Source organism: Hydra viridissima, unplaced genomic scaffold (assembly GCF_058129835.1).
Source record: "Hydra viridissima isolate aposymbiotic clone 2 unplaced genomic scaffold, HvirCarnegie_v1 scaffold_12, whole genome shotgun sequence".
NCBI classification, from domain to species: domain Eukaryota; kingdom Metazoa; phylum Cnidaria; class Hydrozoa; order Anthoathecata; family Hydridae; genus Hydra; species Hydra viridissima.
This window is the reverse complement of record NW_028324311.1, coordinates 15,044,818-15,188,996: the sequence shown is the minus strand read 5'-3', so window position 1 is coordinate 15,188,996 and position 144,179 is coordinate 15,044,818. Positions and strand designations below refer to the sequence as shown.

Below are 144,179 nucleotides of genomic sequence, written 5' to 3'. Positions count from 1 at the left end.
AGCTTGGTACTCATTTTCATCAGAAGTAAAAGTTAAATTTTTATTTCTGTATTATAAATTTACAATAAATTGAATAACTTTTTAATCATTGAAATAACTTTTAAATATTGAATTAGAAAAAGAAAAACTTTAATAGTGAGTTCATTTAAATTTTCTGAAAATCAAACATTGAAAACGTATCAGAGATAGAGCAATAGCATACCTGTATCTTCCTAGGTCATCTGTTGAAGTTTCAATGACCCGACTTTCAAACTTATTTGATTTGGTAGTGATTGTCACTAAAACACCAGCTAAATCAGGAAATACATGACCTTCAATAAACATCCCCTCTTTACCTTCAAATGTTGCTTCAGCACCAGGACAATTCTCTAAATTGGAAAAAATAAAAATCTTTTATTAAAACTTGATTATATAGTTTAAGTGTAAATTTAGTCATATTAATATATTTAAATTAAATCTAAGAGATCCATACCTAATGTGAATCTTTATTCAACTTAGTTTCATATTTGGCAAAAGAACTTTCTCTCCTGCCATTAAAAAGATACCTACCTTTTGTGGTAATTGTTAAATCCTCGGGGTAAAATAAAACTTCCTTCGAAAGAGGAGTAATTAAAAAATCTTCATTAAGCCTGTAAAAAAAAAATAATAAAAAATAAAGAAACAAAAAACTGAATGAAATATGATAAACAATGTAGGTAACAAAGATATTAGATAAATAATACAGAAAAATCACTAACATACCTGCCCCAGTGTTCTGTTTCGTAAAGAAAGTTATCCAAAGATCTATTAAGAACTGGACTCAAAATAAATTCTTTGTTACTTTTTAGAGATCTGTAAAGTAAAAGAAAAAGAAATGAAAACAAAAGTTTATAACTATAAATAAAAGAGTCATATAGCATTGTGAAAATACAGTTTACTAAAAAAGAGCAGCATAAAAAAAATTGCTTGTTTGGAACCTGCAAACAAATCTTCATACTTAGCTATTATTTTAATGTCAGCTATTTCTTTAGTTGTTGTGACTTTAAGAATGATTTTGTAAGATACAACAGAAAGTGTCAATGACTTTGGTTCCAAACTATAAAAACAGTCATTGGAAAGCAATAACATTACATTGCTACTTACATAGTATTGCACCAATATGTTTCTATTTTAACAACATTGTAAAAATTTACCCCATTAAATTTTTTACTTAAAGTTTATTTAAATTAAAAAAACATACAAGTGTACAAAATCTGAAATGTCCAATCAAATTCAAATGTAATCAAATAATCATGCTGTTGCATCTTGCAATTCACAAAACATATTCAACATAAAAAAAACAAAAAAAAATTTTCTCTTAGAGAAAGTAGTAAAAGATAGTAGAAGGTTGCACTACATGACAATAAAAGCAAAATGAAAGCAACATGAGAGGAATTCATTGAGATTTGTTACTTAGTTCAAATACTTCAAACTGGTTTTGAATGAACTACTAAAGTGGGATGTATTTGGGCAATTCAATGTGTGTGTGGGAAGGAGGGCTTTTATTGGTATAGTGTTTCTAACAACTATCACAGCAGAGTCTAAGAGAAGAAAAAGCTACATTAGAGTTACTTAATGTTTCCAATAATCTTTTTGGGGGCATTTGAACTCAGGATGATATTGGATGCCATGCCTTAAAACTAAAACAATTATTATAACATGATTCGAAAAAAAACAATGGGGTTGAAATTCGAAACCTGATGTAAAATTCTACCAAAATTGCAAATCCATTAAAAATATTTAGAAAATCTAATTTTTTGTTTTAAACTATGATGTTACTTCCTAACTTTTTTTTTTTTTCATCTATTTATATTATACTTTTTATGATACTTTGGAAAAAAAATTTAATCTTATGCATAAATTTAAACTGTAACTGTGTTAAACATAAGATTTAGAATATTTTCATGATCGTTTGCTATGTGAACTTTTGTGATCACTTGAAATGCGAACTGAGATGTCAAAACAAAAGAAGTTGATAGAAGTAGCAACTCAAAGAACATTTTGAAAGATACAGGTTGAATATTGAAGAAGAAAATTGGATTCAAGCAGAAAAAGTTTGGATTCCAACAATGAGAACATTTTATAAAAATAAAATAACAAAATAGAAGCAACCCTCATCCCTCATGTGACTGATGTTTAACTTTGAAACATGCAAATAAAACCACTTACGTATTGTATGTGTATCTCGCTTGTTCAAATTGATAACAAGATTGTGGAGTTAGTGAGTATATACCTTGAATAAGGGTAATTATGTTAAATATAGAATAAATCAAATATATAGTTATATTAAATGTACAATTATATTAAATTAGAAAAAAACTTTTAATTAAAAAAAGAAAATAAGTGTGAAGTAAAGTTAAGAACCTGGATGCTTAAAACAAAACTGATTCAAGCCTTTTTTCAATTCAAATGATCCCACTTCTTCTCTATTTTCCAAAGCAAAGTTCTGTTTAAAAAATATACATACATACATTACATACATACATACATACATACATACATACATACATACATACATACATACATACATACATACATACATACATACATACATTACATACATACATACATACATACATACATACATACATACATACATACATACATACATACATACATACATACATACATACATACATACATACATACATGCATGCATGCATGCATGCATGCATGCATGCATACATACATACATACATACATACATACATACATACATACATACATACATACATACATACATACATACATACATACATACATACATACATACATACATACATACATTACATACATACATACATACATACATACATACATACATACATTACATACATACATACATACATACATACATACATACATACATACATACATACATACATACATACATACATACATACATACATACATACATACATACATACATTACATACATACATACATACATACATACATACATACATACATACATACATACATACATACATACATACATACATACATACAAACATACATACATATATATACATACATACATACATACATACATGCATACATTACATACATACATACATACATACATACATACATACATACATACATACATACATACATACATACATACATACATACATACATACATACATACATACATACATACATACATATACATATACATATACATATATAGCAGTGAGTGCAGAAAGATTTCTTTGCATAACCAATTAATCCTTCCAACTAAAATATGAATAAATTACTAAAAAATTTTAACAAGATATTTACCAATGTGATATTATGAGAGATCAAACATTTTAAATAAAATCCAGAGTGTTGAAGCTTAATGTTGTCGACATCAGCATTTGTAACTTCAACTTTTAAACTTCGAGGGTCCCAACACCATTTCTTGCGCAACGGTACAACTTTAAAAAATAAATATTGAGTAAGTTCTTCAAAATATTTAGTTTTTCAGTGAAGAAACAAGATCTAAAGATTATTAAAAAAATTTGGATAGAAGAGTTACCTTTATATTTGCCAGGTAGAACATTTGTAAATGAAAAACCAGTTTCCTTTCCTTTACCATCAATCTAAAAATTTATGCCAGATAAAAAAAAAATTCTAAAAAACTGTTAAATCTAGTTAAAGTAGGCAGAATTTAGAAAGAATTATAATTTAAAACTAATTACATTAGCAAAAACTCTGTCTGTGTTCTGGCCTTCTTCAGGTACCATGTAGACACTGACCTCACTGCATTCAACACCTTATTATATGCAGAACATTTATAAATTTAATGAAAAACAAATTTTAACAGAAAAGAATAAATTTTTCTTGGATTAGAAAGATTTTTTCAACGTAAATTTAAATTATCTCACCTGAGCATTTAATAACACCTTTAATCTGAGCTCTGAACTGCTTGAATCTGATGTCTGTTATTGGCTTGCTCAAAAGCTCTACAGCTACTTTTGACGGGTTTAGCAAAAACCCTAACTTAACTTCGGAACTTGAAATAGGGACCTAAAATGAATGTACAGATTATTAGAATGATACTTATCTTGAAAGATCAAGTTGTCATAACGCTCAGTAATGTTGTAAACAACATCAGTGAACAAAGATAGACAAACAGCCATGTTTGAAGAATTTAGCCACAAAAATTTGCTATTACAAGGATTTTTATAAAATTCAAAAAATGACATTAATACTAAAATGACTGAATTAGAAGTTTATTAAATATTATATACATAACACATAACAGCGTATAAACCATATTTTAACATTAGAAAAAATCATAGGTGTTTAGTTTTAAACCTGTATTATTTAAAATTGCAAAACTAAAAATTTTTATAGTATAATATATAATGCATATTAACTAAGGTTTTTCTGTCTAAAAATAAAATAAAATTATAAAGAATTAAAACAGGAAGCCAGAGAATCTATGAACCTCAATCAGAAACTTTCCAGGAGCAGATTTAAAGCAAAATGAGCCATCTTCTTTGGGAGACACAGAAGTGAAATTTCTTTCGTCTTCTGAAGTCAAAAGAACTTTATGATGATGAATCTGTAGGAAAAAAAAAAGTTACTTAGAAAAACTTCACTGTTCATTAAAAGATCATTCATTTCCCTTAAACGATGATGTTTTTACTGAAGTAAGACATCAATGAAGTTGTAGAAAAAAATGATAAACTGATTTACAACTTAACTTAATATCTCAAATTTATCCACAACAACTATTATATGTTGTTAATATTTACGAGAAAAGTTTTCTATTGTTTTTTTTTTTTTTTTGCAATTAAACCTACATTTGTAACATCTGAGTGAATCATTTTGTGGTTGTGGATTGATAAGTTGATAACAAAGATTAAATGGAAAGAAAACCCTACAGTTTTGTTTAATTGAAATTTTATTATACACTATTTTTTTCATGTAAAAAAATCTTTTTTTTAAAAAAAGGAAAGATTACTATTTTTAGATAACTTACAAATGTCATAAATAATGACAAGAAAAGAGTTACATACTGGTAACACTCCTTGTGGTAGTTGAAAAATCTCAATTGTTCCGCAAATGCTAAAGCTAAAATTAAACATTTTATTATGACTTAATATAAACACATTTTATAACTTTACACATTAAATAACTGTTTTTATAAACATATTGATAAAAAAAACAACATATATTGATAAAAAAAACATATATCATGCAGGATAATAAACTTATTCAAGGCAGCTCTTACATTTTTTGTAACTACAAATACCTTTAAAAATGATGGGACAAATTTCTAAATACCAATTTTTTTTCAAAGTTTTTTACAACTGAAAGTTGGTAAAATTGTTTTTTTGTAACAGTACAAGTACTCAAGCATCACTAGAAAATTCATCACTAGAAATGCATATAAACATAATTTGACAGACAATTTGTAAAAAAACAAACACATTTTTCCTATCTCTATCTAACTTGTTCCAATTTAAAACCTATGCTCTTTTTATGGGACAGTATGTCCCATCTTAAAAAATAAACTCATGTTCACAAATATGAAATAACTCCACTATGTTGCCTCACAGATTTTAAATAACTACTTTAAACATTTTATTCAAAATTTGTATAAACTGAGTCAAATAAACAAGAACAAACCCCTCTATCTGACTGCTTGATAAACAGACACTTTGTAAGTAATTTGAAAAAAATGTACTTTAGTAAAGATAATACTTTTGAAAGTTTGAGTTACTCACATTCGTAAGTTCATAATTCTTTTGTTTTAACATTTGATTTTTCTTTGAACTTGTTTTCAGTTCATTTCAGTTGAAGCACTTTTTTTTTTTTGTGCGCAATACTTTCCCTAAATTTAGTGATTTTCTTTAAAATTAATTTGTTTATTGCATTTTTTCTTTGTTATCAGCTGCAATTTTTCTCTTAAAATATAAGCTGTTCTACTCAAAAGTGTGGCTTTTTGTGTAGAACCTGACTGTTTTCAAGACTCAGTGATAGGAAACAAGCAGACACCCAAAATTGTAAACATCAAAGAAGATTCCTATGATTTATTTAAAATTGACAAGGAAGAAGACAATCTATTGGAATGAATTGGAATTTATAGAAGCAATTTGCTAACAATTAACAAATTATCTTAAAATGAGACACTTTTCCATCATAGGAAACTTAGATGTCGTAGGCAATGCACATAGGAAGATATTCTTCTATTATCAAATATCATTGTGAATACAAGTATTCTTTTCTGTAAAAAGTTTAATTTTTGCAATAAATCATCTCTAAATAAAAGTTAAATAAATGCCCTTTATATCTCAGGTATACATGTATAAAAAAATTCTTTTACAATTACCAAATTTACATTAAATTTAAAACTGAAATTGTGAAAACAACTCTAAATAAAATATGTGGTACTTAAACAAAACGCTTCTTCTTTTAGCAGATCTTCTTGTTATCTGACCTAACAACAATCTCTAAAGCCTTATCGACTGATTTAGGAGCCATCCTTTCTTACAGAGCATTCTCCTAAATTTACAGAACATTTTCCTTTTTTTGCTGACTAAAAATGCAACATACAAAAAACTTAACTATTGTCAGATTGTTTAATGAACTGCGTTAATAAAAATGATTTTTAGTATTCAGCAACTTGTTAATTTACTTTCCATAAGTACTGTTTAAAGTAATCATAGTACTGTTAAAGTAATATAGTACTGTTTCATAAGTACTGTTTAAAGTAATCATAGTACTGTTAAAGTAATCATAGTACTGTTTCATAAGTACTGTTTAAAGTAATCAAGAAAGTGATGGTTCAGTGAGCATTCAATTAATAAGTGATTGGAGGTTCAAGGTGAGTTTTCAACAAACCTATTGACAATCAAACTATCAGTAGACTTCATAACAAATGATTGGTGCACTTCCTTCTAGCAAATGATTGGTGCATTTCTTTCTAGCTGTAGCTAAAGCAGCTATATATCTAACTACAGTCATTTTTTGTTTCTTTATTTAAGAGCACAATCTATAAATTTAGTATGGATCTGGTAAGAAAAAGAACGCATGACAAAATTTGCTAATTAAAGCAGATTAAATAATGAGCGTTGTTTTTGATAAAAGAAATCATCAAATGATTGTTGAGGGTCAACTTTTATTGTTCCTTCAAAATCATGAAAACAAAGTTGACCATTCAAGTTAAAGAAATGAAATTTAATGGGCTCCATTGAAACAATGGAAATTTTTGTTCAGAATTTATCAAGTTTATTTTTATCTCCAAAAAAATTTCTTTTATAAAAATTATTTTAAAAACAATTTAATATTCCTGAGTTAGCTTAGTTTTTTAAACACCACCTAAATTGTTAAAACAAGTCCTACCAGTTAGAACAAGACCAACCAGTTAAAACAAGTTCAAATAGTCCTACCAGTTAGAACAAGTACAACCAGTTAAAGAAGCCAAACCAGTTAAAACAACTGCAACCAGCTTTTATGAGAAACGTCCTCTGCATTGGAAAACAGCAATCAAAAGCAGTGAAAGTGAGTTTCTTAATAGTTTGATTAGAGCAATTTTTGATAGATAGGATAAAAATTAGATTGAATGGAGACCTTTGTAAACAAATACTTTCCAAAGGAACCCTAGACCATGGCTTCCTGTTATGAGGAAGATACAGTTAACTAATAAACTATTAGGTCTAAATTATCAAATGCAATGTTTTTTATGAACTGTGAACAACACGTAGGAATCAAGACTCTTCTCATTGTCTTGTATTAGGAATAAACACCCAACAAGTCTATTTCTATGATTTAACAAAAAATATTTTGACTAAAAGCACAAGTTAAAATTTCACGCAAAAAGTGTTTCATGTCAAGAAGAGTCTGAACTCCATACCTTTTCGTCAAGATATAATCAAAGATTAAATTGATTTGCACACTTTTTTGATAAACTATCAAAAAGAATGTGGCATTTTTGATATCAATATTTTTGGATTTTTACAGAACAACTTTAAAATTAACAAAGGCAGATTTTTTATTAGGAGGTTCATTTCAAAGAAGTTTTATTGGAGAGGTAAAACCTTTTCCTACCTCAAAGAGATGAAAACATTTATTTAAAAAAATTGATGCAAATGCATGTAACACACCATTGTTAAAATGTATACAAAATTATTTAACAGTTATTTATACTTTGCAGCCCAATAAAAGAAAAAAAATCAAACCTTTGAACTCTAATGTTAGGTAATACAGGTGTGTTGGGAGAAATATAAATTGTAATTGCTTCAAAAAAGTAATTTTCTTTTTCGACCTGAAAAAAAAAAAAATTTCCTAGATAACGAAAAAAAAATATATTTGAAAAAATATATATATATTAAAAGAATATCGATAATTTATCAGAAGACTAAATTTAATATATATGATATTGAACAATATAGAAAGATATGGAAAAAATATATACATCCATTTAAAACTTAGAAAACCACTCATATAAATAACTCTTGTATATAACACTTTTTGAAAATATTTTAGCAAAGCAATTAATGAAATTTTAGTTATTCTTAGGATTGCTGCCTCTAAAATTTTATAGTTTAATGTAAATAAAATTAGTGTTTTATCAAAATTAAAACCTTAAATTTATTTACATCTTTGCTTTTTACTCTTGACATTCATTCACTTTATAAATTTACAGATGATGACCACTCATATTTTTTTGAAATTATAACGAGCAGTCAAATTGAGGTCATCTACTTAGCTGGATTTAAAAATGGCATTAGAATGTTACTTACCTTGAACAGGTAGGATCCTGTTGTTACATTTTCAAGCAGATACCACCCATTGCTATCAGATAAACCTTGATGCAAAGTGTTTTTAGAATCTTTGGCTGACACAAAAACTCCACTGATGCCATTACCCTTAAAAAAAAATGAACAAAAAATGCTGAATAAATTTACATTATTGTAGAAAATAAATTCATTTTATTGCCGTAAATAAATTCATTTTATTGTAATGAATTTATATTATTGCAGAAAATAAATTTTAAAATGGCATCCAAAAACAGATGTAAACCAATTAGTAGCCTAACTGAAGCAAATTTTTTGTCTTGTCACTTGTTTAGTTTTTAACAATGCAAACTGAAACTCATAACTTTATTCTGTTCTCTTTTTTTGTGCTTAAATCAAAAGGCTGAAATACTTTTCCTTTTTTTTTATGTGGGTCTCAATTATCCAAAATTAAGTCTCTAAATAAAAGCTTTTCTAAGAAAATGCTATTCTTTTGTTCTTCTAATACTTAAGTGAAGGATTCAAGTCATAGGTTCAATGGTAAGGGAGTAATGTCCTCTAGGTTCTATTGGGGATATGGAGTTAGTTTTAGAGAGAGAGAGAGGGGTATATCGACATAAGAATACACATGATAGAAGTACATATAATATTTGAATAGAGGTTGTTAATGTGTATTCCCCTTTAGAATTTTTATACAAAATATACTAGTAATAGCAATAACTAGAAATCTTTTGAAGAGGTTTTCTTTGTGTAAATTCAATGTTAAAACAAAACAAAAAAAAAACAACAACCAAGTGTAGAGTACTCAAACTTTAAAAAAAAATCATGCAGCTAACATACCTTAGTATCAACAATTTGACCTTTAACTGAAAACCCATAAACTTGAAATGGCTTCTAAACAATATAAAAATTACTTTTGTTAAAAATTTATTATATCGTAGTATATAAAACAAAGATAATATTGCTTTATGGATTAATCCTGTATCTTAATGCTTAATAGATTAATGCTGCAACTGGTACCATAATAAAGGAATTTTAAGGTAAGAAAAAAAATCTTTATTGAGCATAAGAAACATAAGCAATAGAATGAACTTTGCAAATAAGATCAATAGTAAAATAACAGACGCTTGTTATTTGTACCCCCAAAAATTTTTAAAATTCCCATAAAGAAAGTTTTTCCATAAAAAATTTTACTACAAAAAAAAGAGTGAAAAACTGTTCCAAAAAAAAAAATTTTTTAATTCAAAAATTTTTCTAATTTACATGAAAAATGCAGATTAACATGTAGATTTACATACCCTTTTAGGTCAAGGGTATTTTTAGCTCAAGGGTACTTTTTTCATGGATCATAAAAAGTAGCAAAAGAAAGTAAATTTTTACAAATTTGAGAAAATATACTATCAAACTTATATGTACAATTATTTTTACTTATTAAGTACTACTATATTTATACTTATTATGTAAAAATATTTAAACACAATCTTAAATAACAATGTTAGATTTTAAATGCAATAAATTTCAGCAATTTTAAACAAACATATCAATCATAATAAGAATTGCACTGTTACTGGGTTACTTCGTAGCCTTAAGTTCTTTTTTGTTAGTCTTACGTATATTTATAAGTTAAAGCAGCATGTTTTACCAGCATCTTTAGGAGATGTAATTGCACCTTGTAAAGATGAAGGTAAAACACGCTTCAAAGCAGTTTTAAAAAAATGCTATAAACAACTTTAAAAGATTCAAAACTTACTTCAAAAACAAGACTCTTATAGCCAACCGTAAATGAAAGAGTGGATGGAACAACTTCAAACACCATGTTTTGAGTTTCATAGAAAGGCACCTTAAAATAAAATCTATATCAGGGAAATAATGCTAAACAAACATCCAAAAAGAGGATTTGATGAACAAGATTTTAAATTTTAAAAAATTTTCAACTCCTGGAAATAGCTTCAGAATTATAAAAATCATAAATAACAATTTAGTAAACAACTGAGTAAAATTAAGTTGGTTTTTTAAAGAAACATACCATGATCTGATTGGTTTAAGTCTAGTGAGAGTTATTCTTTTTCAATAAAATTTCCAGAATATGTTTTATAATAGGAAGGTATAAAAACCATCACAAAAAAAACAAAAACAAGAGAGCTCTGTCAGACTGAATATATGAATTAAAAGTATCTTACCAAAACATAATCGCCACTTGGTAGAACAGGAAAAGTGAATATACCCTCTTTAGTAGATCGCACCATACATAGAGGGTTTCCTTGTACATTAGGTTTTCGAAGAGCTTTTATGATATTTTCCTGAAGATCTTCACAACTTAGAACATGCTAGAAATTACATGAGTGAGCAAATTGATAAATAGATTTTTCAAAAATATTTCTTAAATATTTCCTTGGCAAATTTTTTTTTTTGAAGCTAACTTACATCTCTTTGGATTGTATTTGAATATAAAATAAATGCAACATCTTGGATAGGCTCACTTCCACTCAATACCATGCCCTAGAAAAAGTTTTCATTACTTAAATTTGAAAGGAAAATTTTGAAATGACTTTAATTAAAATTGATATTTTTATAACCTAAATTCTCAAAAAAGAAAAAAGAAAATTTTAATCAAATACTTTATCATAAAAAGTTTATCTTTAAAATTATGTAGCTTTCATTTAGATTTTATTTTTATAACTCATTTTATCAAATCATCGTTTAAGAAGCTTAGTAAAATCCAGAGTACTGAGTACAAACACTACATTCCTATCTTTCTCTAAACCAAGTAGAAGTATAGTGTGTCTATTATAGAATAGGAGTAAAACAGGTCACTTCACAATAGGCAAATAAATTCCCTATGAGTAGAAAGAAACAGACTGCCAATCCACATAGAAACACATTAAATTTTCTGGTCAAATGTAGATGAAAACTTACAATCCATGTATGTAAATCTGAATTTGAAGTTCTAAGAAAAGTTTTTTTTACTTTGATAAACCCTAAAAAACATACAACAACAACAACATGCATTTTAACCATTTAATATTTACCTTAACATCATAACCTGCCACTATAATGTCTGTTTCCACGACAAAGTTGTTGTTCTGCACTAAAACTTCTATAGCATTCTGCAAAAAGTTAAATCTTTACAAGACTAACATAGTAATTACAAGTAATTATAAAAAAGTAATTATTCTTTATTTGATTAAGCAGTTTAAACAAAGTAAAAATTTGACAATTAATTTTTTATTTTATATAAGATAGAGAATTTAAAAAAAAAAAAATCTAGCAAACTCACATATTCTTAACGTGTTAAACTTAAAGAGGGTAGATTAAACCAAGAATATCATACATACATTTGTTAAAGTCCATGAATCATGCAAGGCCTTGACAACATAAGCTCCAGGCATCACTTTTGAAAATGAATAACTAAAAGATGAAGAGACAAAAATTATTTTAAAATATTTTCATTAGAAATGTTTATTCTAAGAGCATTAAATAGAAAAAAATTGTGCTATTAAACAAACTATGCACCTGCCATCTTCTCTTGTCAAAACTTTACTAACTAAATTTCCTTCTATAATCAAAAAACAAAAAGTACAACAACAGTAATAAGCATCATCGACATTAGATAAACCGGCCTCCTAATTAAAAATACAGAAATAAGAAAGAAAAAATTTTAACTTTTTTTTTTAATATTTGAAGACAACAGGGGGATAGCTGCAGTTGTCCACTTTTTTTACTTTTAAGAAAAATGGAATTTCAGATTTTTCGGTTGTCTTTAATGTTTAACATTTTTAAACAGCTCAATAAAAAAGCTAATTTTGAGCCTAATAACAGGAACTTTTGGCTTTTACATTGTCAGAAGTAATAGCTAAACACCAGTGCATGATGAAAAGGATGCAAATGTGAAAATCTATAAAATGAGACACCTGTAGTTTTTACTGTCTTCATTTAATTTAGTACAGGATGCTGCTGCTTGAAACATAATTCATTTTAAAATTTTGAACTAAATAAAAATGCTGGGGAAAATGTACAACTTAATAGATCACTTTCTGACGCGCTTTTTTAGCTTTATTGGGTCTATTAGTTTTAAGTTGAACATCTCAACTTCTAAAATGTTCAAAATAAGAAAAACCTTACTAAATTTTTTTTTTTTTTAAATACCTTTATCATTAATTGTCACAACAACTCCTGAAGGACCATGCTCTCTTCCAAAACTTTTTACCTGAAAAATTCATTTAAGAATAACAATAAGTTGATAAACAATTAATTTACCATAATCCTCCTTTATTATGCATATACTGAGCTGTTCAACTTAAAAATTCATAGAACTCAGTGAACACATACTAATATATTTTCTTTAGGCAAAGTCTAATAATTGTTTATTGTCATTTAAATTATTTTTGTTTAAAAGAATGATAAATAACAAAAGTAATAAAAAATAAATAAATAAATAAACAAAAGTAATAAAAAAAACCAGGTAATGAACCTCAAAAATAAGTAATTGGTATTTAAAATTTTGTACACACCTTTCCATTGACTGAGAAACCTGTAAATACAAAGTTTAGATCTTCTCCTTTTGAACAGGGATCTGTCTTGCCATCAATTTTCAAACTGATTTCACTTGGATCTGAAAAGACAATATTTCAAGTCATTGTAAAAAAAAAAATACTTAAAACTAATAAAAACTTTAAATATTTAAATATTGTACAGAACAAATAGATAAAAAATATATATATATATAAAACATGTATTATAGCTATAAATAGAAATTCTTTTCTGTTTAAAAAATCCTACCAAAACTCCATCCTTGTGGTGGACTGATTTGTAAACTATATTCACCCTAAATTAAGCAATAATAATGTGCATCACTGGTAATGTATGTTTAAAATTGAATTCAAAATAATATACTCAACAAATGCCTCCATCTTGAAATGTCTAATTTGTCAATTTCAACATATTCAGATATTTAAATATATGATACATTTAAATATGAAAACTTAAATATGCTTAGTAAAAATATATTACTCTTATTGACATATAACAAAACATACATTATCATAAATAGCAACCAAGAAATATCCATTGTTTGGTGCACAGTCAGTTTTAAACTTAAATGCTCCAAGTTTTGTATACAACTTCACCTAAGAAAAAAATGAAAGAAACATTTACATCATGGATATTATATATAAAGATATAAATAAAATATACCAAAATTACTGAAAAAAAAATAAATGCGCAAAATGCAGTGTAAAAAAATGGCTTATGGGTTTAGAGACAAGATGTTAATAAAACCCTGACATTTACAAGCCTCAACCTTCTTAGCTTAGATAAATTAGACCCAGATTGTAACCCTAATAACTTTTATATAAAATGTAGTAAAGAAATTTAAATCCAACCCTTGTTTGTTAAGCTATTACAAAAATTTAATTTAAAGATTAACATTTCAGAGACATTCTACAGTCTACTAAAATGTTAACACTAAATATTTGACATTTATCTTATGTCACTCACCTCTATCTTTTCAAAATTTATTGGCACACTTGACTGCACAAACCCTCCACAGCCAACTATATCTTGTGATGATGACAAATGAAAACTAGCAAGGAAAATTGTTAATAGGCTGAGAAACATTTTTTCACTAAAAAAAAATTGGGAGAACACCATAATTGATTCAGTAGATTATATTCATTATTATAACTATTTTATAACCAAGAATTAAAAGTAAGCGGCTAAATTTACAAATTTTCGATAATATTGTTAAATATATTTACTCATTTATACTTAACCTATACTCATTTATACTTAACCTATACTATTAAAGTATAGGTAAACATCTCTGAACTTAAAATTTTATAGGTTCTATGATAACTAGAATCGGTACTCAAAAAAAGCCTAACAAAAGTATCTTGATTATTGAGATGCACAGCATTTATTGGATATTTTGGTTAAACTTTCCATTACCAACAAAAGTTTATTATAAATGGAGCGAGTTTGTATTGTTGATGCTGTACAATTATTATCATAGATCCGATTCATTTGTAGTCAAACTCTAGAAAGAATAAAATGATACAAGTATTTTTTTAATTAGTAAAATGAGTTTATTAATTAGTAAATTAGTAATTAGTAGTTTAGTTAATTAGTTTTGAGAGCCAGGAAAGAGATCAATGTGACAGTCGCGCGCGAATTCTAAACATGATTTTTTATATATACAAGTAAAAAATTTTAAAGCATAAATGAAACGCAGCGAACTAGCGGATTTCGTAAAATGGAGATACCGTGGTGTGACCTAACGAAGTCCTATGCTTTAAGAAAGCCCTAATTTAAAAAATGATAAATTTCGTATTATATAAAATAAACTATTGGAGAAAAAAAATTTAGTTATTTTAATTAACTAGTCATCTAGTTAAAATAACTAAGTTATTTTCCCCAAATGTTTATTTTATATATACGAAATTTGTCATTTCTTAAATTAGAACTTTCTTAAAGCATAGGGCTTCGTTAGGTCACACCACGGTAACTTCGCACAAAATTCAAACTTTATTTTCTGGTATTCTTTTGGTAAATTTACACAGGAAAATGTATTTTTTTCAGAAAATGCTTGTTAAATAGGTACTAGATGAACCAGAAACAATATTTCAAACAATCAACTTAAAAGCAAGAAATAACAATAACATCATCTGAAAAAAGTTCTCATGTCGCAGATAAAATCAACACAATTTGGGTCTGTTTCATAGGAAAGTAGATCCTTAATGAGGGAATGAAAGTCCTTCCGCCCGCCCGTGCGCTCTCCCCCCCCCCCGTCTCTTAAGGGTTAATTAATTTGGAGTTACTTTTTTATTTTTGAGGCATGTCTCTGTCATCAAAGGAAGCTATCGGAATATCTCATTGATCTCAAGATACAACTATATTTTGTTATATTTTAAGATCAGTGGAATATCTGCCAGAAAAAAAAGAGAGAAAAAACTTTTTGAAACAAACGTTTTACCGGCAACGGTTTTGTACCTTGCAAATACAATGACATCGATGAGGGTAGCAGTTTCTTTTTGGAAAATAACGTCACCATTGGCACTTTCTGATAGTACGCTTTTGAACTTATAACAAAGTTCAGTATTTTTAATTTCGCGTAGTTGAATAAAAAAAACAACCAAATCAAGAATTTTATATTACTGTGTTCATCTATACCTTTCGAAATAAATTCTATATCTCTACGAAACGTTTTACAAATAGAAAAAATTCTTTTTTGAGCTTGAATTCTTTTTTAAACTTGAAAAAATTCTTTTTTAATGTTGTCTTGTTTTACAATAACTAACCATAAAATTTATAACTTTTGAAGTGGTTACAGTGAAAGGTATGAAAGCTTTCAGTGATATTAAAGACAAAAGTTTACGATGATGCTAAAAAGAAACCGTGTTAATTGAAAAAGGTGAAAAAAAATTGATTTAGAAGCAAAGCTGCACAAGGGAACATCATATAAAAAATGAACCATTTTGTAAATTTAAGTTCTTTTTTTTTTAGGCTTTAATCTTTTAATGATGAAAGCACAAACGGGGAAAGTTAATGGCAACAAAATAACACCTTATAAATAAAATTTCGGACAAATTTTAATTGCATTTATTATGTAATTTATTTCATGCATGCAAAAAACCTTTATACTTATTTGAAAGAGGATTTTATAATCTATTTAAATTTAATTTAATTAAGTTAAAAATATTATTTAAATATTGAAAATAAAATGGTCAAAGTAAAGGACCTCGAAAAAATTATGGAAATTTTTTTCAAAAAAAATCAAGCAAAAGGTAAAGCGTTTGTTGCTAAGCAGCTTATGGAATAGGGTTTACCCAGATCAACTGCTTTCGATAAAATCGTAAAATTGGAGAATGGATCTCTAATAAGAAAAGTTGGATGTGGTCTAATCGCTAAGGTAGCTACTAAAGAAAATATTCCAAAGATTGCTGCATTTTTTGAAAATAAGTCAGGGTGCTCCCAAAAGAAAGTAGCTTAAGTTTTTAACTGTAGTCAAACACGAATTTCCCAAGTATTAAAAACAATGACTAACATTCGAACTTTCAAAAAAACAAATCGTCCAGATCATAGTCACCAGCAGAAGAAAGCTATGCATCCTAAATGTCGTAAATTATACGAAAATTATAAAAACTTGGATTTTGTTATGGATGATGAAAGCTATTTTACCTTAAAAAATAGCTAATTAGCTGGTAATGGTAGGTTTTATGCCGCTGATCCTTCTCAATGTTCTGACCAAGTAAGATACAATTTTCGTAAAAAGTACGAGGACAAGCTCTTAGCTTCTCGTTGCATCAGCCCCCATGGAATAAGCCCTCTTTATATTCATCACAGTAAGCAGGCAATCAACCAGTACACTTACAAAGAGGTACTAGAAAAAACTTTACTTCCTCTAGTATCAGAATATTATAAAAAAGACAATAATTTTATCTTTTGGCCTGATATAGCTCTATCACATTACGCAAAGTTGGTCATCGACTTTTTAAAATTGAAAAAAAATCAAAGTTGTACCCAAAGATATAAACCTAGCTAACGTTCCAGAAGCCAGACCAATTGAAAACTTTTGTGGTGATTTAAAACGGCTAGTGTACGAGAATAATTGGAGAGCTGAGAATTTGGAAGAGCTTGAAGCAAGAATTAGATATTGTTATTCAAAGATGAATAAAGAAATTTTCCTTACTCAAATAAAACAACTTTCAAAAAATTTTTATAATATTGCTAAATATGGTGTTTGAAACAATTATTTTAATATATTTATAAACTACGTATACTAACATATTAACAGTTGAAATATCAAATAATAAAACTTATCAGTTCTTAAAATATTAGTTTTTAAATTTTGTCCAAAGTTTTATTTATGAGGTGTTAAGTCAACTTCGTGTTAAAAAAACAAAACAAACACAAAAGACTGTGTTTTAAACACAACTGTTTTACAATTAATTTTATACAACGAACTATATTTTGGATTAAAGGAATTAATATTCTTTGATTTGTAAAGAGATTTTTTTTGTAATCCCTTGCTACCTAATCTCCCATGCTTCCCTACGCTGAGTACGAAGTGCCTGTTAAATTTATGTTTAATGCAAGACAGAGACCCGAAGTACACGAGCAAAACTGCGAAAAATTGGTTTTAGCAAAATAAAATTTTGGTAATGCACTGGACTCCCCAGTACCCAACCTAAAAGTTAAGAAAAACCTATGGACCGAGATAAAAAAAAAAAAAGCAACACTTTTTATAAAGAAACCCAGTACTAGTGTTTAAAAAAAAAAAAAAAAGATGCTGTATTTAGTGTATTTCGGAAAAATTATCATTTATGAGTTTGAGATAAAAATTTGAGAATTTAGAAAACGAAAATATTTTACTAAATTTGAAATATTAAGTCATTTTTTTACTTAATTCTTAGTCTATTTATCTTAAGATATCGAAAACATTTTTTTTTGCTGCTAAAACAAGATTACACACATTAATTTTGAATAGTTTTAGAGACAACCGTCGTTTTGAAAATTAATGTGAATACATTTATTTACTGAGGTATCGCGATCTAAATAACGTGTTTTTTCTTTACTAGATCATATTTATTTACTTTGTGGACCGTACAAAAGAAAACTTGTCTCGAAATAGATTTTTACTTTACGCTTGATTACGTTACAGTTGAAAAAAGTTTAGCACGGTTTTGGACCGTCGGACAACACGATCCTTGCTTGCTCATGACTCAAGAGGATGACACAAAGAAAAACAATATTCAAAAAAATTTCAGTAGAAAATAAAAAACCAAACAAACAAGTCAGAGTTTTCTTTTATCATTATTTTGTCACTTATTATCATTACTTTTTCCAAAATGAATAGGCAAGTTAGGGTCAGATAGGAAGTTTAAAGAATGGAAGGAAAGAAATACAAGTTAGAATGCCTAAATCTTACATAAAAAAAACCTTGGAAGCTTCTAAAATTATAAAACAAGAATTTTTATGCAAAAAAAGTGCCGTTGCAACATTTGATATCTGTATTTCGAATATCTTCACTCTAAACATATTGCACTATTCATAGTGCAATATGTTTTGAGCGAAGTTATTCGAAAATTTACTAGGAAAAGTGGAGAGGGATGGTTTTAAATTTTATTTAATATGGTAATCGAGAGGACCATCATACTGAATGACATTACGATGTGATGTCATTCAGAAGGGAAGGGGAGGGGGAAGGGTAAGTGATATTCTTCCTATCTCCCGAAAATTCAGAAAACTTAAACTTCAACACGCGAAATAAATATTTGTAATGTTTCAGCTACATCCCAACGCAACAATTGAATTTGTTGACCACAAATTTAAGTTGATTTTTAAGATCCGATTCTTAAAGAAGGTGATATTAAAACAACACCGTCTCCCCGAACGAATAGCATTGGCATATTCCTCTTTGATTGCTAAAAGAAATACAAAAAAAACTTTTCGACGAACAGGAATTTCTCACTGAATAACAGCTGATGTAAACACCGTAACAATACAAAGAATATCTTTTTAATAAAAAAAAAAAGAGTCAGAAGTAAAGAATGGTTTTTTTTTTTTTTAAAGCAAGTAATATAAATAATCACGTATATTTTACTAAAACTTATCATTAACGCCACACTCCCGAATTTTCAAAAATGAAAGTTATTAATTCATAAACTTTAATCATTAAGCACAGTTGCCGATGAACAGCTTTTTGACCAGTCACTTATGTTTGTGTGATGTCACCTATGTTTTTGCGTATGATAAAATAAAACACTCACTTTAAATATTTCTTCCATCGTTTCCTCATCTACATCAACAGTGGTAACGATTTCCTCAACGTCTCCGAGCACCATATTTAAATGCTGGTCATAGGCATGCAATTTGCCACGTAACTCTCGATCATTCCGCATCTTTACATAAACTTTTTCATCCAAACTAAATTTCATTAAATCTAAAGGTTCTTCAACGGTATGAGTTGTATCGTCGTCTATTCCACTAGCCATTATAAACTTTGATCTGTAAAATATTTTTTTATAATATACATAATTTGCTAATATAAATTCTATAACATTGTTTCAGTTTACATCGATTCACTATAATAAATCTATTGTAAAACTCGTAGCACTTAAAGCAAGACGCAAAACAAAAAAAAATTTTTTTTTCGAGTACAATTTTTACATGTTACAAGAAAGCGAAAGAAAAAAAAAAAAATTAATTTTGCTAATCGAACTGTTCATACTTTCATTACGAAAAAAAGAATGAAAGAAAAACATTACAAAAATCAGAACATCATGCATCAAGATCTTTCTTAAAAAAAGGATTTTTATTTACACAATAATATTATTAGTAAAGCTAAAAGTTTCCCCAAGACTGGTTGTGCTGATTTTGCCATTTAGGATGATGCCCTCTTCCTCTAGGAGGTCTATTATGCGATCTATTATGAAATCTTTGAGGCCTGTTATTCATAAAACCTGGATTTCCATTAGAATTCCAATTTTCGGAAGAGTGAAAATCTGAACTTACTCCTTCATCAAATTCCTCAGTGAAACCTGACTCAGGGTTCGGGTTATTAAAATGTCTTTTTCGATATTTGTTTGGTTTTTGGTAAAAATTTTCATGTTGATCAGAGTTGTATGCGTTCCACTCAAAATGTTCATTTCTTTGAAAATCTTCATCATTTGAAAACGGAACCGTTGGATGATTTCCATCATCTTGGTAATTAAGATTTGATTCTGGATGAAACTCTTCTCTGTAAGGTGGCGAGATATTCTGGAAGTCATGTCGAAAATGACGTTTGCTTCTATGTACGGGATAATCGTCAGTAGTTTCCTCAAAATGTTGTCTGAATCTTAGGTTGCCCTCATGATTACCTGGAATTCTATCTGAAAACCTTGGCATGTAATGAGGTAACATTGGTCGTGGTCCAGGTGGCAGAGGCATTGGACCCCGAGGATTACCAGATAATGACCTTGATAGGTTACCATCAATACTAAAACGATTTTCCTGTATAGTTTTGAATTCATTTATTGGAGACCGATTTATAGGCAGTCGTGAAAAATCTGGTTGAGGATTGTTAAATGGATGTTGCTTGTTATTTGGTTGATGAACAAATGATTCTGAGCGTTCTTGTTGAAATGAACCTTGATGTTCCATTGGGAAGAACGACGGCTCATGAAATGACTGCACTCGACCATCTGGAACATAGTTATCTTTAATGGGCATGGAAAACTGTTGGTCATTGGAACTGATATTAGAACGCTGCGTGGTAAAGTTTTCGTGTGTTGAAAACCTGTTGCTTCGACTTGGTTCACCTCTTTGTATGTTCTGTTGATGTCTTAGGTAGTTAGACCTCTCAGGTCTAATGGACCTAACGGACCAATCACTGCCAACATTCGTTAACTTAGTGTTATTATCAACTTTCTCTCCATCAAAATTAAAAACTTTTTGATTGCGATCAAAGTCTAAATTATAACTATCCCTAAAACTTTTAGTATTTTTGCTCAAACCTATGGATTCATTATCAGAATATATTTCTGGACTAGTATATTCATTTGACCGAAACGATGTTCTTGGATCAGCAGGTTGTCGGTATTCAGAAACAGTTGGTCTTTGAGGTGGCAAAGGTGGAAGTGGAACTCCTGGAGGAAGCTTGTTTATAATATTAGGTGGGAGTGGAACTTGAGGAATAGATCCAGGTATTGGGAGAGGAATAATTGTCTGAGTGCTTCTAGTAGGTTCATTTTGAAACTTGAAAGATAATGTAGATGGAAGATTTATAACAGGTAACTCTGGCATTTTATTTTCTTCCCGATGCTTCATGAAATCAAATGGAATCTAAAAATGTATAACCATGTTGCATGTTGTTGTACATATAATAAAAAGGTATAGCCATTTAAATATAAAATTCGCTTTTGAAAATTATTTTGTAAAAAATGAAAAATACATAGTTCAATAAAAACAGCACAAAAGTAAAGCAACCTTAGGAAATTGAGGTGCTTTGATATCTTCAATAAGATTTATAGCATAATCTTCTTCTGATTGATTTAAAGTAGTATGGCTATTATGAGAGGAGGATGGTTCAACTGTTGATGCTATCCCAAGTAAAGGAATTTCAAAAGAAGCTAGGAATAAAATACTATGAAATGAAAACAAAACATACAATATTTAAAAGTTACAACTAAAATTATGACTTTTATTTATTGATATTATATCAAGTTATGATTTATACATATTATATAAAATAATTATGTATTAATTCTACATAAATAACATATATAACAAGTTATATGTTATATTACAAAAAGCAACAAGAAACTTTTTTCTGCTACATGTGATATTTAAACTGATTTTTATGGTTTTATGGTTTTTTATGGTTTTGTTAATTCTGATTTCAAATCTGAACACAGCTTTTGTCAGAATGCTTTAGTTTTTTGAAATATTTTTTCTGATTTTTCAAAAACCAGTTTTTTATATAGGCATTTCCATTTAATAACTACAAAGGTAACCATATCATTATTTTGTTTTAGATTCAATATATAATATGATGGCTTCAAATAGGCACAAGTGCACACATAATCCTAACTCATTCTGTTATATCATGGAAGCAAGTGTATACTTGTTTGACAAAGATGAAAAATTATAAATTTTGTAAAATTAGTATATCACTCTTATTTCACTCTTTAATTGTTTATCTTATTCTTTCTTTCTTATTCTAAATATCTTATTCTTATTCCTTTTGATTTCTTTGGGCCTTTTATAATGGGCAAAGTGCCTACATGGCTAAGTAAGTATATATTAGAATTACTGTGACTAACCTTTACAATCTGAAACCTGAAAACCAATCTGAAAGTTTGTGGAACCCACTCTTTGTCATGGTGACCAAGACAAAATGTGGGCTCCAAACTGTGAAATATACTTGTGAAGAGAGTCTTCACAAGTATGTTGCACAGTTTGTGGAGCCCACATTTTGAGTCATTCCCATAGTGAAAAAAAAAATATCAGATTTGCAAAACGTCTCATCTTATAGATTAGTTAAAATGTTTCAAAATTTTAGTCAGATAGAACAGAATTACTTAGCGCATGAATTGGGACTTTCTAAGCAAGCAGCATAATTATAAGCTTCTTGATTAAATGAAAAGAAATTTCTTGAAAACTCTGCAAAAGTTTCCTAATTCAAGTGAGCAAACATTTGTTAAATATTTTACAGAAGTCAATTCACTCGTTTTCTGCCATGATATTCCAGGTCTCTCATCAAAGTTTAACATTTCCGTATTTAATCCAGCAGAAAGGAGTCAATAATTCAATGTAAAGCCTTAAATGCATCTTATTGCAATATTTTTGGTTCTGTCCCAACTGATCATTTTGTTCCATTGGTAAAAACCTACTATACAACTTCATTTTACAAATCTTGGAGATTTGAGTGAAGAACAAGAAAAGCAATTCTTTAATTATCTTAAGATAAAGAATGATCATTACTAAAGATGTTTGAACAAACAAATGATGGCAGATAACTCCTGAGCATCAATAGAGGTGACTCAGGTAAAGTTAGAATGTAAGAGTTAAAATTGAAAGTTCCTACCCAATTAATTATTTATGAGGAAAGGATATTGTCTTTAATCCATACAAATTTTCAAATCTGCTTTTCAGGACCTTGGCAAACATTTGAAAAGCACAGAAATTTTTCAAAAAAGCAAAAATGTTTTTAAAAAAATCTGTAACTTGCCATAAAAGTTTGAAGTCAATTTGAATTCAACATAATAAAATCATGAAAGAATATGTGCTGAAATTAGTGCAATAAATTTCTTGCTGGCCTATTATGTTACTTACTATTTGTAACATATTATATATGGTATGCATTATAGGATTTACACTTCAAAAACAAACTGAAAAACATTTAGAGCTTGTTATTTAACAAATTTTGAAAAAAAAAAAAAAAAAAAATTGATATAGAAAAAAAAAAAAAAATTTATCAGATTACACCTAGTTTTCACTGAAAAGCACCATAACTGAACTTACTCTCTTCTTTTTGACTTTCAGTTTGATGGATTGCATGTTCTGGCATTAATTTTTGACTAACAGATTCTACCTGACTATCATTTTGCTTAAACGTATCAGATGAGTTTTTACATCCGCTCTTAAACTGATTGCTATCTTCTGCATGTTTTGCTCCTCCTTTTTCCTTTGCATCATGAACCATACATAATACATTTTCACGGATATTTTTTGCTAAGCTATCTGGGTCAGGAATTAAAACCAACTCATCTTTTTTATCATCCAATGTAACAGCACCAACTTCCTCCTGTAAACAACTACTTTCATTTTTAACTTTTATTTTTTGTTCAACTTCATCTTGGGCTGGAGCTTCAGCTAAGGATGGCTTTGGTGTCTAAAAAAATCATAAAACAAAGAAAATTATAAACTATATATCTCCAGTGAATAAAATTTTAAATTGAAATTTTAAAATGAACCTTTGCTCTCTCATTCCCTTCAATTGACTTTAACAATGCCAGAGGTGAATCTGTCCCAATTGCAGCTTGAATAGTTCGATTTTGGAAAATAATATCCACAAGCTTTTTCTGTGTTTCAAGCTGTGCCTCTAACTCCTTTTCCTTAAATTTTAATGAGGTTTTTTTACTTAATTTGTAACAAAACACTGTAAGCATATTTAGTTATTAAATAGGAACCAACTTGACTCAAGTAAAATAATATAATAAAAAAACATTTATTTGAATTTATTTTTATTTTAAGGGTTAGTTTGTTTTAGTTTTAGTACCACAGGAAGAATCAAAAGAAACTTAAATTTTGACAGACATTCTTAATTTAAAGGAAATGTGAAACAAAAAATATAAACCATGGCCTACTTTTTATATTGCCTGATATTGCTTAAATGGGGCCCATCACTTAAAGCCTTCATTAAATTAAGTTTTTTAGTAATGCACAAATAAAATTCTGAGACCTCTGAAAAATATTCATAAATCAAAAGAAAAACATGCATATTTTTCAAATTTTTAAAAAGAAAATCCATCAGGACAAGAGCATTCATTAAACTATTCAATATATTTAATTCCAAACTGAGTAAGGCAATCTAAGTATTGATCTGAGATCATTTTATTGGTATTTAACATGATAGATTAAATAATAAAAAGGGTAAGAAGATTAAGGAGTCTGAGCAGCAGGATAGAAATTCAGTATAGAGTTGCATTCATTTGTCAAGTGTGCTCTTTTTTAACCAAAGATTAAATACTTCAACTCAGTCAACTCTCTGTTCAGACAACTTCTGCAACTAAAATTTTTAAAACTCACTTGAACATATCAAGCTATCTGCAAAAACTAAAAGATAGTTTTACTAAAATATCACTAACTGTAAACAATCACTAAATGTAAAAGACCACTAAATGTAAAAGGAGTATAGCAAACTAATAACACAATTCTTTCTAACCTTTTTCTTATCTTTCTTCTTCTTTTTTCTTTTGACAACAATTTCTGGAGATGAGTCAACAGGAAGAAGTTCTTTACTTACTTGAGGTGGCTTAACACGGATAATAATGCCTAACAACATATGTGGTCGAGGTTTCGGTAAGCCTAAAAGAAGTGAATACAATAAAAAATTATATATTACCAATATAACACAGTGAATAGAAATGAATAATATTTATTTCAAACTTAATTTATAATTACAAAATCATATAGATTTAGTTTTCTTAAAACTCAGTTTTTAAGTAGTTTGTAAGTAAATCCAATATGAACTAAAGATGCAAAAAAAACCTGGCAAAGGCTGAAGCTCTTGAGGTATTGTTTCCTGAGATGCAAGTGGTAATATATACATATCTTTCACACCAGCACTACAGTTTCCAACAACTCCTATTCTGTGACGTTGGTAAAAGTATGAATAGAGCTTTATGTAACCTGCTTTTTCCTCTTTTGAAGACATTTCAAAACGAATGACATCAATATACTAAACAGCAAAAGTAATAATTTTAGAAGCTGTACTGCCACCTTGCACCCTATTGTTCTACTTGTCTGTTTGAACTTTTCATGGGAATTTTTTTTAATTCTAAAATATTTTTTATTTTAATTGCTTTATAAATAAAGAAATGTATGGGTTAAAAAACCTTATTTTTACGACCAGTCTTTAATTGTGTTAAATATTCCCAAACTTGATCAGGCGGGATTCTCCCACATACATGCACAGTGTCAGGAAGAATTTGCATGAGATTTTCACAACTTCCTGACACTTGATAAGCTGTGGTAATAAATTTGGCAACTTTTTGCATCATAACAAATCCTCTCCAGACTGATGGCTGTTTTGATTGGGATACAAGCTGTGGTACTGCAACAGGAGATGCTGGAGTGATGGGTGTAGCTACCGGAGTATCAACTGATACAGGAGATGATCTGCATATTTTAAAAAATAACTGTAAGAATATAACAAATTAAAAAATAGTTCAGAAGAAATTTTTACATTTTCTATTTAAGTCAAATTTAAAAAATGCATATTAACCCAATTATTCCCATGTCAATATCATCTTCAGGAGAAGGCATAGATGATTCAGGTTCTGCTTGTACACTGAAATTAATAAGCAGCTTGTTTAAGATGGCATAGATTCAATTAAAAACTCACAATATTTGAGATATATCTTAGTGATCAAACTTACACAGTTGTGGAAACGCCTAATATTTGTGATTCGCCTGGTGGCACCATTTTTCCAGTGCAGATCTTACAGTTTGCATCAAACAGATGGTGATTATGCTCAGATGTTGTATCATTTAAAAATTTCATGACATCTGGACCACTAGTGCTAACTCGAGAGTTTTCAACTACCTCAGCTTTTATCTATTAAAAAGAAAAACAAGTTCTTAGTCTACTTTTTTGGACCTTAAAATTTAGAAGAAAAAATAAGAGAATATTTTATGAACTGTCAGTGAAACAAACTGAAGTTGTTAACCATAACATGCTTTTAACTTTTAACTTTCAGCAAAAATAAAGAAAATTCATCAGTAATACTTTATGTCTAAAAAGACATCACATTTATTGTGTTTGAAAGAAAATGATTTTAATCCAATTTTAAACATGCAGAAAGTAATTTGAAAATTGGTGCTTAATAAAATTACCTCTAAATTTCCTAAATCCTCTTTTTCTCCAACTATTTCTATTTCTCCCTAACAATAAAATATTTTGCAGTTTGAAAAAATATAAATATTTATAAACCATACTTAGGGAACTAATGACAACCTATAAATAAGTTACCTTGTGCGTTTGTTTTACACGTGGAGTCTTCAGCATTTCTGCTTCCTCTAATTCCCTTTTTTTCACTAACTCAAGATGCTAAAAAGAATAAATCATTCAATAGTATTTAATAATCTAAATATTACAGGAATCTACCATTTAATACCAAACTATAACAATATGTAATAAAGTTTGTCATTTATTTCTTACATATTGTAAGTATGCTGTGTAACAACAATACACATGGATGTTTGGTTGTTATTAACTTGTTACAATATTTTGCCACCACTGCTTCATTACAGAAACATTTTATCACTCAAAACTATTCACAACTAGAAGATTTTTTTTAAAAAAAGGGATATTTTACCACTGGAATGATTCACCTATTAGAGAATTTACAGTCATTATGTTTAATCCCATTGTTATTTAACTAAAGATTCCAATGAGTTTTTCTTAATCTTTGAGATACATTTACACCTCTATATATTTATAAAAACATTCACAAGATATAAAGAGTGAAATTAGAAAAGTGAATAGGACCACAATGCACTTTTTTTATGTTTAAATTCATAGTTTTTCAGTTTTTCATTTTTTTCATCAAAATTTTTAAGACTTACTAAAGTGAAACATTTTTTCAAACAAGAAATACAAATATACATGTTTTGATTCTTGTTCCCTCCATTGAGCCAACGCTGGTGTGGCAAGCTGTTCAGGAGTCATGCGGACAAGCTCATATGGTGTAATCTCACCTGACACAACACGCTTATATAATATCTAAAGATAGATAATTATGAAAACAAAGTGAAAATTTTTATTACATTCAGCACCTTCCTTCTCAATATTCACTTTAGAAAAACAAATAAAATTTGAGTAAACTGAGCACTTCTTGATAACTAAAAACAACACGACTATGACAACTTGCAGTAATCATTTTTGATTAATGCAAGATACTAGAACAGTTTTGATTGCATGAAAATATTTTGGTGGAGGTTTAAAGATGTTAAAATTTGTCAGCTCTTACAAACATATTAACTTAAAAACTGTAACAAAAGGAATGATAATTTTATAAAATTTATTATAATACATAAACTTTAACTTAACATGATGCAAAGTGAATTTAAACTAACCTTGTTTTGATTATCTTTGAGATTAAATATTAGGCTGCGATACTTGGACTTATACTTTTGCCCTGTTTCTACAAACATCTTCAAAAGCTCAGATTCAATCTTTTTACAAAGTTTACCAATTGACTCAACTTGAATAACAAGAAGTTCATCTTGCTTACAACGACTAATTAAAGCCTTTCGTAAAGCACGACGCACACTGCTACGAACCAACTCATCTTGATCTTTTTTAACATTCTTCAGACTGTCAGGTTGCTTGCCTAAAGTCAAAGCTCTTTTTTTATTTTCCTTTTTTTTTTTTTTTTTTTTTTGATTGAACCAGATTTACTATTTTTTAGAAAGGATCTTTTTTTTTTCTTCTGACAAAATATTGAAAATCTTTCTTTCAATATCATCAAACTATGTGCTCAACTTCTTTTCTGTCTGCACATTAACACTGAATGAGTAATGAAAATTCGGAGAAGTTTTACTACTAAAGCCACATGAAAACCAAGATTAATCGCAATTCATAAGACTAAAAGTCTAATAAGACTTACCAGGCTTTAACACCTCATATGTTGGATGTTCTTCAAGCCAAGCAAACAAGTACTTCTTAGTAGGTGCCATTACTCCAGCAATTACTTTACCAGTAGCTTTTTCAAACACAGCAATTCTTTCCTGCGTACTTTCAGTTACACGGTCAGTTGACGAAGTTGCAGGACTAATGACTGTAATACCATGTGGCGAGGTTCTCATCTAAAAATTAATACTTTCTAAAAATAATCAGTGTAAGTTAAGAAATAAATACAAATGAAAAGCATTTAAGGCTTTGTTAAATCTTAAAAATAATATTATTCCTAAAAAATTCAATAAACAGTTTTTACTAAATTAAAATATTTCTTTACTCCCATAACATCTACCTTTGAAGTATTAATAGCTTAAAAATATTAAAAAAATTTTTTTTTTATTAGCTTTAAAAAAAACCACCAAATTTAATACTTTCTAAAAACCAACAAAAAGTTTTTACTGTTTTGTCTGGAGATTTCATAGAAGCAGCAGACTTCTTTTTCTCCTCTTCAAGGAACTTCATCGACTCATTAGCATACCTAAATAAAAATTTTATGAGAATAAGATGATATATTATATATATATATATATATATATGCTGGATGATATATATTTTAAAAAAAAATTAAAATAACTTAGGAGCTAGCAAGGATTGTCATTGTTAGCAATTCTGAGAAAATGCTGAAAAGTTACAGATATTGTCCATTTAACATCAATCTTATAACAAAACAACTAAGAAAAACTTTAAAAAGGAATTTACTTGTAAATGCATTCTCTGCTACAATATATGGATCCTTTCAAAACACTACGTGAACAATCTTCTCGAACACAACATGTTTGATTATTTGATTTTGTGGGGGTTGGAGTGATCCTAACCTTAAAACAATCAAATAACAAACAGAAATTAAATATAAAAGATAGAACTATGAATTAAAGAAATGATAAAAGTAATTTAGGGCGTAGTATGAAAAAGAAAATACTTTATTTTTGTGGATTTGTTCTTCAGCTGGCTTTCGTTTGTTACCCTCAACATCATCGCTACCAAATGATAAATTTCTTTTAGATTCTTTGTGATGGTCATCACTTTGAGTGGGGACTTGCTCAAACTTAATAAAACCTTTAGTTTTACTACTGGATTCTCGTCGCCGGGCTCGTATCTTTTCAAGTGTATCTTTAACTCTATCTGTTTTTATCTTTTCTAGAACTGTTTTTTTAGAAAAATCATTTTTCAACTTTATTTCCTCATTGAATTGAGGTTCACTATCAGCTAAATGTTTTAAATCTTCACTAACTTTATTGTCTGAAAGGTTTTCAGGATTATCGATTGGTGACTTGTTAAAATTACCTTTAACTGTATCTAATGATAAACTGGGTGCATGAGTAGCTGTTAATGTCAAGCAACTTTCTGTTTCCTTCAGCAAAGGACTATTTAAAGGGGATTTTGATGGTAAATCATTTTGCTGAGGATCTGGATTGAAAACAAAGGAAACATTTGGAAACAAAACATACTTAACATTAAAACCAAAAGTAAACTTAACAAGTTTATTTTTTTTTTCTAGCTATTATTAGATATATTATACAGATTAAGCATTATCTATCAATTAATCTTCTGAATACAAGCTTAGCATTCAATTTATTAAAATCAGAAAGCTATCCAAATAAAATTACTTTTGCATTTGTCACAGCACCATTCTTCACCAGTTTTTTCCATTTCTCTTCCTTTATGTATTGAAATTCCTACACATTCTCCATGGAACCAGTCTTCACATAAGTCACAACAAATCATAAACCTATTAAAAAACATTATGAGCAAAAAAAAAAACATCTGTGTATTTTTATTAAACATGAATAAAACAATCTCTTTATTACTACTTTTGAAGTTTTTGCTTATTTTGTTTATTATATTTAGATTATTATATATATATATTTTTAATGTTCTTTGTTAATTGTTTAATAAATATATTAAATAAATCATTACCTATTCCCATGTGGACGACGACAAAAGCACCATAGTTTATCTGGATCGTTCTCTGGATCAAAATCCAAATCTCCATCATTATCCTGTTCTCCATCATCTGGATCACTGCTTCTGTCACTTTCCTCTTCTGATCCTAATTGGCTGTCTTTCTCATCAGGATGGTTTTTACGCTCATGAGCTGTAAAAAATATTTATGAGTAACAGTTCAAATTAAAAAAAAAAAAAGTAAACAAATAAAAATTTAAATCAGCATTTTTTAAAACGAAGTTCCATGTGTTGACTAAAAATAAATTGATTAATGATCCACTCAAAGAAATAAATTTATAATAAAATTTATAATAAAATTTATAATCAAAATACCATCAAGACTAATTTCATGGCTTTCTTCTTTGACCTCTTCTTCTTCAATTTCTTCCTTTTTGTCCTTTTGCACATCACTATCATCCTTTTCTTTATACTGCTAAACCGTAAATTTAAATAATACCAATTTTACATATGTATACACGTAAGTGAATTAAATTTACACATGCATAAACACAAGTGAATTAAATTTACTTATGTTAATACATAAGTGAACAGGATTGTAAATTACAGAAATATTAAAAAGAAAATATTAGAAAGATCATGTTACATTGTTACACACTCCATTTGTTTAATTTGTTTATATTTTAGTTGCACTGGAATTCATCCTTTTCATTGGACCTAATAGTTTCATGCATTAGTCTATTCAAAAATAAAGTATCCAAGTGAATCAGAAGGTAATCTTCAGTTAACATTAAGTCCAAATGGAAAAAGCTTCCGAGCAAAAGTAGTTTTATGTTAAAGAAAATGCAACAAAACAAAAACTCAATCAGGTTTTGTATTGAAAATCTTTTGTCTGGGCTAATGACAGTAGTTCTTTCTCTATGATTCATTCAATAAAACTGCTACAAAATGCAAAATATTTGTAATCATTTTTAGAAGTCACAATGAAACCACTGATGTTCGTTGCTCTGATTATTCTCTGCAATTTTTGACTTGAAAAATGTTCAATGAGATTGTGTCCAATTTAATTCTTGTTTTGCTGGCCATGTGTTGAGTTTACCTTTCAGGTGAATGCATAAAAATACATTATTATACAAATGGACATCAACATGTTTCAATTTTTACCTAAACTTGTAGGTGAGCAAAATATTGTTATTAAACAATAGATAAAGATTATTCAGATTTCTAACATTACTACCAATTGCATGCTTAGATGAGCATGCATTTGATAGGATATCTAGTTAGAAATTAAAAGATATGGTTCACTGAGTTGATTAAATCCTCTATGTATAAAAATTGTATAATAAAATGATACTGTTGAATTTAAGGTAGTTTTTTTTTCTTGAGAATTCTTAAAATAAGAAATTTTAACCATAACTTAAAAGTATAGTTACAATTTTTTAAAAAACTTTAACAAAGTTTGACTTAAAATGTGGTGTATATTAAAATACACAAAAATTTCATATTTTGTGCCTACAGAATAATGATGTTATCAATACAAAACATAGTTTGTTTACCATATTTTATAACGGAATAATGATGTTATCAAGACAAAACATGACTTGTCTATTAATTTATAAAAATAAGTTTGGTGATTACAGAGAAGATAGAAGAGAAAAATTAACTTATATTTTCAAGTGACATAATTCACACAGTTCATCTGGAGATTGGTTTTTTTTCTTAAACATACTGTGACAAACTGTCATATGAAAAAAACTCACAATTTTTGTTTTTTTCTCTTCGAGTTGCTTTCTTACTCCTTTAAAATTTTTCTAAATAAAAAAAAGAAAAATTCATCAGCATCTTTAACCAATCAAAGCATTTCAATGACTGAATGTAATTAATTAGATTTATCTAAAGATTAAGAAGAACCTTTGTTGGGGTTTCTTTTTTCCTTGATCGGATTCTTTTTACTTGAAAGGTTTTACTAACTTTCTTTGTACCACTTGTTGAAGTAGATTCACTCTTAGATTCTTCAACTTTACTTTTTATAGATGTGTTTTTCATTTTTTCTTTTCTTTCTGCATTTTTATAATTTTCTTTCATTATAACTGTTTGCCTTTTTGGACGATGCAATAATTCAGAACTAGGTAACTTTTGAGTTTTACGAGCCATTGCTGGTGCCATCTATTAAGTTAATTCTTGAATCTGAAAAGATGTTTAAATTGTGTAAATCAGAAACTATAAATGACATACATACTTACAAATACACATGCATATATACATATATATACATATGTATATATAAATATGTATATTTATAGTTTCTAACTTTTTTCTTCCCACTCCCCAACTTGGAAATAAAAAAAATTTTCCAGTTTCCTCATATAAAAACATCATTATGTAAGAAAAAATTAGTGCATCAGCTCTGCTTTATAACTGAAGATGTCTATCAAAAGAAAGATATATTTAATTTTTCTGTTTCAGTTTGGATAATAGCGTGAGACAGTTAAATCTCTTGCCAATCATCAGGCTTCTTATACCTGTTGATGTTAAAGCTTTTCTTTCATCTAATAAAAAAAACTGTTTCTTTTACTTATTGATTAAATTCCAATATTTGTTTCCATTGGCTCACCTGTAAATAAAGTTAGGGGAGTTTCTTTAAAGGAGAATTTAGTAACCAAAAGTAGCAATCTGTAAAACAATTAGCGCCTTCATTTACTTAAGGTTTTCAAAACCAAGTTCACTTAGTACCATATTATTGATTATTTTTAACAAATACATCCATTTTCTGTTCCAATTGGTTTGCAAATTTTTTTTGCACTTTAGGAGTTATTTTTTAAAAAACTAATTGCATCCATCTTATACATGGCATTCTATGCAAAAACTTAGAATCAAGATAGCAAACAAGATTGCCTTGATTGTATCAACTTTGATTTGTTTGTTTGACTTTTACATTTTTTAATTAGTTACAAAACAGCTCCTATAAATGTTAGATCCTGTTGAAAGTTTAAAATAATTTTTAAATATTTATGTTACTGTTTTTGCTTCTTTCACAAAAACAAGTCTTTTATTTATTACTTATCAATTTATTTAGTCTGCATTGACTAACTGAATATTGTTGATGACTTAATCAAAAAATATTATCTCAAAAAACAGTGTATAAATCTATTTTGAAGAAGTAGCATTACATATTACAACTATAATATGTAATGCTACTTCTTCAAAAAGTCTTATCATAAGTCTTGTTAACAACACCAATTATTATATTTTTTTGCTTATTAGTAGTAAATGTGAGAAAAAAAACAACTTATAGTAATGGGAAGATATCAAAAGAGCTCTTGAAGAAGGGTAAAAACACATTTGAAGTGTTATACTAATTAATATTAGCCAAACCTACTTTAAATGAACTGACAAATATGAAAGAAACTTCAAATTTTTTAGATAAGTGCAACTGAATCCAGATTTGTGTACTTTAACTATACCCCATGAACTTTTTCACATCTTTAACCTTCTAGACAGACTTTAGCAAAAACGTTTTTTTTGTAACTGTATTTTCTTAAATAAAGATTTAAGCTTTTTTTTTTTTAACTCATCACCAGTGTTTTAAAATCAAAACATTTCATACTTAACTCACTAAGGTTCTAGTTTTCAAATTCAAAACAATTTTAACTTTACCAACCTAAAATTTCAAGACACTGATTACTGATGCAAAACTACTAAGAACGATTTAGCAAATTCTTGTGGAAACTGGTGGAAGTGATTGTTGTGAGAAATAATTCATAAAAAATGCAATAACTCTGTGACACTCTTACAAGCACAGAATTATCTTACTTGAATACAAAAAAATTATGAATGCTGTTTTGATGATCACACGATCAACAATAATAAAGACAATAAATGGCAATTTTTAAATCAAAAATAAAACCATAAAGTAGTAAAGTAAATTTACAAACTGCAATGTGCAAAGTTAAGAGCAAAAAGAAGTTCTATAATGCAAACTTAACCTCTGCTTCACAGAACTTCCTTAAAAAACATTTGCCTTCTTTTTTGAAAGGGATTTAAACTTTCAATGCTTACTAATATTGTTATAAGCTATATGAAACGGACCAGGCATATATTCACTAATTACGTAAGACTTGTAAACAGCATGTATTAGTCACTAAAAATCTTTGTATGCAACATTTTAAAAATCAATTAGTTTGTATTCTTTACTTGAAGCTCGTCACTATCAATCCTTTATATGTGCGTGTTGTATATACATAATGTAGGTGTAATCAAAAGCTTTTCTTTAGGTTTTTATTAAATAAATTAAACGAGTATCGATTGACTAAGTATTTTTAGAATTACAGTCCTGACATTATTTAACATAACTTTTCATGTTAATAGAAAAAATTAACAATCAACTATATTTAACCAGTATTTTATTTAGTATAGATTGCACCAACATATTTTTTACGACATTTGCAATGTGCTAAGCAGTCGCCATTTTTTTAAATTGAATATTTTAATCACGTGATATACACAGTTGCTTATGTTCTTTATAAGTTCAGCCTAACTAGAAAAATCGACTATATAATATATATTGAGGACACTCTACCGCAAAAATAAACGAAAAAGAATGCATAACTGTACTAAGTATTAGGGCAGGTCGATGGAATACAAAAGTTTCAGGACAATCTTGCCTCTACTAAGAAATGTTTTCTTTGTATTTCACAAGTTATCATGTGAACTTTTATTTAACTTTGTTATTAATTAGGGCCCCACATTTGTCAAAAATACTTAAATTACACGGTTTTTATGAATATTTTTCAGCTGCTTTAAAGTCACAACAGAAATGTTAACGATATGGTTAGCTTGAACAGTGAACACAAAAATAGTAATTCAACTTGCCCGGTGGCCGAATACGTTTGAGAAAACACGAGCAACCTTTACTGCCCGTTCAACTGCCTGATAATGATAAGGAAGTTTAAGAATAAGTTCTCATTTGATATGTAATTCAGAATAGGTGGAGATGTGAAAAATGATGCTTTCCAATCCATCAGGAGCATCTCACCTCACGTAAATGTTTTCATCTGACAGTGCCGACACAAGAATATTTTCCGGCTTCAGAGGAAGTGAATCAAGTTGAAGTAGAAGCCATATACTATTAAATTAAAGTAATAAAGTATATAGATAAATTACGAAGAGATGTTAAAAAAATACCTATGTTAAGATGTCTAATCTCCAGAAATATAGGTAGATAATGCGTTAAGAGCTTTATGGGACAGTGATATAGTAAAGCACGCAGTTAAATGACGTCTATTCTCCAGAAATACCGGTGGATAATTAAATAAGCGCTTTATGAGACAGTGATACACTAAAATATACATTTAAATGAACTACAATAGCTTGTTTTTAGAAAACACGATAATAGTTAAATATAAGTGCTAACGTTTTATTTTTTATTCAGACAATGTTAATAGAGAATAATGTATCAATCAAAATATACATAGATATATCAATATAGCCATATTTTATGCAGTCTTGTCAAATGTGGACCATCTAAACATCATGTAAAACCAAATCTTCCGGCTTCGGTATCGGTTTTGACCGAATTTCGAGCGAACCGTAACCGAAACTTCGTAATTAAATGAAAGTTTGGAAGATTTGTTTATGTTTTGATAAAACTTAATTTTAATTTAGTGAGAGATTTTCTTATTAAATTTTTTTTTCATTTTTTTTGGGACAAAATCACTTTTTAACTACAACAGTTTTAGTAATTTTAATTTGAACCACGTTACATGGTTAATTTAACTTTCATTCTTAAATCATTTTTTAAGTGTACTTCAAATGTTAAAATATCTTCACTGTTCTACAAGTGGATTTATTTGCCAATTGATTAATGAAATCAAAAGAAAAAAACCGAGGCAGAAAGCTAAAAGTTTTAGACTGACTCAGTTTTTAGACTGACTTCGTTACATTAGGGACAACCTTCGACTTCTTCATGGTAGCTAATAACGATCTTTTTTTTTTTACCCGCATTAAATAATTCAATTTTATTCAACTTAAAACGGATGCACCAATCCATCCTTAACTAGTATGAATATTATTTCTTTGAAAGTAAACATCATCTAAAGTATTCTTGCAGAATTTACTTAAAAATGCTGCATCTTATTGGAATATTTAGTCATATTATGCAAAAATAAATAAATAAATAATTTTAGACTTAAGAAAATCTCATCTTTTATGTTCCTGACCAAAATATTTGTATTAATCAGGTGAAATGTAATCAAAAAATATATCTAAAATAAACACTAGAATATCAACATCAAAAAACTATAGTTTTCTTTCGTACTACAGAAATTTTGAAATTAAATAAAAAGCTACAACAAAAATAATAATAATAATAATAATAATAATAAAAAAAAGGGTTCAAATTGATCATTTTTTTGAGATACAAAGTTGTGGTCTTTTTGAACTTCAAAAGTAAGTTTTGCTGCCAAAACGAATCCAGAAAATTTTATGTGTTTTATTATTATGCCCCACTGCTTTATCCATCTGCAACAGTAAAATTATTTTTGATGCAACTTGTTTTACCTCGATGAAAGCGAGATAAAAGGTGCAGATAAAATTTCTTTAAAAATACCAAAAAATTTTTTCATTTCTTATTCTTGATTGCATTTTAACTTTTTAAACTGTAAATTTGTGTAAGCAAAAATTTTAAAAAATGGACTTTTTAGCGTTAAAATCCTCTCAAGTAATGATTCTCACTTTTACTTAATGGTTTTGCGAATCCATTTTCCTTCACATTAATGAAAATATTGCGATCAATAGTCTCACGTTTTCGTTCTCTGTAAGCCACACAAGCAACAGTTCCAATCAGATCATGTTTCTTAACGATTGAAGACACTGGTTAAAGGAATTCCAGTTTCTTTTTGAGTCTGACAGTACAATTTTTCTTGAACTTTCAAATCAATTACGAGGCTTTGTTGATGGAAAGATAAAAGTTTTTTGTTAATCCTACTTTTCTAAGAAACTATAAATTTATTTTACTTTATTTCAGGACAAAAATGTATTTATTCGTTATTTCCAACTTTTCCAGTTTCATCGTTTAACTCGCTCGATTTACGCAAAAACAGTGATATACTCTGTTAATATCTGATTTTTATTTTTTTTACAATCAATATTATGAGTTATTTAATACATTGTCTAAAATTCAATATAATCAACAAGCAATTTATTTATTAATACACAGCACTTAACAAAATATATAAAAAATATATATATATATATATTTTAACGGACAACCAATTTTTTAATGCAATTTTTAAAATTGTAAGGTTTCTTAGGTGAGCATTTATTTTCTTTTGCATGCTGGTCCTATGACAACTTTATCAGGATACAAGCTTAAAAATGCAAAATAATCTATTGACTCAATCATATTTGGTACAAAAAGAACCCTGATGAAACAGTTAAATTACTAATCTCCAAAGCCAAATTCTTATGAAACAGTGAAGTTTCTAATCACCGCCTAATCCGTTTAAAATTGTTTTTAAATCAATATTTTGAACTAAAAACTAATGAACTTAATTGAACACTGTAGAGCTATTTTTATATTCACGAAAATGTTTTTTCAAATACTTATACGTTTAGTTTTTATATGTGGTGGAATAACGTATTACAGATATCTGCGGACAAATTTATCTACAGCGTTTATAGCAAAACCAGCAAAGAGCATTGCATTAACATCTGTCTCCGTACCAAACGAGGCGAATGGAGGAAGTCCTGAATGGCTTTATGTGTTTTATACAGTAACTTCCGTTCTTGCTTGGGAACGAATAGGATTTCACACCGTGCTCTTGTTAGTGATAGATTACAATCAAATTCAGTCAAACGCATTAAGTTTAGTTAGACACGTTATTACAACTGCTTTGGAATGGAAGGCTGGTGTTGTTTATTTAGACGTTTCGTCAGACTTAAAAGTTCGCACCTCACAAGTGATACGCATTTACGCTGCATCTCTGCTAAAACAACTTGATCCTCGCGATTATCTAGTAACGTCTGATGCAGATTTGTGGGTAATACGTAAAGAACGAGTCGTTCTTCCCAATCATAAAGCAATATTAATAACAAATGCAGACTGCTGTGGGAAGACAACCTTCAAAAACGCCACGTTTCCTATATATTCAATGTGTCATGTTGGAATGTCAGTTTCAAATTGGAGACAGATGTTTCCATTAAAAGTATCAACAAACATTACTAACTCAAAAGTCAGAACTTTCTTTCCAAATGAAAGAAGGACCGGCCTCGACAGAAACTATTTCCAACAAGCGGATATTCAAGAGTTTTACAACACGCAGGTTAGCAACTTTGGCGCTGGATTTTACAAAAAAGCATCTCATGGTGATAAACTTTGGGATGTGGATCAGCGATATATGAGCTACATGCTGTATTTGTACCAACTTACTAATGGAAATCACTCGATTGAATACTATATCGGTTGGCCTTGTAAGCGAATTCGCCGCGTCAATTGGATAAAAGATCTCGCGGAAGCGAAATGTATAGAAGATGCTCATTTATTACACGGGGAGGTTTGGAAAATGAGTCAATGGGAAAAAATAAATGAGCTTGTAAAGCTGATATTCAATAACTTAACAGAGGTTAAAGCGGAAAGTTACAGGAGGACGTTTGAAACTTTATTGAATACTCTTTAAATTTTATACACGCATACATATATTATACATACATACAGTAATCTCCCGGTTATTCGAACTGGCACTTATTTGAATTTCCCGGTTATTCGAAGCAATTTTCCTTCCCTGTGAATTTTTCTTAACAAACTAATAAACTCAGTTAATTGAAATTTTGGAGATTCTTAGTAGTAAGTAAATTCTTATTCCCTTAGGAGGTTTGAATAACCGGGAGTTTACTTTACATTAATGGTTACATACATACATACATACATACATACATACATACATACATACATACATACATACATACATACATACATACATACATACATACATACATACATACATACATACATACATACATACATACATACATACATACATACATACATACATACATACATACATACATACATACATACATACATACATACATACATACATACATACATACATACATACATACATACATACATACATACATACATACATACATACATACATACATACATACATACATACATACATACATACATACATACATACATACATACATACATACATACATACATACATACATACATACATACATACATACATACATACATACATACATACATACATACATACATACATACATACATACATACATACATACATACATACATACATACATTTAATTCCTCCAATAGAAAGTTTCCCTCCAATAGAAAGCAGCAAAGAGAAAGTTTCCCTCCAATAGAAAGCAGCAAAGAGAAAGTTTCTTTTGTGAAGGATTTTGTTGTCATAACTGAACAGACTGTCCTAACTTCTCTATAAAGAAGCACTAGCCAATTAAACAAAAACCAAATTCCTTGCTGCAAGTTTAATACCGTTTGTTCTATAACAGGTATTATCCCAGATGCAAAAGTATAATCTATGAACAATCTTAAATTTCAAATACTGTCAAGTTCTTTGTATTCTAGACATTAGGCCAACCATCAAACACTTTATCATCAAACACTTATTGGATGAGATGATTTCTAACGAGTTCTTTAGTGCAGCTTAAAATTTTATATCCAAATACTACAAAGACAAGACTACAAGAAAATGACTTCAATAGTACGTAAAATACAAAAGCTGTTATGTTTGAGAAATAAGTTAAAAAAATCATTTCAAAAATGGCGGACGTTTTTTTTTATCGGCGAAGAAAACTAAAAAACTAAATAGAAACTGGTTAAGTTTTAATTGAAAAGCAGAAAATTATTTAGGGGAGTTTTATATTAGTAAAAATTGTATTTTCTTACGTATAAGTTTAGATAATATACCAACAACACTGCGCAACAAAGTTTTTTGCTTTTTAACCTTTTTTTGCTTCTTGTTAGTTGTTTCTTATAAAGTTTTTTGGTACTCTTTGCGAATATCGCATCAGAATTTACATATCACGTACCGTTTAAGAAAAATTTTCAGTTTTATTATAATTTTTACTTAAATCTTTATCCAAATATCTCACTCTAGTAAGTGACTCATCCGCAATAATTTGTGCAGCTTGGCCATGTTCAGGCATGCATAATCAGGTTGAAAGCTTTGAAAATTTCGATGTTTAGAATCCAATATCGTGATATCACCAAGTTTTTTGCACAAATTGACAGTCTCTTTTTTTGTTGTAACATTAAAGGATTCGTCAATGTTAAACCTAAAAGCTGTTCTACATCACAATGACAACGTTTAGGAAACGTATTAGAATATGAAGGAAACGTATTAGAATATGAAACTGTTGCTCAACCACATCCAGTATTGCAGGTACAACTGAAATATTTGTGGAGATCTGAAAGTCGTAGCTCTGTTACTGGGACTGCAGCTCGGATATACCAAGTACTGTTGTCTCATCCGTGAATAGTACAGCCGTGCGAAAGAGTCACATTATTGTTGATAGGGCTGGCCACACCGTAAAAAATTTTTCCAGGACAGAAAAAAGTTGCACACGAACCGCTTGATAAGCTGGCAAAGATATTTTTGCCTTCTCTACACATAAAATGGACTCATGAAGAATTTTGTGAAAGCACTGAAAAAAGAAAGGCGAAGGCTTTAGCTATTTAAGAAAAATGTTTCCAAGAATATGTGACACGAAGATCAAAGAAGCCATTTTTGTTGGTACCCAGATTAGGCATGTTATGAGTGTAAAGCGGTTTGAAGAGCTGGTAGTTAGGCAGGAAAAAAACTTCTCCACGCATACTAGAAAATGAAGTGCAACATATCACTAGGGTAACTGGAATACGTCCATGGTTGCTGACTACTGTTGAACACTGCAACGTGATGTACCAGAAGTTGAATACAAAAGAAAATCAGAAACAAAACATTTTTAATTCTGTTGAACTTAATGGCTTAGGCGGAACATAAACGTGATGAAATAGGTAAACATACGTCTATTTCTAAGAGCTCTTACGTGATGCAGTAAAAAATAAAAACTATATTTGTGCATACCTTGTAGGTACCTGTTGCAATCACCTAAAACTTTTCAAGAAGCAAAGCTTACTTTCTTCTTGATTTTCTTTCTTATGAAACTCATTTTTAGTTTTTCACTTCATTTTAGATTTTTTTTTTTCTCACAATTTTTTTTCTGTGACTTTCTAATGATTGTAGTGTAACAAACTTGTGGCTTCGATAAGAAAATCTTTGCTTTCAAAGACAAACGCTGTAAAGCATCTGGAGTGGTGTAAAAAGCTTCAAAAACTGGTTGTTGGAGCGATGGAAGAATTTTATTTTCTCTGATGTAGTCGTTCTTTACCTTATTTCTACAACCAGCCGTGCATACGTATGTAGATAACCAAACGATACATTTAACATTAATTGTCTTCTTCCAATTGTTAGTCATGGAGGAGAATTTGAGATGATTTGGGCGACTATAACATGGAAATCTGCCAGTCTAAAAGTTTCTTTTCATGTTAGAATGAAAAATCAAGATTATTTAAATATATTATCTGATCTGACTCCTGGTGCTGGGGACGAAGAGCATTCTGGGGAAGTTGAACATCTCATCTGGCCACCACAGTCCCATTAACTTAATATAACTGAACATTTATAGTGCATTTTAGAAAAACAATTAAGAAGTCAATTTCCACCACTATCGTCACTAAATGAGCTAAGAACTGGAAGAGTGAACAAAATAGCATACCGAGAAAAATTAAAGCTGTAATTGCTGCCTATGGCGGACCAACCCCCTATTAAAATGTTTACATTATTTTGTCCGACTATCTATCTATCTATCTATCTATCTATCTATCTATCTATCTATCTATCTATCTATCTATCTATCTATCTATCTATCTATCTATATATATATATATATATATATATATATATATATATATATATATATATATATATATATATATATATATATATATATATTATATATATGGCCAATTCCATAGTTCAGTGACGTATCATGCGGAGAGTTTTTTTTTAATAAAAATTTTTCAATAACTCAAAAATGATTTTTTATTACTATAAATCAATCTTGAATTAAAATTTTATAATATAAACTAAACACAATTGTATTAACATAACACTGCTACATAGCAAAAATTAAAATATGAGTTCAGTGACGCAACGCGAAAAAAAGTGTTTTTTTTATCAGCATACTGTTAAATGGAGTTTTCGCTGAAATTTTAATTCATGAAAAAAACCACAAACAAAAAAGGGCCTGTTTATATGAAAAGCGGGCTGGCTCGGCAAATGAGCCAGCCCGTTTGCCGAGATATCGACGTCATCAATATTTTAACTTAATTTTATTTTGCGTTTATATGAATAAACGAGCTAACCCGGATAACGAGATCTCACTGTTTTTTGCCGAGATCTCGGCAAACGGGCTGGTTAATTTCTTATATAAATTTGTACGCATGCGTACAAATTCTTACATTTTTTAAATTTGAAAGCTTCCGCGTAAAATAATAAACTTTATTTCGAATTTCAGTTTGATTTCTTAGAAGAAATAGATACTTTGGCCCTAAATACTTTGATATTGCCTTACAAACTGAAATTATAACGGCAGAAGCAGTGCATACTGCAACTCCAAAAGTATTTGCAGTCATTCCCAAAGATCCAGTATCTTTTAAGTAATAAAAAGTAATAGCTACTTTTTTATTTGCTGATAGAGCTTTAGAGTTAGGCGAAAAAGGGTCAGGAGATAAATAAGGGCTGAACTTTGAAACCAAATTCATGAAAAGAAACCGTGAAAGGCTAAAATTTGTTTTTCATACATCAATGGGAGCTACACCAGTTATTATATTATGCCACCATAAATCAGTTCTGCCGGTTTTAAACCAGCAACTACAATTTTTTCTTTTAAGGCGCCTCTCTCTTGCTTGTTTCATCTTTTGAAGTGATTGTGATCGTTTTCGTAAAATAATGATATTTAAAAAATTATCAAATTTAAATTTGTGAAGCTTGTGTAATACAATTAGGCCCTTTAAGAAGCATTATTTGTGTTATAATACCAGTTAAACATATTGTTAAAATGCCAATGATATATTATATATACTAGATGTCTAACTTGCGGGATTTTATTAGACGAATAGTGAAGCCGCTTTTTTGTTTAGAAATTGAATCCGCAATTTGTAATAAGGGCAAAAGCTATATCCGACGTGCGAAATAAAAGTTTTAAATGCATGTTTTTGCCCGAATTAGAAATGGCTTCCACGGCTTCACTTTTCGGATCGAAGTTAGACATCTAGTATATATAATATATCATTGTAAAATGCAATGTGTTTTTTTGTCGCTAGCCGCCATCTTTAAAGTTATTATTTTACCGATAAAGAGGCCAGCCCTGCTAAAAAAAGCCAGGCTGACCTTGGTATTATTTTTTATTTTTTTGGCAAAAATTTATATAAACGCAATTTTAAAACTGGCTCGTTTTCCGGGCTAGCTCGGGCTAGCTCGGCAAACGGGCTAGCCCTTGTCCATATAAACAGGCCCAAAGTTTTCATATCGTTTTATTTTACAGAAAAAAAAACTATCAGTTCAGTGACGCAACGTTCAGTAACGAAACAAAAAGATGAAATTAAAATCATTTTAAAAAGTTTTGTTATTTTGTAATAAATTTTAATTGAAAATAGCATCGGAACAACGTTATCATTCTAAACAAAAAAATATTGTGATTTTGATATATCTTTGATTTTTCTTGAATAACTTAAAATTGAACTGAACCCAAGTTCATTTTTTTGTTGTCTTGAATCGTTTTCTGACACGTGAATTACAGATATTTGCAAATCTTGTAATGCTAATGCAAAATCTGCTGCTGACCTGATCTTGTATTGACTAGATTTAACTCTCAAGGCTGCGATTCGCTTAACAGTAGCTCCTATTCCATCAACCACTCCTTTCCCGTGCATCGCTGCAAAGAAATGTCAGAAGAATATTATAAAAATGTTTTTCAAACAAAAACTTCTCCACGCATACTAGAAAATGAAGTGCAACATATCACCATTGCAGCCATAATGCTTTTGTTTTTGTACTGAGAAGTCGCATTATTGCTGAACATGTGTATTTCTTTGACTTGATCAGCAATAAAGTGAAGGATTTTATCAAGGTACGGTATAATGGAAGACTTAGTATGATCAGTTGAATCAGAAACTATGGCAAATGTTTTTAAATCAATGTTCCAGACTGCAAGGGTCATGATAGAAACTTGATTTTGACCAAAATGAGCCGCTTGCGGTTCATTTTGATAGAAACACCTATCGTTTTCAGCCAAGTCAACTTGGATTACCGCAATTTCAGAATAAACACTCGTCGAAACCTCCTTCAGTTTCTTAAAAATTATTGATTGGTTTTTCTTTACAAATGCGTGTTTAACGAATTTATCACGCATCGCTGATATGTGTTGGATGAGTTCTGTTACAGTAGACTTTTTTGAAATTTTTTCAATGTTTGCATATGTTTTAGTTTCAGGCTTTCTCCACTCGTCCCAGGATACTTCGAAACCAAACAGTTTGGAAGTGTTTATCGAACTATTTCATACCTTTGGATGCAACGCATTTGTCATAGGCGCAATCGTATGTGTACGGTTCACAAACAAAGTTATTTATCATTTCAGATCCAACTTTGATTGAAGACGCTTGAATTGATTTTGTTAATGCATCTAAGGCAAATCGCATATTTTCATGCAAACTACAAACAAAAACATTATGCGGAAATTTTGTAACTGATTTCACATTGCGCGGACGAAGGTCGCAAAATTTGCTGAGTCCAATTTTTATGTGCTGATGCATTTCCTTGAATAACTCGAAAGCTTCTTTCAGCGTTTAATATAAATGACGTATCTGAATATTGTTTGCTTTTCCGTCAGATAATTGAATTCGAGTGACATTTTTTTTGTTTGGTAATATTTGGGAAACTTCATCTTCATTATAAAAGTTTACAACTGCTAAAACATCGCTTTCAGAAAGACCATACTGCTTTAAACATGCTGGAGGTAGACCCAAATTATCTTTACGAGCAGAGCTGTTTGAAAGAATAGAAAGAATTTCAGATTGTTTCTCCTTTGAAGTTGGTAGTGCTTTTAAAATTTTTTTCAATGCTTTTCTTCTTGGTCTTTGAGATTGATTTAAAAGTTTTCTTTTTAGAGCGCGACTTTTTAAAACTCTTAATTTTGCTTTAGCAGCATAAGCTGGTTTTTTATTTGGATCGTCTTTCAATTTTTCTCGATATCTCTTAGATCTTACTCTTTCTTATTATCAGCATTCCGAGAAACATAATTAGCTTGGTATTCTGCATAACGTTTTTTTTTTAACTTCTAATTTTGATTCCCTTTCTTTAAAATTTACAACTTTATAAGAAAATGTTAACATAAATCTAATAGTTTACTGATATTTAGTAAAAGCCCTTCACAACACTAAAATGCAAAAATTTATTCGAATTCGAAAAATTCGAAAACCCACAACGAAATTTGAACATTTGGATCATGATGGGTTCAGTGACGCAACAGCTTTTAAACTATAACTATAAATTAATATAATGCTTTTTGACCAATTTTTTTTTAATGATGAAAAATTACATTAAAATATATAATTTCTAAAAAAACTTAATTGAACTAATTTCATTGTGATAATTAAACTTTTTTAGCTTTAAGTTCAGTGACGCAACCTAATTTTTGCAAATGTGCATTTGACAAAAAAACACTTGAATTATTTTTAAAGAGTAAAAGTTTTTTTTACTCAAGACATATATTATCTAAAAGATACTTTCTAAACAAAAATATGGATATGTTTTTGTTTAAAATCTTGCAATAACTCGCCCTCAAATTTTACTCACTTTTTCGAATAATAAAAAGAAAAAACAGTTGCTAACATTCATCAAATTTATCTACTCGGTTCAAATATTTTCTACTCAAAATTTATTTTAAAAATAATTTTAAGGTGTTTAAACTACAGTTAAAGAAAAAAATCTTTTGAAAAAAAGAAATTTTTAAACACAAAATTTATCTCTTCCATCGTGGAAATAGCCATATATATAAATTTTGACTATTAATCTTGCATAATGCAGTCAGGGCCGGATTAAGCCTTTTTAGTGCCCAAGGCACAAACCCACATCGGTGCTCCCTTCTGCCCCTGATTTTTCGCTGACTGTGACCGCTGGTATATTCAGTATTATGCAAAGAAAACAGTTGTTAACAAATATATGTGTAGTTTGTACTACTATCACTCATATAAAACCTACAATAAAGTATTTCTGTATTAAAATTAATAGTTAATAAATTTTGAAATAATAATAGACAAACTGTATTATTATTACTATATTTTTTATTAGAAGAAAAAATCAAAAAGATATAGTCATTTACATTTTAAAGTTTTTTTTTCTAGATTTACATCTACCAAAGTCTTTGAGTATATCGTCAAAGTTAATTTTGCGCAACATATCTGCCTCAATCATAAGCAGAGATAAGGAATCAAGCCTTTCTTCTTTCATTGTTGATCTATTTGGATTTTTGTACGTTTCAACTGAGAAAAAGAACGCTCAGTTGAACAGTTAGTAACCATTAATGTTAAAAATATGCGGAAGACGATTTCAACATTTGGAAAGGCACACTCAATATTGTCTCTAACCATTACTTGGTATAATTCTCCATGATTGAACGTGTTGTTTTCCGATTTTGATGCAGCTGGAAACTTGTGTCGAATATATGAATGAAACTGTTGTAGTTCAGTGTATAAATTATTGTTGAGATCTTTAGGATAAGCATTTATTAGTTCTTCACAACACTGAGATGTTTGTGATAATGATCCACCGACCAAACAAGAAAAGCGAACTGCTACATACTTGTCTTCGTCTACTCATTTCTGTCTCAAGTTTGTCAACAATGGCGTAGAATGCAGATAAAAGAAATTTGTCTCTGGCATTCAGAGATACTTTAGGGGCATCGCCATCATTGAACACTGTCTTTCGTATACGATTACGGGTCAAAGTTGACTGATAATCTACACCTGGTGTCATTATTTTTGCAGCTTCTTGAAATCTTTCAAATTCATTCCTAGATTTATGCAAGTGATCTGCTAGTGAAGAATACAAATCAGCACACGTTTTTAAGTTCACATGCTCTTTTTGGAGAGCCTGACTAACCCTGTGAAAATGCTGTAATATCTCTTTCCAAAAAACAAGCATGAAAGCAAATTCTAATTCTTGCATCTTCTTTGCAATTTGTTCTGCTTCTCTTCTGGTGTCTCCTTTCTGTGACCGATCTTCTTGTATACATTCTAATGCTTTTAAAATCTGAGAATGAGCCTTTAGGATAGCTTCAGTTGTAGCAGCATATGCATCCCATCTGGTATGTATATAGCAAACTCATTTTCCTCTAGAATTTTTCTTTGCATGCCTTTTAAGCACCCCGCATATTAGTTATTAAAAGTAATAAGTTTAAAAAAAAGCTAAATAGAAAAAACCGGCTCATTCATAGCACTACTACAATATGCGGATTCTGGGACATTGATACTTTTCCATACTTAAGGAATTCAAGATGGTATTGTGTTTTTAAAATGTAAAAATGTTATTAGATTTCCATCTCATTGTTAATATCATGCCGGAACCTGCAAAGAAGTATAAAACTGTATCTTTTTCGTAATTTATTCTAGACTGAAGAGTTGATCATAGTTCATAAATGTAAAGCATGGTTTTAGTTTGTAATGTCCAAGGGCTAGGGTGTGAATACCGTCTTGCAAGATGTGTCTTTTGTCATCGTTAGCGCTGAGTGCGACTTTGTTGATTTCTTCGGTGTAAATGTTATGCTGATGTGATCGGATAACGTTCATGGTTTGTTATTTTTAAAAAAAATTTATTCTTTAAAAATTTCACCACAAGGTATTGATAACTTCTTGAAAGTCAAGACCTTCATTCAATTTTTTTAAGATGTAAAGACACAAATGACCACAATAAGACGTATCACCAAACTGAACTCTCTCGCTGTTATAATAAACAGGGCTTTTCAAATAGTCAACGAGCTCGACAAGAGGAGGCTGGGCATAAGAGTCAAAACTGTATTTTTTGTCTCCGTCTTTATACCAACAGACCCAATGAAATCCACCAGTGCTTGAATCTCCCGTATTCACGATTCCACATTCTTTTTTCATTGGCTTTTTTGGTAACTCATCCCTGACAAACACACCTTGAAAGTTTTTTAATTTTAACTGTTTAGCAGCCTTTATCAATTGAAAGTTAGTTAAAGCTTCATTAGGTAAAACAATTCCTTCTACATCAATCCATTGAAAGTCGATCTTTTTTTTTTTAATTTCTTAAAAAGTTTATCCGAATTTTTTAACAAGCGATTTTCATAGAATAGCACCTAAAAAGGGTATACTATTAAAGGGTGAGTTAGGTCCGAGTAATAATCCAGCTCCAGCAGATTGATAGCCTTTTCCAGTTTTAATGAAGAGTCCATCACCGTAAACATTTTTAGTCCATGGGGTGATAAACAATCCTTCTCCACCTAAAGTTTTTATCTTCATTCCTTTCCCATTTTTGCTCATGTAAAAAAGACCTCTTCCTGCAATTTTATCAACCATAGCAGAGCCGGCAGAAGAACCTACACCTGCTAACAATCCAGTGGCGAGAGCAGGAACTACTCTTGTAGCAAGAGTGCTGCCTAACATACCTAGTAACGGTAGAAGAGCTCCGATAAATCCACCTTCAATGGTTGAGTTGTGTACAAGTTGTCTTTTGCTCAGTTTGAGTGTAACACCTTTTCCAGATTCATACGCTTTTCTAATTTTATTCAATTGCGCATTAGTGATAGCGAGAACATGTTTACCGTTCAAGTCTTGATGAGAAAGCTTAATGCTAGTATCGGTTTTGTCTTGAATGGCTTTTTTAATTTTATCAGATTGGCTCTGCGAGATATTAATTTTGATATTTTGATAATTGCTCATTTTTTATGTATTAAAAATTATTTATTTCACTTCTCGAATATGATATCGTATTGCAATATCCTCTCCACGAAAATCAACCAAATCTCCATTCTGATCAATGATGCGAGTAACCATTGTTGAAATTTCAAACAGTTTAACAGGAAGATAAATCAAATGCATTGGTCTCTCAATGATTTTATAGCCAGGACTAACATTTGGATAAAAGGAGTAAATGCAATTGAGTTGGGTTCCATTAATATAGGATGATCCGATAACGTTGTTAACGATTCTGATGGTGCTAATGCTTGAAATTCTAACGATTTGATCCGACTCGTATTCGGAATTGGAATTTAATTTTCTTTTAGTAAACCCTAAAACTGATGCGATGCTGTTTTCCACGTTCAAATCCATCAAATAATTCATTCCAAGTGTGATGGTTGATTTTAAAGTGCTTAAATTGGATCCGATTTTTATGTTATCGGGAGAGTAGCTGATTTTATTTGCTGTGACGTAGCTAGCGCTTTGAGACGCATAATTTTTTATTGTGTTTGAGACGGTCTTTTGTAAATAATTGTTGATGTCTTTAATGTCATAGCTTCCTGATGGAATGTTAATGTTCTCCCAATGAGCTCCATTGTCCATGCTGTATTTGAAAGAATTGTTTTTACTGTTTACATTTGGAATGCTGTTGTAAGTCTCAAGACCGAGAAAAGCCATTTCATAACTTTTTCCTTCGTCAAAAACGATTTTATCCAAAAATTCAGTAGTGATAACACTTGATTTTCCATCTACACCGATGATTATACCTGTCATTTTTAAAATAATAATTATTTTTTAAATTGTTTTAGAAAAATAAAAAATCATCAAACCCGCTTCGGTACTTTCCCTCGTTCTTTTTAGAAGAGAGATCAATGACAGCAAATCCGTGAGGTTCATTCCAGCAATGATTGCAAAAGGCTTTAAAATCTTCTATTTTCATATCACAGGAAACGTGATCTTGATAAATGTGATTAACGCTTTTTTGGTCTTGTTTAAAGAGACAAATAAAGTTAGCATTTTCTCTAATGGTATGTCTTGGAATCTCGAAATAGTTTTGAGCGAGGTAAAAGCAGTCGACGTTGGAGTGCCTTCCTCGGATGTAGTATTTTTCACATTTGTTTTGATTAGTCAATTGCAAATCGTCAAAGATCATTAAATTGTTTTTGGATGAATCAAGATCTTCAGGTTCAGGTACATCGTCTGCTGTTTCGAAAAATTGACATTCCATATCATCATTGTTGGAATATTTTTTTGAAAGATCGTTAATAACATCTTCATGGATTAAATTCAATTTTTCCATTTCGTCTTGTACATCATCCGTTAACAAATCAACAATATCCTTTTTAGGAAGTTTATTTTCGAACGAGCTTTTGAGTATTTTGTATTCCGGTTGAAAAAGAGATTTTCCAAACACTTGCAAATGATTGTAATCTAGCCATCCAGGTCTTAAAAGTAAATTGAGCAGCAACGTTGTTTTTCCGTATCCAGACTTTCCAACGATGATTCCTCGAATGCTTCTCGGTAAAAGCTTGCTGTTGTTTCTTTTGGTTTTCCCAATTTTACACGACAATTTCATCACTTCCATATTTTTTATATTAAAAAAGTTTTTATATATGTTAAAAAATGTACTGTGTTAAGTGTAGAAGAGAGACTGAAACCATTCACTTGAAAAACGAGATCACAAAAAACAACAAGCATATAGTCAAAGGAGCTTGTGTCGTCTGCGGAAGAGGTAAATGCAAGTTTGTTTCTGCGCATGCGCTTAGTGGAGGAGACTTGGTAGAATCGATCAACAATTTTTCAAAAAAAATAAAGCTTCCATGGGCAAAGTTTCCAGGAGAAATGCACATTCCAGGGATGAACTTTGCAGGGCCTGGTACCAATTTAGACAAAAGGCTTACTTCCACAGACATGTATCAAGAGTGGAGCAAACCGGTGGATAGAGTAGACAATGCTGCATATCACCACGATTTAGCTTACAAGTATTTTAACGACAAGCAAAACAGAAATTTAGCAGATCGAATGATGCTTGAAGAAATGAACTCCATTCCAAACCCTACTCAGAGAGAAATAAGCGAGCGAAAAATCATCGAACCCATCATCAAAGCCAAAGCTAAATTCGGATTGGGTGTGAGTGATTTGAAATGGACGGATCAACTTGCAGAGGAGCTTCATAAACCGGTGATTCATCATTTTAAGAAAAGAAAAGTGATTGTGAACGACATTGATGAGATATGGGCTGCTGATTTGGTTGACATGCAATCGTTTTCAAAATTCAACAACGGGGTAAAATATTTGCTCATGGTGATCGACGTGTTTTCAAAGTATGGATGGATTGTTCCGTTAAAAAGCAAAACAGGTCTTGAAGTGGCTGAAGCGTTGAAAAAGATTTTCACAGAAAGAAAATGCGTCAAATTGTGGGTAGACAAAGGAAAAGAGTTTTACAACAGACATGTGAGAGCGTTGGGTGTGCAACTGTATTCCACTGAAAATGAAGAAAAAAGTTCTGTTGTTGAACGATGGAATAGAACAATGAAAGAGAGAATGTTTAAATATTTTTCAGCTAACAACACTAATAAATACATCGACGTATTAGATGAGATGGTGAAAAATTACAACAACACAAAGCACTCTTCTATTAAAATGACACCAGTGGAAGCTAGCGATGAAAAGAATAAAGGTAGGGTCTGGTGGAGTCTGTATGGAAAGGATCAAACATTACCAGCAAAACCAAAATTTTCCATGGGTGATCAAGTGCGAATTGTAAAAAAGAAGTCTCATTTTGAAAAGGGGTATACACCGAGATGGACTGAAGAGGTTTTTACCGTGTCAAATGTTCAGTATACGAATCCACCCACGTATAAAATCGCTGATGCTAACGGTGAAGAAATTCAAGGTACATTTTACGAGCAGGAGATGCAAAAGACCAATCAAGACATATTTAGAATTGAAAAAATCATTCGCAAAACCAAGAGCAAGTCGTTAGTCAAATGGTTAGGATATCCAGACTCGTTTAATTCATGGGTAGATAATAATGAATTGTTAAGTTTGCAAAAATAGACACGCTGTTTTTGTATGATAAGAAAAAAAATTTGAATTTTGAGTTAAATAAATTTCTTTTCATATAAAAAATAACAATGAGTATGTCAGAAAATCAGCGTGCGATGATAGAACGGCTAAATGCAATGAATGAAAGGATAGAACCTCCAACGCCGGAAGAAATTACTAGTCTTGAAGAATATGCGTTAGAGTTGATAGAGAGAGATGAATTTACTTATGAAATAGAAGAAATTTATGAACAATTTATGGAAGAATATACTGAAAAATTTACGCAAGAATTTATGGAAAGATATTATTTAAGCGATGATGATTTTAATGTTTTAGACGAAGCTGCTGTATTTAGTTTGCCTAGTTCAGAAGATGTTGATCCTGAAGATTTACCTTACAATGAACCTTACAATGATACTATAGTTTTAGATTACAATTCGATGAGTGTTGAAGAACAAAATGAATATGATGATTATATATATAATGAATTGTTAGAAGATATGCGTAATGAAACGGGTGGAAACAACTTTATCATTTACATCAATGATGAGGAGGAGAAAAGAAATAGATTAAAGATTGAGGCGTTGATTGAAGGTTTTAAAAAGGATGAATATAGAGTGTGTGCTTCTGCTGCTTAAAACGATAATCATTTTATTCCTCACATATAAAGAATAAAATGATCTAAAAAATTTATTTTTAATATGTAAAATGCATGCTCCTCACAAGTTTTTTAGAAATGTTGCCTCAGCAGAAGTTCATAGTTTGGATTTGCAATTAAAAATTTTGGAAGAGAGGGTTAGAGAGTTGGAGGAAAGAAAACCAAACAACATTATTGTGTCTACGAAAACGTTAGATCATCCACCTTATTTCAACGTTAACAAACAATATGAGATTTTTGCTCAACAAGACATTAAATTTCCTCCTGTATCTCACAAGCAGATATCGTTGTCTGTAGGTTTACAATTAGACAAAGGAATTGCTGTCGTCACTTTGATGGATAAAATAAGCAACCAATTGAATTATTTCAAAAACGATGCTATTTTTTCCGAGTCTGTGGATGAGATATTTATAACCATACACAATTATAACAACAAGGAAGTCACCGTTAAAAAAGGAGAAAAACTTTGCAAGATTAACTATATTGATTTAAAATAGTTTTTTTATTAATAAAAAATGGAAATATTGAATGAAAAACTTTATCCAGTTCTTCCATCAGCTCCTGTAGATGAAGGGCATGTTTATAGGCTTCATAAAATAAGCGAGATTCAGAAAGAGATAGAGAGTGAAAAAGCAAAGCGAGTTCATCTAAGCAAAAAGTACCATCGCGTGTTTAGGATCATTTCTAATGTAGATAATACAATCCAAACCTTATGCATTGCTTTGGGTGTGACTGGAATTGGTCTTTTATCAACCATCGCTGCTGCCCCTGTTGCAATTGCGTGTGAAGGTGTGGCTATTGGAATGGGGTTTTTATCCATTGTAGGAGGACAAGTCAACAAAAAACTAGCATTAAAAGCGGAGAAGCATGAAAAGATCAAAGTGTTGGCAGAGTCGAAATTGAATACGATTAGCGAGCACATTTCCAAAGCGTTGATGGATGGAAAAATAAACGATTCAGAGTTTCAATTGATTATTGATGAGCTTCAAAAATTTAAATCCTTGATGGAGGAAATACGAACCAAAACCAAAAAGGGAATAGATGAAGTTACTAAAGAAAACTTGATCCAAAAAGGACGAGAAGACGCGATTCAAACGTTTAACAATTTGTTTAAGAAAGGATCAACGTAGTCGTAAAAACCAATTTATGTTTTTTTTCCACGTATTTTAAAAAGATGTTTTTCTTTAAAATACAAGACCTGAATAAAAGGGATGAAATTGTGAAAGAAATTAATGATAGACGAAAGAGGATTTATCAGAACAGCGTGAATGACAACATTTCAGATACGAATTTTCAAGCTGATGTGAGCAAGCTATTTAAACCCATCATCGAGAGCAATGAAAAGACGATCAAAAGCCTGTCAGTCGATCAAAAAAAGAAAAGACCTTTCGAAGTGAACAAAGTTGGAGATAAAATGTACATTGGAAAAATGGAGGTTGAAATAGATGGAAATGATATCATTGTCGGTGAAGAAAAGTATAATGGAACAAAAGGTCTTTGGGAACTGATGACTGAATTAACAATACCAAAGAGCTATACCGATGAAGATTTGCAAAATTATGAAAAAATTTTAATGGACAGTGATGCTATAAGATCTGATTCGCAACCGCATAAACCGAAATCATCAAGAAGACCAAAGTATCAACAACTTATTGCTCCTATTTGGGAAAAAATGATGCGTATTGAAAAAGGTAAAAAAGGTCGCGGTGTCATTATTCTTCCAAGCGATCCTAATGCGTTGGTGGAAAAGCTTGAATTGAGTATAGCTGCTTGGCATGCTGGAAACACGGCTTCAAGAAACGAGGCTGTTGCTATTTGCGATGAGCTGTTGAGACAAGGAGAGATTAATAAAGAGGAATATAAATCGTTAATGAAGGCTATTGATAAAATTATTTAAAAAAATTGTTTTATTTAAAAAAAAATGCTCATTGTGAACAAAAGAAGATATGTGAAAAAGAACGTTGTTGGTGGAGGTGGTATTGTAGACATGATTAAAAATTTCATAAAAAGAGCAGCTGCGTCAAGTGTATCAAAAGCAACAGTGAATTTGCTTAAAAATGCTGCATCAAGCAAAATTGGGCAAGAAGCAGTTACAGCTGCAAAATCTGCTGGGACAGAGTTAGCCCTTTCAGCCATCTCCGCTGCTAAAGACGTGGCTATTGATAAAGGTAAAAAGACCATTGAAAAATTAAAGACTGGTTCATCTATTCAAATTAAGAAAATGTCTAAAAAGAACGCGATTCGAATTCAAGACCTGGTGAAAATGGGGCAGGGCATGAAAATAGTATGAAGATAGCATTCTATTGCGATGACTTGTTATAAACTTGCAATGTCTTGCAATGAGAGACATTTAAATGAATTAAATAATTTTTTTTATTATATAAAAAATGATAAGTACTGAGCGATTAAGAGTTACTGAGAACCCAGAGTATGATATTGGTATTGAAAAAGTTGATTTTTTTGAGTACCTTCCAACCAATCTCGATTTAAATTCTTCAGGCACGATTACTTTTGAGATTGACTGTCAATCGATTCAAACAGTACCATCAGAGGCTTACATTCTTATTGAAGGAGTGTTGAAAAAGAGCGATGGAACCTTTTACGATGCTAAAGACAACATTGCACTGGTGAACAACGCTTTGATGTATTTGTTTAATGATGTGACTTATGACTTGTCGGGAGAGCAAGTGGAAAGAGTGATGTATCCAGGTCCAGCCACCACCATACTTGGATTGATGAAATATCCTTATGGATTTCAGTTTGCTGATGGATTAAAGCAAATGTGGTATATGGATACGTCAAATCTTGTTGGAAATTCAGGATTCATTGTTAGACGAGACCATTTGTTTGCAGACACTACATCCGTTGGAGCTTTTTCGTTTAAAATTCCGTTGAAGCACATTTTTGGATTTTGCGAAACCTATGACAAAGTTGTTTATGGGTTTAGGCATACCATCACCTTTACAAAGAAAGAATGTGATGATGCGATTTATAGAGCGGAGAGCGTTAGTGCAGGAATGATCAACCTTAAAAAATTCAGACTTTATATGCCTCGCGTTGAATTGGATATTTCGAAAAAGACTGATTTCATGAATTTAATAGCTCAAAAAATTCCCATTCAAGTGGCTTATAAATCAAACAAATGTGAAAGACAGCTTATTCCAGCCGGTCAAACAGAATTTACCTGGTCGCTTGGAAGAGTCACTGACAAAAGCATTCCAAGATTTATCTTGTTCGGACTTCAGACAAACAGAAATTCCAGTCAAACAGTTAATCCATCACTATTTGACCATTGTGATGTTAGCAATTTTTACGTGACTGTTAATGGAATAAAGTATCCAAATTACAATTACGACTTGAATTTTGGAGAAAAGAGAGTGGTTATGGCTTATTCAGATGCGTTCTCTTTTGATGAAAAATATTACGGCACAAATGAACTTGTTTGTCAATCTGGGTTGTCCTTGCTTGAATATATAAAATTATATCCGTTGTTCTTTGTGGATATCAGCAAGCAAAAAGAAAGAGTGGCGTCGGAAACAGCTGAATTAGTGGTAAACCTTAAATTTCGAACTTCAACTATTGCAAATACTGTTATTTTTGCAGTGGTTATTTCTGACAAACTGCTTAAATTTGTTTCAGATGGAACCAACATGACTGCTGTTTATTAGTTTTTTTATCTGAATAAAAACGGATAGCAAAACGGTAAAAGAATTGTGTGAATTAGGTAAAAGCCATGCGATAAAAGGTTACTCGGAAATGAAAAAGGATGAGCTTGTGAAAGCAATAAAAAACACAAGACCAGTCATTGGAGAGTATTCTAAAGAATCATGATTTTTGAATTGACTTAAAAAAAATCTTGGTATAATAAAAATGAGATATACAACATCGTATTTGAAAAATTTGTTGAATGAAAACGGCGTTAGTAAAACAGCAGATGATTTAATAACGTTGATGATGCTTGCGGTTGAAAATAATTTGATCAGTAAAGATGAGATTTTAGAAAGAGCAAAAGAAAAAAAAGTAAAGCCTCCTCCAAAAGAAAAAAAACCTGTTGATCCGAAATGGGAATGGCTTAGTTTAGTTAAGAAAAAACCCATCACTGTGAGAATAACCAACATTGAAACGGGTGAGGTGACTGAATACAAGTCTCTTTACAAAGCGATGGCAGGGACTGGACGTGGATGGAGATATTTAGAGCGTCGAGATGGAAAGGTGGATGATGGAATCAAGATTGAATTTTTAAATTCTGAAAAGCTTGAAAAACGTAAAAAGCAGCAAAATTGATTTTTTAACTTTTAACATGTTAAAAAATTTCTTGGTGTGATCTTTATCATAGAGTCTAAGGTCTTTACGTGATCTTTTTGAAAAACGATGCTGAAGGTGTGCCAAGATTTAAAAAATTGAATTCGAGTAAAATAATTGACGACGATTAAAAAAGATGGGTAATATTCAAAGCAAATTTTCAAAAGATAAATTTTTTGGCGGATATGAATTATACAAGCTGGGTGATGAAAAAGTAGAAATTACAAAAAATGGGGTAACGGTAAACATACTTAAAATAAAATATTATATAAATAAAGAAGGTAAGTTGGCAGAACTTGTGTTACCAGATTATAAGAATAGACGTTAAGATCCTCTCTGTATTTTTTAAGATCCTTTTTAATTCTTTTTTAAGAATTGAAAAAAAATGTCTTAACAGTTGTCATGGTTACCATCATAATTTTTTCGCGGAAGACTTTTCGAAGATGCCGACAGTGTGCCAAGATTTAAAAAAATTGAATTGACTTAAAGAAAATCACGGCAGAGATAAAATGAGTCTCCATTCTTCAAAAAAATTAATTGCTAAAGAGCGAAAAATTGAATGCATCGAAAAAAATTTTCTTTCCCTTAATAAAATGGGTGATAAAACTGATGCTAAAAAGCAAAAAGCAAAAACTACCGCCAAAGAGCGAAAAATTGAAAGTGACATAAAGAAAAATCTTTCCGTAATAAAAATGGAAAGTAAAAGTGTGAAAGATCAAAAAGTATCAATGGCATCATTAAGAAGAGATGCTAAAGAAAGAGCTATAAAAGACTATACCAGAATGACTAGGGAAGAGCTTGTTGAGGCTATTAAAACAACAAGACCTATCATTGGGTATGGACCTGCTACTCGTAGACGAACGACTGAGGCAAGACCGTTGTCTGTTAATGTAAGACCTACCGTGGTTAGGTTTGTTCAACCACCTGTAAAAGTTTCTGTAAAGCCAACAAAAGTTTCAATAAAGCCGACAAAAGTAAGGTTTGTTGTTAGTCCTGAAAGACCTGTATCTGCTCCTCGTCCTGCGGTTCAAAGACCTGTTCCAGCTCCAAGACCAAGGTCTGACGACTTGATTTCATTCGAACCTTCTACTCTCTTGCAAAATCAGGTGACAAGAGATGAACCCTCTATTCTTAACACACCGGTTATAGATTCAACAAACGTTATTACACCTATACCGGTTCCAGCACCAAGACCTGGTTTATTTTCAACTATGACGTCAGCTGCAAAAAGTGTGGCGTCCTATGTTAAAACTAAGTTTAATGATGTTAAAGAATGGATAGAACCTTACGTTCCTGAAGTAGTCAAGAATCAGGTAAGCAAAGCAGCGGCCAAAATCGATGAAAAGATAAAGTCTATCAAATCGCTTGTATTAAAAACAGAGTATAAACAACCTGTTGTAAAACCAATTAAAGTAAAGTTTAAAATGACTGAACATTCAGCAGAGAGTTCTGTAAGACAATTTTCTTATAGACCTTCTTCTCAATACCAAGACCTCGCATCCTTTTTTAATTTGGTGAGAGAGTCTGCTATTCAAACCATGGAAGGGGGGAGAAACACCAGAGTAAGAATTATTTTAACGTGCGAAATGAAATCTGTAAGCATGATGACTGGTGAAGAAGTGACTCGGGAAGCAAGCTTTTCATCAAGATCAGAGATTGTTCTAACGACTACAAATGTAAGAGAGCTCATGGGTGAAATGGAAGGAAAAGTCTTGGAAAGTAGTGTCAAATACAATGCTTTAGGCTCTAATAGTATCCTGTCTAAGATTTTAAGGATGGACATTAACTTTACTGATTATGAGCCTATTAGCGGTTCTTCCTATATGGAGTTGCCTAAAGAGCTGAAAGACAAAAAGGCGATCATCAACATGGAAAACAAGGACGATCAATGCTTTAAATGGTCAGTCGCTCGAGCGTTGAATCTGAAAAATACGCATAACGAAAGAATTGACAATGATCTTATTTTAAAATCAGAAGAGCTGAATTGGGATGGAATGGAGTTTCCTGTCAAGATCGCTCAAATTAAAAAGTTTGAGAAAAATAATCCAACTATTAACATTAACGTCTTTGGGTATGAAAATGAAAAACTTTATCCTTTGAAAATATCTAAATTTACAGATCGAAAGCACTGTGTTGATTTGTTGTTTATTTCAAACGAAGACACTGACCATTACTGTCTTATTAAAAGTTTAAGCAGGTTATTGTCTACACAAACATCAAAAGGTAAAAGAAAACAACATTATTGTCGAAATTGCTTGCAAGGCTATGACCAGGAAGAAAAGCTTCAACAGCATCAACCTTATTGTTATGATAACACCTCAGTAAGAATCGAACTTCCTAAAGAAGGGACGACTGTTCAGTTTAAAAACTATAACAAGTCTATGAGGGTTCCATACGTTGTCTATGCCGACTTTGAAAGTTTTATCAAACCCATCGAGGATAACACTGAATATAATAATAAAGAGTCATACACCAAACAATACCAAAAGCACATACCAAGCTCCTTCTGCTATTATATCAAATGCTTTGACGATAACCTTTACAAGGGAAAACCAGTCATGTACACAGCTGAAAGCGATGATGACGATGTGGCTCAAAAGTTTATAACCATGCTTGAATCAGATCTTATAAAGATTCTTAACAAGATTGATTTAATAAAAAAGAAAGTCATGACTGTTAAGGATGAGAAAGATTATGAATCTGCAACCCTATGTCATATTTGCGAAAAAGACCTTAACGGTGACAAAGTCTTAGACCACTGTCATTTGACTGGAAAGTATCGAGGAGCTGCTCATAACAAATGCAACTTGGATTATAAACTTCCAAAATTCATACCCATCATTTTACATAATTTGTCTGGCTATGACAGCCATTTGTTCATCAAGAAATTAGGTGGAAAGCTCAATTGCATACCCAACAATGAAGAAAAATATATCAGCTTCACAAAAAGCATCAAAGTGAGAGAATTTACTGATAAGAAGGGTAAACTTCGTGAAGTATGGAAAGAATTAAGGTTTATTGACAGCTACAGGTTCATGAGTTTCAAGTTAGAAGATCTAGCTAAAAATCTAAACAACGACCAATGCAAAAACGTTGCTCAATATTACTCTGGAGAAAAGTTTGATTTATTAAGAAAAAAAGGAGTTTACCCTTATGACTGGGTGGACTCGATTGAAAAGTTCTCCGAAACGCAATTACCTCCTATTGAAGCATTCTATTCCAAACTAAATGATGAGGGGATAAGCTGTGAAGACTATGCGCATGCTCAAAACGTTTGGGATATATTTGGATGTAAAACGTTTAAAGATTATCAAGAACTGTACAACAAGTCAGACGTGTTGATACTTGCCGATGTCTTTGAAAATTTCAGAGACACTTGCATGGAATATTACAAGCTTGACCCTGCTTGGTATTACACCTCACCTGGTTTGGCTTGGGATGCTATGTTAAAGCTAACTGGAATTCAGTTAGAGCTTCTGTCTGATATTGATATGCTTAATATGATAGAAAAAGGTATACGTGGTGGAATTTGCATGATCAGCAAACGACATGGAACTGCTAACAACAAATACATGCCAGACTATGATCCTTCAAAACCTTCTAAATTCATTCAATACTTAGACGCTAATAATTTATATGGATGGGCTATGTGCAAACCTCTTCCTGTTAGAGGATTCAGATGGATGGCTGAGGATGAACTCTCCAATTGGAAATCCATGCCTTGTATTCTCGAAGTCGATTTAACCTATCCCGAAAGCCTACATGATTTACACAACGACTATCCTTTAGCTCCTGAAAGACTAACCATTGGAAAAGTAGAAAAGCTCGTTCCTAATTTAAACAACAAGGAGAAATATGTCATTCATCACGAAAACCTAAAACTCTATGAACGACTTGGATTGATCATTACCAAAATTCATCGAGGTATTACCTTTGAAGAAGAACCTTTCATGAAACAATACATTGACCTCAACACCACATTAAGAGCAAAAGCTAAAAACGAATTTGAAAAAGAATTTTTTAAACTCATGAATAACTCTGTCTTTGGAAAAACCATGGAGAATATTCGAAAGCATGTTGATATTAAACTCATCACCACAAGAAAAGAAGTCTTAAAATTGTCAAGAAAGTCTAATTATGATAGAAATACCATTTTTGATGAAAACCTTACTGCAGTTCATATGAAAAGAACAAAACTCTTTTACAACAAGCCTGTTTACTTAGGACTAAGCGTTCTAGACATAAGCAAAACTTTGATGTTTGATTTCAATTACAACTATATCAAACCTAAATACGGAGATCGCGCGAAACTACTCATGACCGATACTGACTCGCTCATCTATGAAATCGAAACGGATGATTTTTATCAAGACATTTCTGACGATATTGAAGCTAAATTTGACACGAGCGAATTTCCAAAAGATCATCCTGCTATTGAAAACTTTGCATTTGACGCTGGGTTTAAAAATAAAAAGGTTATAGGTAAGTTCAAAGATGAAACTGCAGGTAAGCAAATTAAAGAGTTTGTTGGGCTTCGTCCTAAGCTCTACTCTTACAAAACATATGAAAAAGAAGAGAAAAGATGCAAAGGGGTTAAAAATAAAGTCGTTCAAAAACACATCACTCATCAAGATTATAAAGACTGCTTATTCAGTGGAAATGAAAAGCTTGCAGCTATGAACGTTATCCGATCTCATCAGCATAACATTTACACCGAAGAAATCAACAAAGTCGCACTCAGCGCTAACGATGACAAAAGACACATCTTGCAAGACGGTATTCACACCCTAGCCCTTGGACATTACAAACTAAAACCATGCTTTACATTTATGAACTATGATCAACTCTTCAGTCTAGAATAAATTACGAAAAAGATACAGTTTTATACTTCTTTGCAGGTTCCGGCATGATATTAACAATGAGATGGAAATCTAATAACATTTTTACATTTTAAAAACACAATACCATCTTGAATTCCTTAAGTATGGAAAAGTATCAATGTCCCAGAATCCGCATATTGTAGTAGTCATAGCTTAATTTTTAAGCATTCAAGATTTTACCAAACTTGAATGTGAATTTTTATTGTAATGTATTTCTTCGTTTTCATAGCACTTGTTCTATTTTCAGTTGTTTCTGGACTTAAATTTGTTTAAAAAAAATATTTCTTGAGGACTTGTGGTGCCCCCAAACGCTTGGTGCCCAAGGCAAATGCCTTGTTTGCCTAATGGTTAATCCAGGTCTGAATGCAGTTCATTGGTAGTAATAAATTTGATTAACCAACCAGTTTCAAGATTACCCAATAATCGGTCAGAAGGTATATTGAGAAGCATCAAGATTTTTTTTAATTGGATAAAATTGAGCATAATACTTTTAATGATGCATGTGAAATGGTTATTTTTACGGTAGACGCAGATTACCAAAAAGGATAAAGATAAAACAGATAGTAAAGAACCACAGAAAAGATTTAAAAAAAAAAACGCTAAAACTTCTAACGCTGCATCATCAGCTACAGAAGAAGATAACAACAGTGTTGATAATTCAGGTGATGAGTTTAAAATAGCAAATGTAAGTAAAAAGAACTTCTAATTCATAAAGCCAATTAAGCAGCTGTGCTGGACAGAACCAAAATCAGTAGCAGACAAGCAACATTTATCACCGGAGCAAACAGGTCTGGATATCGATTCCTTAGTATGGTAGACGAGAAATATTCACTGAGCAAAAAAAATAACAGTTTACACAAAAAACTTGGATCTCACTACACAAGAGCATAAAGACCAACTTCTGATATTCATTTTAGGAGGAGGATGTAATAAAATTTCTCAGTTATTTAACTGATAAGAAATGAATAAGAATGACGTCATAATGATGTTTGACCTCAAAAATTAGTAAAACAGCAATCAGTCTGAAATGCCGACAATTTTTCTGATGTTAAAAAAGGTTTTAATGTGCTTTGAACTGGTCTTTTTTCCTTGTTGTTTTTAAACTTTTTCATCTGGAGATATTGCTAATAGAAGTTTGAGAAAAATGGTGAAGTTAAATATTAGTTTGCTGAAAACGGTTTTATAAAAAAGTAGTATCGTTCGGAAAGTTGATCTTGCCCCTACTCCCTCGGGTTTAAATTTTTATACCAATTATTTTTCTCACAACTGGAAAAAAAAAAAAAAATGAAATGAAATTGTTGGTTTTTTTAAGGCTCTAAAGTAAGCAACCAAGGGATGATTATCAGGAACAATCGGAGTTATCAGTTTTATTTCTAGGCAAGGAAATAATTTCTATACCAGATGTCATAAACCTAGCTCCCAACAGAGAAATTAAATTTATGATACTGGTGCTATCTCATGGATCACTAAGTCTATCTACTCACTGAAAATGTTCATGCTTAGTTCAATTTTGTCGTAACGCAAGAAAAAAGAAAAGGTTTGGAAGAAATTTGCATTTTTAATGTGACAATTTGCTTTCAAACTTTGTTCTCAGTCCCTCTAGCTTTATACGTTCCAACGCACTGTTCCATAATTTGGGGGTGAGTCATCAATGAAAACACCCGAAAAAATCCTTTGGAGGGATCAAAGTACATACCCATGGGATATCAGAACAAGTGATTTTAAAATCAATGATTTCCATCCGTGAGAGAAACTTGCATTTTAAGTTTTTTCCTATACCGGCTATATTTGAGAGATGGGTTTTTGACAAAGTTTCAATTTTGGCTATAATTCAATACTGTTTATTATTTTAAAATGTAGTTTTTTATTTTGACAACAAAAATAACATTTTTATTTTACAGGAATTTCTAAGCAATAGTATGTAAAATTAAAAATTTTAATTTGATGCATTTCTTAAAATTAGAGTTGCCACATCCCTACTCTACTCTACTTTTGTTTTGATTTCCAGTTAATCCTAAACATTTGATAATTTTTACCATTTTTACTTTGTTTTCACATTAGGAGACATAAATATTTTATAAAAAACTTTTAAATTTATTGAAAATGCCGAATTCTGCAAAAACTCATTCTGAATATCGTAACTCTGTTTGCATTCTCTGCATGTCGAAGAGTGATCGCTGCTTAACACCTTTCCTGATCAACAGATTGAAAAAACATAGCCTTTTACCCTTAAACTTTGCAGATGATCGCCTTCCATATGGCATGTGCACAAACTGTCGTTTTGACTTGCAAAAAATAGACGAAGAAACATCAACAAAGTCATTTCTCAAGCTCTATGATTTTAACTCAATCATTGTGAAGCAAAAAACAAGAAACACTTTGCCTTGTGATTGCATTATTTGTCAAATTGGCAAAACAAAATGCAAAGCACCATCTCCATTGGAAGTTAATGCAACTCATGAAAAGTCAACTAAAACTGAAAAAAGATGTGCAAAATGTCTAAAATGACTTGGGCCAGGATTACCCCATAAATGCACTGCTGGAGCCAGAAGTTCAAATCTGATTGTCCTATCAAAAGCAAACACAAAAACTGCTGAAATTGTGGCATCTTCAGTGTTAGGGACCTTAAATTGTGCATCTCCAAATTTAACAGTTCGACTCAGCCAATCAGGTGGAGGTCCTAAATTACCATTAAAACTTGGTAAGTTTCTTATATGTACCAATATTCATTAAAACTCAAACTTAAATTCTAATTTCAGAAAGAATAAACTCTTAGATAAAACAGTACTTATATTTTGTGCAAGGTTTACCTATTTGATGATTTCTCCTTGCATTAATGGAATTAATTAAATGCTCATACTTTAGGTTATGCACTAAGTCTCTTAAAATTTTAGGCAAAGCTACTCCAACTCGACTGTTGAGAGATCCTCTTCCAGTTGAAAGCCTTGCAACTGTGCAACTTAATACAGGACTGTCCAATAATAAGATGACACAGCTTGTCTCAACCCTCAACTCTATTGCCCCTCAAAGACTTGTTGAGCCAAATTTTGCTATGAAGTTTGCACAACACGGACAGATGCTCAAGGATCATTTTACTGTTTCTAAAATAATGTTCAACCAATGAGACTCTAATAGATGTTGTGCATTGTAAGAATGTTGGTCACCTATTGCAATTTGTTTTATCAGCACAAGCTGTCCCTAAAGAACACATTGTAAAGGTTGGATTAGATGGTGGAGTTGACTTTCTAAAGATGAGTTTGTTCGTCAGATAGCTGCAGCACCAAACAGTCCTGTTTTGAAGTCTCCTAGGCTTTGCAGCTCTTCATTAAAGGATTCTGGAGAAACAGCTAATAATAGCTATATCAGAAGGAATGCCTGAGACATATGAGAATATCAAAAACCTTTTGATGCTGACAGATGCTAATTCTATTTCCTATATCTTTTCATGTGACATGAATGTAGCTAACACTGTCTGTAGTTTTCAATCCCCTGCCACCAGACATTCTTGCTGTTGGTGTGATGCTGACTTCTCAAACCTTGGCACTTGTGGTTCCTTAAGAACTTTTGGAAGTATCAGAAAGGATCATCAAGCATTTGTTAAGAAAGAAAGTGACTTGAAGAGTGCAAAGCATTTTACAAATGTCATTAACACACCTCTGCTCAATGCAACAGATGAGACACTAATTTCGAAAGCAATTCCACCTATGGAGTTACACTTGTTGTTGGGAGTTGTCAACCATCTGTACAAGAATCTGATCAACATTTGGCCAGATGGGAAGGATTGGGCTATGGAATTAAACATACCTCTTCAACCCTTTCATGGTGGTCATTTTCATGGACAACACTGTCACAAGCTTTGAAAAATGTTGATATTCTAAAACAAAAAATTCAAAAAGCAGCTGTAGATGCAGCACTTCCATTTGTTGAAGCATTTCAACAATTTGAAAAGGTAGTCACAGCTTGTTTTGGAACAGAACTGGATTACAATTTTCAAGAGTAGATTGACAAATTCAAAGATGTCTATCTGGTACTTCCTATCTCAAACACTCCAAAGGCCCACACTGTGTTCTTTCATGTGTCTCAGTTCATCTCTATCAAGCTCTTGGACTTTACAGTGAGCATGCCACAGAAGCTCTGCATTCAAACTTTAAGCCTCAATGGCAGTGGTATTAGAGAGTTAGCCAAATGAGATCCATATTCTGGGTGAGACAGGACTCACCCAGAATATGGATCTCATTTGGCTAACTGTGTTATAGATTATCACAGTAAACATGTTTAGAAATATTTGAAAAAAATGACTTTTTTGCTATTAGGGTAAAGCATTTTAAGAAGTCATTCTTGAAGTAAATTCTTGAAGTAATTCTTGAAGTAATCATTTTTATGACTTGGTCTGTTCTTGTTCCTTTGTTATTTATTCAAAAAATAAACATTTTGATAGAAAAAATCTTTGTATAGTTGCTAAAGTTAAAAATTTGTCAAAAAGCAATCTCTCAAATTTAGCCGGTATAGAAAAAAACTTAAAATGCAAATTTCTCTCACGGACGGAAATCATTGATTTTAAAATCACTTGTTCTGATATCCCATGGGTATGTACTTTGATCCCTCCAAAGGATTTTTTCGGGTGTTTTCATTGATGACTCACCATCAAATTATGGAACAGTGAACGACTTACAGCTGATAAAGGACTTGGTGCTATTTAACAAACTGAATAATTTTAATCGCCTAAAATAATTTTATAATGAGAGAAACGGCATTTTCACCTTTAAATATATTGCTTTAGGTGGCCATTGGTCTAACTGCTATAAAAAGCAACATAATATATTTGAATGTCTGATTTTAAAAGGTAATTAAGGCACCAATTAATCGTTTCATGTAGTATGACTTTGTGCCATAGTTTTTACAAACAAACGCACCTGAAAGGAAATGCTTTTAATCTGGCAGAAAGAATGAGAAAAAAAAAAATTGCCGAATGAAAGAGAATATATAGCTATCTCTTTATTACGTAACTTTTTTATGGTGAATTAAAATTTATGACACTTAAAAGAGGCTTTACAAAATCTTTATAGCATAACACGATTTTAGGATCAAATATGTTCAAAAGTTATTGCGTTAAAAAAATAATCATTTTGTTATTTTGTTAAAAAAAAAAATTTTGTTTATGATTTTGTTAGAGAATTTTACATTGATTTAATCAAAGCAATTATTTGTAAATAAAACGAAAATCCCATGGGAATAACTTTTTTTCATTGCTGTTCTTAAGTTAAACATTTTCTAATGTTTCAGATCAGTTTTTGAATAAATGCTTTTGGGTCAATTTTTTTAAAATTAAATGTTTCCGGCCAATTTTGGAAAGAATGCTTTTGGGTTATTTTTTTAATGAATGTTTCCGGTCAAAGCAAACAGTAATACCACTCTATTTAAGATTAGAAATCAAATGTTTATATAAAAATCTTAAACATTCAATAAGTGTTCACTAAATGTTTAATATGAATATTTAAAGAAAATTTAATAATTTTTGAATAAATGATTAAATAATGCTAAGAAAGTTTTCAATATACATGCAATAAATATTCAAATCCTCTTCTATAGCTTTCGACTTTAGCCATTGTTGAGTTATCAAATATCCACATAGTCAGTTTATTGATTTTTATCCATTTCTCTTGTGTCCAAACATCACCATGTAATAAATGAGCATCTTCTAAACATTTTGCTTCAGCGAGATCTTGTTTCCAACTGACACGGTTAATACGCTTACAAGGCCAATCGGTATTGTATTCAATCGATTGGTTTCCATTTGTAAGTTGGTACAAATACAGCATGTAGCTCATATATCGCTGATCCACATCCCAAAGTTCATCACCATGAGATGCTTTTTTGTAAAATCCAGCGCCAAAGTTGCTAACCTGCGTGTTGTAAAACTCTTGAATATCCGCTTGTTGGAAATAATTTCTATCGAGGCCGGTCCTTCTTTCATTTGGAAAGAAAGTTCTGAGTTTCGAGTTAGTAATGTTTGTTGATACTTTTAGTGGAAACATTTGTCTCCAATTTGAAACTGACATTCCAACATGACACATTGGATATATAGGAAACGTGGCGTTTTTGAAGGTTGTCTTCCCACAGCAGTCTGCATTTGTTATTAATATTGCTTTATGATTGGGAAGAACGACTCGTTCTTTACGTATTACCCACAAATCTGCATCAGAAGTTACTAAATAATCGCGAGGATCAAGTTGTTTTAGCAGAGATGCAGCGTAAATGCGTATCACTTGTGAGGTGCGAACTTTTAAGTCTGACGAAACGTCTAAATAAACAACACCAGCCTTCCATTCCAAAGCAGTTGTAATAACGTGTCTAACTAAACTTATTGCGTTCGACTGAATTTGATTGTAATCTATCACAAACAAAAGCACGGTGTGAAATCCTATTCGTTCCCAAGCAAGAACAGAAGTTACAGTATAAAACACATAAAGCCATTCAGGACTTCCTCCGTTGGCCTCGTTTGGTACGGAGACAGATATTAATGCAATGCTCTTTGCTGGTTTTGCTATAAACGCTGTAGATAAATTGGTCCGCAGATATCTGTGATATGTTATTCCAACACATATAAAAACTAAACGTAAAAATATTTGATGACTAAAAAGCATTCTCGAGTTAAAACATTAAAATTTCTATTTTTTTCAATTCGGGATATTTGCCTTCAATCTTGATTTACAACAACTTAATACAATGAAAAAATACGTCATTGGTCTATTGTAATCTACAATCTAAAGAACAATACATTTACAATACATTACACAGATTAAAGTTAAAAAGGTGACGTCTAAAGAAAAATCAAGATTTAATTAACACCATCATAAGACCACTGATCTCTATAATAGCTGGATAGCGCAACCCCGAGCAAAACTTCTAATTTTTTGACGCCAAAATCGCCATATTGGAAAGCCTCAAAATTTTTAATCCCAAAATTTATAAAGCTTTAAGTTCTGTTTTTCGGCTTATCGCTTTAAATACACATATCAGATTTCAGCATTCTGGGGCTTTCCAATATGGCGATTTTGGCATCAATTTTGATATTAGAGATGCGCTATCCAGTTATTATAGAGATCAGTGCACAAGTCGCAATTAATCCCAATGTGATATTAAAGTCGCAATTAATCCCAATGTGATATTGTAAAATGTAATATTGTAAAGAAAAAAATATGATTGTGAGTAATTTTACTTTTGTGCACTTAAGGCCCAATTAAACTAGGTGTGCGAAACAACTGCAGCTATATCATTGAATTTCCTTTAATTTCAGAGCAAACCATTTTTGTTTAGATAATTTATAATTCTCATCATTTAACTTCCATGTGTTTCCTAATAATTTTTTAAAAATCACTTTTTAGCTTTTGAAATAAAAAATTCACAAAAAAATTCTTTTAGATTCGCGCCTAAGGTAATTTTGTAACTGTAAAACACTTTATCAAAAATATAAAGGAAAAGGCCAGTTGTTGCTGAATTTTCCGAGTAATTTCTTGAAATAATCTCTTACCAATAAAAAGACAAATTCTAGGGGAATAGAAAATCAGCTTGGTAAATTAGAGACACAAACGGCGCTTCGTGTAACATATACATAAATGAGTTGGAATTAAATTGAAAATAGTGAACCTCTGCTTGTGAAAATCTTTACCAATCAAAACAGTTACTAATCAATGTGAGGTAAATAGTTAAAAAGATTTTAAGAAATTTCCAGTAAGCATTTTTAAGTTAGCTCAGCTTTTTGCTGTAATTAAAAGTTAATCTACCTTAATATGTATGTATGTATGTATGTATGTATGTATGTATGTATGTATGTATGTATGTATGTATGTATGTATGTATGTATGTATGTATGTATGTATGTATGTATGTATGTATGTATGTATGTATGTATGTATGTATGTATGTATGTATGTATGTATGTATGTATGTATGTATGATGTATGTATGTATGATGTATACACACATATACATGTTAAGGTAGATTAACTTTTACTTACAGCAATAAAGTAGAGCCAGCAAAAGCAGCTAGAGCCTTCAGACTATCTTTAGCTCTGTTTTTATTTTTTAGGTTTTAAAAAGCTATGGGTGCTCCGCCACCAAGATGGATGAATTGTCCACGTAAAAGTACAATAATTGCAGGTGGTTTTTATTTACATTTTTTTTTTCTTTCATTAAGTTAGCTGAAATACTAGTAAATATTAATATATATGTTGTTGACTATTTTTAAATATCTCAAGAGAAAATGAGAGTAAATTAAAAGAATGTATTTTTGAAATAAGCCTGATAAATGAATGAGAAGCCTCATAAAATCATGAAATATTTAAATCTCTTTTTTTACAAGCTACTATATATGGTGAAAAAGTTGTTTTATTTTTTTCTTTAACTTAAAGTTAGAGTGAAGGGATGGTTTTTTCTGATAGTTCATACAGAAAGTTGTATAGAAAATCATTTGCTATAGAATTTGTTAGATCTTTGAAAAATCATTTTCTGGTGTACATTTATTTTTTCAGTCAACAAAAAGTTTTTATGTTGGTTATAAATTGTGTTTATTAGTGTTAAATCAGGTTCAGGTTCTATTTCTATCCAGGGTAGAAGCTTTTTTCTTAACCACACATTTAAGGATTGAAGTTATTGTTGTTTAAAAGAAGATTTTTAGAGCAGTTTTTTTGATTCTAATGATTAAGTATAGGTAAAGTGATTTTTTTGGCCATAGATCAACAGTTAGATGCCAGTATCTGAGAGCATGTGTTTTATGACAAGGAGCACCATTTTTTCAATTCTTCCTGTGTTTTTGTTAAACTTTTTCTATTAGTTAGTCTAAGGAAAAAAGGTATTTTTTTTAAAGAAACAATGGATGATGAAATACTGTAATTTTCTTAAATAAATTTTCCAAACTATCAAAGTCTGTAAGAAAATGTAAAACACAAAGTATTTACAAACTTTGATGCTAAAGCTAGTATCAAAATCTGGACCACTTTCTGTATTTATTGACTAGTGATAAGTTTAAAAGATATATTAGTAAAGTTTTTCTTCAAAATAAACGAAAAATTTTTTTGTTTGTCTTCTTTGATGATACGCTTGATATTTAGAAAAATTTATTGCATTCAAGACCTTCCTTGATGATAAGTTCAATCACCAAGTCCCTCTTCAAGCACAGTTCATGTTTCCCATGCTTTTGTCCTACATGAAATCAAATAAGGTAAATTTTTTAAAAGTGTTACACACCTGGGCAACAAATATTAAAAATATTGTATTTGATGAACAATCAGTAGTTTTTGCAAATGAGGGACACAACAATATTTTTTTCAAATTCTGTTTGCAAATGTAAGTCACTATGTTGTTTGAAAATAAAATAATTAAAAAAAAAACAAAAAAAAAAAACTTGATTAATAATCAAATAAAGAGACATTAAATCAAAATAGAATTTTTTCTAATGACTTGGTCTATTCATCTATTCAATAAACTTCTACTTGTAAATGAATATATCATGTGTGTGTGTGTGTCACTTATCTTTTAAATTTCACTATATATTTATATATTCATAATATATTTACTGTTTGGGATTAAATTTTTAGAATTAATTTTTTTTTAGAAAAAAACTTTGTTTTTAGAAAGAATTGGGTCTTTTGATTTCATTGACCAACACTAATCGTTTTTACAATAAATCAGTAGTTGAAGAAGCTGGAGTTAGATTTTGTAAAATACCATGTCGAGGGTTAGTGTTGAGCATTTTTTTGACTAATGACTTTTGTTTTTAACATTAATTTTTTATAAATTTTAGAGATCTATTTGTTAAGTTTATTTCCTTCTCGAATCAAACAAATATTTTATATGAAAGTCATGGTGATAGTTTTCATGGTGATGGTTTTCATGGTGATAGTTTTTAAAACAAGTTTTTCTAGAAAAAGATTATTTTTTGTAAAATAAAAACCTTTTATTTCATATCAGACATGATGGTGCACCTACAGTTGAACAAACAAAAATGTTCATCAATATATGCACAAACTTTTTCGAAAAGAACCCTGGAAAAGTCATTGGTACGTATTTGTTTGAAAAACATTTTCCTTTAAAAAATCTCTATTGATATTAAATATTTTGTATAAATAATTCAATGAACGATTTACACAAAATATTTAAGTATAAATTTGCGTAAATAAATATAAATCAAAATATTTTCTACAATTCAATAAATTATTTATACAAAACTTTCAATATCTATTGAGAGGGAATCTCAATATTTACAACAAAAATAATACATTTTATGACCAGAATATAGTATATATCATTTTATTTGTGTTTGTTTTTTAATGTCTTTAGGTGTCCATTGTACTCATGGATTTAATAGGACTGGATTTCTTATTGTTTCATATTTGTATGAACATGAAGCATGGAGGTATAACCATTTTTTTTTTATTAGTTTCATTTTTAAAAATTCATTAAATTTGTTCATACTTATATCCTTATATTACTTCTATATTAGAGTTGTTATAGGCATAAATTTTTGCTCATATTATGTGTATTTATTTGTTAATGGTTTGTTATATGAAGTAAGTAAAAAAGTAAAGTTTTTTCATTAAAAAAGTTAAAACTAATTACGTTAATTAAATTCAAAAAAAAGCAGAAAAAAGCTAAAAAAAAGTTATTTTCTTTTTATCTTCAAGTGAAGACAGGTTTTTAAAAATAAACTTTTTTAAGCATTTTATTTAAAAATAATAAAAAAATAGTATGTATGTACATGCAAGCATATTATTATAGTACTGTTCAGTTTTTTATTCAAAAATGACTTTTGTATCTGATTTTAATAAATCAGTCTCTTCTTTTGTAAACTAAGTTTTATTTATCTTTATGTAGTTTGGATGCTGCAATAGATCACTTTGCACAGGTACCTTTTTTAATCCTATTAAATATTTAATTAGAAGTATGAAATTTCTAAAAAATGCATTTTTTTTTTTTTAGTGTAGACCACCTGGTATTTATAAGGGTGATTATTTGCAAGAGCTATATAAACGATTTAGCAGTGATGAACAAGGTCCCCCTCCTCCCCCTGAGTTACCAGATTGGTGTTTTGATGAAGATGATAATGTTAGTGACGATGAAGAGCAGGATAATTCATCAGATAGACCTCCTAAAAGAAAAAGAAGGCCTTATAATGATGTGAGTATAAAAATGAATTATTTTTTGTTAAAATATTAGATAATTTTTATTATAGAAAGTATTTTATTCAAGCAATCTTATTTAGAAAATGGTCAGGATTAGCATTCGTTAATGCTAACTCTTGTTTCTAAAAAATGTTCTATGTGAATTATTTTGCCTTGTAAAACCACAATGACTAACATATGTTTTGGCTAGTAAAACCATAATGATTAACATATATGTTCCTTAGAAACAAGAGTAAGTAATAACTCTAGTTGGCTAACTAGTGTTTCACTTTGAACCTGTTATATTACAAAAGAAGTTAAAAGTACAGTCATTAAACTTAATCATAAATTTTTTATGTAAAAGATTGAAAAGTGTAACAAAAATGCAAAACTTTAAAAATTGCAAAAATTGAAACTATTTACCTATGTAATATAAATTATATAAGGCAAAATGTTTATATTACCAAGAATGCTGTCTGTAAAAAAGCTGGAAACTACAAAACTCAGGATTCATGAAGTATGAAGTATGATAGTATCCAACTACCAATTGTTTAAAGTTTTATTTTTTTTTTTTGTTTGTAAAACTATTTATACTATATTTGTCAAATGTTCCGAGTTTTTTACTTTCCTGAAAGAAATAAATTAGTTGACAACATAAAATGCGGTTTGTTCTAATATTTTTAGTAGTAGCACAGTTCATGTTAATTTTATTGGCATTTGAAGGACTTAGCTTTTTTTGAAAAATGAGACCTGTCTATTATTTGTTTACTTCCCTTTTATCACCCTTTGATTTTGATTCATAAGAAAAATATGTAAGTGGTTTATGTAGATATGTATAGTTGTCCCATGTTTTCATGAAAATTGTAAAGAAAACTAAACTTTAAAATCATTTTTCTCAAAGCTACGAAATCTAACTTAAGTACTTATTCCACTGAGCCCTTCATATTTTCCTCTTATCATGCTGGTTGCATGGAACAAATGCAAATAATTTCTCTTTTAAAAAGTTTATTTCTCTCTAAAAAAGTCATTGGGTTGGAAAGAAAGTTCTTTCACAATTGTGCCATTATAAATAAATCTCATTAGAACACAGGAAATTCAATGATTTTCTAGAATGCTCTAGCATTTTGTTGTAATGCATTAATCTTACATTTTCTAGTTATTTTCAGGCAATTATATAAGCAACTACAGCTGATTCACTTGACATAAAATGTCACATTTGAAATCCCATATTCAGCACTGCATTTTAAATGTGTCATTTCACCAACATTCCAAATTGGTCATTTCACAAGTGAGGCAAAACATAACATATGCTAATCCTTAGGCTAAGGCAGTATTACCAAATGCACGTGTCAAATTTGGTTTAAACTTTTTGTTCCAATAACTTCCAACGAGGATTATCCAAGATCTGGTTGTCCAAATGAAGTTGATTCTGATGCAGTGTGCAAACTGGTGTAGGATGATCCAAGATTCACTGTATAGCTTCCACACTAATGTTCGCACACATCAGTGCTGCAATGTCTTCATTGATAGGGAAAGGTTCTAAAGTTGGGGATTTGGTTTCCCCATATCTGAAACAACATGGCAAAGACATGCATTTTGAAAGTAGCACATTTTTGCTTTCCAAAAAGCAATGCTTTGACTGGTTAATTCACTAAATTGTGCATTTTGAGCTTCGCTGCCATAAGGCCTGACTATATGCATATCTTCCAACACCACCATAGTAGCTGACTATCACTGTTAACAACTGGAAAGTTACTCAAACATGGCCACAGTACCAAAAGATTTATTTTCTACATAACCATGCGTTGCTATACACTGAAAAATTGACATGTCTTAAGTTTACAGAGATGGTGTGAGAGATCTTGCCCTACCCACCATATTCTTCAAACATATTCTTTGTATTCATTATATTCTTCAAGAGATTTCACCTTTTCCATGCCTGCAATTTCATTCCAGAGAAGAGCATTGATGATATTTGCTGACTCAAAGTTGACATTTGTAGATTCCTCAAAGCTCAGCCAGGCAGCTTCAACAAAGATTAGGATCCATTCTTTGGCTGATAAAAGGAGAAATGTTGTTGTTAGTAATAGTGGCAATTACTTTGCAGAATGATTGTGTTTTTTCAGAGGAATGAATTAAATTGTTTCATGAAAAAAAACAAAAAAAAAAACACTTTCTTTCCAACCAAATGATGGTGAGAAAAGTAATGACAAAAAGCACAAATTTAAACCCAGGGTTCTGTTTGATTAAATTTTGAAGCTAACATTTTTAGAATGCCAGGTTTTGTAATGGTTTAAACATTGAAACTGTTAGTGCTCGTGGTGCTGAAAGAATACAAGAGTTATGTGAGAGTATGCTTCAATGGGACAGGTAGTTTTTTTTAAGATAATTTAGTTTAATATAACTATCAGTGATCAATTCATGTTTGTCCCTCTCCAAATATTATCATTTTTTTTTTTTTTTTTTTAATATATATTCCATAAATCAGAAATAATTTATTGAGAAGTTAGACCTTTTACTGTAGCAGTTTTATAACCTCTAAAATAATGATGTTATGTGAGTGTATAATGTATTTAAGAGTGTTCATATATTATATTTGTATATGTGCTTAGAGAAAGAAATTTATGCAAATAATTTTCTTCAAAATTTGTGTAAAATGTAGAGGAACATTTCCTGGCTCTCAGCCAGTTTCCATGGACAGAAAAAACATGGAGTTTCTCGGACAAAAACCCTACAGAGTCAGTTGGAAAGCAGACGGTACCAGGCAAGTTATCAAAGTGTAATTTTTTAGTTCAATTTTTATAAAGATCTTGATCAATATACATTTCTTATTTACATTTACAAATTAACAATTAACCTTTCTTGTTTATGTTAGTTAACTTGTTCGTTTTTAAATTTTGTTACAAAACTTCTAACCTAGTTTCTCAAATCTATTTTATAAAACAACATTTTTGCTAATTATCATAGGATTATTACATTAATTTTCTCTAATGTTCTTGTTTGCTTATTATTTAGCAAACAAATTAATTTTTTTTTTAGATATATAATGCTGATATTGAAAGAGAATGAGGTGTATTTCTTGGACCGTGATAACAGTGTATTTGTTACTGATAAAATTGTATTTCCGCGTCGGAAGAACCCTGAGGAGCATATTTTTGACACAGTTGTTGATGGAGTAAGATTTTCACCTGGTTAATAATTATGTAGAATGGTAATAATAATAATAATAATGATAATAATAATAATAATAATAATAATAATAATAATAATAATAATAATAATAATAATAATAATAATAATAATAATAATAATAATAATAATAATAATAATAATAATAATAATAATAATAATAATAATAAAAATAATAATAATAATAATAATAATAATAATAATAATAATAATAATGATAATAATAATAATAATAATAATAATAATAATAATAATAATAATAATAATAATAATAATAATAATAATAATAATAATAATAATAATAATAATAATAATAATAATAATAAAAATAATAACAATAATGATAATAAAACAAAAATACCTGGTTAATAAGATGTAGAATGAGAATGTAATGTATTTCATAATTAACATATAGTTGCACTGTTAATTTTAATTTCTTGTTGGTTATACATTTTATTTATTTTAAATTTCATCTCAGTTTCTTTTTTAACCAAGAAGAAATTTTTTGCAGAAATGTTTCTTTTGTTAGCTGAACTACTAATCATGACTTGTATCATGTCAACCTTTTTTCCAAGGAGCTTGTCATAGATAAAGAAGGTGCTAAAACATATCCTCGATTTTTGATTTATGACATCATTAAGTTTGAGGTAAGAAGTTTTCCTTAGTAACAGCTAATGGATGTGCACACTAAGAACATAAGTATATATATATGTTCATCTATGCAAATACAGTCATATTTTAAATAAGTTCAACCACTAGTAGGAGAATTCTTTTTTCATTTTCAAAAGTGTTACAAAAGTATAAAGAGATTATGAATATTGAAAGATAATACTATATAAGTATTAGTTTGTAAATATATAATAAATTATAAATACTATATATATATTAATAAATATTTGGTTATTTAGAACAGTTATTTTTTTTAATGACAGGGTCAAGATGTTGGTCAAACAGATTTGGACAGGAGGCATTTGTGCATAGACAAAGAAATTATTAAACCTAGAAATGATGCTGTAAGTAAAAAAAACCCATTTTTTAACCATTTGAAATGTGACTTAACAACTTATTAAATAAAAACATTCAAATTAAGGGAAAGTAACAAAAAAAAAATAAAAAAAAATTTCAATTTGATGATCAAAAATCTAGTTCTTTTTGAATAGAAAAGTGGTTTGGATTTTTGTTTATAAGACAAAATCAATAATTTAATAATTAATAGTGAGGCACTGCTTATAATTTAATTGTTTTTAAAGTTTGTTTATTTTTACTAAAATATTGTTTTATAATGAATAATTAACTATAATATGGTTTTATCAGATATTTAGATTAGATTAGTATTTCTATCAGTGAAATTGTTTTTTTTTCATATTGAGGCACAAGCTGGGAAATTGGACAAAACAAAAGAGCCTTTTGCAATCCGTAAGAAAGACTTCTATCCATGTGAAAAAGCAATTTGGGTATGTTAATTAATTTGTTCTAATATTTTTATAAGTAATATTTTTGTTAGTAATATATAGATAATTGAATGACGTTTTTTTTTGTAGATTCTTGAAAAACTTGTTCCTAAAATTTCACATGAAACAGATGGATTGATTTTTCAACCACTGCTAGATGTATGTATTTGTACTTTTTGTTTTTTTGAATAGGGTAAAACACCCAGTGTTCGCCGATTTTTCCGACCTTGTCCAATTTAAAAATTATTTTCTAATTCGTTTTTTTTATAAATTATTGATCTCAAAGCTTATAGGATATAGGATATCTAGACAGTCTCTCTCCGGCAAGTTTCTTCTAATGTCCCAAAACAACTGTTTTATTACTGGTGTCTTAGGAGACAGGATGAGCTCTCCTTCGTAGGTTGATTACATATTCAACCAACACTTGCTCCTCAGCTTTGGACAAGAAAGTGCAGGGGCTCATTTTTTTGACCATAGGGGGTTTTCCACTAATCTTGTCCCTCAAGGTTGTTCTAGGAATCTCATAATCCTTTGATGCACAAGTTGCGCTTCTACCACTAAAAAATAATAAAATACGTAGCTACTTTGGCAGTGAGAACTTTTAGCATAAGTTATTAGATAGTGAAAGGTTAATAGATAGTGACATTCCATAAGGGCAAATATATTTTAAGCTTACCTCTATATACCCGCAACAGCCTCTGCTAAATTTTCTTCAGTATATCCATCTCTAGTAGCCATTCTAGATGTGCTGAAACTTTTTTTTATTCATCTTTAATTTGATTGGTTAAAAAAAATATTTGAAATTTAAATAATAGTAGCAAGTTCAAATTTAGTGGCCTGGTTCCAAGTATTAAATGTAAAATTGGTTTTAAATTTTTTGTTTTTTTTTTTTCTTTAATTAATCTTAAAACAAAAAATAGGCGTGGTATAATTATTTTTAAAAAATTAAAATACTAATTATCAATGGTGACGACTTAAAGCAAGTGGGTGTGACAAAAACTGGCAAAAATTTTACTGCTTATTACATACCGTGGTGTGACCTAACAAAGTCCTATGCTTTAAGAAAAACCTAATTAAAATGACAAATTTCATAAATATAAAATAAGCATTTAGAGAAAAAAGTTATAAAAGTTATTTTAACTAACTAGATATCTAGTTAAAATAGCTAAGTTATTTTCCCCAAATATTTATTTTATATTTTCTAAATTTTTCATTTCTTAAATTAGGACTTTTTTAAAGCATTGGACTTTTTTAGATCACATTACGGTAGCTGTTTTTAAATACAATTAAGCCATACATGTATTCACCTATGTGTCAGAATTTATATTTTACGATAATGACAAATAAAGTCGATTGATTTAAAAAAAATTTAGATTACTAGCAAGTGGGATATATTGTTTCCAGTTTTCACCACCCATCCCCCCCCCCCCCCCCCACACACACACACACACCTTTTCACGGCAACCTTTTCAAATTCATCCACTAATTCTATGTTTATAACACCCTAAAAAAAAAAAAAAAAAATTCGATTGTTTTAAAATTTGTAATTAAGCATTAAGGATTTTTTTAGGACAGTTTTTTTTCCAAAATTTCAGCGCCTTTATTTTTAATGTCAAAATTTTGTCAGGATAGAATTTTTGAACTTTCCAGTAACTAGTTTTCGCTCTGCATGTTTTTTAGTGTCCAAGTGGTGAAGACCAGGTTGCATGGCGAACACTTGGTGTTTTACCCTTTTTGGTTTTTTCATTTTGATTTTTTCCTTTAAGAAATCTGATGAGTTTAATTTTCTTCTCTTTTGTATAATCTTTTTAAAAATCTTAAAATTTTTAAAAAAATCTTGTTTGTAGCCCTATACACCCGGTCAGTGTCCATTTGTTTTAAAATGGAAACCGCATGAACTGAACTCAGTAGATTTCTTACTAAACATCGCAACTGTTAAAAAAGTTGGGTAAGTATTTAATTTTGAATAATAATGTATGTATGTATGTATGTATGTATGTATGTATGTATGTATGTATGTATGTATGTATGTATGTATGTATGTATGTATGTATTAAAAAAAATCTTTCTTTTCTAAAACATTTTTTACTTGCATACATACATAAGTTTTGGAAGTTACTTTGTCAGCAGTTATTTTGGAGAAGGTCATATGAGTCATTTTTTAGGCAGTCCATTATCGTTCTACTATTCATAACAACAGTGCTGATCTTGTTACAACGGATTTCAGTGATCGAAGAGCCGTTATGATTTGTTATTATCTATACTTTGTTTGATGTCCTGGTTTATTGACCAAGGAATTGGAGGTTATATATCACCCTTTAACTAATAACTGAATATCAGTTAAACTGATATTCATTAAATATATCAGTAACTTCGGTTACGCATTACTTTACATGTAAATAGAAATTTGTGGGCCAAAGCTTAGAGAAGAAATGTTTTGGTTTTCTAAAACATCTTTTACTTCCTGCATAGCAATCTTTTTCTGGAAGATTTAACTTGGAAGACTATATTGTCATTGTCATCATTATGTGACTTTTACTTCTGTTTTCCTCATCGATGTAAGTTTTAGTTTTTCAAATAAATAGCAACAAAAATGATCGAGATGAATTTTCGTGCTACCCGATGTTTGATATGCATTAGCGCTTTTTTTATATATTTGAGGAGATTTAAGGAGCTGAAGCAAACAGTATTATAAAGTTTATAGTTATCCGGTGTTATACTGTATATTACATTGCATTCTTTAGTTTTCCTTTTATTTTGAGAAGTACATTTTGGTAGTTTTATCTTTTTTTTTTTTTTCAGATGCTTACCCGAGAAAGTGGGGGGTTTATACGTTCAAGGATACGACCAACCTTTTTCGAAAATCAAAGTGAGCTTTGTTGTGCTTTTTTAAACGTTGAGTTTTTTAAAAAATGACTTTAATTACTTCAATATTTGTAAGTATTCAATATTCTTTTTTAAATAACAGGTTACAGCTGAATTAAAACATTACGACAAACGAATTATTGAGTGCACGTGGGAAAATAACCAGTGGAAATTTTTGCGCGTGCGTGAAGATAAATCGTTACCCAACGCATTAAAAACTGCTCAAAGTAAGTGTTACTGATATCTCTTAGTTAACTGTTATTCAAACATACTTAAGTGATAAACTTTTCTATTTTTTTTTAAAAGGCGTTTGTGCAAGTATCACTCACCCTGTTACCAAAGAGATTCTGAACGATTATATAAATAAATATTTATTCCGTACACACGGTACTCCACAGTTTCATTCCAAATAGGAATTCCATTTCAGCAGAAAGGTGTTACTCTTTAAATGCTTGGAGGTATTGTGTTCACAAGAGAAAAAGCTTATTGTATTATTGCAATGGTTTATTATTGCAAGGGTTTATCAAAAACCTATCAGTGTTCACAAGAGAAAAAGCTTATCTGCATTCTCGCAGTCAGTTTTCTTCAGTTAATTTAAAAACGAGATTAGATTAAACACCATGGTGACAAAATTAAGACGAAGGAAAACTGACATTAACGAACAAGGCAAACAAATTTGTTACACATTGGGAACAGTGCTTTTGGTGCTAAATTATTAATAAACGGCTTCGTGTTCGTTGCTATAAATTTTGCAAATATTTTCACTTAATCGCAAAAATTACCTTATTTTATCTTCAAATTTTCATCAACATGATCAATCGTGGGGGCTTATCCTATCAGTGTTCAGGTCAAATGTCAAGAGAAATTTGTTTAAGTTCACTGAAAAAATCGTATTTATACAAAGCTTTTACATTTTGCTTTTGTTGCTCTGATAAAATGAAAAAAAAAATAGCCACGAATGTTTCCATAGTCTATCGGTTTGCGTGCCGAATAAAATCAGAACTTGAAAAGTTTATAAAACTTTAAAAATATGATTTTATATTAGTTTTACAAATGCTTTTTAACACCACAGTGTAAAAGGGTTTCAGGTTTTAACACCGCGGTGTAAAAACCTGAAAATATTAAAAATCTCATTGTTTATCGTATTGAAAATTAGTAACAAATATTTGAGAATGAAATAAATAATCTCTCTGAAAATACAGAGAAAGCGCCGTAATGTATCGGTGTGCCCATCCACACTGTCCTTAGTAAGTAAACAAATGATTGTAGTTTGGAAAATACGAAAATGCTTCACAAATATTTTATTTTTTCAATAAAATTCTGGAAAACATAATTAGAAGTAGGGACCAAGACAAAAATAGTTTAGCTGATTCAAACTTGACTGTTAGTAAAACCACCAAATTCATTTTCTGTTTTTCTTTTTCATTTTTTAATGTAGTTTATTCAGGCTTTCTTCTGCTTAAAGGAATGCACGTTTAGTAACAACCAAAAAGATCAACTACTTATCCATTTTTAGTTGTAATTTTGAAATTTACAGTTCCCTTAAATTTTGACGGTTTGTTTTTATAACATCTGAGCTATTTTACGCCCTAGTTTTTATTCGCGAAATGCTAAACCAGTTTTTATTCGAGAAATGCTAAACCAGGTTTTTACGCCCTTTATTCAAGAAATTTTAAACTGATTTTTTACGCCCTTTACTTTATTCGACCAATTTCAAACAAAAATATGATAAAGAAAATGAATTTTATAAGAGAAACAAGAACTTAATTTTTTAAAGAGGTTTTATAAGGTTTTTAAACGTTAAATTGTAGCTTCAGTAAGAGTTTCCAAGACGGGGCTTTGTATTGTTACTATGCCTTACGAACAGTGTATTAGTCAAAAAAGTTTCCCGAAACTCATTTCTCCCAAATTTTCATTGTCTCATTACGAGAATTATTTGTGCTTCGGGATATTTCGGGATATTTCGAGTTATTTCGAGTTACAGAAATAATTTGCAAAAAATTTGATTAACCAGTAAATCAGTTAAAGTACGCATTTTTAGGACATTTGACGAGCGCTACAGCTGATTTTTGTTTTCTTTTTTTAAAAAACACAATTAAAGGTTGAAAATATCAATTTAAAGTCTTTTATTATATTACTTATGAAGACTAGGGTTAGGACTATTGTAATTGTAATTGTAAAAATTACACATTACAAAACAATATTATTGTATTGTAATATTACAGAAACAATAACAAAATTTTACTTTGGTATTGTATTGTTGTGATGAAAAACAATTACAATAAGTATTGTATTGTTTTTCTTCTAACAATGCAATAAAATTCGAGAACTATTGTATTGTTTTAATGAAATAAAATTACAAAAATTATTGTACTGTTTTGATGAAAACAATTACAATAACTATTGTAGTGTATTAAATTACATTAAAGTAGAAAAGCTAATGCATTTTAACGTATTTATATTCATCAGTTTTTTGTTAATTTTTTAAAAAGTAAATGTACTATGTATAATTTAAATAATGTATTTTTTTAAAATTTTATTAGACTGTTTCAATGGTCGAGCGGTCTGAGGCATGTGTCCCGTTATTAGAAAGTCGTGAGTTCGATCCCGAACAATCTATGACGTTTCGCGATTTGACTATTTCTTTAACTTCATCACTTCTTCAAACTACGTCACATTGCAAAGAAATTAGTTGATTTTTCGAAATCGCTCTCGTAACTGATCGAAACCTCTCGTATCGTAACGTAACAATTTTCTCGATTGATTTTTCCCGAAACGTTTCGAGAATCCCTAGCTTAGTTTGGATGACGCCCTGCCGAGAAAAAATTTGTTTCTTTTAAGAATTGCATCACCCGAAAAAGTTTACCAAACCCCATCTTAGCTGAACATCAAAAGTGTTTACCAGTATTCTTTAGAATGACAAATCAAAGTTTATGGTATTTTGATATGAAAACAGCATAAACTTTCACGTCTTAATTTTATGCATGTTGAAGGAAGCTTAATGGTTTTCGGCTACCTTGGTTGTGACAGAATTGGCCCAATTTGCGTTATTGACAATATTCTTGATCAAGTAATGCACATAAGTAACCACTACTGTAATTAGTACTTAATAGTATATGCCATCACTTATTGACAATTGTTGTAATCGCGTACTAGATAAAGAATTTTCACAGAGAGCCGAGAATTTTAAAATTCAGTAAAATTTCGACAAAATGAATCCTGAAAGCAAATGAAAAGTAATTCTTTGCATCAATAATGCAATACACCAATACTTTTTTTTCTTTAAAGCAAGTTTTGTTGGCGAAAACCAAGGATAATAAAATATCTTAATCACTTTCATCATTCCAAAGGTAAAAAAACATGTTTATGAAAAACTTTAGTCATACATTTTTACACAGACTGACGTCTAAAATGAAAACCTTTAAGAAATTTTAAGGTATTAATTTTAGAAGTTTTAAAATATTAATCTAACCTTAAGAGCTGTTATAACTATAGTGAAACATATTTCAATTTTTTTACTTCGAAATATGTTTTTAAATTAACCTTCAGTTAGAAATAAGTGTACTTTTACTGGGTGAAAAAACAGGAAAAAAAAAAAAAAAAAACGCAAATCGAGATTTTTTTAAACATTCAAAAATGAAATGAAGGTTTTACTTTAAACTGCTAAAAAGAATACGACAAAATCAGCAAACATATTCCCCAAGTTTTCTGAAGTTTTAAGCAGACAGATTACAATATTTTATATGTAATATATATAATTAATATCTATATCTATATATATATATATATATATATATATATATATATATATATATATATATATATTGTAATAAATATTTACAGAAAATTTAATTTCTAATCAACCTGTAAAATATAAGATGAATTTTTCAGTATATTCAATCACCAGATTATGATCCAACAAAGCTTTGGTTTTCGAAAACCTCCTTTTATTTCCAATATAAATGCAGCTATTAAACTTGTCATAAAAAAGATGTAATTAGGACAGCCCTTCTTTTTGGCAAATATTTTCTTACTGTAATACGATTACAATAATAATACTTTAATTGAATAACATAATATTTCAAACACTTTAAAAGAATAAGAAAGCGCTATTTGTTTGGGAGAGTAAAGATGAGAAAAAAACTGATTATATAGAATAAAAATGATCTAAGAGAAGTTGAAAATTTATTATCATATAATCTCAAATCTTTACAAAAACTAAAAATTTATAAAGAAATTTGTACAAATTATTCCAAGAAAATTAAATAAACATTTTAAAAAAAGAACATAAAATCTTCAGAAATTTTTTTTTTCTAAAAAGATATGAGGAAAGTTTACTGCTTTCAAAGATCAAAAACTGAATTACTGTCATTGCTGTATAAGATTTCACATCATTTTTTTCTTTTTATAAATTTATATAACTTAATTGAAATTTTATAAAAATAGCTGCAGATGCAAAATAAATAATGTATATAAAAAATGTTTCAAACCAAAATGACAAAAAGCAGTTTTTTTACATATTTATTGAAACTCTGATAGATAAAAATTTAGTCTAATAAAACCTAATGAGCAACTTTTCTTTTAATTAAAATTCTCCTTCTAAATTTTTGACATCAGAAGGGCAATAACTGAACAGCACTTGGTCTGTTTTCAAAAAAAGTCGTATCAATATTTTCAAGAGCAAGATTGAAAGCATTATTTAATAAAACACACAAATAAAGCGGTTCCTTAACAGCATTCAAATCACTAAATGCAACACCAAGTCCTTCTCCATTTAGCTCAAAAGACAATGAATCTGTTACTAGAACTCGAACAATATCTCCTTTGCTAAATTTCTTTCCATAATTTTCTTCAATATTTTTTGGTCCAAACTTTTTGCCTGCTGCAGAATACATCCACCATTCTTTCACAAGACCTTTAAAATTTTTAGTACAAACACCTATTTTAACCTTGTCTGAGTATGTGAAGACCTTTACTGCACATGAAGAATGGTCTTTTGCAAATGGGTTTTCTGATGTAACAAGACTATCTTGGGCAAAACAACTGACTGATAGTCCATCATCAGAAAAACCAGGAAAACTGTATTCCCATTTTTTACTCCAATTAAAGTAATGTTTAGACAGAGTTTTACTACGTTCATGTAAAGGTGTGCATTCTTTTTTGTGCTTACTCCAATGTTCTTTTTGACAATCTTTGGAACAGTACAAAACAAGTTGACATCGTGAGCATCGATTGCGAGCATCTTTTTTGCAAAGACAGCATTTAGACATTCTAAGAGAGAAATATACCCAGAGATATACATACTATACATTATCAACACTGTATAAAATACACAATATAGAATATTAACAGTGATATATATATATATATATATATATATATATATATATATATATATATATATATATATATATATATATATATATATATATATTATATATATATATTCTGAAGGTGACTTCAGATTAAATGTGCTAAAAAATGACAAACTCTGTAGAGTTTGTATCTATCGTGCTTTTGTTTAAGGATTCAAAACCATTGATTATGTTCACATAATCAGTTAAATGTTACGTTTGAGTGAAAAGCTGGAATTTGGCGCAGTAAAAATGCGGATATTGGAAATGCGAAAGCTTAACAATACACAGAAAAATGATGCGCAAATTTTCGCATTTTGCCAGCTATGCGACTCATGAAAAAATATTTAAAAAAACTTACAAAAAAGTTATCGTATAAGTTTCGGTAATATGTTGACAGTTTTTCGAAATTATTAGAACTTTTAGAGAAAAAAAATAAATGTGCATTTTTTAAAACTTGTTATATCGGTAATTCTTGTTATTTTTCGATAATGGCGTCCATCAGCGTCATGACACCATGGTGTGGCTTGGCGTGTTTTTTATTAAAATAAAAAGTTTATAAAAAGCAAGCAGAATCAAATTTAATTTAAAGTTGGTTAAAATTAAAGGCCAATTAAAATGAAAAGCTGAAAAACAAAAAATCTAACTTGGGTAAATTATTGAACCAGGAGCAGCAGTCCCAGTTGAGAATGTCTTGACCTTGTTGGAGTGTGAACAATTGGTATGCCAGTAGCTAATAAAGTTCCAGTTGCTTTTCTTTTAGCAGAAGATTCTTGAGTGCTACTTTGAAATCCCCAATCTTCAAATTCAGGTGATGTCGGTGGTTCTTTAAGAGCAAAAAACTCTTCCTCTTCTTTTAAAGTTAATACGAAGGTTCTAATGGTAACCTTGTCATAGTTTTGCTGGATATACAAAAACGTTTCAACTTGAACTGGTTGCAGCTTGGTCATCTTGTAAGATACAGATGTGCCACCAGCACTAATAACTCCTTTTGAAGATAAAATTCGAACATATTTTGGTTTGATATCTTCACTTTCGAATGCAATTTGAAAGTAATACTTTTTCGAAATACATCGGTACGTCACTTTGTATTTATATTTTAAAAAAAACTATTTAAGTCACTTTTCTTTGAAGTTACAAGCTAAAATCAAGACTTTTATAACGTTGTAGGTAATTGGTTAGCAAAAAATTTACAAAAATTCATTCTTTTCAAATCCTAACCGAAAGGTTAAGACAGTAAGAAGAAGTGCACTAAAAAAACCTTCTCTTTTTTCAGGTTCACTGTTCACTTGATTCCTTCTTAACTCGCTTTGTTTATTTTTGTAGGTCGGCCTACATGGCAGACCATGCAACGTAAATTTAACTAATTATTTTTATATGTTTAATTGCTTGCTAATAAATGCATTTATATGCATATTAAGGCAAATATCGTTATATATGTAGCTACCACTAGAGTGTTGCCTCAGTTACTTCAACTTCAGTTAAGGGTTTTATTACGTTTAACCTTTTACTTAACAATAAATAAACCTAAATTAGCAAAAAACCAAATATCACTAATATCGTTATAAATATCAACAATATCGATATCTCTCGTCATATCTCGTTAAAGAAAGTTAAAATATCGTTAAAATATCGATATTTCATTTCGATACGATAAAAATATCGTATCGAAATGAAATATCGATTGGTTTCGAGATTTGTTTCTATTGCAGATGTTTACTAGCAACAGTAATAATAAATTACAGCAGTAAAGTTTAGAAATTGTGAAGAGATTTGCTTTTAAAATCTTTTAATGCAGAAACCATTTTACCGCATTTTATTCTTAGATTTTACCAATACACCATACTTTGCATCCACGTTACATAGTTAACTCAACTTTTATTCTCAAATCATTCTTTAAATGAACTTCAAATACCGAAATTCTTCACATGTTCTACTTTTTATTCAATTATCCTACTTAATGATCCTTTAAATGCTGTGTGTCCCATAAGTATATCACTAGAAAGACAAATCTATTTATTTTTCCAAATAATTAATCAAATAAATTTGAATGATAAATATACTTCATAGTAATGCGGTTTGTGAATATCATTCAAAATGATTGCCATCAAAAAAATGTTTATGACACGATCCTTTGTGAAGGTCTCTGTCAATGTTGCACATTTCTCTTTAGGTGCAGCGGGGTGCCATCTTGTTGATATTGTGAGGTGGGAGAATTAAGAAAAAAACAACGATCAGAACAGACATACACAAGATGACTCGTCAACTCTCCATATAAATAAATGAGAAGACGTACACGTGATGATTCATAAGTCTGTCACGTAAGTATAATATGGAAAATAAAATGGAAATAAGATAAGTTGTAAAGAAAAATAACTGAGAAAAGATGTATACACGAAGACTCATCAACCTGCCAAATAAATAAATGATGAATGGGTATTGCAACCGAAAACAACCAAAAACTATAAAAGTTCAAAAAAATAGAGAGGAGTTTTACAGAGAGAGGAGGGAGATGAATAGAAGGAGAAAGACGAAGTTTTAAAGAGGAGTTAAAAAAGAATAGAGTTTTAGGAAAGTTTTTAAGAAGAATTTTAAAGAGAAAGATTTTTTATGATTGAAAAATATTTGAATAAACAGGAAGTTTTATGAGTGAATAAAAGAGAAAAAGATGTAAGGAACTAAACGGAAGTCAGAAGAAACATTTATCAAAGAAGAATAACCAAAGGTTTTTGGCCGTTTCAAATAAAGAAGAGATATTCGTATCAAAAAGAAGAACAGAAAGATGAGAAATTAAGAAAAACAGTAAAAATAGAGTGAGAGAGTATTGTTTTTTATTTTTTAAACGTGATGAATAAAAGAGTGCTAACCATTACAACTAACAGAACACTTATTGAGTTACATTGTATAATAAAATATACTGAGGACAGTAAACACAATATTAGCCTTTTAACGATTAAACCTTACTACAGCTAGAAACAAACCAACAGTTAAACCGAGAAACTAATAAACATTAAATCATTTGATTATTAAAAATGCTCTTTAAAGAATAAATTAACGATTTAAAACCCTTTAACGATTAAGCTTACCCATTAGGGTATGTGATACTTGTGAAAAACTATAAGTTTTCAAAATTATCTATTTGGGAAGTGATTTTATTACGTGGTAGGTATTTCTAAACAAAATTGAAATAAAACTTTTTTTTTATTGTGGTAAAAATGAACATAAAAATTGCAACATTTTAGTAAATACCCGTTAAAATGAAAACAATGGATAAAATTACGTTACAATTTTGTAACACGTGCTTATTAAAACATTTTACCAAGCATAATAGTTTTTTAAATATACATCGCAAATTTTTCACGCTCATAACCTTTGAACACTAAAAAAGTATTACTCAAAATTTAAAACTTTCAGATGAACTGCCTGATATTGTTATATGTGAAACATCAAAATGTTTTGTGGACACACACGGATTAATCCGAATATGCTATAGCTACATAAAATATTTAAAAAAAAAACACTTTTTGATGGAAAATAAAATTTTCACTAAAATCAAGCTTGAACATCAATTAAACAGTTTGATTAAATCTTTCTTGGATTTCAGATTTGGAACACCATCTCTGTGCTTTATTCCTGCTCTGATGAAGCCATTGCGTCTCTGAAAACCATCTTGTGAAGTGCCTAACTATCCTCTCCACACCCAGTCTTTCACATGACTGGGTGTGGAGAGGATAGTAAGGCACTTCCATAGGAGAATCTATTACTTTTTGTAAATCTTTTTCGTCATATTGCATGTTAGATTCGGCTCCAAGATTTTTTCAGTATCCAGTTAATGAGTTCAAGGAGAGTCATAGCATCAAAGTTAAGAGTAGGTTTTTTTCGATTTCTTACCTTTACATCACCTTGCTCTGAATCTCCACTAACTTTCATAATCATTTTAACTGCAAAAGGTCTATTTTTATTTGATGAGCTTGCAAGAAGCAAGAAATGCCCCATTTTGAATAGACTTTATTACAGTCTCCTTATCTTTGACTGTTTTACCTCTTAATAATAAAGAAGTTTGATTAGATAATGGGGCTCATCAATAATAAAGTGTTTCACCTTGATCCTAAACCACAAATGAAAGTATACTTAAGCCACGAACTGAGTAAAAACATTTAGATTTTTAAAATATCACCTTCCAAGTTCACTAATGTAAAGCCAAAGAATTGCCTGACCAACTGTGAGCCACCTGCTATAGCAAAGGTTTCCACACTTTTTTTGTTGTCAAGTGAAGGGTTCAAGATTTAAGACAAGAAACTAACTTGTAGCTTAGTAAAGCATCGGTGGACATTGCTTTTAAAATGACATTAGGAATTTTAATCAAAGATTTAATCTGTCTAATTGGTTCAAACTTTTCTAGTTGTTTTAATTGATTTACTTTTGATAATAGTTTGCCTATAGGCCCTTTAAATCCATCCTTTGAGTGTATAATCAAGAGTTGCAATCAGTTGTCTTAAAGGTAGCTCATTTGTATGCAACATGCAAATTGACCAAAAAGATTTTCTTTCAGCAAGTTTCTCCAGATGTGTTAACAACCTGCTGTAGTTACCAGACCCAGTCATTGAATTTGTGGAATCTGATCCAATCATAATTATAGTTTGATCAATTCATCTAGGAACCATCCAGTTATAAAGCCCGATTGCAGCTTTTTTAGCTTGCTTGTTTGGACCCTTTGAAGGTGTGTAATGGGTCAAATAGATTCCATCTATTTCAGAAGTAACACTTATGTTTTCTTGCTTTTCTATTCTTCGACAAAACGTTTTAGTAATTGAATCTTCAATCAAAATTAAATTAGGATCTTTTCTTTCATTTATTCTACAAATATGCCTTTGATAGACACTTCAACAATTATTTTTGCTGATGAAACTCTAGTTTTATCCATAACCTCTTCTTTGGCTCTCAAAATGCTTTTAGGATCACATGCTAAATTAACCATTTTTAGAGTCAAATAATTAGATTTGATCAAACCTTAAAGAAAAGAAGGTGCAATTGAAGATGAAGCAGCAGGTGATATGTCAAATCGAAGAGATGCTAGTGCTGTATTGAGAATCTTCATGCAATTTTTATTAATGGTAACAAGTGGGGAAGTTTTTTTATTTGATATTATTGGAGTTATCTTCAGAAAATATTTTATTTGCATTCCTAAAATTTTTGGGTGAAGTTTCTTGATTAAATCATGTCCCACTGATTCATAAATTTCATCTTCAACGTTTTCTGTTTTTTATTTACTTGTATATTAATATGAGTTTTTCAAATCAAACTTTTTCTTTTTTCTTAAGACGCAATATCTGTTATTTTTCTTTTCCCTACCTTAACGTGTCTTTCTGTCTCTACCTTGACTATATGACTTCTCTACTATGACTATACATTTGGTAGCCTGACTTTTCACCAACCTATTTCTTTGAGATCTGAGTCATAATAAATCAAGTTGGAGCACCATATCTGTAGAACAAATGGATAAAATTTGAATTCTAGCAGTACACTTTTTAACCTTCTTACATGGAGAATTTTCATCTGTACAAAAGTAGTATGTTGCACCTACACTTTTTTTACATCCTACAATATGTCCGGTTTACCTTCCCACAATTTGAAAACTTTTTATTTTGTTTTTTTTCAATTAGAAATGTCTCTAAACCTACTCCAGGCAGTTAAAATTTTATCTGACAGCGTTTTTTGAGATATGACTCTTAAACAAAGCATTGGATTCGAGACCATTGTTTCAATATAAAGTCTGCCAATACCAAACAAATTTCTTTTACCAAACAAATTTCTTTCTTCCTAAAAAAAATATAAAATTTAAATTGTTATAAAATTATTTGTTAGAAATACTTAATATTATAATATTTCCAACCCAGTGGTCACAGGACGTTTAAAGACACCCAGCGGACGTCCAGACGTCTAATGCTTGTCCTATGGATGTCGTCGGACGTCTTGTGGCCCGCTAAGTATATGTTGAAAATGGACTTATCAGTATCGTGTCAAAAAACTCACCAATCAAGATCGTCACAAAGAAGCAAATTTTTTGGAATATGTAGAGCTTTCCTTAGTACATCCCTCAGTGTAGGAACTTCAGTTTCCAACCCCTCTTTTCCTACTCCAAGATATTTAGTTAAGGTAGTTGTAACTCACCATAACACAATATTTTATTTTATTTATTATTTATTGTAAAACAAAAATAGTTATAGTAAAAAACCACAAGAAAAATTAAACAAAAGTTTCAACTTATTGATGTCGCATTGAATAAATAAATCCACTACTGACACAAAGCAAATGCTAAGTACAAAGTAATTGTGTTCTATAATTCATCAATTACAATTACAAATGGACTTAGAATTCATTAAAGTCCAATTGTCTAAGTTAGATGATTAAAGATTTAAAAGGCATTTTTAAAGTTTTGTTATTTTTTGTCTTAAAGATGTAGTTTTATAGAATTTTTACATTTTTCAAGTTGATTTAAAGACAAAAAAATTTTTTTTCGTAATTTTTTTTACCATAAAAAAATTCACTCCCCAAATGTCATTTTTAAAAGTTTTTTAGTATGACAAAACCTATTACCCATTCCTCACGAAACAATCCCCAAGTCATCAACTTCGATCCTATACCTCCCTAAATTCTAAACCTTGTTACAGCTATACACTTCAAACAAAATAGCAGTTAAACCAACTAACTAACGAATTTAAAGTAAGTAATTATACGAAATAAATGCTACCCTCATAATATATTATTGCACATTTTGATGGGTTTTCAAGAATGGAACCACTCTTCAAGAATGGAACCACTGTTGCTACTGCAACAGATTTCTGTCACCATAAATAGTGCCGGTTTTGATAAAAAATAGTGGAACGATAATTTTGCCAGAAAAACCAACCCACAAGCGCAACTTTGATGAGTTAAGTGACTTTTTGGCAAGACTGTAAAGATACATGTCTCATCTAGTTAGAGCATCCCGCCATCGGAAATTGCGTAAATGCGTAAATTCTGATGTGAGAAATAGTTTATAAAGGTGACTCCTATGTGATTTAATCTTTTAACTTTCCGATATTTTCCGATGGTTTGTGGTGGCTTTCAAAATTTTGCTGTAATTTTGCGAAAACTTTGTAATTATAGATAAATACATCGTAAATACCACAATATTACGAGTTTACACTTTAAATACGATTTATTGTGAAATTACGCGAAAATATCGTACGATAATGCGTAAATCTCGAAATATATCGGAGAGTGCGTGAAATTCTCCCCATCGGCCTCGGACTACATCGCACCTCCGATGTGATACTATTTCTCATCACATAGGAGTCACCTTTATAAACTATTTCTCACATCGGAATTTACGCATTTACGCAATTTCCGATGGCGGGATGCTCTACATCTAATAAAAGCGTTCTTGGTGTAAACAGTTCCATTGAGATGGAAATACGCCTCACCTGTCTCTACAAAACTTTGCCTAGATTACCAAACTGATTTTCCAAAAAACATGTAGCGAATTCCTTCCGTTTTGCACAACCTTCTCGTTCCAACCGATGGTGTACTAATTGGTGCCAAAATTACTAGTTCACATTAAAACCTTAATTAATAATAATGCATTAGAGTTGATATAACTTCTTTCTTTATTAGGGAAGTAAAAAAAAGTAATAATATTGATTAATTTTCCATCTATAAGCAATAAATCCTAAGAGAAAAATGATTTTTAACAAAAAGTTGAGACCATACAAGTAGCACATCAAACAAAAAAATAGTGCTGTTTGAAAGTCTACATAAAAGCGTTAAAACTAAGATTAATATTTTTTTGAAAAGCCTTTATTCTTTATAACTGCAGCACAATTATTGTGCGTTTGGTGGGACTATGGAGGCATAATTCATTTTGAACTATTGAAACTCGGAAAAACAATTGTGGGTAGATGTTATTAGCAGCAGTTGTATAGAATGCACAACCAATTGTTGGTAAAACGACAATGTCTGGTCAACCGAAAAGGAGTAATATTGCAAAATGATAATGCCCGGTCGCACGCAGCAAATTTAACCCAAGAAAAAATAAGGCAGCTAAACTGGGAGGGATTTACGTCAAAATCACGAAAAAATAAGGCAGCTAAACTGGGATTTACATCATCCTTCATATTCTCCAAACGTAGTACCATAGGATTTTCATTTATTCCGTTCCATGGAACATTATCTGAAGAATAAAAATCTCTTTGAAAATGTTGATGATGTTCGAACTCATATGGAAGAATGTTTTTCTTCAAAAGAAAACTAAAATTTTTATGAAAGAGAAATTTCGGCACTTTCTGTTTCGGTTTTCCAACATCCAAAAATAATCTTCGGGAACTTTGACTAAATACTTTAAAGAATCTAACAACAATTTTACTGGAAAAAATTGGTATCGAGAATTCCAAGATTATGCGTAGTACGAATATTTCTTTGATGGAAATACGATTTTGTGGCGTTTTGTATTTTTGTACAAGTAGAAAAAGATTTTTAACAGATTTTTGTTATCCGTTGATTTACTCATAAAATGTCTTGGTAAATTCAAATTATTTTATTCAAAAAAGCAAGGAAATGAACTATTTTTAATAGATTTCAAACTCAGGATCGGTGGTGAATATATTTATTTAAGTAAGAAAGCACAAATTTGTGTGTATAAATTAGGGATGGCACTTTTACTTACTTTTTTTTTACTTACTCAAGTAAGTAAGCCTTTATAAAAAAGTAAATTGCGTATATAATTGTAAACGTTCAAAAATAACTTAAAGTTACTTTTAAAAGTAATTTACTTTTCTAAAACAATTTTTATTTTGTAAAGAAAGGTGAATTTACTTTCAAATGTAAGTTATATATAAGTAGATTATATAAAAAAGTAATTTACATTTACATGTAAAATTTGTTACATGGAAAAGTAATTTATTTTTACATTTAAAAGTTGATTACTTTTTTAAAATTGCATTACATAATATAATTTTACCTCGAAATGTAACTTACTTTTACATTTAAAAAGAATTTATTTTTAAAAAAAATATATTACAGTAATTGTAAAAAAAAAAAGCATTTTAAAATACATTATAAAAAAGTTACATGCAATCTAATGTAAATAAAATTTACTTATGTAATTAGTTTTCCTAAGTAGACATGTGTTATTTTGTAACTAAAATGAAATGGCTATCAAAAGTAAATTATATAAAATTACTTTTGATTACTTAAGTTTACATTTTAAATAACTTTTAGTTACAATTAAAAGTAATCTATACTTAAAAAGTAAGTAAATTTACAATTTCGCAATTGCTTTAAAACCATTCTAGACCCTGGTTAAAAAAAAGTTTAATTCCTGGCCAACATGGAAATATTTTACTAGTCTTAGGCTGGAACAGTTATTTTGGAATTAGTGCAGCGGAGTGTACATATATATCGACTGATTGTTAGGGATAACATGCAAAAAATAGTACACACAACAACTGACGATTAGGACTTGGGGGGAGGGGGTGAGGCAATCTTTTAATTTAAACAAAAGTTTGTTTTTTTTTTCTTTTTTTAGGGGAAGGGGCGGATTTTTTCCAGGGGAATTTTTTGTCAGGGAGATAATTTGGGTGGGGTTCTCGGGTTTCTTTCTTAGACCAATATAGAAATAGACTAAACATAGTAGTAAGGTTAGGCTCCCCCACACCCCAGCGATTTATAGGGGTATTTTTTTAATATAAATAGCTTTTCTTTTTTTAAGTTGTACCTAATAAGTGATATTTTTTGAAGATTTATTTGGCTACGGGTTTATAAAATACGTATATACATGTTTTTGAAGATTTATAATACTACGGGTTTATAAAATACGTTTCAAATGGAACTCAGTGATATGGTTAATTGCTGCCTTTTTCTTGCTTTAGCGATTGATTTTGTTTATACAATTTTACATTGTTTATATTCTTAAACAAAAGCAATCAAATCTTATTTGGCCTTTAATTTGCTTTAAAAGTGTCAAAATTTTAGTTGTAATTTGTTTTAAAACACTGACTAGTTTTTTGTTTTTGTTTCAGACTTTTCAAACAATTAGAATAAATTGGTCTGCATTTTACAATCATTTTCTAAATTTCGAATTAATATTCAGCGTGGTTCTTGTTAATAGCGTTAAAGTGGTTGTTGTTATTCAGCGTGGTTGATAACAACAAACCACGATGACCAAAATGAAAATTATTTGGGCGCTCACTAGAAAGTCTATCGGCCTCCGATGCCCCTGACGGAAATCGTTTTTAATCAAATAATTTATGCTTGATTTATAATTTTTGCAAAACTTTTTGAAAGGTCCATGTCCCACCCTAAACATATTTGATAATGCGTTAAGCGAATTATGAAATATGTTTAGGGACGTTAGAGTTGATTAACGGCTTTAATTGAATTTTTTCCAATAACTGAAGTTTTCACAAAAACGGAATAATTTATTTCCTAAATAGAATTTATTTTTTGCGACAGAATTGCTTACTGTCATTATGAGATTTTCACTCTCCGCATAAAAATATACTTTTTGGAAAAATGTATTTTGCACAAATTAATCTTTAAATTGCTTAATAATGTAAAAACAAAGGTTGAACTTTCTTCCATTTTTTCTGGTGACAGGAAGCGAAAATTTGCGCCCACCACCACCTACCCCCTTCCCTTTGGCGGCCGACGCCAGTTAAGAAGTGGAAACCACGGAAGGCAACCTTTTCATCTTTTTGCATACAAAATAACTTCTGACGGCAACCGCCAGTGGTTTTTCACCTTTTGGTTGGCATCGGCCTCCAAAAAAAATTTCCAGCAGCGGCTGCCAATCGGAAGGCAGAAGCTACTGTAGGTAGAGACAAAAACATTCTGCCCGCAAAATTATTTTGGGAGGCGGACGGCAATTCTTTGCACCTCCAAAAAGAGCTCGTGTTTCGGCATAATCTTACTTTGCCGCCGGAAGGGATTATTAACGCTGATGCGTTATATCACCATAAAAAATAATGTTTGATCAAAAAGCGCAATATAAAGGAATTTTTCGAAAGTGACGTAGTTAAGGATTGGCATGGATAGGAAGCAACCCACCATGTTTATTAAACTTGCCCCCAATTTACTAAACCCCTCCACAAAAACGGTCCGCATACATGCAGAATAATTCCTAACATTATAACCCAGAAGTACCCAGAAGTACCCAGAAGCAGGCAATTCTCCTTAATACGCTGTTTTTCTTACCAATCAGTATGTTAAAACAACATAAAATGACTTTGTTACTTGATAAAAGTAAATAAAATAACTTACTTTTTACTTACTAAGTAAAGTATAGTATTTCAATGATAAAAATTTACATTTACATGTAATGGTAACTAGTTTTTTTTTCAAATAGTTTTTATGTAAGTTGCCTATATTAATTTTTGTTACTTTTACGCATAAAAGTAATTTCATATTACGATGCAGTATTCACTTACTTTTCAAAGTAAATATGACTTTTTTAAAACCTTATATTTACGTAAGATCACTTTCAAAAATAATTTACTTTTACATGTAAAAAGTAAATTACATTTCGATACAAACTATTTGTATAAGTATAAATCTAAATTACTTTTTAAAGTAAATTACTTTCACACGGCTTACTTTTAAAAGTAATTTACAAAAAGTAAATAACTCTTTTATGTAAACTACTTTTACTTGCAATAAAAAAATAACGCATTTTTAATAAGTTTTTAATAAGTTACGCATTTTTAAAATTAACTTTATGTAAGTAATTTTATATGTAATATAAGGTTATTTTTTAAAAAATGAATTACTTTAAAATGTAAATATATTTCATAATTTAATCTAAGTTATGTAAAGTAATTTTTTTTTAAAAGTAATTTTTTTTTACATCAAAATAAGTAAAAGTGCCATCCCTAGTATAAATAAGAGATAAAAGCTACAAATGTTATAGGGGTAGACATGGAATAACTTAAAGATTAAACCTTAACAAACTTCTCTTTTAAACTTCATGGTTTATACAATAACCAACCTCGGTGAGATGTGAGAGAAATAGTCTCACCCTTTTGACTGGTACCGGTCTCACCTCTTTAAAAACCCAACATTAAAAATTGAATATTGAATTAATAAACCTTCTTCCATATTATTAGTGAGTATGCGGTTTTTGGGAGAGTGGAGTTTCACTACATGAATTTGCAAAGAATTTTTTGACCAATTTATTGGTTCTAAGATGTAATACTGAGGAAAAAGTTTCCCTTGACCCTTTCACCCCCCTCTCCCATCTCAAACTCCCATTAAGGGATAGGGGTTGGGAGTGAACATACATCAAAGGTACATCTAGTTGAAAAAAATATTTGCTTTTCCTGATCCCCAACCCTGGCCAAACATTAAATTTGTCCCTACGAAATATTTTTTCGTAGGGACAAAGGGATACAGGCGTATCGTAAACAATATTCCACAACAAATAAATTTTACTCAGTGTTGGTAAAACATGGAAGACCCTATTTTAACAGAGTGGGCCTTTTTAAGACATGTGATATAAGGTCTTTAATGCGCTCTTCGCTGAAAAAAACCGAAGACATTAACCAGCGTCAAATACTGGAAACTAAATTAGAAATTTGTCTCCTATGTAATTTTGATCGCGTTTGATCTCAAATTCCAAAATGTAGATCCCTGCTCCTCGGCACATGACATAATTAAAAAAACGCAATTAACGTTTTATTTATGGTTAATTCAAGAAAATCTTTGATATTAAGTTGGCACCCACAAAACTGCAAAGCCTCCCAGTGGGAATTAGGACGTCCAAAGATGTCCAGCAGACGTCCTTTTTTGGCGCTAGGACGTCTATCAAGGACGTCCAATCGACGTCCAGTAGACGCCCGAATGAAACACCTTTCGTTTGTCCATATTAGATGTCCGCGGACGTCCTTTTTAGACACTTTTAGGACGGATTACGACCTCTGGCGGACGTCCAAATTAAACTTATAGTCGTTGTATTCGGGGATTAATGACACTAAAATCGAGAAATAATTACTTTTTTGAAGTTAGAAATATATTTACCAGTTTAAGTTAGATAATGTAAATGCTATAACAAAAAACAAAAAAAAAAAGAACTTTTATATTACTTAATTTCTTCTTTTTTCAATTTAGGGGTTGCTCGTTTCAACAAATCGCCAACGAGTGTCTCGATATTGCCTACGTCAAAGCCATCTTTTTCTGAAATAAGCGCTTCTAAAACAAGCAAAATATAGAACTATTTTGTATTTAAATATTTATATTTAATTAAATAGATACTTAAATTTTATTATAACTTTTTTGTTCTTTATAGCAACACTCAGTAGAAACCTTACAACATAAGTTGGTATGTAAAACAACTTAGTTTTTAAACATTTGTATAACGTTGTGGCAACAAATTTCCGTTTTCCGTTTTTCCCATCTTTTCTAAAACAGCTTTGCAAAGGTTGTGTTATTATGCTAACAGATTTTAGATTAATCTACGAGGCGTTAAACCACCAACACCTTTAATCTGTATTATGTAGAGAAAATAAAAAATTTAGTGAAAAAAATTTCGTAAGAAAAAGTGAAGCAACTTAAAGTTTTTAAAGCCGGAAGCCGTTTTATTTAAACTTACGGTAATTCATTTTTGTTTTGCTTTGATATATCATTGCGTCATTTCAGGCTGGCAAAACAAACTTGGCTGCCAAAAAATTTTCTTCACTGCGGAAGCGCGAGTGAGACATCTACTTAATATATGTAATTGTGTGCAACCTCAAATTTTCTGCTGACATCTGCCGTGAAACGTGCGAACTCTGCCACTTTTATCCTATTCTGTTATCCTGTTGATTTTATTCTTAACGCATTACTTATTTTTAATGGAGTCAAAAACTTATGAAAAAAGAAATAAAAACAAGCCTAAAAAAAAAGTGTTACAGTTTGGTGAAAATTATTTATAAAGATAAAAAATTTATAAAGCCATATAATTATTTATAAAACTAATTATAAGACTGAATTTAAACCTCACAAACTTCAGTTAACGCTATTAAAGACATGTAATAAACCTTTAATACTTTTATAGTATAACAAACATATAATTTGTATTAAAGTAAATAATAAAGGTCTTACATGAATGATAATTAATATCTTTGACAGTATAATAATTTGAGACAGATTTGACGCGTTTGTATTTTAAATTTTATAATAAAAGTCAATAGTTTATATAAGGCCATGTAACTTAAAAGATTCTACATATATGCTAATATATGATTTTAGTAAATAAATACAATATTTGATTTTAATCAGGCTACTTGATGTTTTTTAAGATCATGTTTTTCTTTTTTTTTCTTTTTTGTTACTTTTGTCTTTTTGTTTTTTACATTTTTATTTTAGTATTACAATAATAAAACTTAGATTAAAATGTAAATCTAAAAAGAAAAAAAGCGATTTACATGTGAAGATAAAATGCGTAGATAACGCTTTACAATTGTACTATGAATAAGTTGATATTGGACTGCCTAAAAAACTTTAATTTTTTTTAGGTTCACAAGGCCTTAAGTGTTTGGCCCGCCAAAACCTGTCAATCTAGTTACATTTAATTACATCAATCCTTACAATATAATAATATAATCCTTACATAAAAATCCTTATAGTATAGACTTAATAGACTGATATAGGCTTAAATTTTTCTGCAGCTTACAGTAGAATTCCTAAAATCCATTTTGAAAGAATTTTTTAGAAATTCATCTGAAAAATCATTTTTAAGATGGTTTTTTTTTTCAGTTGAATCTTTTTTGTATATATCTGTCTTATTTTCTTGTACTAACACGTATATGTTCACTCACACACTTTCTTTACTAAATGAATAGTTACATGTATAAGTTCTTGAAATAGAACAAATGACCTTTGTATGTATAAATCTCTCAAATTGTAAAAATAACTTTTTTTCCTGTTTAGAAAGTTCAAAACATGAATCGTTTTCAAACTACTTAAAAATGGTATCAAATAGTGCATTAATTATATATATAACATTGATTAAACTTGTTAGATCTTCAAAACAAAGTAAACTCCATGTTCTTTCCTGTAACACGAAGTTTGATGATGAGGAAGAGAAGTTAAACAAGAGTAAAGTAACAGCAGGTGGCGGAAGGTATTTAAAACCATCATTTTTGAAATGTTGCTTTAATCTGTTCTTCATATATTATTTTTTTATTGACATCGAAATCACTTTTACAACTATAGTATATATTATTACATATCCATATATATCTATATTATTATAGTATTCTCTTCTTTAAGCATCTTAATGAATAGTCTAATATCTTCTGATTGTTATCAAAAGATACAACAGTCTATTCAATTTTATGATGGAGAAAAAAGAGAGCCAAACTAAGTATTTTTTTTTATCAAATTGGTTACTGGTTTTATCTTATTTTTGTGTACAGGTTCAACAAATTAGGACTGTTGGTGGTCCGAATCCTAGAAGAGTTGTTAAAAACGTGTAAGACTGCTTAATGGAGCGTGATATACAAAATTGCTTTAGCAAAGATGGAATGAAAGGAAAGCGGAAAGTTCTAAGTACATCACGTTGTAAACGCTTTAAAAAGTTAGATTAATGTTAATTTTCATCGTCATTCAATTATTATCTTTTAGCATTCATTAAAAAATTTATGTTACCACATTTTCTCTTAATACATTTTTATGTTATCAAGGATTATTTGCATTTACATATCTATATATCCACACCCATACAGATTTAAGTTTATGACATTCATTTTTGTTTTAGGTGCGCTCATATCTTGAATGATGCGATATTGAAGGACTTGTTGGCGATTTGCTGAAACGTGCAATACTGAAGTCGCAAAAAACAGAAAATTGCAATGATTCAACGTTGAACATCTTACCATAAAAATTTTTCTTCTTTTTTTCTTCTTTTTTCTTTTTTTCTTTTGTTTAATCTTTATTGTACAAGAAACTCTATCAATAAAGGGATTTCTTATTTCAATAAATCTTTTTTTGTCCCAGAGTTTCCTTTTTTTATTATAAACCGCCTCCAAACTGTTACTTTCTTGCAAAGTTACGTTTGTCGAGATGACCGTTGTAAGCGTTTCAAAAAGCGTGTTTCTAAGGGTGTGAACGTTCTTTTGTTTAATAGGGACGTCCGTAGACCTGGTAAATTCGTCCTATTTCAGTCCAAAACGGTCGACCATTATGGACTAAAATGAACAGACGAAACATGTTGCATCTAGACTTAATTTAGACGTCTATAGACGTCCGAATGACGGTTAATAGTTCGCGTAAGCGAGTTAAAAAAAAAAATGTCCAAAATATTTAATTTGGACGTCAATAGACGACCAAATTAGAAATCAAGACGAAATTTGATTAATTTGGACCTTCATGGACATCTAATTACGTCGCGGAAGCCCGGACCAAATTTGTTCCTCTTTGGACGTCCTAGGTCGTGAAATGCCCACTGGGCGAGGACTAAAGCCCCTCCTATTAGCCATCCTCTTAATCTAGCAATGATTACACTTAAGCACTTTTAAAGATTTAAAATATTTTCATTGAGGCTATAAGTGGTATTAAAAATATGACGTCCACAAAAATCTTAGTTTCCGTATTAACATTTTAGAAAAAAATATACGAGTAAAACTTTCGTTTAAAAAAACAGTTAACTTTAAGCGTATTTTTCAGTTTTTTATAATTATTTTATTTATGGAAGGAAATCAAGTTCGAATGAGAAAATAAGAATATTCGATAACGCCCCTCTGCATGGATATGTTAAAAAAAAAAAAAAAAAAATTTTCACATAAAGACAAACTTTGATGCCCAGGATGGTTAATGAAACGATGACTTGCTTTTTAGTACTTTTTACTATTTACTTTTAAATTGAATATCAAAAGTTCGATTTTTAATTTCAAGATCAAGTCAAATTGAATCATTTTGTTCACATCAGAAATCAAAACGCCCAACTCTTGTTTAAAAAATCTAAGTTTATTTAAGTGTGTAAAAACCAGTCTTAAGTTCTGAGTGAATAGCAGTTTTAAATTTAATTATGAAAACAATCCAGATCGTCATAATAAAATAATTTAGCAACAATAATTACTGTTTTTCTGTGTGTAGAAAAAGTTTTTATTGCGCAAGTTCTATTTAGTTAATAAAACTGCTACAACCGATATAAACTTGGATATTTACAATTCTTTTTTACCAATTGAAACCAAGTAAAAGTATGGTGTAACCTCGGAACAGTTCTACTTCTCAGAAACCGGAAAAGTTTAAATTCTGAATTCCAAGTAGGAAAGCAACGAAAAAGTAAAATGTATGTAAATTGTAAAGTTCCACTCATAAGAATTTAACAAAGCTGCATTATTTGGTTTAAATTGCAAATTTGGTTTAAAAGTAAAACGTTTTTTATTTTTCTTACTTTTAATGATTCGTCAGTGTTTTTAAAAAAGAATCTTTTTTACAAAAATACGATTTTTGTAGTCACTAGAGACAAATATCATTTACAAGTGCATAAACCTCATATGTACGTTTGATTTGACGCTATTTTTTTATTTTGCCTCAATAAAAATACGTACTTCATAATAATCTATAAGTGAATCAAATTGCCATCAGTAACAACCTGTAACTCCAATAGAAACAAAAGTTTGTATAGAAATTTTGTGAAGTGTTGTAAGCTTCTGTAATGCTGGATAGTTTTTTTTAGAGATTTTCATAGAGGCATGCACAAACGATATTGGTTAATGATTGTTTAATGAATGCACTAAAAATATAATACTTAAACACTATTTATTATTTTTACAATATTAGTTATAAATAGTGTTTATGTATGTCAATAAAACCTCAAAATTGCAATTCCAGTCTCTCTTACTCTTAGAACTCAGCACAAACAGAGGCATTTCTAAAGGTACCAACCGCCAAGTATCATTATCATTAGTTAAGATAAATTATTTAACTACGTTAGAAATATTAACATAAATGTCAGTTGAACAAAGAAAACCAAATAACACCCATTATTGATGTCAAGTTGAAGATTTACAAAAACCAAAAGAAGCACAACGTATGACAACTTCTTCTAATGATGAAAAAATTTTTATTGCTCCAGCTCTAAGTTGAGGATAACATATCTTAAGGACAACAATCACTATTAACAAATATTATTATTATTATTATTGTTATTGTTATTACTATTATCATTATTACTATCATTATTATTATTATTGTTATTATTATTATTATTATTATTATTATTATTATTATTATTATTATTATTATTATTATTATTATTATTATTATTATCATTATTATTATTATTATTATTATCATTATTATTATTATTATTATTATTATTATTATTATTATTATTATTATTATTATTATTATTATTATTATTATTATTATTATTATTATTATTATTATTATTATTATTATTATTATTATTATTATTATTATTATTATTATTATTATTATTATTATTATTAGAACAAAAAATATTTCAAAATCATCCTGGTATTGATGAAATAGAAATATATTTACAATCGAAGAGAGAAAATCTTGAAACCTGGAAAAATGTACTGATGCCACGTATTTTGGTAATTCTTTGGAAGTTTTTGATGAAGTCAATTATCACAGCTTCATTAATACCAGTCTGATGCCCTACTCAGATACCATTAGTTCTGAAAGGCCAGTAAAAAATAAATTAAGATAAAAGCATCCTCTGGTTGAGAAAAATAATTAGTTTATATCACAAATCAAAAGTCAAATGGAAAAAGGAAATAAGTACTTGGGAGGGAATAAAATGTTTGACAGTAGATGTAAATGAGAAGTAGATGCAAATGTCTAAAAAGAGGAGGTTAATGAAGAAAAAAAGGGAAAGGAAAATTTTAAAAACTTTAAGGCAAAAGTTTCATCAGGAGGAAGGGGGGGGGAGGCAGGGGGGAGGGGAGAATAATATGCAAATGATCCCGTACAATACTATTTAAATACTCTTGATGTAAGTGAATAGACAGTATGCAATCGCAAAAACTATCTACAAAAAGAAAAAGCACCAATTCAACAACGAGAGCCAAATTAGGTAAATAGTGCTTACATAAATTATTACTCTAGTCTTTAAAATCTCTGCCGAAAATGGAGTCTCATTACTGGCGAACATCTACATCCAAATGTTTTTATAATTTTTATGTTTATGTCTTGTGTAAATCAAACAGTTCCGAGCAAAAATAAGAAAAATGCCTTTTTTATTTCTGGGGAACGAGGCTGAAGGCGGACTGACTACTTAGGAATTCATCTTCTATTTGTAGCGCATTTCTCGAAAAGTTCATACGAGAATGGATAGTAAGCACATTGAACAGGAAGATAGTAATTTCCTTTGCTAAAAAAAACGCGAAAAAGATTCGGAGCACACTTTTTTCATGAAGTTGGATGACACGTGGGTACAAAAGCAACCGTCCTGGGCGTGTTCTAGGAGACAGTAAAATAATCGACATGTCTTTGCGGTATATTCCGAAAGGAGAAATTTTCTTTAAGGTTTGATTTGGAGATAATTGGTGTACATTACCACAAGAAAAATTGGTCATAACAAATAAATCGTTTGGTTAGTTGGAAAAATCTATGCAAAGGCTGGCTCCCAATCACAGAACGAAAGTACAACGGTTTACAACTCTTAAAAATATTTTCCCAGTTGATATCGAGGATTATGATGACGATGTTCCACTTTAATATTTTTTTATCGATGCTAACGTAAACATTTCAATTATACAAATCTATTTTAATAAATTTGATTGTCAAGTGCATTTTACATAATGATCAGTTGTACTGTCTCCTGTAAACTTGCATACAAGTTTTTACAGGAGACAGTAAAATCGAGTTTGAAAAACTCCGTTTCTTAAACTCGATTTTACTATCTCCTGTAAACTTGTATGCAATGGATTTTAAAGAGGTTTACACTCTTCACTGATGATACATAAATATAATGATATTGAAACAAATTTATTTATCCAAAAAATGGATTATTTATAAGACTTAAATAAGTAATAAGAAATTTGTTCGAAGTTTTAAAATGTAAAAAAAATGGCTAAAAAGCCGTTAATTAATAACCTAGGATTGAACCTTTAAAGCAGACAATCAATTATAAAGTTGGATGTAGCAATAAATAATTTTTTAAGTATGTGGGGTTCTTGTATAACTCAAACATGAACAGAAGTGTTTCAACTTCTGTTTGTCAAAGAAGTTTATTTTTTTACGTTATATTTTTCATGAGAATACTGCGTTAAGTTTGATCAATCCCACGAAAAGACAAACACACACTTTTGGTTATCTTATATTTTTATCTGTTTTACAAATATAAGTAGTTGACTATATTTTGATTGCAAAAATAAATCTTAAATTTTTCTCATTTAGTAATTGATATAAATATTTATTACTGATTGTTTTACTCATCAAGTTGAATTACAAGAAATATTTATTTTTAGGCAAGTTAATAAAATGATTGAGCCAGCGGACCGTAAATCGTTTATACATAGAACTGCCTCTCTATTAATATCCATTTGTGCTTTACTGATAATATTATCCTTCTTAAAGTATAAAAACGCAATATCCAAACTTGACAGTGAGTATTTCAGAGCGCCAAAGTATTTAAAATGGTCCCATGACAATAAAAAAGTCAACAGAGATAATTTATTAACTGTGCTAAAGGAGTCTCCATGCTTCAATGAATCCGTTCGATTGTACAGAAGCTTTTTAAAGCCAAATTGCTGGAGCGAGTTGACAAACAATCGCAAAAGTGGAGTTTTATTTTCCGAAGATGTTTTGTGCGCCTTTGAAACAGTTAATTTGCGACCTGTTATGAGAAAGAAGAAATTTACTGTTTTACTCATAGGTCTTCACTCGGGTCCTTTTTTAAACGAAGAGAAAGCACTAGCATGCGCAGACTTCGAGTTTATTGCTTGGAATCCAAAAAAGTCAGCTTTGTTTCCAAACGTATCTAATCTTCTTTATGAAATATATAGTCCGGAACACTTATTAAAAACGCAAAAAGCTTTCTGGGACAGTTATAAAGATCATCCAGATGTAAAGCGAGCAGACGTCATCATTTGTGGTTTTGATGATTGGCATTGCTTCATATTTGCTCCGTTTAACAAAAAGATGATTCTTAACCACGTGTACCGTTTTGAAGGTCATTTTAGTCCTACTGAAAAAAATACAAAGATATTTCAGAGCGTTATGTACGATGCTGTAAGATACAATCCAGATGTTGTGTTAGCTGGTGGCAATGTTTATGATGTTATTTACGCGCAGCATTTTCTTGGTTCTCATAAAATTATTCCGCTGCTATCAGATTGCGAATACGTTCATGAAAAATTAAAAGCAGAACTTCAATCAGGAAATTGTCCGGACGTTCCATTAGACACTCTCGGCTATCATCCGAATAAAAACGTCATTGCTATTTTTCCGTTTCGTTTGTCTGAAGGAGGTAATGCAATATTGAAAATAATTACCGAGCATCTACAGAAACACAGTTTGAGCTTTCGGCTGTTTATCGGTAAAAACCAACGCGGTTACAATTATTGTGATTTAGGTTTGTTTGCTTATTTATTTATTCTTAAAAGTTTTGTACCAAAAGTTTAGATCAACGAAAAAAATTTGTCTTTTTTTGCCGTAGGAACTTACCGTGCTGTAATCATGCTTCCGTATTCAATAATGTCCTATTTCAGTTGCGAGTTGGCTAGTTTAGGCATACCGATTTTTATGCCCTCCCCGAGATTACTAGCAGAATGGCAGAACATGTATCATATCTTACAAGAAAGGAAAAGCGACTTAGGACACAAGGACACTGATTCTTTAATACAGAATACGAGGTCATTTAATCGCGGGTAAATTGTTTTTATTTTATATAAAGTTGTAAAAACACAAGCGCACATTTGGAATAATTATCTTAAGTAATTGAATTTTAGATATCATCCAAACAGCGATTTTCAATTGAAATCTTTAAAGAGATGGATCGGTTATGCTGACTTATATTATCAAGGTGCAGAAGTTTATAATAGTTTGGAAGAACTATTTTCGAAGATAGAAAAAAATAACTTTGAAGAAATAAACCAGCGATTTTTAACTCATCGAGTCCATAGCGTCGTGCGCAATCGGCACAATTGGAACAGTGTATACAGATATTTTTACGGAAGCGACTTGGTTACGAACGATGATGTCATTATTCCGAATAGTTTTACAGATGGTATGCAGCTATGGGAAAGAAAAGTCAGTAGACCAGCACATTTCATGCATGAATACGTTACCTCTAGGCAATTAGCTGATGATAAAGTTGATTGGGTTATTCTTGAGCAAGATCCGTCAGGATACCTTCCAAATTGCAACTTAAGTCCTCGTTTCAAAGTGGCTCTATTTGACTTCGAAGCGACAGCGAAAAAGAACTCTTCCTTAGGATGTCACATAGTAACTGTATTAGATATAAGGTCAGCTCATCCAGATGAGTTCTTATTTTATTTGTCGGAATCTATATTTAGGAAATACCCGAAATGGAAAGAGCAGACTCATTTGAAGCAAATGCTTATGACGCTGTATGCAATTAAAAAAGGTGCTAGCTCCGTTACCCTTTTGACGCCGAATAATCTTTCTAAAAAAGATTGTTTTCTATCACATCCATTAAGTTACCTTGTCAAAGATTCTTCAAATTGGATTGCAACGCGTTATTCGAAAAATGAATATTGGTATGCTTGGATGCCGTTGAACGAGCAGCTTAGTGAAATCTGGCGGATGGCCATGCTTAAGTTCATTGACTTAGAAGATACCTCAAAACTTGCTGAAAACAAATGCGTAGTTAGTGCCACAAACAGCGTGCATTTTGATGAAGAGGAAATTCGATACTTTGAAGGGTATCTTAGATATTGGGAAACAGATGAACAGTTTTCGTTTGCTCATTTACTTGATCAAAACATGTTTGAACTGGCAGTAAAAGGTTATGTCAGTAAGTTCTACGCAGAGCATTACAGAGACTTTTTACAAAATATTGCTAGAGTAGGTCATCATTGGTATGTGTCTACAGAAGATACAAAATATAAATAGGTGAAAACTTATACATAGTGGAAACATTTCTCCAACATTCATAGAGGGTTTTCTACATAGAGGGTTTTCGCTTATGGCGCGGAACTCAATGATTCTTATATTTCGTGACCAATTGTGGCGTTTTAAAATCACTTTTAATTGTCTGAAAAAATTGGGTCGCGAAAAGTATTAACATTTGAACAATATATGAAAGGTGTCTTACCGTGTGCTCCCATTATTGAAAACTGTTTTTTGAACTATCTATTGTGGCTAAGTATTTCTTGTTTTTTCTTCTATTCAGCGCATTTTGTGCGCAAAAGATACTAAGATAGAATTAATTGGCATGCAAAATAATAAATGAAAGCATTTATCAACTATATGGTAAAAATCCCTTATCAAAAGCGCTAGGTATGCGTTGTCTTGAAGTGGTAAAGGTTACTGACCTTTCTGCAACTCACTGCACTCCATTGGATGAGAAAAGAATCAGAAGCATTTTTTTTTTTTTATCTGAGACGGTCTCTCCTTAATCTTTTTTTAAAATCTCCCTAAAAAAAACAATAAAATCCACTTAAAAAACTCCATAAAAAAGCGAGTAATTATCCGTAATAAAAGTAAATTAGTTCAATAAAAAGTTACGTAAAATAAAAGCGTTCTTACCGCTGCACAGTGGGCCAGTAGGTGGACAAAATGGGAAAAATTTTAGGTGTCTAATCTTGAAAACCTATTTAATTTTAGTATCTACATATATTAGGAGAAATCTATTGATAATTTATTTATATTAAATCCCTTAGTTACCAGGACTCTAAGCATTTGAATATTGAGATAAAATAAAAAAAAAAAAATTATAAATAAGTAATTAACGGTGACATCAACGTTGTGTTATATTTCAATTACATCTACGTTTTTGAAACAAAAAATTAGTACATGTTATTCTAGAGTATTTAGAGATAAGAAAAAACCAATGTGTGAAATAAATTTGTCATAGCATGTTATCTCAGTTATACTTTGAAAATCACAGATTAAAAAAAAAAATTTCTTAAGAAACTTATTTTTTGCCGCACAATAACTAATAATTACCACAATTTGCCATGTGTTGTCTTATATTTATTTGAGCTATATGATGCTTCAATCGAGTTTTAATTGATTGCTCGTCCCCTTAAATCCCCGTTCAGATTTTATGTATGTTTTAATTTGGTTGCTATGGTACTAAATTTTGCATAGCAACAACTCATTTTTACATTAACGTTGTTTTAACAGTATTTTACTTGCGCTAAATACACAATATTGGGGGTATGTATTAAAATGAAATTCAGAATTCTTATGAGGTTAACTTTTTTTGGTTACTATGGATACCTTACTTTGCATAACATAGCAACAACATATTTTCGGTAGTTGTTAGTAATTTAATTACTAACACTGACAGTACTTTAATTACTTTTAATTTTAATCACTAACACTTGTAGTAACTTAATTACTAACAAGTATTAGTAGTCCAGGCGGCATACATATTATAACATTTTACTTTTAAATACAAAATACTTGTTACAATAATTATTTAGATATGGTTTTGTTAAACTTAGACATTCATAATTTTCTCCAAAAAAACAATCTTAGTATTTCAAAACAAAATATTACTGAAGATATATTGAAATTTATTCAGCCAAAATTTGCTGATTTTAAAGACGTTGATTTTAGACATGCTGTTCAACGATTTGTTTACTTGTATAAAAAAAAAGTGGAAATCTGCAAACTATACTGTGAAAAATTTTGAAAAGAAGTTTGTGAACTGGCTTAATGAATATTTAATTGTCAGAAAAAAAGACAATGAACCAACTGCAAGTAGACGTGGTCGAAAACCAGTTGCATTTGATAATAGTTCTAATAAAACTAAAAAACGGCGTGTATCTTGTTTAATTGAATCTCATTCATCCAATGAATTATCTTTTGCTGCTAATGAAAAATTTAGAGATGAATCTGTTGTTATTGCTGCCAAGAATGTTTTAAATATATCAAATACAGATAAAGCAACTAAATATTCAGCAGACGAAGCACTGGCTTTAATAATTGATGCAAGTCTGACAAAAGCTTCCTATCAATTGATTAGAAGCGGAGCCTTGGAGAAAGAATGTAACATCTACCCCGCTTACAATGATGTCAGAGATGCAAAATTGAAATGTTATCCTGCAAACATAACAGTGGAGGACTATTCAGCTTCAGTTCCTTTAAAAGATTTAATGACTCATACTTTGCAAAGAATCTGTGCAGTTCAGGAACCTGTGCTGAGGCACTTGATATTGAACGACAAAGCAATAAAAACAATGACACTAACGTGTAAGGCTGGTTTTGATGGTGCTACTGGCCAAAGCATTTATAAACAAGTTTTATCAGAACCCGACATTAACAGAGATTTAAAGCGTGAAGAATCATTATTTATTACTTGTCTTGTCCCATTGGGTTTGACTGGATTTAACAACAGCAACGAAAAGGTGCCTATTTGGAGAAATCAAAAGTCGTCCTCCACAGCCTATTGTAGACCCATAAGATTTGCATACAAAATGGAATCCAAGGATTCTGTGATTGAAGAAGATCAGTACATTAAAAGTGAGATAGAAAGCTTGGGTATGATTTTATTAGAGGTTTGCGGATCTTCTATTGAAGTGAATTGTATTATTGAACTTACAATGATTGATGGGAAGGTTCAAACAATATTATCTGAAAAAAAATAACTCATACCAATGCTGTTCAGTGTGTGGTGTCTCTCCAAAAAATATGAATAGTCTTGATATCCTTAATATAGATTATACTAACAGAGAGTTCAAATATGGTCTTTCCAGTCTTCATGCATGGATTCAATTTTTTGAGATGTTATTGCACATTGCATATAAATAGAAACAAGAAAGTGGCAAGCAAGATCTAAAGAACACAAAGAAAAGGCATCTGTAGCTAAACAAAAGATTCAGACTGATTTTATGAACAAAATGGGACTTGTTGTTGATTTCCCTAAAAGTGGTGGTTCTGGAACAAGTAATGATGGCAATACCTCAAGGCGTGCTTTTGCAGCATATGAACAAACAGCTGAAATTCTGGGTATTGACCAAAACCTTATATTCAGATTTTACATTATCTTGGTAACGCTCTCTTCAGGATATGAAATAGACTGCTTAAAGTTCAAGGATTATTGTTTTGACACTTTTAGACTATATGTGTCCCTTTATCCATGGTATTGCATGGCTCAATCAGTTCACAAAGTATTGATACATGGACATGACATAATTAAATGCCTTACATTACCCATTGGACTTATGTCAGAGGAAGCTCAAGAGGCTAGAAATAAAGACTTTAAATCTTATCGCGAAAATTTCAGCCGAAAAACATCCAGAAAAGCAACAAATACTGATCTTATCAATAGACTCCTAGTTTCCAGTGATCCTGTTATTTCATCATTGCGTAAATCAACATCACACCAAACAAATCATAAAGCATTTCCTTCAGATGTTTTACAATTACTTAAACAATCTTCAAACGTTATTATTGTTTTATAATTTTTTGATGTAATTTAAAATTGATAACGTTTTCTTGCACTATTTTTTTGCTTTTATTATTCCTAAAACATTATTTACCTAAATACTCAATTTTTATTCAATATAGGTGGGTCAAAAATCCGATAAGATATTCAAATATCAATTTACCACTTTGTAACTAAGGAAAGTATCCGGTAACTAAGCAATATAAGTATCCATAACAACTAAATTTAAAAAATTATCACTTTTGTAAGAAGTGTGATCTCATATTGGTACTCATGCCAAATTTAGTGAATATAGCACTTATAAAATATCTGCAGATAACAAAAGTAGGTTGTTGCTAAGCAAAATAAAGGTATCCATAGCAACGAAATAAAAAAATATTACCTTCATAAAAAGCGCAGACATCATATTAGTACTCATACTAATTTTAGTGAATATAGCTCTAATATTAAATTAGTTATGAATTTTGTCCAGTAAAAGTGCATTCTGGCCCACTGTGCGCTGTTGCGTTAAAAAGTTAGTCGTTAAAAAAGTTTATAAGTTGTGAAATCTGCGCGTGCGCAAAATAATGACAACTTTTTTAACGCCGCACGTAGGAGTATTTGACGATTTTAGCTGGCCAAAATTGGAATTATTAAAAGTGGCCGTACCCACTTAATTACCTACCCTTATTATCTCTCGATAATGGTCGCTTAATGAGCAGTTAATGGTTTGGTTATAAAAGTAGTAATTGGAACTACACAGTCTAGTTAAATATCCGATCTATATCTGCGTGGTTCATTTTATTTACGAGCGATTTTAGTGGTGTTTATTGAAACTGTGTACAAGTGTTTACAACAGAAGTTTTACAGTGTTATATCATGGATGAATCTATGACAGGTATGTACATTATTTACTCTTACTACCGTTTTGAAATATTAATTACCACAAAAGTTATGTACCATGAAACTTAGAATTTTTTAACGAATTTTAAAGTAAATTTTGACTTTAAAAGTGGAAAAGTTGTAGTGCGCATTGAAACCCTCTTAGTTTTTTTTCGTTTTTCTATGAGTTTATACCACTAGCTATTTAAAAATCTTAATTTCAACTGCCTGTTGATGCCATCTAAATTTTAATCATGTTCTAAGCACATCAAGGTCCAAGATGAATTTTCCAACTTAATTTTTTTTTCTAGATGGGTCATCAGGAATGCAAACAATCTCTCGTTTGGATTTCTACAACAGTATTCAGCAGCAGGAGGCTCCAAATTTCAATGAAAAAATGGACTTAGCTGATCAAAATTTGTTATCAAGAAATCAATACACCGAAGAACTAAAAACAGTATACAAGCGTCAAATGTCGAGGTTGAAAGCTATTTTTAGAAAAATGTGGTCGTCTTCATCCAGAACTCATGAAATATTTATTAAGAAGCACGGCCCTTGGCTGCAAAGGAGTTTCCAAATACCGGGTACCCCATCCACTTCATCATCAGCAGGACAACCAAGAAAAAGTTTTGTCGATTCTAGTGAACGTTCAAAGAGAAGAAAAACAGAACAGCTCAGGAAAGATGTGGAACCAGAAGCTATTTTTTTTGCAGTTGAAACTTGTTTGACAACAAGTGGCAAAAGAAGTGTCCTCAAAGATCTTAAAACATCTCCCAAATGAGCGGGAAAGTATAAAAAAGTCTATCGCAGCAGTCTTGAACGTACAAAAAAATCATTGACACCGTTAAAGGCTCTTTTAATATTTACTGACGCAGGCCTAACAAAATCTCAATATGAAATCGTACGTACAAGTGACAAGAAGCAATGGCCCTGCTACAGTATTTTGGTCGAAGAAAAAAAACATGCTATCCTGATCCTGATTCGTTCACAGTCACAGAAAGTTTAGCTGAAGTAGACTTACAAAGTCTGTTAAACCATATTGCCGAAAGATTGGTGTTGTATTTAGAAGAAGTTATCAAGACTCTAACGGAAAGTGGGCGTAAACATATGAAATTATCTACGAAATGGGGTTATGATGGCTCCCAGCAGACACAGTTTAATCAAAAGTTTGAGGATGACTCTAATTCTGATGCCAGTATATTTCAATGCTCAATGGTTCCATTACAGCTAACTTGTGGAGTAAATAAAAAGGTTATCTGGCAAAACCCTACACCATCGTCTCCAAGGTTTTGCAGGCCAATTCGAATTAGGTTCATAAAAGAAACTGCTGATGTAATAGCTGAAGAAATTGCTTACATGGAAAACAAAATTGCAGGCTTGAAACCAACTCAACTTTAAGACATAGCAGTAGAACATGTGATGATGTTAACTATGATTGACGGAAAAGTCTGTAACGCAGCAACCACCACTAAATCGACCATGCGATGTTATATTTGTGAAGCAACATCAAGACAATTTAATGATTTGGACAGAACGTGTGTTGACAATCAAAGCAGCTACAAATTTGGACTATCCATTCTGCATGCTAGAATACGGTGTTTTGAAAGTCTCCTTCACCTATCATATAAATTGCCGGTAAAAAAATGGCAGAAAAGGCTGAATGAAGATGAGAAGAGACTCATCTCAGATAGGAAAAAGAAAATCCAAGATGAATTCAAGAGCAAAATGGGCATTCTTGTCGACATACCTAAGGTTGGATTTGGGAATACCAATAACGGCCACACAAACAGGAGATTCTTCAACGACCCGGAAACATCTGCAGATATCACTGGAGTAGACTTCCGTTTAATTTCCAGAATGAAAATTATCCTAGAAATAATTTCCAGTGGCCACAAGATTGATGTAAAAAAGTTCAGACAGTATACTTTGGATACTGCAAAGCTTTATGTTGAACTATACCCCTGGTGTCACATGACTCCAACTCTGCATAAAGTTTTAGTACATGGTCCTGATATAGTAGAGAATGCGCTTTTGCCAATTGGACAATTGTCGGAAGAGGCTGCCGAAGCCAGAAACAAACATTTCCGGGAGTACAGACTTAGTTATGCTAGAAAATTTTCTAGAAAAGATTGTAACCAAGATATCAATAGGTTATTGTTAACATCCGACCCTCTGTTGTCCAGCATTGGGAAAAAGAAACACAAACTTACAAAGCCTTTTTCAAAAGAAGCTGTGGAATTGCTTCTTCCTGGAGAAGTCCAAGATTCCGACACTGACAACAACGAAAATGAAGAATATTCTGACAATGACGAAGTGAAATCTAATTAAATATCAAAATATAGTATGTTATTTACCATAATAAAGTTTGAAAAATAATATATCTTTTATTTCCTCAAATCCTATTGAATAGAATAAAATGTAATCCCTAAAGTACCCATCTTTCCCCTATATTGAACGCCACTGGCTTGGATTTGTACAAAAAACATTTAATTTACAATTTCTTGTCATATGGTAAAGTTTTCAGCTGTTAAAAAGAGAGAAATAATTTTGGCCAGCTAAAATCGTCAAATACTCCTACGTGCGGCGTTAAAAAAGTTTGCCCGTTAAAAAAGTATTTAAAATGGTACCGTCAACTGGGGTAACTTTGGTCGCCGGGGTAACTTTGGTCAATTGTTGATTTTTTTTTAAATTCCTAAAATTTAACAAAGATAACATGTTTTAATTTTGTTAGAGATACCAACAATATATATCGATTATTTTATCAACAATTTTGGTTTATCAACAGTTTTGTGAATATAGCACAGCTACTTCGTAGACTAACTTGAGTTTATTTTGGTATTTTTTGACACTTCTGATACATTTATTGAATCATTTAAATTCTTAGCCGGTGAAAATGCGTGAGAAAGGCTGGTCGACAGTTCGGAATATACGCTTCCCATTTGCTTCAACCGCTGCACAGTGGGCCGGATATTAGACTAATGGTGGACAAAATTATTTTGATAATTTTTTTTTTAATAAAGTCCTTTAAATGTCTAAATAAACACATTATAATAAAAAATATTCGCTTTTACTATAAATTTTAGTTAAATTATTGAATATACTGAAAATAATAGAAAAAACTTTAAAAAACGCGGGTTTGTAATTTTTTATATTTGGGTTCTCATAAAATGCTTATGAGGTTTTAATTATATTTTATGATGAAATATAAATTCTACAGATTAATTATGGTAGTAATTAGTAAAATTCTAGTCTAAAGAATTACATTTTTAAATTTTTAAATCTATTACCCCCAAATTCTGAATAACATTATTTTAAGTTTTTTTATACTATATAGAAAAAAGGCTACTTGTAGGAAAAAGAAAACAAAGCTTGTACTAATTTATATATTACAAATCATTCAATTACAGAGCTGATTCTTTCAACAACTCTAGAACTTCACTGGGAAATTTATGCAAACTTTGACTGTTATTTAACTTTAGTTTTCTAAGAGATGCTATAACGGGATCACTGGATACAAGAAGCCTATTAATCAAATCTTGGTTTGTATCTTTTCTTGAAGTCTTTCTGCTAAAATGTTCCCGAAAGTTTTTGAAGTCTTTATTTCGCGCCTCAAGGGCATCTTCAGACATTATTCCGATTGGTAGAAATGGTCTTTCAATTATAGCATGACAATGAACCAAAATTTTGTGGACAGATTGTGACATATAGTACCATGAATTATTGGATATATAAAGTTTTAGAGCGGTTATGCAAAAAACTTTAAACTTTATAGTATCTATTTCATATCCTGATGACAAAGTGACTAAAATGATATAAAAATAATATATAAGAGTTTCATCAACTTTTAATATCTCGGCGGTTAATTTATAGTTGGCAAAAGCTCTGCGGGAAGTATTTCCGTCGTTACTAGTACCTTAAAAATTAGAAAATTATATCTTATATTTAATATATTATATGGATATATAATATATATTTTATATAATACAAAATTTGACTTACCCGAACCTCCACTTTTCGGAAAATCCACAACCAATCCTAATTGGTTCATAAAATCGGTCTGAATTCGGCACTTTACTTGCTCTACCGCTAATTTATCAGCTACAGCTCTAGCCTGCCATTTTCCGGTTTCCTTTTTATATCCAACATGAAGTATTAGTTCAAAAAAGTTTATCCAAGCGTGTAAACTAGATAAACCATATTTAAACTCTAAATTGTTGGTGTCTAAATTCATAACTTTCTCCAAGTTATTCATGTTTTTTGGAGATAAACCACAAACTGGACAACACTGTGTCGAGTTTGTCATAGTTGATAAAATTGTTTGAATTTTAACATCTACCATGGTCAGCTCAATAAAAAATTTTACAGCTAATTCTTTCCCAGCAAAAGTAATGTTAATAACATCACAGTTCTCAATTTCGGAATCAATAGTTTTTTTTTCTTCTTCCACAACATTCGTTTCCTTTTGAAAAGAAAATCTAACGGGTCGACAATATGCAGTTGATGACGGCTTTTCGTTTCTCCACACTACTACATTTTTATTATTATAAAATCCGCTGAGTTCTAATGGTACTATGCAAGTCATAAATAAGCACTATTCATTTTTTAGATTTCGTTCAATGTTTTCATTATGGCTAACCTGCTTGTAAACGCTTTGCCCTGTAGCACCATCAAACCCAGCTTTGCATCTAAATGTCAGTTTAGTTAGTTCTTCTAACATTGTTATTAGCACAGGAGCTTGAAAGTCACACAGTCTTTCAAGAGTGTGCATGAGAAGGTCTTTTAGCGGTATGTTTACGGCATACTCGTCTACATAAACGTTTTTGGGATAACATTTAGATTTTGAAAACCGTATATCATTATATAAAGGATAAATGTGGCAGCCTTTTTCTTCTGCGCCATTTCGTAAAAGCTGGTATGTTGATTTTGATCAACCAATGCTCGACCTTCATCCGGTGTGTACTTCATAAGATTTTTAACTGGTTTTTCATCTGAAATTTCGGCAATTTTTCTAGCAGTCTCGTACTTAAACTCATTTCTAAATTTAAATTTTGTTGCATGAAGTAATTCAGAGCCAGATAAACTGTTAATAACATTGTTAAGCTTTCTCTTTTTTGTTTTGTTGCATGAGTTTTTAAAAGAGCAACAAGGTCTTCCAACTTCATTAACTGTAGAATTTAGCGTAATGTACGTAAACTGAAAATCTTGAGCTAACCATTTTTCATTGCTTTTTTCAAAGTAATTTGCATCATTATTTGCAGCTATCCACTTTTTACGATATACTTTTATAAAGTTTTTACACTCACAATCGTTTAGTGTAATATCTACTGAAGATAGGAGAGTTAATACTGATGAAAAAAATGATTTATCATTAGGAAGTAGTTTGTTTTGTCTTATAAGTGTGTGAATCTCACCAATTTTCATATTATAACTAAAGCAAAAAACAAAAAAAAGTATTATTCAAACAGTACAATGTGCAATGAATTGTATTGGAGAAAAATAACATCTGTTATTGTTTGGTTGAATAAAAAACATGACGTTTCAAATAAGTATTTCGATTTCAAGCGAATAATACGATTTGAAACTCGTATTTTTAAAGTATCAAATAAACTCAAAATGGGCAATAATGGGCGATGTATACAGTTCTAATAGGTTATAGATATGTAGCATTTACTAGCTCAAGCACTCGATATAGGTTCTCGTAGGTTCCCTAACTTATCTGACACTTTTTGTACGAAATAAAAGTATTAAATGTTATAAACTTACCTTGTTATAATAAAGCCAGTTTACAAATGTTTTATAAACAATGATTTTTTCTATTTATTTTTTTCATAAAGCTATACAATTTAATAGTTAAAATAAATAAACTAATTCCGCATACACGTATTTTTTTTAAAGTTACTGTTAACAAAAGATATACACAAAAATAAAAAAAACTCGCGCTTTTTTAAAAAAATAAATAAAATTATTAAACATGGAACCGCAATTGATTTTTGCATAGTCATAAAATACATAGTCTGGCCAGTTGAAGAGCGCTTTTGTTTATCTTATTGTTAGAGTTTTTTTAGAACCCAGTCTACTAACTGGTGCACACTGTTTGTAAACAAAGACGCGATATATGTGGAATACTGATAATTACATTTTGTGGAGTCACATATCTGAAATATTTTATGAAGATCTAAACTATGGCCTTCACATTTGCCCAAATCTCTCCTTAGAAAACGTTAGGTTACCAATTTTAGGAACTAATAGTCTTGATAATAATCCAGAACCAAAGACCTTTACCAAAGAGAAATTACCACGCCGAAATTGTAACAAAAAATGAACTCATCAAATAAAGGAAATTAAAAACGGCTATATTCATAGCCACAAACCTTATAAAGGCATTATTTGTATAAAATAATTGTGAGTGTGTGTGTGTGTGTCTCTCTCTCTCTCTCTCTCTCTCTCTCTCTCTCTCTCTCTCTCTCTCTCTCTCTATATATATATATATATATATATATATATATTTGTGTGTCTGTGTGTGTGTGTGTGTAAATGTGTATGTGTATATATATATATATATATATATATATATATATATATATATATATATATATATATATATATATATATATATATATACTATATATATATATATTATACACACACATTTGTCCTTTGTATTTTCAAGAAGGGTTCCCAAGTCTTGAATACTATTTTTTATTAAAAAATATAACAGTGAGATGAAATGACTTTTTGACTTAATTTTTTGTTGCCACCATGTCTTACACTGTGCATAATATGTGACAATAAGTGTGATTTGCTTGTGGAAACTAAAGGTAAGTGGTAATTGGGGCACCAAAAGGTGCATTGTTAACCTTAAAATTCTCTAGGAGACTGAAAAGTGATCTCTTAAGTTGAAGTTGTGTTACAAATAAAGGAGAAGCTAAAATAAATTTCTTAACATTATTCATTTCAAAATTATTTTAATAAAATTATTTTAATAAAATAATAAAAATACATAACTATTAAACTACTTTTAATTATATAGCATTTGATACTTAAAATAAGAACTTACTTAACTTCATTTCGCTTTCACTTTATTAATCATTGCATCTCTTCATCATGCTGCAATATAGTTCCTATGCAAGAATATGTTTTTAATGACATTTATGGCTATGAAAATAACCTTTTCTAATGTCTATTTTTTTATTTAAACTGTTCAGCGGAGTTCAAAGTTCCTTTCTTGATTTCTTTTCTTAACGAATTTGCTCATTTGTTCTTAGATTTGATTTTATGCAAATTTACAAGGTCCTTTGAATAGGAAAATGAGCGAGCACAAATATAAAGAGTTAAAAGATGATCTAGAAGATTGAGAGACAATTCTTCAGATACTTTGGTAGAAGAAAATTGCAAATTTTTGAGAAGTGAGATAAAACCCCAAAATCTTAAAGGAACTCTGCAGTCAAATTTTTGTTGATTTTCTAAATGCTATTCCTGCTATTTTAAATAGTGACAAAGCATAAGATGATATAAACCAAAGACCACCTCGATTTTTTAAAATAGTAAATTTTTTATTAGTATCATGATTATACTTGGGAAAATAATTAGAATCATTTTCTACAATTTTTCCAGCCAACAAAATTGAGAGTGTTTCTTGTCAAATCTGGTTTGTCAACTTTTTGAATAACATATCCTTAAATAAAAAGTACTAAATACATACCCACCCAAATATTCAATTAAACTTTTAAACTTAATTTCATCATCAGTAGCTAAAACTGAGGTGGCATTTTTAGACTTGGTCAAGTGAGCCAAAATGTGATTTGCAAGGTCATATCCTACAAGAGTTGAGGTTTTATCTGTGAGATTTTTCATAAAACCTTTCTGACCAGCAACTTTGTAAAATTGTGGATAAAAAACTTCTGCACCACCATTAAAATTTTCAATAACTTCCTTATTAGATCGAATGAATGCTTTGCATCATCTTCTGAGAAACTGTACCTTGAAAGCTCATCTCTGATATATGGAGGATAGCAAAGATCGTTTTCCACAAATTTAATGCTTTTTTTTAATGAAAGTTGTGAACTCTTCTGCAGTACACCCACGCTTAATATCAGTTGCTGCATTTCTTTGCAGTGTTGAAGTGTCAATCTTAAAGTGATGTGTTGTTATGTGGTGTTTGAGTCCTTTCTCTGATTTGCATTTTTTCACACACTGCTGGCAGTTAAAGTTGTTTGAAACGCTTCCATTCTCAAATTCTTTAGAAAAGCATCGACATCATTAAGGAACTTACTTTTTTCAAAAAAAACGTCTGATTCTAGATCTAATATAAGAGAATCAATGGACTGTTCCTCTCCAAAGTTTGCCATTTTTTAGATTTTTGTGCACTAGTTAGTAGACTGGGCACGATAAATTAACTATTTTCAACATAAATTCAAAACTTTAACTTCTATTATTTGAAAACAATAGAATCTTGCGAAAACGGCTTAACTGGCCAGACTATCTGTTATTATGACTATGATTTTTGTGGTTTTGAAAGATACTATTAAACTCAAACAAATGTTTTAATTAGTCAGTAGAGTATTGCGATTATGTTTTATAATATGATTTTTGAAATAATAAACTTTCATTTTTGAGGTTTTGTCCACCACCTGGCCCACTATGCGCTGGACGTTGCTGTTTTCCGTCCGCTTAAGATAGAAAAGCGCATCTAAGAATCAATACCAAAAAATCAGTTCCTCGGTCTTCTTGCTCTACTACAACGTCAATTTAAAAGCGATAGTTTGAGATCTGACTTTAAGGCTAGTGGAATATTTCCCTTCGATAAAGAAATGGTCATAAAGCGTTTGCCACAGGTTAATAAAGATATTGGAGGAGGTACCGGTAGTACTGTTAAGGAAGTATTCAAAAACTTTAATCTATATATATATTAATGGGTTATTTTGACTACCATAATGGCTGACTTTATTAAAACTTTGGAAGAAAAAAAGCCAAAAATTATGCGTTTTAATTTTGGAAGTATACATATTTAACACTTAGTTAAGATTTTTTTGACAACATACATTGTGTTTACTAATGCATATGATTGATTAAATGTAAAAAAATCAGGAGTGGGGAGAGTTTCAACCTGGGGGTCAATTTGGAGAACAGTGTTGCTTCACTTTTTCTTTACAGAGTTTTTGTGAAGTAAGACATCTAGATAATATATACAAATGGGAAGGATTAACTTTTAAAACCGGTAAAGATAGGCAAAACGACATCTTGACTCGACTTGAAGATTTATGATATATTTGAACTAAAATTTGGCATTTAAAAAAATAAATAAATTGGAATATTGTAAAAAATATCGTTATTATACCGATAAATATCGGTATTCTCGTTATTTTTATGTATTCCGATAAACCGATAAAAAAAAGCCGATAATATCGTTTCAACCGATAAGTTATCGTTTGGTTATCGGTTCAAACGATAGGTTATCGTTTCATAGACAAATTCATATCGTTTGAATCGTTATCATTTCTTATTGTTATCGGTTCAAAATATCGGTTCATACCGATATACCGATAACGATACGCATACCCTTACAGCCAACTCAAAAGCCAGCCTAATACGTTTATTCTGAAACAAACAATAACATTTTTAACTTACCTCCCCCCCCCTTCCCCCCACCTAAAAAAAAAATAAATAAATAATTATTCTAAATAAATAGTTAAATCTAACGGAATTTCTAAAAATAAGAAAACAAATGAACTGAAAAAAAAAACACTTGGCTGGAAGATAACACTAGCAACTGTTTTCCTTCCACTAATAATTTTCTTTTGCTGTCTGGAGTAAACAAGTGCAACATTTGTGACAGACTGTTTTCAGCAATTGGTGGCAAATAACTAAAGTTTATTTTTCAAAACTTTAAGAAATAAATTTTGAAAAGTTTGTTATTTAATAATTCTTATTAAAACTGACCTTTTTTCATGAGGCAGAAGACACCCTTGTTTTTTATCACAGCTATTTAACAAGTCTTCAAAATATTTTGGTGTAACTATATACTTTGCAGATGCTAACGCACATACTACCTTTGAAAAATATGAATAAGGAAAAACAATTCATCCCATAAAAAACTGAAGTTTTGTACATTCAGTTTTCCATTCTCACTTTCAGAGTTATTCAAGATATTTGCAGTAGTTTTCGTGATCAAGTTGACATTGGCAAGGAAAGGAAACTTAAGATAACAAAATTACGTTTTATCTAAAAAAAAAAAAAAAAAAATTTCTAGCAGATAAGAAAGAGGAAAATGCTTTGGGATACTTTAGCTTGAACAAAAATATCCCAAAAACTTTTAAAGTTTCTTCAAAAACACTTCATATAGAGGAAATGCTTACCTTGATTGTGAATATAAGCTTCTCCATCACTAGATGAGTAGCATCTTGATTCCAATCTTTAAATGTAGCCCCTCCTGGGGGAGAAAAAAGTTGTCGATTAGTTGGTGTAAATTGTTTATTTACATTTAATCAACTTCTTACCATAATTTTGTTATTTTTTTAAAATTTGCCTATTTATAAAACAAAAATCATAAAACTAAAATATTTTCTATGAAAATTCAAAACACAATTTAACGGGTGACAACTAAAAAACGAGACCGGATTTAAAGACACATATCTTCTCAAAGTAATAAGACTTTAAAAATAGGAAAACTGTTTTAGAAGGTATTTTTATTCTAGTTTTTAAATATTTTATGTATTTTTAGTTTTTATAGAAAAATGAATAAAAAAATAAATTCAAAACAAGAAGAGATTAGAAAACGTGTGTATGAATTTTATTCAAATTACAAAAATGCTGGTAAAAAGTTCACTTATGACCACTTTAAAGTTGAGAATATACCTAAAAGTACTATCTACAAGATAATTAAACGTGTTGAAAGTGAATCTGGGTACCAAAGAGTTCAAGGAAGTGGAGTAAAAGCTAAAAAAATGACCAGGACAAACATTGAAAGGCTCAAACTCATGTTAGACCATAAAGACGGAGTTTCTCAACGACAGGCAGCTAAAAAGTTCAACTGTACTCAGCAACACATTTGTAAAACATTAAAAAAAAGAACAAATATTAAGTCAAGAAAAAAAATGACGATTCCAAAACGCTCTGACCAGCAAAAAGCAGCAGCTAGAACTAAGTGCAGTCGATTATGTCAGAAATTCAAAAATCGTAAACCAATCATTGACGATGAGTCTTATTTCACGTTAAATCACTCCAGTATCAATGGAAATGATATATTTTATACTAGTGATGTAAAATCTACTCCATCTACAGTTAAATACCAAACAAAACAAAAGTTTCAAAAGAAATTACTTCTATGGATTGCTTTTTCTGAAAATGGAATTTCTCGGCCTTATTTTGTACCAAGTGGACTGGCTGTAAATCAAAAAATCTATTTAAACAAATGTATTAAGAAGAGACTTATTCCATTCATCAATAAGTATCATTCAGATGGTGCATATGTATTCTGGCCAGATTTAGCATCATCTCACTATGCAAAAACAGTAATCATCTACCTAAACAAGGAAAACGTGCATTATGTTGAGAAAGCGGATAACCCTGCAAACTTGCCAGAATGTCGTCCTATCGAAAATTTTTGGAGTATTTTGAAAGGCCTTGTCTACAAGAATAATTAGCATGCAGAAAATCTTAAAAAATTACGTTCTAGAATCAATTATTGCCTTAATAAAATTGATATTGAGCTCATACGGAGCCTAGCTCAGTCTATACCAGGCCTAGTTGATAAAGTCAGAAGAAATGGTTTAATTGAGAACAACTGATTATATATATAAAAACTAGAATAAAAATACTTTCTAGAAAATTTTTCCTTTTTGTTTAATCCTACTTCTTTAAAGAGATATGTGTCTTTAAATCCAGTCTCGTTTTTTAGTTGTCACCCGTTATGATAAGAATTTGATCTACTAGCAAGAAAATAACCAAGCCAATGCATAAGAGATTTAAAACTTCTTTTTGATTCAGAACTACTGATGCCAGATAGCACAGCATTAATAATTACTTTCTTCAATCTGAAAAAATAAGAATTGTAGCAATATTTATATTATTAAAAAACAACTAAATGCAATGATATAATTACACCCAGTATAATATTTCTGAAACTAACATCTATTATCTGATTAAAACAGAGATTCTTACAAATGTCAATCAAAAAGAACAGTTCTTAGTAAATGCTTCTTATTTGTAACCACTGATTATTTCAGGCAGCTAAAGTCTAAAACAATAAGATATAATTTAGGAAATAAAAAATGTGACCTACATAAAGCTGACTGGATATTTTCCAAACTGGATAATATCATTTACTTTGATTTTTATTTCTTTGTTTGGTTGAACTTTTGATTTATTGATGTGTACACCAACTTTAGATTTATCAATAATTGTTATCTCTGCACCTTAATAACAATACTTCTTTATTTAATTTCACATTCATCTGTGTAGTAAAAATTACTAAAAATTTATTTTTTTTTTTTACCCATAAAACAAATAATAAATAACAATATCAATGCAGCAGTATTTTTACAACCTTTATAAATTTTCAAAATGGCATCAAACTGTTAAAACAGAGAACATCTATTAATAAAATATTCTTATTTTTCATAGCTTCTCAAAAGAATAAATTCTTGATAAAAATATCCAATAAGAATAAATACCTCTAATTATATCTGTAAAATTTAAGCTTCAATTTGGGTATGGTTTTTCAGTACAAATCAATCACTTAACTTTTATTTAATATATTTTATCAAATTTTCTAACATTAAACTGATGCCTATAGCATCTTTTACTAAACTCCGAGCAAAAGGCAATAATAAAGCATGCAAGAAAATCTTTACTTTTTAACAACAATGAAACGTGGATTAAGAAAAATGGGGGACAGTTCGATGTTACTATGGGGGCTTACGATGGTGCTGAAGTATGTGAATTAGTAGGAATCTTTCTATTATTTCAACTTTCGCAACATTATAAAAGAGAGGATTTCGGGCTATATTGTGACGACGGGCTAGCAATATTTAAAAACAAAAACGGCCAACAGATGGAAAAAATCAAAAAGCATTTTGTGAAAATATTTAAAAATAATGATTTTCTTATTTCCATCAAATGCAATATGAAAATCGTAAATTATCTCGATGTGACACTTGATCTTAATGATAATTCTTTTCGACCGTACTCGAAATGTGATAATGAACTGTGTTACGTCAACTGCGATTCCAACCATCCACCTAGTGTTATCAAAAGACTACCTCGAACTGTTGAATTAAGATTATCTTCAACTTCATCGAACGAACTTATTTTTAAAAATGCTACTCCACCTTACGAAGAGGCTTTAAATAAAGCAGGCTATAAATGTAAACTCAATTATCAACATCAAGTTGCCACGACTAAAAATACAAAACGCAAGCGAAACATTATATGGTTTAACCCGCCTTTCAGTAAAAACGTGGAAACAAAAATAGGAAACCGTTTACTTGCATTGGTTGACCTTCACTTTCCGGTAAATCATAGATTGCACAAAATTTTCAATAGAAATTCGATCAAGGTAAGTTATAGCTGTATGCGAAACGTAAAATCCATCATTAATTCGCATAATCACAAGGTTTTACAAGACCAAAGAAGCATACCAAAAATCACCTGCAACTGTATCAACAAAACCGCTTGTCCTTTAAACAATTAATGTTTGTTAAGCAATATCGTTTATAAAGCTATCGTGAGTTCCGAAAATCTTGAACTCAAAGAAAAAGTTTATTTTGGCATTAGCGAGACACCATTTAAGCTAAGATATGCTAACCATTTGAAATCTTTTAATACGGTCAGGTATAAGAATGATACCGAGCTTTCAAAGGAAATTTGGAATCTCAAAGAAAAAGCCATCACACCTATAATAAAGTGGAGAATTGTAAAGCGCTGCAAACCTTACAACCCTGAAACCAAGATTTGTAACCTTTGCCTTCACGAGAAGTTTGAAATTTTATCGTATAAAGAAAACAACCTGCTTAACAAAAGAAGCGAAATAATATCTAAATGTCGACATGCTAACAAGTTCCTTTTATCCTCTTTTGATACTGAAGACTAAATGATTGCGTCTTTTTGCTCATTACGACAGAATTCGTTCTACCGTAAATTTGATTCGTTTTTAAACGGTTTTTTACGTTTTTGATTTGTAATTAATAGCTGATGATTGCCGTAAGGCACGAAACTTTAAGTACTATTAATATGTTGTTTTTCTCCATTTAAATAACAGATATATATATATATATATATATATATATATATATATATATATAATATATATATATATATATATATATATATATATATATATATATATATATATATATATATATATATATATATATATATATATATATATATATATATATATATATATATATATATATATATATTGTTGCCCTTATAGCAATCTCAACTTCATTTGTATAGCTTATGAAATAAATAGGTAAGGTTTTAGTATATTTGAACAACATTTACTAGTGCCACAATCAGTTTTTCATTTCAGGTTTATCTAACATGTAACTATGCTGAATATTTAACAAAATTCTGTACATTTGCAAACTTTGTACTCAAATATTGATGAAAGCAATTATTTTATTAAAAAAAAAATTCACTTGTGGTATCTCTGAGTAATTATGCTTAAATATTTATTTAGTTTAGTAAGCAATAATGATAGCAGTCATGTTATTTTCCACTTGTTTGAAAAATTAGAATTTACAATATTCCTTTGAAACCATATTTATTTTTGCTTTTAGCCTTCAAAATTATTTGAAAGCAAAAATAAAAAACCTTAAACCAAAACTTTGAACACACTATATCTACTAGAATCAGCCAGTGCATCCTTATTGGATTGATGGAAGTCAAAATATCAACTTTTTAATTTTGCATCAAGATTTAGAGACTTGAATATTTGGACCGCAAAACTGAAAAAGGGTTATTTTCATCCAAAGGTTTAATGCAGCTTCTTTTCTTGTGTTGTGGAAACTTTTTTTTCTGTAGTCCCAATGATTGAGAAATAAACAAAGTAAATAGTTAGAAAAACACAAAACTTACTTCCTGTATCCTGCTCATCTAATTGCTGAAGAACCCACATTTATATTTATGATAAATTTGTTTTTTACTGACAACAAACTTTTGCAGATTTTAAGACAATTAAAATACACTAAATTAAATTTACAATTATTTCACTTAAAAAGAGATAATAAAAACCTGTCTAATCATTCATTCAAAGATTTTATGAAAAGATATTTCAACACATTAATTTAAACAGTTTAAAAATTATACCAAAACCCAAAATGTCTTTAAGCAAGTTTTATAAGTTTCAAATTGGACCAAGAAAGCAGCTAATACTAGCAATCAAAAGAAATTTGATGGCAAATTTAATCTATCAAACATCAGAAATTGACAAATTTATTAAACAGTCAGTAAACAAGAAACTTAATGAATACTATTCCCATAAGTCACTCTGTTAACTCTGTTTATGCAACTTTTTTTCAATGTTATTTGAATAAATCCAAACAATGAAAATTATATATAAAAGAAGCATAAAATAACTTCAAATCAATGTTCTTCTAACCTAAAAGATTTTTTAAAGAAAATAGTTGTGGAAAGTTATATATTATCAAAAGATTAAAAAGCATTTTAATTCTTCTTAAAAAATTAAAACTTGGAGGGCATAATATTGGATTTTAATAACTTAAAACAATAAATGAAACATGGTTTATAATTTTTTTAAAATTATTTATTCTCTGTATACAACACATGTATAAGCTCTATATTACCAGTTCTCTGTATATAACACATATTTTCCTAAATAAAAACTGTTATAACAGCATAAAATGTTAAAAACCAATAAAAAAAAAAAAAAGACTAGCTGAAAACACTTTAAAAAATAAATAACAATATAAACATGTACCTATATATGATGTATGTGCATTTTTTTATTTTATTCGTGTGTGCATGGATATTTTATAAATTAAAAAATTTTCACAAAACCCTTCCAAAAACTAATTTTATTTCCAGCCTTAAGAAATCTATTGAAAATGAGGAATCGTATGAATTCTTTCATTAAAAAAAAAAAAAATCTAAAATTAAGATATGGAAAGTAAAAATGTATTTTCTATATAACACCATCAACAAACTTTCTATAAATCTTCAGCATTAAAACGTGTCACACTGTATGGAACTAAACTTTGTTTCTTCCGTTTCGGAAGAACTATGTCATCAGGCTGAAAAAAAAGAAGACAAAAAAAATTAAAAATTTCACAAAGCTTGACTTAAATTTAATGTTTTATAATTTTTGTTTTATATTTATATACAACATTGATATATATTTATATAAAAAATTGATTTATACTTAAGTTTATTAAATGTCATTGTTTTATGTTTATTGCTTTTAGGACAATTATAGAACAATACTTCTTGTCATTAAAAGTCACAGTATCATAACAGGGTATAAAGATGGGCCAATAGGCCTGGCCAATTATTTATATTCAAATGGCTCTATCTCAATAATAAAAGCAGTATGTATGTATGTATGTATGTATGTATGTATGTATGTATGTATGTATGTATGTATGTATGTATGTATGTATGTATGTATGTATGTATGTATGTATGTATGTATGTATGCATGTATGCATGTATGCATGCATGCATGCATGCATGCATACATGTGTATGCATACATACATGCATATGAATACATGTATGTATGCATATGTATGTATGTATACATACATATGCATACATGTATGTATGCATAAATGTATGTATGTATACATACATGCATGTATGCATGCATATGCATACATACATGCATGGATACATACATACATGCATGCATGCATATATGTTTGTATGGGTGCTTAGTAAAATCTCATTCTTATTCTAGCGAAAAGTTTGCCATCTTAAAAACCACAGACATCAACAAGCTATAATTAGAATATTTAATCTTTTGTAAAACAAGCTTGATAGCATTGTACTTTGCTGTTTATTGTACAATCAGAATTAAAGCATTTGTAATATAAAATAACTAGTTTTACTACTAATAAGGAATAAACACAAAAAAAGCACACAAAAAATTGGTCTTTTAAAATAAACAAAACTTATAGCAATTTCATAACCTAATACTCATTAGAAATAAAAGTTTCAAGTATTTTATAAAACAACTACAAGCTATTATCAAAGTTTAAAATCTCCCATTTAATAAAGCATAGTTGTCCAAAATATGGGCCTCCTGTGCATTTTATGGTCTGCAACATAAAAACTTTATTTATTTTCTAAACCTACATGTTTGTAACAACTTATATTTTGTAAACAACATGATTTCTGAATTGAAATTCCTAACTTAGTTTTTTGTACATTAAATCATCCAAAACTTTATACATGTACAGTTGACCGATTCAAAAATTATATAAAATAACAACTACAATTTTAATTAGGCTACTCTCTTATTTGGCATGGTTTGTGGTCAAGAAAATGTGTTCAAAATAAGAATACAAGCTTTATCATACAATATTTTGTCAAGCAAAATGAACAATACGCAGTATGCTAACAAGTTTTTTTACTGCACAGTTTTCTTTTTTTTTTATGTGAAAAAAAGACTGCTAAGATTTAATATATTTGCTTTGATACAATGTTAGTAGATAATTAGGCAAAAGTGGAAAGGTAAAGTGAATTGAGTTTTCACTAAATATTGTAATTAAGTTATGAAAATTTTGGGAGCTACTTTTTTTTCACCAGTAAACAATATTTAAGCATTTAGCCACTTAAATTTTTAACAAAATTTTCTCATGAACTGATCATAAAAGTGTATAGAGTGCAAGAAAAATACAGACAAAACTAAATGCATAACTTCAGCTGCACCATCAATATTTGTAGTTATATTTTTTGTTTAAATGCCTTACTATGATCATACAAATGAACATTTAAAAATTTAAATTCCAGCCCACAAGAAGTGGTTGATGCAGCATAATTCTGGTTGATGCTGGTTGATGCCATAAGAAAAATTTTTCACTTTTTAATATGAGTAAAACATATTATAGTCTTGTCTAAATGTTTTGATTGTTTGTGAAATAAATTTAGTTCAGAGCGTAGTCAGTGTTTTTTTTTTTTTTACTCTGTAAACATATATTGATTTAAAAAAAAAAAAATCATGAAAATTTGATTTCTAGCAGCGGTTTGTTGGTTGGAACAAACCTACTAAAGATATCATTGGAAGAAATGAACTTGTTGCGTTTAAAAGTGACAACGAACAACAAAGCATGTTGTTTGATGAGTTTAAGGAGGTGACATCTTTTAAAAAATATTTTTAATTTTAAGAAACTTGACTTATTTTTATGGATGAAGTTCATTTGATCCTACGTTTCCCGAATTACATGAGTTGAATTAAATGATATTTCTTTAATGTATACTAATATATTAGTTACTAATATGTTGTTAAAGGCAAACCATGGAATTGATATGAGAATTTAATTTTTTAAAATTGATGAGTTAAATATCGATAAAATTGAATTAAACTTTACAAGGTTATGTTTTCCTCTCAAGTATGATCAATCTTTTTCTGTTACAGGAAGCAGATAAGGAAGAAGAAGCCGAAAGAGAAATGAATCGTTTGTTTGACGAGTAAGTTTTCTTTTTTAATCTTACGTCGAAGTTCTTCCATTATTTCACTTAAGTTTCCGTTTTTTAAACGAAATTGTAAACAACGATATATTTTTAAAAAACCCAATTAAAAAAAGTACTTTTTCAATTTAGTTGGGGCAATAACAAAGAACCTGTTAGAAAAGCAACACGCTGATTTTCGGTACTGTTCTTTAACGAAGAAAGTGTTTTCAGTTATGTTACTGTTAATGAAAGTTTCCGTTTGGTGATAACAAAACAGCTCTAAAGATTTCTTCTTTCCCTAAAGAGCTCTTTTAAAGATTCTTTTTTATAATAAGTTCTATAAAATCTTGGTAATTCTATATTTTTCACCTACTAGAGATCGAAAGTATATTTTACATGAAGTGTACCGTAAAACGGGGTTACTTTAGCCCTTTAATGCTGAATGAGTTAAAAATTATTGTTGTTACGAAATTATACGACGGTCGACTTAATCGATTAATGTATTTTTCAAAGTCGATGATAATCGGCTAATAACTTTTTTAAAATCGACTTTTAGTCGACATAGTCGAAATATTTGAATAAAAATTTTATAATCATATACTTTCACCCTTTTGAGACTCTCGATACATATATGTACCACTAAATTACATAGCTGATCTAGACGCCTTTTGTGAGTAAAATTCTTGAAATGCATTTATTTTTATTGATTTATGACGCTTTAGAAACGTGCAACAAAAATAGAAAATATTTACCTAAAGTCAATAAAAAGCTGAAAAGAGGCAAATATATGTTTAAGTGTAGTAAAGATGCTATTTGTAAAATTGTAAGAAACAAAAGAAGTCCTTATGTTGAGTAATTTTCATAAAGCTGATGTTACAGAAGCGACGAAAACTTTGAAAGACGGCTTATAATGTAGTGTTTCTTGCCCAGAGATGGTTGCGCTTCATTGCAAAATTATGGGAGGGGTGGATTTAGCGGACCAAATGATAGGACTGTATGAACTAGATCGTAAATCGAATAAATGGTGGAAGAAAGAATCTGCGAAAGTCAATTAAAAGCTCTTTCCAGTTTTTCAAATAATGTTTTGATATAATGTTTTAAAAAAGAGTTCAGCATAAACTATCTTGATTAGTCAAATTGTTGAATCCATGTGACTGAGCAAGTTTTTATAAAAGTTTTAATCATTAGTTTACCTTCTCCAAAAAAAAAATACGTTTAAAATGTTCAAAATAAATTTTTTAAATTGCTGAGATCAGACTTAAATACCATGGCCGAATACTCAGGGTGTTCAGAAAAAAAAAAAAAAAAAGGTACATCTCTAGTGTCAATTACCTTGCTCATCAAAGATAGCCAGTTCGCAACATCAAAAGTTTACGTATATTTATATTTAACGTGATATGTAAACTCTCTTGCATTTATCTTTATTAAAGCTGATAACCACGATTTCATTTTAAGAGCTATCGATCTCATGTTTCTGAAACAAAAAATGAAAAAAATTAGCATATAATTTTATCATCAAAATTACTTCTGAAATGAAGAACAATTTGTGTATTTTAAAGTTTAATTTATTACTAACATTTAATATTAGTGATTTAAATTGAATAAATTACATTGAGTAATACCTAATTACTATTCGTAATTTTTTACGAATAGTAATTAGGTACTTTCAAGATACAGTACTGTGAATATGTTTTAGACCACTTACATTTTTTCAAAAAATCCCGGAGAATTCTTCTCTAATATTTAAGTTTATAGTTCTTTATTATAAACTTATTAAAACACATGTATTTCACACAAAAATATGGAACAATAACAAACTATTTAATGTCAAACTTCATAAAAAACTCTTAATATCTACTATGTCCTCCTTTTGCCTTAATCACAGCCGATATTCGCCGGGGAATAGATTCATACAAATTAGTTATAAATTCCTGGGGTATGTTGTGCCATTCTCTTTGAAGTACTTCAAAACATTCTTCAGCATTTCGGGGAGCATGTTCGACCTTCTTTCTGTCCAGGTAATCCCATATAAGCTCAATTATATTCAAATCTGGACTCTGGGGAGGCCAGGTCATCAATTGTAGTACTCCTTCCTCTGCCATTTTACTTAAATAATTTTTTGCCACTCGGGAACAATGTTTTGGGTCATTGTCCTGCTGCAGAATAAAATCATGACCTATTAGTCTCATTCCGGATGATACAGCATGGTGCCTTAGGATATCCACATAACGTTCCCCGGTGAGTCGCCCCTCTATTTTGATCAAATCACCTACTCCAGATGAAGATAAACAGCCCCAAACTTGTAAAGAGCCTCCTCCGTGTTTAACGGTAGGGTTTAAACACTCGGGCTTATAGGCTTCTCCAATTCTTCTTCGAACATATTGGCGTCTTTTTGTTCCAAAAATTTCGAATTTGGACTCATCGGTGTACAGAACCCGATTAAACTTTTCTTGGGCCCAATCTTTGTGTTGTTTCGCATATTTAAGTCGTTTTTCTTTATTACCACGCCGTAATAATGGTTTTCGAATTGCAACACACCCTCTTAATCCCGATTTGAGTAGGTGTCGTCGAATACAAGAAGAGCTGACATTTTTCCCAGTTGCTGTGTTAATGCCCTTTGCCAGCTCGGTTGATGTTTTTTTCCTATTTTTTAAAGAAAGTGTTTTTAAATATTTATTGTCATCTTTTGTTAGCTTAGGAGGTCTACCACTTTTCTTTCTATTTTCAAGGGAGCCAGTTTCTCTAAACTTTTTAATGATTTCTGTAACAGCAGTCTTTGAATATCCTGTTTTGGACAAAATTTGGCGCTGCGAATAACCTTCTTCGTGAAGCACAATAACTTTTTGTCTCTCTATTAAAGATACTTTACCCATTTAATTAATCTGAAAATGCAAAACAAAACATTTAAAAATGAAAACTAATATATAATTTATCTAAAAATGCAAATTAATAACTTTGTTTAATTATTTTTAACGATTTGTCTAACTGTGTTCATAAAAAATAACAATTTTTTAAAAATGTACCAAAACCCATAATTATTGTACTAAATTCATTCAATCACTGCACTTTATAATGTCAAAAACAAAAAATGAAGGAGTATGAACCCGAATCACTATAAACCAGTTTATTTTTATTTCTTATTTAGATGAACGCTTGGTCGGTAGTTATTATGACACATCGCTTTAATAAATAAACAAACAAATCCCTCATGTTCTCTCATCAATTTTGTTTATTTATTCAAAATAATATACTCTTTCAACTTTTCTTGTATATTATTAAACTTAAGTAAGCTTTAAAAAAATTATATATGAAAAAAATTGTAAATACGTCTAATTATGCAAGTGGTCTAAAACATATTCACAGTACTGTATATCATAAACAATAATTGAAATATCACGATATATTTTTACTACTTTAATATCAAATTGTTGAAGTTATATAACTTCTAGCTACAAAATACACTGGAAAATAATTTATCTAAAAAAAAATAAATAACTTAAAGTAATATTTCACTTTTTATGAAATATAATATTTTAAATAGAAATATGATAAAACAAAACTCAGTACTTTACTAAGTAACTTGTATCCTAAAATTCGCTGTCTTCCAATACTGAAGTTTATGGTTTTTATTATTTTTATTTTTAGCTTATTAGTCATACTTTCATAACATGTTTCTATTAAAAAAACAAGAGTATTTTGTTTTAGTAAGTAACAAACTGAAACGCAATAAATTCTCATGTCGGAGAATGGTCCGGTCCGTTCAGTACATTTATCAAAATCCACATGTTACCCATATAATTACAACAATCTATACCTCAGATAACTTTCCTTCTACTATTTTCCGAAGTTCTTATTTTTGAAAAGGTCCATTCAGTACAAGGTCCATTCAGTACAAGTCTCCCCTACTCCGTATAGTTTATCCTACTTTTCACCACTAACAGCTATCTGATAGAAAATCTGCGATTGTCTTTTTAAACCTCTTTCCATTTTTTCAAACAATCTAAAGTTTTAAAACTTTACTTTCTCCAAAATGTTTTCAAACAATCAAAATGTTGAACTTCAAAAAGTCAGACTTAAATATCATAACCTAATATAAAGGGTGTTCAGAAAAAAAAAACAGGTTTGGTACATCTCTAGTAAATACCTTGCTCGTTAAAGATAGCTAGTTTGCAACATAAAAGTTCATGTATATTTATATTTAACATGATATGTAAACTCTCTTGCATTTATCTTTGTTAAAGCTGATAACTACGATTTCTTTTTAAGAGCTATCTACCCTCAACATCATTTGCACTATCCTCCTTTTTTCATCGGTATGAAGAAGATGATCAAGAGTTTCAGGATATCGTAAGGTATTCAAATCTAACTATCCGTACGTTCAATGCAGCCAGTTTGATTTCTTCAATTCCATGGCTGCACTATTTTCCCACGGCTGCCTCAAGAAACATCGCCGAAATTCAACGACTTCGTGACCCAATTCTGCAGCGAAAGCTTCAAGAACATAGAAATACTTATGACGAAAACAACTTACGTGACGTGACTGATGCTTTAATAAAAGCCTCATCAGATGCTTCAATTGTAAGAACCGCGTAGAGAAAATCACCAACAAAAACATTGAATTTCTTTTAAACGATTTTATAATTGCTGGAACGGAAACATCTTCACACACAGTTCTTTGGGTTATTGTATATCGATTACATTGGCCTGAGTACCAAGATAAGCTTTACAATGAAATTGCGAATATTACAGGAGGTCAGCGTTATCCGTGTTTAGATGATCGTCTAATGCTTCACCTTGTGCAAGCCGCAATTCATGAAACACTGAGACTCTCGTCTGTAGTACCCTTAGGAATACCACACAAGGCAATGGAAAACAGTAGTATTTGTGGCATATACATTCCAAAGGGAGCTAGAATAATAACAAACTTATGGAGTATTCATCACGATGAGAATCAATAGACAAACGCCATGAGTTTTTATCCCGAACGTTGGCTGGACGAATCAGGAGTGTTCAATTATAAACAAGGGAAAGCATTTTTGCCGTTTTCAGGCGGACCACGTAGTTGCTTAGGGGAGATGCTAGCCAAGATAGAGTTGTTTATCTTTATTTCACGATTAATAAAAGACTTTCGGTTTGAGAAACCGATTGACGAAGAATTACCATGCTTAGATAATCGTTTTGGAATCACTTGCACACCCTATGACTTCAAAGGCTTGATCGTTCCAAGAAACTGAGTCATAAAATGTTAAACATCAGTTATGAAATATACTTTTCGTTTTACAACTTAGACTGTAAAATTACTTTTTTTTTTCTCCTTTAGAAACACGACTGTTACAAAACATTACAAAATTAAAATTCACAAAAATCAAGACCAAAACAGCTTACTTCATTAAAACCACGCGCAAAATTGGTTCGTTGAGTTTGAAACGGTTTATTAATTATGGTTTTATAATTATAAAAAAGTTGGTTATAGAACCGTTTTAACATTTTTATGAAGAAATAGAAACATTTTTAGTTTTAATGATAAATTTAAAATTTTAATTCTTTGTATAAATTCTATGAATGACGTAAAGATACTTAGGTTTGGTATTCTAAGTTTCATATGAACATCCAAAAGTTCTAATTGTCTAACATGTGGTGCCCGCTGGTGAACAAGTAACACTTTTGGGTTATCAAGGTATTCTTTGTTGACAATATGTTTCGCGGGGAGTGGATTTTCTTACGCAAATTTATGCTGTAATGCTCTGCACTGAGGATATTTTGACTTTCGGTATTGAACCAGTGCAGTGATAAACAGTTGACGTTGACTGTTTGTTTGCTTTCTTAAAACATGCTGTCAATACTGTTTCAAACTACTTTTAATGCTTTTTAGAAGAGAAACCAGGTTGCGATGTGTAAAGAGTAATCAGTTTAATATGTTTTGTTCGAAATAAATTATTAAGTAGGTTACAAAAAAATCGAATTTTTTATTTCACATTTAGCTATACAGTTAAAATTAATTATCGGCGTTTGGTAATTCGGTTTTCTATACATAATAGACATATAGAGAAAACCAATTATTGCAAAATTAAAAATTGTAATTAACGTGACTAAAACCGCAACTACTCTGCATAACTACCTTATGCATGGTCGTCAGTTTGAACCATTTAATCAAAATATTGCTCTTCGAAATTTGTTGATTATGAAACATCATCTGGTTTGCAAACTGGAGAATGGCGAAGTAATGTTTTGGATTACCAAGGAAAAACACTTTTACAAAATCAATTAGGCTCAAATAACTATAGTCGTGATGCAAAAGCAGTGAGGGAATCACTTTGAGACTTCTTTAATTTATATTCAAAATACATTTGATCAAAGATGAAATTCCTTTTCCTTTACATATGTCTTTATATATATATATATATATATATATATATATATATATATATATATATATATATATATATATATATATATATAAACAAGTAGTTATATAGAAAACCTTGATACAACCAAATAACTCTAGAAGGAACCTCTGAGTTGTGTGTAATCACACTGCTCAGCTAAAAGTTCATGCAACATTTATAACTTTGTAGTACCTATCTTAAAAACTAATGGATAAAAAATATTTTATCTTAAAAAGAAACTCAGCTGCCTACTAGGCAGTTGTGTTATTGATCTTCTAGCACACAGCATTGGGTAATTAAGAACTAAAAGGTAGATGAATTATATAGCAACTATATAGCATGTAGCAAATGCTAATTATTTGAAATGTGAGATTTCTGCAAAAGCAAACGCATACTGTTTTTTCACGATTATTAAACAAACTTTATTGAAACAAACTAAAATTAAAATTCATTATTAGTTTCGCTGAGAATTTTTATTTTATTATATTTATTCTAAAATACGAAAAGCAGAAAGTTTATAAACATTAAGTTATTGTAAGAATATGTTTATTAAATTAAAATATATTTGAAATTTATGTAAATATGTAATATTCCGTTATTTTTATGAAAAAAATCTTATGTTAAACAAAAAATAGATTTTTATTTGAAATTTATATATTTATCAATATTTGAGCTTAAGATATAAAACTTGATTATCATTAGTTTCTTAATTTTCCTATAGCCGTACGTTTACATTTGTATCAAATTTTCCTATAGCCGTACGTTTGCATTTGTATCAAATTTTGCAATAGCCGTACGTTTGCATTTGTATCAAATTTTCCTATAGCCGTACGTTTGCATTTGTATCAAATTTTCCTATAGCCGTACGTTTGCATTTGTATCAAATTTTCCAATAGCCGTACGTTTGCATTTGTATCAAATACGTATTGAATAGTGTAAAAATATTTTTTAAAAACCATTGAAATAACGCATTTATATAGAAAAATATTTATTTTTTCATTACAGTTGAAACGAAATAAAACGAGTTCCTTTATTTAAAGTTTATTCTGAATTATTTTTGACATGATAAAGCCCTTTAAAATCTCTTACCTTTCAAAGTCATCTTTTGTAGTCTCTTAGATTTTAATTTGAGATTATAAAAGCGTTTAAAATCTCAAACAACATCATTTTCGACATGGTATTAGTGTTGGATGTTTCTCTATTTAAAAAAACCATCAAAAATATTTTCACCAAATCTTAAGCGACGAGACTTTTGTAATGTTTCGCCGAGACTATTGTTCGTTATTATTTGTAACAAATAAAAGCAAACTATATATATATATATATATATATATATATATATATATATATATATATATATATATATATACATAAGGAAAAACATAAGGCGATGTTTTGGCTTCAGCATTGGCTCAATCAGATACGTTGTTGTAAACAACTTGGAAGGCATTGAAGAAGTTTTGATTAAGAAAGGCTCAATATTTGCTGGTCGTCGAAATATTCCAAGTGAGTATATTAAGCATTCTAAAAATAAGATAATTAAAATTTGAAGCCATTAATAAGAACAATTCTTTTTAAACGACATTTTTAACGGTTTTTTCGTTTTCTTTAATGTTTTCTTTTTGTAACGTTTTTTTCATTATGTATTTTGGCTGATGATTGCCGATACGCCGGTATGAAACTTTAAGTACATACAAAGTCGTCATCCTTCGCTGTATCTTCTATGTAATTGCTCTTGCCAGCAGGCTATTGAGCACTCTCGAGTGAAGAAGTCTTTAACTAATCACAAATACATATATATATATATATATATATATATATATATATATATATATATATATATATATATATATATATATATATATATATATATATATATATATATATATATATATATATATTTTAAATGACCATGTATTGTATGTCCAATAAATAACAAAAGAGGAAGAGACATAACTAAAAGATACCGTTTTGAATTACTAATATGCATTAAAAACGATTCTAGAACTCGTTATTTTAATCAATTAAAATTTGTAAAAGATATCCAAAACTATTTGTATAAAAAATTAACACAAGATGATTATGAATCTGTCGAAAATGTTACCGAAAAATCCCGAGAAAAAATGTTTGTTAAATCTAAATATCGTCTGATAAAAAAATTTAATATCTTGAAAAATATAAATTTAAAAGAAAAAGCTGAGACTCCTTCATTTCTTAAAGATGTTGTATTAAACCTGTGAAACGGAAATACCTGAAAACCACAGAAACCTCTTAGAACTAGGGCCTAAATTTGTTCCAACTATACAAAATATACCATATTTAGATATTATTTCAATAACAGAATCCACTGCGTTAAAACTAGAGTATTGCAACAAAATTGAGAGTTCACAAGACTTACGCAGAAACGTGTTGAGGCAACTTAAAATGCTTAAACCACAAAAAAACAATAACTTAAATTATAAACATAGAGAAGCATTAAAACAAATAAAAGAGGACAGAAACATTGATATATACTCTTTTGATAAAGGAGCAGGCTTTGTTAGAATAGAACACAACAAAGCCATTGACAAAATTCGTCAAGAGATTGGCAAAACAAAGATAGTTAAAGAGGACCCTACCATTACATTTGCTACTAAAATTAGAACTTACCTATCAAAATTGAAAAAAAAAGGGCGATTTACCAAAAAAGAATATGAAAGTCTTTACCCAAGCGACCCAGTACCGCCACGTATGTATGGTGTAATTAAAGCGCACAAACCGGAAAAATCATACCCTATGCGATTAGTAGTTTCAACCATCGGGACACCAAGTTATGGAATATCACAATATCTAGTAAATATATTCTTACCAATCTTAGATAAAAACATAACAAAGTTAAAAAATTCGTCAACTTTTGTAAAAACAGCTAAACTTTGGAATATATCAAATGATGAAATACAAGTATCTTATGACGTTGTCAATTTATATCCATCAATTCCTCTGGGAGAGGCTACAAAAATTCTTCTTGATATGTTAGAGCACTTCCCAAATTTAAATAAACAAACAAAACTAAGCGTTTCAGAAATAAAATCACTAATAGAACTGTGTTTATATAAATGTTATTTTTTATGGAATGAAGAAATTCACGAACTTGTAGATTCAGGTCCAATAGGACTTTCACTCATGGTAGTACTTGCGGAAGGTTTCCTGCAATTTTTTGAAAATAAAGCAATCAACATTGCGCTTCATTCTAATCCACCGTTAGAAATAAAATCGTTTTTCAGGTACGTAGATGATAGCCACGCAAGATTTACAAATAAAGATAATGCCATCCGTTTTCAACAAATATTAAACAGTCAACATCATGCCATCAAATACACAATTGAATTGGAAGATGAAAACAAAAGATTAAATTTTTTAGACATCCAAATAACAAATAACCAAAAAGGTAAATATGATTTTAACATACATCGAAAAAAAGCAATGACAAATATTCAGGTTAAGCCCAATTCAAACCACGATCCAAAAATCTTAGAAGGAATATTTAAAGGATTTATTCATAGAGCTTTATCAATTTGCTCTGAAAAATTTTTAAATAAAGAAATCGATTTCCTAATAAATGTGTTTGCTGAAAATGGATACGAAAAGAAGAAATTACAAGACCTTGCAAATATTGTTATAAAAAAACGACACTCAAATAATGAAATAGTTTTATCTAACAACGAAGCAACTATGCCAACTATATCACTACCGTGGATCCCAATATTATCACCAAAACTTCGAAAAATCTTTAGGAAAGCAGGTTACAGGGCAGTCTTTAAATCCAGTGCAAATCTTAAATCTTTGCTAACTTCGCGCAACAAAACAAAACTACCATCAAATAGCCATCCCGGAGTATACCTAATAGAATGCGAGTGTAAACAAAAATACATCGGCGAAACAAAAATGAAAATAGCAACAAGAACAAAACAACACCAAAAAAATGTTTTTGAAGAAAAATTAGAACAATCTGCAATTGGCCATCATAAAATTAAATGTTCATGTAATATAAAATGGGATCAAGTAAAGACGCTTAAAGTAGAACCCAAAAAATTTGAAAGAAAAGTTCGAGAGGCAATCGAAATTCAGTTCAACAAATGCGAACCTAAAAATGGAGGTATGAATTTAGATGATGGTCAATATGTAAAAACGCAATTCTGGACGCCATACTTTTTATACCTACGTAATATTAAAGAAGCCCAATTAAAGCGAAGTTTAACGAAGCCATTAAAAAGTGACATTACCATTAAAGTTTGTTTGTAATTTAATTTAATTAATAATTTGTAATTAAAGCTGAAGATGCTAGTATCAATAATCTAGCGAAAATTTCTTAGATAAAATAAAAAATTAGTATTGAGAGAATTCGTATTTATTGAAGTACATATATTAAATATATATATATATATATATATATTGATTGGTTATGTATTATATCAAAATAATACAAAGCTCTTGTGCGTAAAAGAGTGCTCAATATTATAATAATAGAGCAATATATATATATCTGTTATTTAAATGGAGAAAAACAACATATTAATAGTACTTAAAGTTTCGTGCCTTACGGCAATCATCAGCTATTAATTACAAATCAAAAACGTAAAAAACCGTTTAAAAACGAATCAAATTTACGGTAGAACGAATTCTGTCGTAATGAGCAAAAAGACGCAATCATTTAGTCTTCAGTATCAAAAGAGGATAAAAGGAACTTGTTAGCATGTCGACATTTAGATATTATTTCGCTTCTTTTGTTAAGCAGGTTGTTTTCTTTATACGATAAAATTTCAAACTTCTCGTGAAGGCAAAGGTTACAAATCTTGGTTTCAGGGTTGTAAGGTTTGCAGCGCTTTACAATTCTCCACTTTATTATAGGTGTGATGGCTTTTTCTTTGAGATTCCAAATTTCCTTTGAAAGCTCGGTATCATTCTTATACCTGACCGTATTAAAAGATTTCAAATGGTTAGCATATCTTAGCTTAAATGGTGTCTCGCTAATGCCAAAATAAACTTTTTCTTTGAGTTCAAGATTTTCGGAACTCACGATAGCTTTATAAACGATATTGCTTAACAAACATTAATTGTTTAAAGGACAAGCGGTTTTGTTGATACAGTTGCAGGTGATTTTTGGTATGCTTCTT

General features: G+C 30.0%; 8 protein-coding genes, 1 long non-coding RNA gene and 1 pseudogene across 16 annotated transcripts in view; 4 read left to right on the top strand and 6 right to left on the bottom strand.

Moving 5' to 3' along the window:
- The window catches only part of LOC145189142 (BOS complex subunit NOMO3-like), a 21,433-nt gene extending 6,489 nt beyond the window's left edge, over window positions 1-14,944 (bottom strand). The window contains exons 1-26 of the mRNA XM_090068877.1: window positions 14,250-14,944; window positions 13,790-13,879; window positions 13,533-13,578; window positions 13,265-13,365; window positions 12,900-12,960; window positions 12,267-12,309; window positions 12,089-12,161; window positions 11,783-11,860; window positions 11,178-11,252; window positions 10,934-11,080; window positions 10,504-10,593; window positions 9,594-9,647; window positions 8,760-8,885; window positions 8,196-8,281; window positions 5,031-5,085; window positions 4,457-4,573; window positions 3,891-4,032; window positions 3,705-3,778; window positions 3,542-3,605; window positions 3,304-3,440; window positions 2,383-2,464; window positions 2,188-2,251; window positions 977-1,075; window positions 742-831; window positions 550-629; window positions 203-368 (exon numbers count right to left, since the gene is read on the bottom strand). Of these exons, the coding sequence (XP_089925003.1) occupies window positions 203-368; window positions 550-629; window positions 742-831; window positions 977-1,075; window positions 2,188-2,251; window positions 2,383-2,464; window positions 3,304-3,440; window positions 3,542-3,605; window positions 3,705-3,778; window positions 3,891-4,032; window positions 4,457-4,573; window positions 5,031-5,085; window positions 8,196-8,281; window positions 8,760-8,885; window positions 9,594-9,647; window positions 10,504-10,593; window positions 10,934-11,080; window positions 11,178-11,252; window positions 11,783-11,860; window positions 12,089-12,161; window positions 12,267-12,309; window positions 12,900-12,960; window positions 13,265-13,365; window positions 13,533-13,578; window positions 13,790-13,879; window positions 14,250-14,402 (2,393 nt within the window). The 5' untranslated portion in view covers window positions 14,403-14,944. The remainder of the gene's footprint in view (window positions 1-202; window positions 369-549; window positions 630-741; window positions 832-976; window positions 1,076-2,187; window positions 2,252-2,382; window positions 2,465-3,303; window positions 3,441-3,541; window positions 3,606-3,704; window positions 3,779-3,890; window positions 4,033-4,456; window positions 4,574-5,030; window positions 5,086-8,195; window positions 8,282-8,759; window positions 8,886-9,593; window positions 9,648-10,503; window positions 10,594-10,933; window positions 11,081-11,177; window positions 11,253-11,782; window positions 11,861-12,088; window positions 12,162-12,266; window positions 12,310-12,899; window positions 12,961-13,264; window positions 13,366-13,532; window positions 13,579-13,789; window positions 13,880-14,249) is intronic.
- A 3,430-nt stretch (window positions 14,945-18,374) lies between these two features.
- LOC145188943 (U6 snRNA-associated Sm-like protein LSm3) lies at window positions 18,375-19,780 on the bottom strand. The gene is made up of 2 exons (XM_080065460.2): window positions 19,520-19,780; window positions 18,375-19,174 (listed from the first exon to the last, which is right to left on the bottom strand). The coding sequence occupies exons 1-2, from the start codon at window positions 19,742-19,744 to the stop codon at window positions 19,091-19,093; spliced, it is 309 nt and encodes a 102-aa protein (XP_079921586.2). The 5' UTR covers window positions 19,745-19,780; the 3' UTR covers window positions 18,375-19,090.
- A 244-nt stretch (window positions 19,781-20,024) lies between these two features.
- On the bottom strand, window positions 20,025-32,813 carry LOC145188779 (uncharacterized). Of its 2 annotated transcripts, none has more exons than XM_090068875.1 (22): window positions 32,512-32,813; window positions 32,361-32,411; window positions 30,976-31,075; window positions 30,616-30,793; window positions 30,306-30,427; window positions 29,618-30,105; window positions 29,398-29,513; window positions 29,098-29,176; window positions 28,628-28,826; window positions 28,095-28,351; window positions 27,625-27,741; window positions 26,989-27,066; window positions 26,853-26,900; window positions 26,396-26,574; window positions 26,242-26,307; window positions 25,853-26,135; window positions 25,506-25,695; window positions 25,180-25,322; window positions 24,209-24,349; window positions 23,757-24,126; window positions 21,720-21,862; window positions 20,025-21,575 (listed from the first exon to the last, which is right to left on the bottom strand). In XM_090068875.1, exons 1-22 carry the CDS (start codon window positions 32,764-32,766, stop codon window positions 20,094-20,096), a joined length of 5,085 nt encoding a protein of 1,694 aa, XP_089925001.1. In that variant the 5' UTR covers window positions 32,767-32,813; the 3' UTR covers window positions 20,025-20,093. The 2 variants fall into 2 exon arrangements, with proteins under 2 accessions (XP_089925001.1, XP_089925002.1); XM_090068876.1 differs by having other exon boundaries at window positions 30,976-31,072.
- Window positions 32,814-69,587: 36,774 nt separating this feature from the next.
- Window positions 69,588-81,999, top strand: LOC145188781 (mRNA-capping enzyme-like). 5 transcript variants are annotated; one of them, XR_016445659.1, is made up of 19 exons: window positions 69,588-70,255; window positions 70,647-70,717; window positions 71,668-71,777; window positions 72,190-72,293; window positions 72,527-72,615; window positions 72,896-72,971; window positions 73,430-73,460; window positions 73,535-73,732; window positions 75,989-76,086; window positions 76,379-76,480; window positions 76,756-76,891; window positions 77,435-77,552; window positions 77,838-77,918; window positions 78,276-78,359; window positions 78,447-78,515; window positions 80,204-80,304; window positions 81,159-81,225; window positions 81,325-81,448; window positions 81,528-81,999. XR_016445659.1 is itself a non-coding variant. In XM_090068906.1 (19 exons), the coding sequence occupies exons 2-19, from the start codon at window positions 70,660-70,662 to the stop codon at window positions 81,632-81,634; spliced, it is 1,707 nt and encodes a 568-aa protein (XP_089925032.1). In that variant the 5' UTR covers window positions 69,588-70,255; window positions 70,647-70,659; the 3' UTR covers window positions 81,635-81,999. The 5 variants fall into 5 exon arrangements, 3 of the variants coding, with proteins under 3 accessions (XP_089925032.1, XP_089925030.1, XP_089925031.1); XM_090068906.1 differs by having other exon boundaries at window positions 77,481-77,552; XM_090068904.1 differs by having other exon boundaries at window positions 76,379-76,495; window positions 77,481-77,552.
- Window positions 82,000-85,557: 3,558 nt separating this feature from the next.
- On the bottom strand, window positions 85,558-87,069 carry LOC149881474 (uncharacterized). The gene is made up of 2 exons (XM_090068920.1): window positions 86,937-87,069; window positions 85,558-86,492 (listed from the first exon to the last, which is right to left on the bottom strand). Exons 1-2 carry the CDS (start codon window positions 87,020-87,022, stop codon window positions 85,835-85,837), a joined length of 744 nt encoding a protein of 247 aa, XP_089925046.1. The 5' UTR covers window positions 87,023-87,069; the 3' UTR covers window positions 85,558-85,834.
- A 3,027-nt stretch (window positions 87,070-90,096) lies between these two features.
- LOC149881473 (uncharacterized) lies at window positions 90,097-92,859 on the bottom strand. The gene is made up of 2 exons (XR_016445665.1): window positions 92,609-92,859; window positions 90,097-92,395 (listed from the first exon to the last, which is right to left on the bottom strand). It is a non-coding gene; the product is annotated as an uncharacterized LOC149881473 (long non-coding RNA).
- Window positions 92,860-103,657: 10,798 nt separating this feature from the next.
- LOC145189006 (uncharacterized) lies at window positions 103,658-109,889 on the top strand. Of its 2 annotated transcripts, none has more exons than XM_090068887.1 (4): window positions 103,658-103,877; window positions 107,032-108,137; window positions 108,222-108,432; window positions 108,514-109,889. In XM_090068887.1, coding segments are annotated over exons 1-4 (2,445 nt in total). In that variant the 5' UTR covers window positions 103,658-103,875; the 3' UTR covers window positions 109,640-109,889. The 2 variants fall into 2 exon arrangements, with proteins under 2 accessions (XP_089925013.1, XP_089925014.1); XM_090068888.1 differs by having other exon boundaries at window positions 103,658-103,957.
- Window positions 109,890-112,928: 3,039 nt separating this feature from the next.
- LOC145184476 (uncharacterized) lies at window positions 112,929-116,381 on the top strand. Its single transcript, XM_090068921.1, has 2 exons — window positions 112,929-114,021; window positions 114,317-116,381. Exons 1-2 carry the CDS (start codon window positions 114,003-114,005, stop codon window positions 114,784-114,786), a joined length of 489 nt encoding a protein of 162 aa, XP_089925047.1. The 5' UTR covers window positions 112,929-114,002; the 3' UTR covers window positions 114,787-116,381.
- A 993-nt stretch (window positions 116,382-117,374) lies between these two features.
- Window positions 117,375-119,435, bottom strand: LOC145186657 (uncharacterized). 2 transcript variants are annotated; one of them, XM_090068914.1, is made up of 2 exons: window positions 118,005-119,435; window positions 117,375-117,918 (listed from the first exon to the last, which is right to left on the bottom strand). In XM_090068914.1, the coding sequence occupies exons 1-2, from the start codon at window positions 118,585-118,587 to the stop codon at window positions 117,407-117,409; spliced, it is 1,095 nt and encodes a 364-aa protein (XP_089925040.1). In that variant the 5' UTR covers window positions 118,588-119,435; the 3' UTR covers window positions 117,375-117,406. The 2 variants fall into 2 exon arrangements, with proteins under 2 accessions (XP_089925040.1, XP_089925041.1); XM_090068915.1 differs by having other exon boundaries at window positions 117,375-117,807; window positions 118,005-118,595.
- Window positions 119,436-136,386: 16,951 nt separating this feature from the next.
- LOC145193052 (steroid 17-alpha-hydroxylase/17,20 lyase pseudogene) lies at window positions 136,387-137,874 on the top strand (annotated as a pseudogene).
- The last annotated feature ends 6,305 nt before the right edge of the window (window positions 137,875-144,179 follow it).

Bases quoted from the DNA above. Each gene is read 5' to 3' on its own strand.
- LOC145188943 (XM_080065460.2), bottom strand. From the start codon at position 19,744: ATGGCTAGTGGAATAGACGACGATACAACTCATACCGTTGAAGAACCT. The intron at 19,175-19,519 runs GTGAGTGTTTTA...TATTTCTTTTAG, and splicing joins CGATGGAAGAAATATTTAAA to CAATCAAAGAGGAATATGCC.
- LOC145188779 (XM_090068875.1), bottom strand. From the start codon at position 32,766: ATGGCACCAGCAATGGCTCGTAAAACTCAAAAGTTACCTAGTTCTGAA. The intron at 30,106-30,305 runs GTAATTTTATTT...TTTTCAATCCAG, and splicing joins GTGCTGTGACAAATGCAAAA to ATCCTCAGCAAAATGATTTA. The intron at 21,576-21,719 runs GTTGCTTTACTT...ATACATTTTTAG, and splicing joins AAGCACCTCAATTTCCTAAG to ATTCCATTTGATTTCATGAA.
- LOC145188781 (XM_090068904.1), top strand. From the start codon at position 70,660: ATGGGTGCTCCGCCACCAAGATGGATGAATTGTCCACGTAAAAGTACA. The intron at 76,087-76,378 runs GTAGTTTTTTTT...TGTAAAATGTAG, and splicing joins AGTATGCTTCAATGGGACAG to AGGAACATTTCCTGGCTCTC. The intron at 76,892-77,480 runs GTAAGATTTTCA...CTTTTTTCCAAG, and splicing joins TTGACACAGTTGTTGATGGA to GAGCTTGTCATAGATAAAGA.
- LOC149881474 (XM_090068920.1), bottom strand. From the start codon at position 87,022: ATGCACATTTATTTTTTTTCTCTAAAAGTTCTAATAATTTCGAAAAAC. The intron at 86,493-86,936 runs GTAAGTTTTTTT...TTTCTCTCTTAG, and splicing joins ACTTATACGATAACTTTTTT to AATGTCTAAATGCTGTCTTT.
- LOC145189006 (XM_090068887.1), top strand. The intron at 108,138-108,221 runs GTTTGTTTGCTT...TTTTTGCCGTAG, and splicing joins TTACAATTATTGTGATTTAG to GAACTTACCGTGCTGTAATC. The intron at 108,433-108,513 runs GTAAATTGTTTT...ATTGAATTTTAG, and splicing joins ACGAGGTCATTTAATCGCGG to ATATCATCCAAACAGCGATT.
- LOC145186657 (XM_090068914.1), bottom strand. From the start codon at position 118,587: ATGACTTGCATAGTACCATTAGAACTCAGCGGATTTTATAATAATAAA. The intron at 117,919-118,004 runs GTAAGTCAAATT...CTAATTTTTAAG, and splicing joins TCCGAAAAGTGGAGGTTCGG to GTACTAGTAACGACGGAAAT.